This window comes from Acomys russatus, chromosome 14 (assembly GCF_903995435.1).
Source record: "Acomys russatus chromosome 14, mAcoRus1.1, whole genome shotgun sequence".
Classification (NCBI taxonomy): domain Eukaryota; kingdom Metazoa; phylum Chordata; class Mammalia; order Rodentia; family Muridae; genus Acomys; species Acomys russatus.
This window is the reverse complement of record NC_067150.1, coordinates 36051126-36192855: the sequence shown is the minus strand read 5'-3', so window position 1 is coordinate 36192855 and position 141730 is coordinate 36051126. Positions and strand designations below refer to the sequence as shown.

General features: G+C 49.5%; 4 protein-coding genes across 4 annotated transcripts; 3 read left to right on the top strand and 1 right to left on the bottom strand.

Moving 5' to 3' along the window:
* The first annotated feature begins 61099 nt into the window (after positions 1 to 61099).
* Cxcr5 (C-X-C motif chemokine receptor 5) lies at positions 61100 to 62661 on the top strand. The gene has a single exon (XM_051155841.1). The coding sequence runs from the start codon at positions 61203 to 61205 to the stop codon at positions 62157 to 62159; it is 957 nt and encodes a 318-aa protein (XP_051011798.1). The 5' UTR covers positions 61100 to 61202; the 3' UTR covers positions 62160 to 62661.
* A 1757-nt stretch (positions 62662 to 64418) lies between these two features.
* LOC127198039 (NADH dehydrogenase [ubiquinone] 1 alpha subcomplex subunit 3-like) lies at positions 64419 to 64717 on the top strand. Its single transcript, XM_051155840.1, has one exon. The coding sequence runs from the start codon at positions 64419 to 64421 to the stop codon at positions 64671 to 64673; it is 255 nt and encodes an 84-aa protein (XP_051011797.1). The 3' UTR covers positions 64674 to 64717.
* A 12599-nt stretch (positions 64718 to 77316) lies between these two features.
* Positions 77317 to 107323, bottom strand: Bcl9l (BCL9 like). The gene is made up of 10 exons (XM_051156297.1): positions 106560 to 107323; positions 100676 to 100721; positions 89627 to 89729; positions 88015 to 88400; positions 87115 to 87234; positions 82177 to 82387; positions 81945 to 82029; positions 79575 to 81861; positions 78802 to 79080; positions 77317 to 78556 (listed from the first exon to the last, which is right to left on the bottom strand). The coding sequence occupies exons 3-10, from the start codon at positions 89650 to 89652 to the stop codon at positions 77463 to 77465; spliced, it is 4488 nt and encodes a 1495-aa protein (XP_051012254.1). The 5' UTR covers positions 89653 to 89729; positions 100676 to 100721; positions 106560 to 107323; the 3' UTR covers positions 77317 to 77462.
* Positions 107324 to 137011: 29688 nt separating this feature from the next.
* On the top strand, positions 137012 to 139161 carry Upk2 (uroplakin 2). The gene is made up of 5 exons (XM_051155839.1): positions 137012 to 137147; positions 137522 to 137653; positions 138094 to 138232; positions 138504 to 138574; positions 138963 to 139161. Exons 1-5 carry the CDS (start codon positions 137072 to 137074, stop codon positions 139097 to 139099), a joined length of 555 nt encoding a protein of 184 aa, XP_051011796.1. The 5' UTR covers positions 137012 to 137071; the 3' UTR covers positions 139100 to 139161.
* The last annotated feature ends 2569 nt before the right edge of the window (positions 139162 to 141730 follow it).

The window sequence follows — 141730 nt, the reverse complement described above, 5'->3', positions numbered from 1 at the left end:
CTTCCTTATATAATATTTCTCAAGCAGGATAAATACATATGAGCATAGCTGTTCTCATCTCACCTACTCTAGTCCAGCACTCGGGAGGCAGAGGCAGGTGGATCTCTGTGAGTTTGAGGCCAGCATGGTTATAGAGCTAGCTCCAGGACAGCCAGGGCGACATAGAGATACTCTGTCTCAAAAAGGGGGGCGGGGAACCTTTAATTATATGAAGATTGTGAGTAAAAATATATATTATTTTAGTAATACTTTGAGTGTATCCAGGGGGTTGTATTAAAATATTTCTGGGCTGGATGTGGTGACACACATCTTTAATCCCAGCACTTGGAGGCAGAGGCAGGTAGATCTCTTGTGAGTTCAAGGCCACCCTGGTCTATGAAGTGAGTCCAGGACAGCCAGGGCTCTGTTTACACAGGGAAACTCTGTCTCAAAAAAACAAAAGGAAAAAATATCTGGAATAAAGGAACTCTATGTAGACAGAACTGATCTGGCAAAAAAATCTCAGGACAGCTTCTCACAGGGCGGCTGGGGTCTATTTCTTGTATACATCCCTGAGTTCCTGGATGAGTCTTTGGTAAAGGAATTAGGATATTCTGATTGGCCAGGCCAACAGCCAGGTCCCAAGCCCTAGGGCTACGACCCATAAATAATGATTATAAAAGTAAAGGGCAACATTTTACAATTTTCTAGTGGAGGAAGTATGATGCAAAGGTGGCAATTGTCATCCTCTCGGGGAAAAGATTAGAAACCGGAAGAGGAGCCTGGTGCAGAGCGGGATATGTGGCTCACTTCTGTAATCCCAGCAACTTTAGAAGCTTAGGCAGGAAGAATGTCATGGGTTTAAGGCTGGCCTGCAATACAGTCTCTAAAAATAAAAGGAGAAAAAGAAACCATGACAAGCCAGACATGGTGGCGCATGCCTGTGATCCCAGCACTCAGGAGGCAGAGGCAGGCAGATCACTGTGAGTTCAAGGCCAGCCTGGTCTACAAAGTGAGTACAGGACAGCCAAGATAATGCAGAGAAACCTTGTCTCAAAAAAAAAAAAAAAAAAAAAAAGAAAGAAAGAAAGAAAAGAAAAGAAAAAGAAAGAAGCCATGACAAGAAAGTTTGTCTTAAGTAAGCTCTACCCAAGAACAAAGAAAAGTGGGAGTGGACAGAGAATGTGGCAGAGAAAAAAAATTCCATGAAAATCCCACACAAAAATTTTATTAGTTGGGGCTGGAGAAATGGCTGAGAGGTTCAGAGTGCAAACTACTCTTGCTGAGGAGCTGAGCTTGGTTCCCAGCATCCAGATCAGGTGGGTCACAACCACTTGAAATTCCAGCTTCAGGGGCTCTGTTGCCATCTTCTGGCCTCTATGGGCAACTGCATTCACATGCATATACCCACACATATATTATTAAAAATGGAAAAGAAAAAAAAAAAAAAAAAACCTTAGAAATGGGCTAGGGAGATGACTCTGAGGGTAAAGTACTCACTATACAGCCCGAGGCCCTGAGTTCAGATCCCCAGCACCCATGTGAAAAAGGTGGTTTTCTGTAACCACCCTGTTTCCACCCACGCCCTATTCCCAGAAATAATGACTCTGAGACTTACACAGATTTGCAAAAGCCTAGGCCAATATATAGCTGGGCATGTTTCCTGACTTGCTCATAACTAACATCCTGTTTATTCTGTTCTAGGTTCTGCTGGTAGCTGGTTACCTCTGCTCAGGTTTCATGGGTCTGTCCTCCTCAGTGTCCCAGGGCCAATCTCTCACATGCGTCCCTCTATCCCAGCATTCACGCTCTCGACTGTAACTCATCCCTCCTATTTCATGTCTTACCCTAGACCAATCAGCTGTTTATTGACAGGTGAAGAAGCCATACAGTACACCAGAGGCTATACCCATGTAAATGTTGGGCAGGTGCAGCAATCTGCTTAGAATCTCAGTGCTTGGGAGACAGAAGTAGGATCCTTGGAACACAAAGTTGGGCTAGTCTAGTCAAATCAGCAAGCTCTGTGTTCAACAGAGAGTCTCTGCTTCAATAGATAAAGTGGAGAATGATCCAGAAGCTACAAAGTTTCAACCTCTTGCCTCGACACACATATGTTCCTACACACACTCATACACATGTGAACACGCATGCAGGCACGCATATGCATACCTCTCCAAAAGTTTAGGTGCTGTGGTGGTTTGAATAAAAATAGCCCCTATAGACCCCTAAGGAGAGGCACTATTGGGGATGTGGCCTTGTTTGAGTGGGTGTGGCTTTGCTGGAGAAAGTGGATCACTAAGGGGTTGGGCTTTGAGGTTTCAGAAGCTCAAAGCAGGCCTAGGGGCTCACTGTCTCTTCCTGCTGCCTGCTGATCCAGATGTAGAACTCTCTCTTGGCTAACCTCTCCAGCCCCCCATGTCTGCCTGCATGCTGCCATGCTTCCCACCATGACGATAATGAACTAAACCTCTGAACTGTAAGCCAGCCCGAATCAAATATTTGCCATTATAAGAGTTGCCATGGTCATGATGTCTTTTCACAGCAATAGAAAACCCAACTAAGCCAGAAGTGTAGAATTCTGAAACATTTGGAATAAAAACAAATGGTTTAACAGATGTATTCTTTTTTTTTTTTAAAGACAAGGTCTCTATGTAGCCCTGGCTGTCTGGAACTCACTGTGTAAACCAGGGTAGCCTGGAATTCACAGAGCTCTGCCTGACTTTGCCTCCCGGGTGCTGAGATCAAAAGTGTGTGCCACCACGCCCAGAATTGCGGATGTTCTCATGGTAAACTTGCTTGGCCTAAAAATATGCTCACACTACGCATGTAGGATGTAAATATGCCCCTCACTGTAAATCTGTGTTTCATCTCTTCAGTTCTGTTTTGCAATTTCCTCTTTAGGAGGGTGTGTGTGTGTGTGTGTGTGTGTGTGTGTGTGTGTGTGTTGGAAGAATCACAGTAGTGGCTGGCCAGCAGGTGCCTGATGCGCTGACTTTCCTGTTGACGGTGGTTATCCCAGCAACACACTGTCAGCACATTCCAGGGAGTCTGTTTAGAGCAGTGTTTCTCAACCTGTGGATCTCCACCCATTTGGGGTCTAATGACCCTTTCACAGGGTCACATGTCAGATATCCTGCATATCAGATATTTACGTCACGATTCATAACAGTAGCAAAATTACAGTTATGAAGGAGCTGCAACCATCATGTTATGGATGGGGGTCACCACAGCATGAAGAATTGTATTAAACAGTTGGAGCATCAGGAAGGCTGAGAACCACTGACTTAGAATTACACCTATTCTCCAAGCCTGTTATGGTCTGTGATCAAATCCTTCCCCAAGTTAGGAAGTCTTCCCTAGGAGGAAAAGAGACAGAGAAGAAGGAAAGACAGAAATTGTCCATACGTGAGCTTCCCAGCTTTCAGTTGCTCTCTGGCACTCTATTTCCCTCACCACACTTCAGAGCACGATAGAGTACCCTAATGTGCACCCCTCTCAGCATGATCTATGCTACTTAGAGACCCATGTCCAAAAAGTACTTTTACACAGCTATCTAATGAAAAACAAAACAAAACAAAACAAAAAACAAAAAAACAAAGTCCCAGAAACACCCAAAGTAGCCCCAGTGCCGATGACCTATCAACAGACGTCCATAAAACACCTTGGGTTTTTGCAAGCGTTAATCGCTACAATGAGAGTTTGGTGTGCACATTCCGTGTGTGAGCTGGAGGCAAACACTCCCACAGCTATCCACACTTTAACAAGAGTGCAGCCAGACCAGGACTGGGATGTGAGGGCACAAAGTCGGGGAGGAGTGCAGTGGGGAGGTGTAACGGGTCACACAGCTGTGTCTGCGGGCAGAGCTCAGGGTGGAATCCAGCCCTTCAATTAGAGGAAACTAGTTGTGTTTGTTTCTGTTTCTATGGTAACCAAAGTACCTTTGAAAAAAGGAAATAGGCCAGGTGGGGAAATAAAGAGAAACACAAATCCCCAGGTTACAACATCCTTAATGGACCTTAAGAAATCAGGTTGTAGACTTTCTTAGTTAACAGTTATAGAAGCCACTGGTTTTATTCACACACTTAATCCCAGCATTTGGGAGGCAGAGGCAAAGGCAGGAGGACTAATCACAGCATCTGCAGCTACAGAACAAATTTGAGGCCAGCCTAAGCAACATGAGACTCAAGAAGAAGAGGAGGGGCAGGAAGAGGCAGCAGTGGCAGCAAGGCCACCAAAATGACTCAGTGGACAAAGGCACTTGCTGCCTAACCTGGTAATGTGAGTTCCATCCCCAGGACCCACATGGTGGAAAGAGAGAAAGAAATGAGTTTTGCAAGTTGTCCTCTGACTTCCTCCTGCAAGCCTTGGTAACAGAGTGTGTGCACACCACACAAAATGGATAAGTGTAAAACATTTGTATTTAAAGATTTAGATATTTTTCTTCTGCAATATACTTTTTTATTTATTTATTTTATTTTATTTTTTTGTGTTTCAAGACAGGGTTTCTCTCTGTAGCCTTGGCTGGCCTAGACTCAAATTGTAGACCAGGCTGACCTTGAACTAACAGGGATCCACCTGCCTCTGCCTCTGCCTCCCGAGTGCTGGGATTAAAGACATGCGCCACACTGCCCGGCAATATACTTTTTTTTTTAATCTTAGATTTATTTATTTTATTTTGTGTGTATGAGTATTTGTATTTATAGATGTACACCAAGCGTGCGTCTAGTGCTTGCAGAGCTGAGAAAGGGTGTCAGATCCCCTGGAACTGGAGTTATAGATGGTTGTGAGCCACATGTAGGTGCCAGGAACCAAACCTGGATCCTTTGCAAGAGCAGCAGGTGCCCTTAACCACTGAGCCATCATCTCCTTTGCCTATTTTTAAAAGACTTATTGTTATTTTTAATTATGTGCATGTGTGTACGTGCACACGAGTGCAGGTGGGAGGCCTCAGTTCTTCCTGGAGCTGAGTTATAGATAGTTGTGAGGTGCCCCGTGTGGGTGCTGAACTAAATATGGGTCCCCTGGAAGAGCAGTATGAACTTTCAACCACTGAGCCATCTCCCCAGCCAATAATTCTTCTATATTCTCTGAAGAGGTTAAGAACTATCCCCAAAAGCCGGGCGTGGTGGCGCACGCCTTTAATCCCAGCACTTGAGAGACAGAGGCAGGCGGATGCCTGTGAGTTTGAGGCCAGCCTGGTCTACAAAGTGAGTCTAGGACAGTCAAGGCTACACAGAGAAACCCTGTCTCGAAGGCAAAACAAAACAACCCCCCCCAAAAAAAAACAAAAACAAAAACCAAGAACTATCCCTGAGCCAGACATGGTGGCGTACACCTTTAGTCTCGGCGCCTGAGAGGTAGAGGTCGATGGAACTCTGTGAGTTCAAGACCAGCCTGGTCTACATAGTGAGTTCCAGGATAAGCCAGGACTACACAGAGAAACCCTGCCACAAACCAAAACCAAAACCAAACTATCAAACAAAAACAGACAAAGAAAAGAACCATCTCTGAATAAAGAAGCCTGTACAATACAGCAAAGTTCTACCTCCTAAGGATCCAACAATATTAAATATGAAAAATAAGCTGCCAGGCAACAGATAGGAAATGGAGAAGTTTATCTGTAGACGCATGGGAGAACAGAGAAGGGAGAAGGGCACCCCAGAGAGAAAGAGACAGACAGATAGAGAGGAAGAGAGGTAAGAGAGAAGCAAGAGAAGGAGATGAGGTGGGGTGGCCCTTTTTATAGCCTAGGCAGCTGGCACACCTAGTAGTGGGCAGGTAATGACATCATAGGTTGCTAGGCAGACTGGGGGTTGCATGCTAACACCCGCAACCTCCCCAAACAGAACTGCTAACCGGGAACCAAGTACTTAAGTACAGAAGCCTGTGGGGGACATTTCTTACTCAAACCCCAACATCAAGTAAGCGTTCTTACCCACTGAGCCAACTCTCTAGCCTCCTTTCCATATAAATTTTATAATAAACTTGACTATTTTTTGCTGGGATTCTGACTTTTATTCGAAAGTATTTCATTTATTTAGATTCTAATGAACATTTTGGTACACTGTCACCAAACAATTCCACACATTGGCTTTGCAAGTGCTCTTTAAACTTCATTCTGATCCTAACCACATATGAGGAAACTGAGGCACGGATAAATTAAATAATGTGTTTCATATCACCTTGCTAGCAAGTGGCAGAGGTGGGATTTGTAGCAAGGTAGCCGGATTCTAGAAAATATGCTCTCATCTTCCTTGCTACTTTTCTTAGAATATAATGATTTCATTCGAGACATTTTTGGCATTGGGGTATGAGGCAGGAGGATCAGTAAAGAGATACCCCCAGCTACAGGTTAGGTCAGTTAGGATTCCATGAGAATACGTCTCTAAAGAAAAAAAAAAAGCCTTCCTAGGAGCTGCAGATTATGATGCATACATGACCAAATCCAAGAACCATACCTCACACACCAATCCCCAACATGGCACAGAAATGGCATCAAGAAACCCAGGTCACAGAACTTTGAATCTTTCAAGGAGGTTGACCTGAAGCTCCAGAGGACCATGTGTGTTTTGCAAAGAAGAGTAGGAAGGGGCCTGGAGCGAATACCTACAATGCCCGGGCAGTGGGTACCGAGCGGAGTGGTGACACGCCACAGGAAATCACGTTCAAGACGTCAAAGTCCCACCCGCAAGCCCTGCCCAAGCCTGGGAAGCTGATTGGTGGCTAAATGGTCAAGGGTCACAGGCTGAGCCAACCGAAGACCGAGGGCCAAACCAAGGCCACGCTGGCTTATTCAGGCTTCAGTCCAGTCAGGAGCTCAAGGCCATCCTCGGGTGTGTGCTGTGATGAACACTAGCCTGGGTTGCATGAGATCCTGGCCAAGAAATAAAGGGAAAGAAAAGAACAAAACCCAGGGACTGGAGAGATGGCGCAACGGTTAAGAGCACTGGCTGGGGCTGGAGAGATGGCTCAGAGGTTAAGAGCACTGTCTGCTCTTCCGAAGGTCCGGAGTTTAATTCCCAGCAACCACATGGTGGCTCACAACCACTTGTAAAGAGATCTGGTGTCTTCTTGTGGTGGGCAGGCACATATGTGGGCAAATACTGTATAAATAATAAATCTTAAAAAAAAAAAAAAAAAAAAAAAAAAAAGAGCACTGGCTGTTCTTCCAGAGGTCCTGAGTTCAATTTTCAGCAACCACATGGTGGTTCATAACCATCTATAATGTGATCTATGCATACTGTATACAAAATAAATACAAAAAAAGAACAAAACCCAAACCAAACACAGCAACAAGCAAACAAAACAACAGTAACTTTAACCCTTTTAAGCCTGGAGTGCTGTACTTCTAGAACTTAGGAAGCAAATTAAAGGATTGGTTACTAGTTCAAGACCCACTGGGGCTACAAAGTAAGGCTCTGTCTCAAAAAAAGAAAATTTTATTGTTTCCCCATCATATCCCAGAGACTGTTCCAGATGCTCTTGGTACTGAAATTGTGAGTAAAATAAGATTAAGCGCTGGGTGTGGTGGCGCATGCCTTTAATCCCAGCACTTGGGAGGCAGAGGCAGGAGGATTGCTGTGAGTTTGAGGACAGCCTGGTCTACAAAGCGAGCCCAGGACAGCCAAGGCTAACACAGAGAGACTCTGTCTTGAAAAACAAAACAAAAAAAGATTAAGCAATGAATGAAATGAAATGAAATTCCTGCTCTCAGGGAGCTTATGTTGTAGAAGGCAGTGGAAGGCTTCCGGCACGAGTGTAAGAAGTATTGTTTTGTTGAAATATTTTATTGTTCCATATATATGGGGAACACAGCTCTTTTCAGTCATATGTGCTGGGGTTTTACCCAAATGATATGCTATTCAGTAGACATAAATATGTACAACTGTTCTGCAGACTGGAAAATCCCGTGGTTGGTGGACAAGAACTGGGAAGACCCAGAAAGTAATGAGCCAGCCCTTCAGGGTGGCCGTGCTGTCTAGACATCAGCTCTCATGCGGTAGGCGATCAGACCACACCTGTGTCCTGCAGGTATTCAAGGGACGGAGAAAATAGGAACATATGCAAACTGCTTGAGCCTTTGTGCAGTCTCTGAGAATGGGCTCGAACCAAACTCCATTGAGCTGGTTACAAAATAATTAGATTATTTTGGCACTATTTTCTAAGAAATTATGTATTGCGCTGTGTTAGATGCATAGAAAGTACTAGAGTTGCCGGGTGTGGTGGCGTATGCCTGAAATCCCAGCACTCAGGGAGGCAGAGGCAGGCGGATCTCTGAGTTCAAGGCCAGCCTGGTCCACAAAGTGAGTCCAGGATAGTCAAGGCCCCACAGAGAGACTCTGTCTTGAAAAACCAAAAAAAAAAAAAAAAAAAAAAAAAAAAAAAAGGAAAAAGTGAAGCCGGGCGTTGTGGCGCATGCCTTTAAATCCAGCACTCGGAAGGCAGAGGCCAGGCTGGTCTACAAAGTGAGTCCAGGTTAGGCAGGGTGACACAGAGAAACTCTGTCTCAACAAAACAAAAACAGAAAGAAAGAAAGAAAGAAAGAAAGAAAGAAAGAAAGAAAGAAAGAAAAAAAGAACTACTCCATAAATTTCACTGGTAGAACCAGCACCCAAATTAAAGAAACAGAGAACACACTGGGACCACAAACGTGAAGCAGCGCGGACTGGGGTCTCAGCATCGAAAGGTCACTCACCATAGGTCCACTTTACTGTCTGTGAGTGTCAGTTAAATAGGACCAGAAGCGTCTGCTTTCCTAGGCTCAGTATTATGTAGATGAGACTCACACTGTTGTCTGGCGAAGCTGTGGTTTGCTCAGTCTTTCTCGGTGTACTACTGCACCGGGAGAAGACTTCTACACCTGGACGTGGAGGTTGTTTCTCACACACACACAGCTGTGGCTAAGAATGTTTTGGTGCATCGTTTGGGAAACAAATGTACATAAAAATCCCATGTGGATATGGTCCTCAGAATGAAATGGTTGGGTCCTGGGAAAGATATGATTGAGCACTTTTTGAGGGGGGGGGATTTGAGATAGGGTTTCTCTGTGTAACAGTTCTAGCTGTCCTGGAATTCTCTCTGTAGACCAGGCTGGCCTTGAACTCACAGAGATCCTCCTGCTTCTGCCTCCCAAGTGCTGGGATTAAAGGCATGAGCCACCACTGCCCGGCTTTTAAAAAATATAGAGAGCCGGGCGTGGTGGCACACGCCTTTAATCCCAGCACTCGGGAGGCAGAGGCAAGTGGATCGCTGTGAGTTTGAGGCCAGCCTGGTCTACAAAGTGAGTCCAGGATGGCCAAGGCTACACAGAGAAACCTTGTCTCGAGAAACAAAACAAACAAACAAAAAATATATATATAATTTTGTCAGTGTGCAGACATACACCCACCATGGTGTGCATTTGGAGATCAGAGGACAATTTGTGGGATTCTGGTTTTTCTTTTTTGTTTTTTCTTTTGTTGTTGTCGTTTTGCGGTTTTTGTTTTGTTTTGTTTTGTTTTGTTTTTCGTTTTTTGAGACAGGGTTTCTCTGTGTAGCCTTGGCTGTCCTAGACTCACTTTGTAGACCAGGCTGGCCTTGAACTCACAGCAATCTACCTGCCTCTGCCTCCCAAATGCTGGGATTAAAGGCATGTGCCACCACACCCGGCCCAGATTGACCACTTTTGAGCAGGTATTACTAAATACTTTTTGGAAGTTATATGACTTTTTTTTTTTTAAGTGTGGGGAGGGGAAGTCTGTGTAATAGTTCTGGCTGTCCTGAAACTCTCTTTGTAGACCAGGCTGGCCTTGAACTCACAGTGATCCTCCTGTCTCTGCCTCCCAAGTGCTGGGATTATAGGCATGGGACACCACAACTGACTAAATGACTGTTTTATACTGCTTTCAAAAATGTTATTTTGGGAGGTCTGGAGAGATGGCTCAGTGGTTAAGGTGAACTAGGTATTCTTCTAAAGGACCAGGGTTCAATTCCCAGCACCCACATGGTAGCTCACATCTGCCTGTAACTCCAGTTCCAGGAGATCCAACATTCTCACACAGACATGTAGGCAGGCAAAATACCAATGCACATAAAATAAAAATAAACATTGAAAGAAAAGTTAAACATTCACTGGCAGTAGTAGCACACGCCTTTGATCCCAGCACTTGGGAGGCAGAAGCAGGTGAATCTCCATGTTTGAGGCCAGCCTGGTCTACAGAGTGAGTTTCAGGACAGCCAGGGCTACAAAATAAAAAACAAAAACCAAGCAAAATGTCTTGATAAACAAAAACAGTCAGTCAGTGGTGGTGCATGCCTGTGATGCCAGCACTTGGGAGGCAAAGGTAGGCGGATCTCTGTGAGTTCAAGGCCAGACCAAGCAAGGCTACACAAAGAAACCCCGTCTAGAAAAAACAAACAAACAAAAAAAACCTTTTGTTTTCCTCTATAAATGTAAATGTTTTTTCAAAAATTTTTAACAATTCTGTTTTTGCTTTTGTTTTTTGAGACAGGGTTTCTCTGTGTAGCCCTGGCTGTCCTAGACTTGCTCTGTATATCAGGTTGGCCTCAAACTCAGAAATCCACCTGCCTCTGCCTCCTGAGTGCTGGGATTAAAGACGTGCGCGACCACCGCCCAACTCACAATTCTTACTTTATGTGTTTATAATGTATGTACGTGTGTGGCCTGTGTGTGGTAGTCAGAAAACAACTTCGTGGAGTTGGGGTTCTTCTGCCTTCACGTGGGTTTTGGGGACCCAGCTCCACGGCAAGTTCCTTTGCTAGTTTGGCCGCCTCACCAGCCCTCACTGGTGATTTCTCATCCAGTGTGAACAAGTGTAGCTCGTTTACATAAAGTGTCATATTTAATCTGCTCAAGGGCCCTCTGGAGCAGATTTTATCTTCCCTGTATAGGTAAAGCAGTTTAGAGAAGTGAAGAGAGCTGTTTAAGTAACTAAAATGCCTAGGCCTAAAGTCAAAGTGTGAGATTTTTGTCATTTTTATGCATGTATAATTTTTAAATTAAATGGCTCTCAGGAGCATCTTTGCATCTTATTTCAACTAAATTAAGGGCATTTAGTGCCTGCCATATACTGAAAACACTTTCAGGACTCACACTCATATTAATTTACGTCTTCTAAATATTCCACAAGTTTCCCTGGTTAGAAGGCAACTGGGTTTGAATGAAATCTTTTGTTTGTTTGGTTTTTGTTTTTGTTTTTTCCAGAAAGGGTTTCTCTGTGTGTAGACTTGGCTGGTCTGGACTCACTCTGTACACCAGGCTGGTCTTTAACCCACAGAGATTCTCCTGCCTCTGCCTCCTAAGTGCTGAGATTAAAGGCGGGTGCATCGCAGCAGCTCACCGATAAATTTATTTTTTTTTAATGTACATGAGTATCTGTCTGCGTGCATGTATGTGCACCACATGCATGCCTGGTGCCCCACAGGAAGAGGGCAACGGTTTCCTGGAACTGGAGTTAGAGATGGTTGTGAACAGATATGTGGGCACTGGGAAGTGAACCCAGGTCCTCTGCAAGAACAGCCAGTGCTTTCAACTACTAAGCCGTCTCTCCAGCCCCTTGAGTGATATTTGCTTTTGGATGACCATAGGAGAGGTGATCAGAAGAAGCTCCAGTGGGCAGATATTGAGTACCAGTTGTGGTTTGCGAGTGTTTTCTGGGGAGGCAAGGGGCTCAGGATGGAAAGTGAGAAATGCCTCACCAAGGGAGAACCCCTTTGCCCTAGTTTGATTTCTGTTGCTCTGATAAAACACTGCCCCCCAAAAACACTTGGCAAGGGGTAGGGGGTATGGGGGAAGAAGAGGTTATTTCAGCTTATATTTCCAGGCAGCAGTCTATCACTGAGGTAAGTCAGGCAGAACTCTAGGCAGGAGGCTGGTGCAGAAACTGTGGAGGAAGGCTTGCTCACTCACTTACTCTAAGCTAGCTTTTTTACACAATCCAGGACCACCTGTCCTAGGGCCCTTAGTGAGCTGTGGCCACCCACATAAATCATTAATTGAGACAGCTCCTCACAAACAAGGCTATAGGCCAACTTGACTGAGGCAATTCTTCAACCAGGATTCCCCTTTCCCAGTGGCTATAAGTTGTGTCAAATTGACCATAAAAGCTAAGTAGTAGATCCTTCAAGATGGGGGCTGTATGTGGAAGGGGGGGGGGGCGGGGCTGCAGAGCCTTTCTTTAAAAAAAGAAAGGAAGAAAGAGAAAAGGAGAGCCAGGTGTGGTGGCACATGCCTGAGGCAGAGGCAGGCAGATCACTGTGAGTTCGAGGCCAGCCTGGTCTACAAAGTGAGTCCAGGGCAGCCAACACTACACAGAGAAACCTTGTCTTGGCAAAAAAAAAGAAGGAAAAGAAAGAAAAAGAAAAGGAAACACTATCTTTTTATTTACTTTTTGGTCTGTCTTTGTGCATGTACCATGGCATATATATGGAGTCAAGTCCCAGGGACTAAACTCAGTCTGTTGGGCTTGGCCACTGGCGCCTTTACCCACCGAGCCACTCCACAGCCTCTGCAAATTCTTTCCATCAGAGCCATCCAGTTCTGGAAGGCCAAAGAAAGCAGAATGAATTTGAAGCACACTGGCCAGCCTGGCATGGCTGAGCTGTTAGTATGTGAACACTGTGGGTGACCCAGTTGCTCAGGGTGGAGTGGTGCCCAGGGCCCTGGCAACACAGCAGGCTATTGTGGTCCTGTGGTGGGAGGGTGAGGGCCTGAACCCTGGGTGACAGGGAAGCATTGCCTTAAGAGGCAATATAGTACTGAACCTGCTGGGTGGCCAAAGGGACTGCAGGGACCCTGAGGAAGAGGAGAGAGGACAGCTACGGATCCCTGTTCTAAGCAGGAAAAGAATGCTCCAAAGTTCTGCCTTGTGGCCCAGCTCCCAGCATAGCTCATGCTAAGAGTGTCCAGTTAGCTGGGTGGTGATGGCGCATGCCTTTAATCCCAGCACTTGGGAGGGAGAGGCAGGCAGATCGCTGTGAGTTCCAGGCCAACAGTCAAAGCTACACAGAGAAACCCTGTCTCAAAAAACCAAAAAACCAAAAAAACCAAAAACAGTGTCCAGTTATTCGGACAATGTCACCATAGCCTGCTCATGGCCCAGTGTTCAGTTTCCTTTTGACCCTAGTTTCACATGGCCCACAGTGGCCCTGTTCATGATTCAGACTGAAATAGTGGCCTGCTTTGCATGCCTGCTCACTGTGCATTTCAGTTCTTGTTTCTGTGAAAAGGATCTGTTAGGAAAGGAGCATCAAATGTCAGGTTCCGGTCTGGTATTCCCCACACTCACCTTCAACCTCAAAGCCTGACTTCTGTTCCAGTTCATGCCAGGACGCACTCCCTGCATGCTAAGCAGCTCTGACTCACAAGGAGCTGGTTGACTGGTGATGTCATGGTGCTGTGAGATCACAGCTTTCCCCTTCCATGGCCTGGTTAAAAACTAAATCCCTAGTCCCACTCAGCCCATCCTCACTTAAATGTGCCTATTAAAGACGGGAGACCAAGCCCAGGCGTGGTGGCGCACACCTTTAATCCCAGCGCTCGGAGGCAGAGGCAGGTGGATCGCTGTGAGTCTGAGGCCAGCCTGGTCTAAAAAGCGAGTCCAGGACAGCCAAGGCTAGATGGGAGACCAAATGGAGCTGTCCTGGACTCACTTTGTAGACCAGGCTAGCCTCAAACTCATAGAGATTCACCTGTCTATGCCTCCCACAGTGGTGGGATCACAGGCATGCGCCACCATGCCCAGCTGACAAATTTGGGTTGTTTTTTTTTGTTTTGTTTTTCGAGGCAGGGTTTCTCTGTGTAGCCTTGGCTATCCTGGACTCACTTTGTAGACCAGGCTGGCCTAGAACTCACAGCAATCTGCCTGCCTCTGCCTCCCGAGTGCTGGGATTAAAATTTTGGGTTTTTTTTTTTTTTTTTTTTTTTTTTGAGAATTTTCTTTTCTTTTCTTTTTTTCTTTCTTCTTTAAAACTTTTTATACAAGGTTTATAGATGAAAATGGTACTTGGGTTTTTTTTTTTTTAATTTGCATTTCTTTTGTTACCACAGAAGTAGAACTTTTCCCCCGAGTCTTTTAACACAATATGTTTCCTCTTTTGTGAACTAAAGTGGGTTCTTTTTTTGGGGGGGTTTTTCAAGACAGGGTTTCTCTGTATAGCCTTGGCTGTCCTGGACTCACTTTGTAGATCAGGCTGGCCTCTAACTCACAGCGATACACCTGCCTCTGCTTCCCGAGTGCTGGGATTAAAGGCGTGCGCCATCACTGCCTGGCTAAAGTGGGGTTCTCGATATATGACATACTATAAATCTGACCAGGTTCTCTGGGGTCTGTATCTTCCTCACACACCTGACTTAGCTAACATGGCTCTGCTGCTAAGGGCATGAAAAGCAGCTTTCTGGTTAAAGTGGGCACTTGTGGTCTTAATAGCTAGGTAACTGGACAGGGCTGGTAGAGAAAAGAGGGTGAATAAAGTGGGTCAGCGTAAACCATCCACTCCTGAAAGACATCAGCGCTCCGAGCGGCTCCAATAGTTAAGACAGTTGACAAATGGAGTCCTTTCAAGCTGTTATAAATCTGCAAGTTGGGCAAGTGGTGTGAGTTCGAGGCCAGCGTGCCTACAAAATGAGACTGTCTCAAAATAAAGAGGTGGGTCCTGGGAACAAACCCACGCCCCAAGTCTTGGACATGTTCTCCACTGAGCCTTCTCAACTCCCCCAAGAACCATGCTTTTAAAGTTTCTAATACCATGAGAAAACGCTGGTGTGTGTGTGTGTGTTTGTTTTCTTGATTTTTGTTTGTTTGTTTGTCTTTGTTTTGTTTTTCGAGACAGGGTTTCTTATAGCCTTGGCTGTCCTGGACTCACTTTGTAGACCAGGCTGGCCTCTAATTCACAGTGATCTGCCTGCCTCTGTCTCCCTCGTGCTGGGATAAAAGGCGTGGGCCACTTGTTTTTGTTTGTTTGTTTTTTGGGCCTCACTTTATTTATACCTTTGCCTGGCCTGGAACTCACAGAGATCTACCTGCCTCTATCTACAAGGGTATACCTGCCTCTATCTACAAGGGTATATGCCACCCCATCCACTGAGAAAATGTTTTATAATAAGATTTTTAAAACTATGCATATGTGGGGAGGCATGCATATATGTGCCTAGGTGTTTGTGGATGCCAGAAGAAGGTACCAGAAGGAGCAATAATCACTGCTGCTCATGAACCATCCCTGGGGGGCTTTGAGCTGAACCCTGTCCTCTGGAAGAATAGCAAGCCCTCCTAACCACTCGGCCATCCTCCCAGCCCAAGAGGATGCGTTCAAACAATGTTTTTTTTTTTTTTTTTTAAAGATTTATTTATTATTATGTATACAGTGCTCTGCCTACATGTACATCTGCAGGCCAGAGGAGGGCACAGATCACATTAGAGATGGTTGTGGGCTACCATGTGGTTGCTGGGAATTGAACTCATGACCTCTGGAAGAGCAGTCAGTGCTCTTAACAGCTGAGCCATCTCTCCAGCCCCCCAAACAATGTTTTTTGTTTTTTTTGTTTTTTTGTTTTTTGTTTTTGGTTTTTCAAGACAGGGTTTCTCTGTGTTAGCTTTGGCTGTCCTGGACTCACTGTGTAGACCAGGCTGGCCTCAAACTCACACCGATCTGCCTGCCTCTGCCTCCCAGGTGCTGGGATTAAAGGTGTGCGCCACCATGCCCGGCGCTTTCAAACAATGTTAAGCAAAACCAAACAAGCAAACAAAAAAGCCACAAAACATATATACCAAGCTCACATCAAAAAAGAACAGAAAAAGAAGGAAGCTGAGCCTGATCTGTTGTTCATTTGTCTGGTTTTGAAACAGGCTTTCACTCTGTAGCCCAGGCTGGTTTGGGGTTTGTTATGTAGCCTAGGCTATCCTTAAGCTCTTGGGAACTCTCCTCCTACAGACTGCCAATCATTGGATTACAGGCATGCACCACTGAATCATGGCTGGATGACAAGAGCTGGATGACATCATGCCCTGGCAGGGTTCATTTTTATTGTTCAACATTATTATTTTAATTTTAAAAAGAAATTGGGGGAGAGATTCGAGACAGGGTCTCTCTGTGTAATAGATCTGGATGTCCTGGAACTCTCTTTGTAGACCAGGCTGGCCTTGAACTCACCGTGATTTGCCTGCCTCTGCCTCCCAGGCGCTGGGATTAAAGGCATGTGCCACCATGTCAGGCTTCAGAAAGTGTTAAATTGGAGGGAGGCTTACAATTTCAAAGGGTGAGTCCATGAGCATTACCATAGGGAGCATGCACAGTCTCTGATCATCACCATGGGGAGCATGGGAGGGGGGGAGGGAGGGAGGGAGAGAGAGAGAGAGACAAAACAGAGAGAGAGAGAGAGAGAGAGAGAGAGAGAGAGAGAGAGAGAGAGAGAGAGAGAAGGGAGGAGAGATGGGGGCGGGAGAGGGAGAGAGGAGACTGGGTCTGGGGTGACACACCTCCTCCAACAGGGCCACACCTCCTACTCCTTCCCAAAACAGTTCCACTAACTAGGGACCAGGTATTTGACTATATAAGAGCCAATGGAGGTCATTCTCCTTCAGATCACCACATCCACACTACAATTTTAAAGTTAATGTTTTAGCCGGGCGTGATGGCACATACCTTTAATCCTAGCACTCAGGAGGCAGAGGCAGGCAGATCTCTGTGAGTTCAAGGCCAGCCTGGATGACAAAGTGAGTCCAGGACAGCCAAGGCTACACAGAGAAACCCTGTCTGGAAACTCCCTCCCTCCTCCCCCCCAAAAAAAGTTAAATCTTGGGCTAAGAGTTAAACTTGGCATTCTCTGGCAACAAGGCCCTGGCAACTCTGCCCTGGGTTGCTGTGTCATTAGGTCTCCTAGAACATTTGCCTCTAGTGCCATGGACAGTCAGCCACAGGCCATTCAGGCTGTGACTAGGAATGAGAAAGACTCTAGAGACAATAGAAACAAGCTCGCTGTTGACCTCAGCAAACTTCCAGCAGCAGTTTACGAATAACACAAAAAGTTCCACCATCCTGAGTGCTTCCCAGTACTCACCAGGAACCACTGTGCTCAAGTCCGGCGAGGGAGAAGGTCAGCAAACCCAAACACGCCAGAGGACTGTACCATGACAAGCAGGAACCAGTGCAGAAGGAATCGTTCATGATGGGAGAAGACTATCATGGGGACTGGTTTAGATCTAATGGAGGCACCAGTGAGGAGAGGTTGGCCTAAGGAAAGCCTCCAAAGGGGGAGGGGGGATCCTATTGAAGTTAAAGACAGGTTAGGGTTAATAGCAAATCATGGTTAGAATCCTGAGCAGAGTAAAAAGCACAGCCAACATAAAGGTATTACATAGATTTCCTTAAAAACCAAACCAAACCAAACCAACCAACCAAACAAACAAAAAACCCACAAGCAAAAGCCTTCGTTCAGTATTTAGTGAGTTCGAGGAAATAAAAGGATGCTGAGCTGGGCGTGGTGGCGCACGCCTTTAATCCCAGCACTCGGGAGGCAGAGGCAGGCGGATCGCTGTGAGTTCGAGGCCAGCCTGGTCTACAAAGTGAGTCCAGGACAGCCAGAGCTACACAGAGAAACCCTGTCTCGAAAAACCAAAAAAAAAAAAAAAAAAAAAAGGATGCTGCTATTTCTAGAAGTGAAGTCAGCTGAGAACGGCAAGTAAGGTGATGGGAGTGACCTAATGGCAGGGAGCTGGTCCAGCCAGCACAGGGACTGGAGTTCAGACCCAGCACCCACATAAATGCCAGGCAGTAGAGAATACTGAAAAAGTAACTCACTGCCAAACTCTGGCTTCCACACGCACCCACATGCATAAACCCGCACACATTCACCCACAGAACACGGACTTACGCTCACAACAGTTATGTCACACAGCTGGCTTGGGCTGGTTTGCTGCACTGAAAGGGAACCAGGAGCCTGCCCCTGCCAGACAGGTGGCCTACCACTGAGTGGCATCCCAGCCTGGGTTTGGCTTCTATCGGCCCCTCAGCTCCCTGAAGGGATTTGGGTAAGAGTGTTAACATCTGTATTTTCCCTCATAGGAAAAGGTTTTTTGTTTTGTTTTGTTTTGTTTTAACCCAAATCTGTGAGAAACTATAGAGAAATAGAAGAATAAAGAAGCATTGTTATAGGAAAATGTAAACAAATACAAAAATAGATGCAATCCAATTATGGCCTGACATGTGCCTGTTACTAGAGGGACAAAAGTAAAAATGCTAACCTTAACATACTAAATATTCAGAACATTTTTCTTCCGTCAATTTTTTTTTTTCAAGACAGGGTCTCTCTGTGTAGCCCTGGCTGTCCTGGACTGGCTTTGTAGACCAGGCTGATCTCAAACCCACAGAGATCCATCTGCCTCTGTCTCCTGAGTGCTGGGATTAAAGGTGTGTGCCACCACACCTGCCTGAAATGGCCAGTTTAAGCTCTTCCTTTGCATCTGAAGCTGGTCCTTTGGGTCACCACTCATTTAATTTGTATAAGGTAGACTGCACAATCACATGCCAATAGCATCAGGCAGAGCTAGGACCACAGTGGATCTGAAAGGAGGGGAGTCTGTTAGTATGTCAAGACATTGCAGTCCTTTTGTTTTGCTTTGCAGTTAGACTTCTCACATGCCAGACAAATGCTTTGCCACTGAGCCACTTCCCTGGATCTTGTTCTTCCAAGACAGTGCCTCGCTATGTAGCCCAGGTTAGCCTCAAACTTGTAAGCCTCCAAAGACCTGGGATTACAGGCACGGATCAGCATGTCAGTTGGCTCTGAGTGGATGCAGTGACTGCGGGGAAGTTAAAAGGGAGGGGGCCGAAGAGATGGCTCAGGAGATAAGAGTACTTGTGGTGGACAGAGTTCAGTGGCCAGCAGCAGGTCAAGTGGCGGTAACTCCAGCCCCAAGGGGTCTGATGCCTCTGGCCTACACAGGCACCTATACTCACACACACATCCTCACATGCGCGCACACACGCACACACACACACTTAAAAATAATGGAGTTACAAAATAAATAAATCTTTTAAAAATATTAAAAATAATGGAGTTACATCTTTACGAAGAGGGAAATGAAACTGGACAGTGTGGGCAAGTTTTAGGACCCTCAGAAAGGAGGCAGTGTGCCAAGGCAATGAGGCTTTCTTTTTGTATGCAAGCAAGCCATGGATAGGGAAGTTGAAAGCAGTGGTGGCATTGAGAGATGGCCAGCCTTAGGAACAAGAGTGACATCTCATCTGTGCTTGCTTGAGTCACTGTCATCTCTAGGACACCAGTGGGACTTTGTCCTCTGAAATAACCACTCTCCTTGTTCCTGGAGGCTGGGGCTGTGTGCCTGGCTTTGATTGTTCACCCTTAACACTCAAGCACATCATCTATCTATCTATATACCTGCCTATCTTATCTGTCTGCCCAGCTACCATCTATCTATGTCATCTATCTCTCTCTCTATCTCTATTCTATCTCATCTCCATCTATCTATCCATCTATCTATCATCTATTTCACATAGCAATCATTTATCTATCACCTATCCATCTATCTATTGAGATAGGATCCTTGTCTGGCCTGGATCTCACTATGTAACCAGGCTGGCCTCATAGAGAGCCCCATGCCTGCTGGGCATTTGGTGGTACACTTGGGAGGTCCCGGATCTCTGTGAGTCAGAGGCCAGCCTGGTTTACCAAGTGAGTCCAGGACAGCCAAGGCTACACAGAGAAGCCCTGACTCAAGAGAGAGAGAGAGACAGAGAGAGAGAGAGAGAGAGAGAGAGAGAGAGAGAGAGAGAGAGAGAGAGAGAGAGAGAGAGAGGAGAGAGAGAGACAGACAGAGAGAGAGAGACAGAGACAGAGACAGAGAGGAGAGAGAGACCTGTGCCCCTGCACCCCACGTGCTGGGATTCCAGGCATTGCAGCACCATGCCTGCTTTCCCACACATTTTTGTTTGTTTGTTTGTTTTGTTCTCTTGGTAGTGGTGGCAGGCTTTGAATCCAGAACTTGCTGGTTGTTAGTAAAGACCCTGCCACTGTTCAGTCTCCTAGCCCAAGTGCACTGTTCCTAAGTATGACAATCTTTTATACAATCACCAGGCTATTTTAAGTACAGAGTCATCCCTTTAAGTCATCTCTTTTAAAGTAGTTTATATTAAAAAAAAAAAAAAAATCATTGCAGGCCAGGAGGAGGTGGTGCACACCTGTAACCCCAGCACTTGGGGAGGCAGAGGCGGAACTCTGCGTTGAGGCCAGTCTGGTCTACAAAGGAAGTTCCAGGACAGCCAGGGAGACACAAAAAAAACCCTGTCTCGAGGGGAAAAAAAAAAATCATTGCAATTTTACCAAAACAGCGCCCCTCCCCCACCATACAGGTAATGTGCTGACAGTGTAGAAGATTTGCGGGGGATTCCTTACCTCGTAACAAAACCCACGCATTACGCTTTAGAACCACAAAAGAACCCCTCCCATCTTTGTAGGTTTTCTCACGGCCCAGGGTCCCGTTCAGGTTCACATTTTACACACCTGTGGTTTGTAGTATTTGAACATAGCTACGGAAGAGCCGTTTCCCAGAATCCCCTCCCCTGAACTGTTTCAGGTGAGCGTTGGCCAGAAAAGGAATTTTCGTCAGATCAGGAAGGCAGAAATGAGGCAGCAGTTCTCTGAAGGTCGTGGTTACTGTAGTAAGTCTAGACAGTGCGCTCGCACTTGCTTTGCCCCGGCTGTTGTCAGAAACTCTTCCGGTAAACCGGGCGGTGGTGGCGCGCGCCTTTAAATCCCAGCCCTCGGGAGGCAGAGGCAGGCAGATCGTTGTGAGTCCACAAAGGCTGGTCCACAAAGTGAGTCCAGGACAGCCATGGCTACACAGAGAAACCCTGTCTCGAAAAACCAAAAAAACAAAAACAAACCTCTTCCGGGTTGCTGCCTCTGTTGCCTACCAACCAGACCCCAGACTCACCACTAAGCGCTCGGTGAGGACCCACCCAGTGCAGCTGCTTTCCCATCACAGTCCTCCCTTGGGAGTTGTGTTTGCTTCTTTCTGACGCTCTGTCTCCTAGCCTTGCCCTTCGCTTCCTCAGCTCCTTTCCTCAAATTGTGTAAGGTATTATCTCTTGCGGGCCTGCCTTTAATCGCAGCACTCAGGGGACAGAGGCAAGTGATCAAGGGGAATTCCAGGCGAGGGTGCTCTACACAGTGAGTTACAGGACAGTCGGGACTATATAGAAAAGCCCAGTAGATCAGAAGCTCAGAGGGGAGCCAGGTAATGGTAGCACACAAGATTAATCCTAGCAATTGGGAAGAGAGGAAAGTGAATCTTTACGAGTTCAAGACCAGCCTGGCCTACAGAGCCAGTTTCAGGACAGCTAGGGCAATACAGAGAAGCCCTTTCTTGAAAAACCAAAACAGGCTGGGCATGGGTGGCGCATGCCTTTAATCCCAGCACTCGGGAGGCAGAGGCAGGTAGATCGCTGTGAGTTCGAGACCAGGCTAGTTTACAAAGCAAGTCTAGGACAGTCAAGGCTACACAGAGAAACTCTAACCCGAAAAACAGGAAAAAAAGAAAAGAAAGAAAGAAAGAAAGAAAAACTGCCGGGTGTGGTGGTTCACGCCTTCAATCCCAGCACTCGGGAGGCAGAGGCAGGTGGATCGCTGTGAGTTCAAGGCCAGCCTAGTCTACAAAGTGAGTCCAGGACAGCCAAGGCCACACAGAGAAACCCTGTCTCAAAACAACAAAACAAAAAAAGAAAAAACCAAACCAGGAATTACCTCGTGGTGAGTTTATTTGACATTCAGAGGCTCTGCTTCCCTAACAATATACTTGCTGGTTCTGCCTGTGGCTGTGCACATGGACAGTTTTTTGTTTGTTTTTGAGACAGCACCAACCCAGGATGACCTTGAACATGCTATGGCCCCGAGGATGACCCTGAGCTTCAGATCTTCTGCCTCCACCACTCAATATGTTGAGATAAAGAGTGATGATGGGTATCATGACTGGTTCTGCTCTCAACCATGGTGACTAGTGATAAATATCTATCTATCCTTCATTTCCCCGTGGATACCTCACTTAGAGTCCTTTGGGTAAGTATTCAGGAGTGGCATTGCTAGGCTACCTGGAAGTTCAATTGTTAGCATTCTGAGTAATCTCCACGCTCTGTTCCTCGGGGCTGCGCCAGTTTTCACTCCTGGCAGCACAAAGGACCCCTCTTTCCCTGCATGCTTGTCTCTCTCTATGTTGTTATTTGAGACCAGCTCTGGCTGGTCTGGAACCCACTATGCAGACCAGGCTCACCTCAAACTAACAGAGCTCTGCCCGTCTCTGTCCCTTGAGCCCTGTATTTAAGGGTGCCAGTCACCGTGACAGGCTGTCCTTTTATCAGTGTGTGGTTTTACCATTAAAGGCTCAGTTGTTGGTTTACTGCCTCCTTCTGCTGGCCTAGGCCTAGTCTAGAAGCTTCTAGCCACCATACAATCTAACCTAGGCCTAGAATGTTTTCAGCCTCTGAGACTTAATTGCTTAATAAACTCGCCCTTTTTTTTTTTTTTTTTTTTTTGGTTTTTGAGACAGGGTTTCTCTGTGTAGCCTTGGCCATCCTGGACTCACTTTGTAGACCAGGCTGGCCTCGAACTCACAGCGATCCGCCTGCCTCTGCCTCCCGAGTGCTGGGATTAAAGGCGTGCGCCACCACGCCCGGCTCAAACTCACCCTTTCTTGTTCTTGTTCTTTCTGAGCTCTGGGCTGGCTGGTTCAGTTCAGCTGTTCTGGCCCAGACTCTTCTTCCAGCTGATTTACTTAATCTAGCCTCTCTCAGCCCAGAATTGCTCTGCTTGGCCTCAAACTAACTCAGCAATCTGCTCTAATCTTCTGGCTTCTTCTCATTTTCTGGCTCATTCTATCTTCACCTGTGTTCTCTCTCTGCAACCCAACGCTTACTGTCCTGGTAAAAACTGCCTCTTCATTCTGAAAAATTGTTTCTCAAGAAGCTTCCCTTTCCTCTCTCTTCTCCTGAGAGCTGGGCGTATCCTATTCTGTCAAATCTTCTCCGATTCGTCACCTTTTCTGCTATTCAATTAGACATCGCTTTCAAACATGGGTGCTTCCTTCTACAAACTATCTTTACCTTTCTTTGGGATTAAAGGCATGTAGCACCATGCCTGGACCTAAACTTTTCTTTACCTGATACTTGCTCTATACCAGGCTGGCCTTGAATTCAGATCTGTTTGCCTCTGTCTCCTGGATTAAAGACGTGTTTGTCTTCCAGCCTAGAAAATCTTTGGATGTCCTTCCCCGACCCTCTCTCTCTCTGTGTGTGTGTGTGTGTAGCTTTGGCTGTCCTGGACTCGCTTTGTAGAACAGTCGGCCTCAAACTCACAGAGATCCGCCTGCCTCTGCCTCCCACGTGCTGGGATTAAAGGATGTGATATTTTGTCAGCGGAATCACACAGACCTAGAAGGTCTTTGGATGTGTTCTCTTGCCAAAACAGCAATATTCTGAATTACCGTTCCTCTACAAGGGTTTTTGTTTTGTTTTGTTTTGTCTTGCTTTGCTTTGTTTTTTTTTTTGTTTGTTTTTTTGTTTTTTTTTTTTTTTTGAGACAGGGTTTCTCTCTGTAGCATTGGCTGTCCTAGTACTTGCTTTGTATGTAGGCCAGGCTGACCTCAAGCTCACAGTGGTTTGCCTACCTCTGCCTTCTGAGCACTGGGATTAAACGCATGATCTCTGTGAGTTCAAGGCCAGCCTGGTCTACAGAGAAAATTCCAGGACAGCTAGGTCTGTTACACAGAGAAACCCTGTCTTGAAAAACAAAACAAAACAAAAAAAGCATGCGCCACCATGTCTAGCCAGCAGAGGCATCTTAAGGTGAATGGAACTGATGACGTAGTTCATGGTAGGGCTTTCCTTGAATGTACGAGGCCGAGGAGGGGACCGCACTTAGTATAAGAAAAGCCCTACACTGAGCTACATCACTGGTCCCATCAGGCATTTTGCCATCTTTGGGCATCTAAGAAAGCGCGTGGGTGGGGGCTATTTTTTGATATGCAAAGATATAAAGAGGTTTTTAAAAAATTACCAGGCCTTTAATAGTTGGTCATGCATACTTTAGTGTCTGATCTGACATCCTTTTGATTGCCAGGTAAAATCTTTGGAATGGATTCTTTCCAGACCACTCTCTTCCAATAGTCCCAACGCTAAGAATGTCATCACACGGCATCCAAGATCCATAGCAGAGGTCTCCCTGCTTGGTTGCTGTTTCCCATTTGGGAAGGGCTTGGCTCTGTGACTTCCTTTTGTTCTGTAGTCTGCATCCCTGGGCTATGACGGCCATTCAGCTCAGAATAGATGGTTCCTCTTCAGGGTGAGAACTGTGGGCTTTGAGAACACCTCTCACCCCTGAATTGTCAATGGATGGAAAGTTGGGGAAACTGAATGAGAAGGGAGCCCCAAAGGAGTTAGAGTTGATAAGAGGAAAAGAAATTTCAGATTTCACTGAACTTATGAATATGGGCACTGTTTTACAAATGCCTTCAATATTTTACATGTGTGTGTGTGTGTGTGTGTGTGTGTGTGTTCCCCTCCTCAGCCTCATACACACAAGGAAAACCCTACACTGAGCTACTATCACTGGTCCCATTCAGACATTTTGGCATCTTTGGGCATCTAAGAAAGGGTCAAAGTGGCGGTTATTTTTTTGATAGGCAAAGTAACAAGTATAGAGTCAGGCCTCCCTTCATCTCAAAATGCTTCTTCTTTACCTGAGTCAGGGTGCCAGCCAGCTAGGCAGTACCCCCATCCAGGAAAAAAACATAAAAATTATCCAACCTAGCTTGTCCTAATTGGCTGGCCTACTCTCGGCTTTGCGTAGAAACCTTCATAGGCACCATCACACCTGTCACCCGCATCTGACTACCTACTTGTCTTTGCCATGTGCCCCTGTGTGGTATGTGGAACGTCCTGCCTCATGCCTCCAGGACCTAAAGATGATCTTTTTGTTTTTCCTGGGCCTTTCTTGTCTCCTGCTTGGCTGCACCCGGTTGATTATCTTATCAAAGACTACAAAACACTACACCAAGTGGGGGTTCTGAGGCTAAGGTGTTTGCTTGTTTGGTTCCCTGGGTCTGTTACTATACCCAAAGATAGGAGGCCAAGAGGTCAGAACTCACAACATGGTGGAACAATGCTGGAGTGGACGGACTCTCCGTGGCGTCAGCTTGCTGCCTATTTTGGCAGGGTTCATTCCTCACACAAGGTCCTCAGAAATGCACTGGAGATAACACCAGAGTTTCTTTGAGTCATACTAGCCCATTCTAACCTCTAACTATGTAGCCCAGGCTGGCCACCAACTCACTGCAATCCTCTTATCTCAGCCTCCCCAGTTCTAGGGTCACAGGCTGAGTCACTGTTGCCACCATGAGCTCCTGACCCTCTGCCTTCACTTCCTGAAGCCTGGGATTATAGACAGCTGCCATTTTACACCCTATACATGGTGCTGGAGAGAGTTCACAGGGTTTTCTTCCTGCCCTGGCCCAACACCAGCATTTATATGTGCATGTTGTGTATGGGTGCACTTGTGTGCGCAAAAGCACATGTGTGCATATGTGTGTGGTGGGCAGAGTATGTGTCAGATGTCTTTCTCAATTGCTCTCCGCCTTATGTTTTGATTCCAGGTCTCTCAGCTGACGCTGGACTGGCTGGCTGGCCTCGGAGATGCTCTGCTCTCTTGCCTCCCTCTTGCTGGGAACATAGAAGCACACCATCACACCTAGGTCATGTGGTGCTGGGAGAGAACCCAGAGTTTCTGAGCATGCTAGACAAGCACCCAACAAACTGAGCTGCACCCCCAGCCCTAAACCAGCATCTCTCCCCGCCACCTCCACCCCCTGCTCTTTGACCAGGGTCTCTCTATGTAGCCCTGGCTGTCCTGGAACTCTGACCAGGCTGCCTCTGCTTCCTGAGTGCAGGGATTAAATGTGTGCTACCATACCCAGCTATACCAACGGTTTTGGGTTTGTTTGTTTGTTTTTAGGTTTTTTTCAAGACACGGTTTCTCTGTGTAACCTGAATAAGCTCTCTGGTGGTAATTCTTTGAAGGTAAGGGCATGAGTGGGAAATTCAATTGTCTAAACAGGCTCCCTGAATTAATTCAGTGGGAATGTTGGGGTATCAAAGGGACACCAGGAAGGTCATCTGTTGTAAATCCCTCCAATCTTATATGTCCGGAACAATAATCCAGAAGAAACTTCTTTTCCTCATAAAGTAGCCTGCCTCTGGTATCTTATTATAGCCATAGGAACTGAATGAAAGCAGTAAGTATCTGGGTAGACAGAATACACTTCCCAGCTGGTAGAACCCCACATTGATTTTCATGCTAGAAAAGGCCAAGTGGAAGCTATCGGAACAGTCTACACATTAAAATAGTGAATAATAACCATAGCGCATTTCTGGAAGAGCTGAAGAGAATCAGGAAGGGCCCCGATTCGCACGGCTTGTTTGCCTACCACCAGACTATGGAGCTCAAAAGGAGAGGGGTTTTTAAAAATCCGGTGACTATAATGGCATGAGCTGTTTTCAAAAGCAGATCAACACTCCCATGGGGTGTGGCTTCCTCCTGAGCTGGTAAATACTTCACCCTGTTCCTGTTGTAAACCTGGGCTACTTAAGACACCTCATGCCACATTCCAGTCTTGCAGCGCTGCCTCCGGCAGAGCTACTGTCAGCCCGGCAGCCTCTGTCACGGTAATCTAGCCCTCTAGGACCTTTTATCTCAACTAGAGGAATCCTGGCGGGTGGCGCCTGACTCTCCCTAGCGACTGCTTTGTCAATACTGCTGGCTCTTCCCAGAGGACTCAGTGGAAGCTCCATATCTCATATGACTCAGCCACAAAAGGAATGTGTCAACAATACCCCTTCTTTTCACAATGGAGGGTGGAGGCTTCCACAGCTGTGGATACCTGGGCTCAGGGCTGGGCAACCCTGGAGGCTGGAAGTTCTGGAATTCATTGTCTTTTTATTTTCACTTTTTAAAAAAACATAACATCTGATATATATATATATATAGCATGTTGTATGTATGTATGTACATTAGTGTTGTACTGTTGAATGTATATTAGTGTATGTGACCCTCCAACATGCCTGGCATCTGACGCATCCAGAAGAGGGCGTGGCAGTGCATGCCTTTAATCCCAGCACTCGGGAGGCAGAGGCAGGCGGATCGCTGTGAGTTCGAGGCCAGCTTGGTCTACAAAGCGAGTCCAAGACAGCCAAGGCTACACAGAGAAACTCTGTCTCGAAAAACAAAAAACAAAACAAACAAAACAAAAAAAGGTCAGTGCTCTTAAACACAGAGCCAGCTCTCCAGCCCTATTCTTTTGTTGTTGTTGTTTGAGACAGGGTCTTTCTGTGTAGCCTTAGCTGTCCTGGACTTGCTTTGTAGACCAGGCTGGCCTTGAACTCACAGTGATCCTCCTGCCTCTGCCTCCCCAGTGCTGGGGTTACAGACATGTGCCACCATGCCAGGCCCCCATTCTTACTTTCTTAAGGATGGGATTGTTCCAAAACCTGACTTTTTTCAAAGTGCTATGCACATACAAATACTTTCTCTAATTTTCTGAGACAGGATCTCACCTTGTAGCCCTTACAGGCCAGGAACTTGCTAAGAAGACCCAGCTGTACCTCACAGAGACCTCTTGCCTTTGCTGGGCTCAAAGGCCTGTGCCACCACATCCAGCCCACAGGAATATCATCAGCAGGGCCATTGTGAGGACCCAGCCTTAGCCCAGGACACAAAGGCTTTTACCTCAGTTCCTGCCTCCAGTGCTGGCTCCAACAAGACCTTATGCAATTCTTTCTCCTCACACCTCTGGAGCTTAACTTCCCTTTCTGTAAACTGAAGAACAAGTCCCTTACCCCTCCCTTTCTTTCTTCCCCGAAGAGATTTGTGCAAGTGTCTCAGCCCTTCATAAGCTAAGCCACACCCCAAGGATACAGCTCATAAAACCATCCGTTTTCCAAGGGCAGAAGCTGGACTCCAGATGGGGAAGAGCTCTAGCCAGCATCCCACAGCCTGTTAGCAGCAGAGCCAGGACCTTAATCTTCGACAAGGTCTCGATGTCACGCCTCTGCCTCGAAGGTGCTAGAAAAAGACTGGATGGAATTTTCACCCTCTTTACAACTTCTTAGCACAGGGACTAGAGGGACAGCATTCCTACCCTTGTCCTTGAATTTGGTGGATCCCTTTTCAGTCCTAACACTATTGAGGGTCACTCAATCACTTTGTTGTTGTTGTTGCACTAGAAATTTAAAATTTAGGGCCACTGAGATGGCTCAGTGGGTAACAGTACTCGCTGCTAAGTCTAAGGACCTGAATTCCATCTCTGGGACCCTACAAGTTGCACTTTGACCTCCACATGTGCACTGTGGCATGTGTGAAAGCACACACACACACAAAGTAAATAAATAGCTTTTCAAAAATTTAAAGCTAAGTATGGTGGCATATACCTGTAACTCTAGAACCCAGGAGGCAGAGGAAAGAGGATAAAACAAAGTTTGAGGGTAGCCTAGGCTATACAGGAAGATCCTGTGTCAAAAAGCCAAAATAGGAAAGAAAGAAGTTAAAATTAAACAACATTAAATGATTTATTTACTAACTACCCCAATAATAATAGCAAGTCTATCAGCTGGGCCAGACTCTGTGAGTTTGAGGCTAGGCAGGGCTACATAGAGAGTTCCAGGACAGTCGGGGCTATATAAAGGGACTCTCAAAAGACCTCCCCGGCCTCCAGAACAAAATCAAACAATAGGCCTATTCATCACTTAACACAACCAACCTTTTGCTCTGGTTTGAATGTTGATGCCATTCCAAATCAATATAATAAAACCTAATACCTATCAGTTATGATGTGCATATTTGTAAAACCAGAATTCAACATACTGAGGCAGGAGGACTTGGGCTAATAGACTAAGAATGTCTCAAAAAACAAATGCTGTGTCTGGGTAGCAGAGGGTTGCTTAGCATACTCAGGCTCCTGAGTTCTACCCCCAGCATTGGAAAAAAGATGAAAAGAAGAAGAAGAAGAAGAAGAAGAAGAAGAAGAAGAAGAAGAAGAAGAAGAAGAAGAAGAAAAGAAAGAAAGGAGGGCTGGAGAGACGGCTCAGAGGTTAAGGGCACTGACTGCTCTTCCAGAGGTCCTGAGTTCAATTCCCAGCAACTACATGGTGTCTCACAACCATCTGTACTGGAATCTGATGCCCTCTTCTGACCTGCAGGTGTACATGCAGACAGAGCATTGTATACATAATAATAAATAACTTGAAAAAAGAAAGAGGAAGAGAGAGGGAGGGAGGGAGGAAGGGAGGGAAGGGGGGAGAGAAGAGGGGGAGAAGGAGAAGGGGGATGGGGGGAGGGGACTACCTTGAGCACTAACCCCAAGGGTTATGAAGTGTGTTACCTTTGAGTGGTAATTTCATCTGGAAGTGAAGGCTGAGGAAACCTTCACGAATGGAATGGACACCCTCACAAATGAGGCTCCTGGGAGTTTGTTTGCCTCATGTACACCACCATGGGAGGAGGCAAAGGTACCATCTAGGAGAAACAGGCTGCCTCCGCTGTTCATGGCTCATCAGGCACCAAGTCTGCCTTGCTCTCAAGCTCCCCAGCCTCCATCACTTTGAGAATTAAAATTGTTTGTAAATTACAAAGTCTAAGGTCTTCTGTTATAGCGGCTTGAATGGATCAAGGCAACTTTTTTTTAATGAAAAATAACCACATGCCAGGCACGGTGGCTGTCCTACTTAGCTTTCTGTTGCTGTGATAAAACAGTGACAAGAAACAACTTGGAGAGGACAGGGTTCCAAATTGATATATTAAAACCCTGTCTCAAAAAAAGGGGGGGGGGGGGTTTAAACGACGGTGGTGGCACAAGCCTTTAATCCCAGCACTTGGGAGGCAGAGGCCAGCCTGGTCTACAAAGTGTTGCAGTATTTTGTATCCATTCGGCCTACAAAGCAAATAACTGACACAGGGAGACTGAAACGTACTTTAAAGCTGCCAGCACTTCGCTGGGCAGAGTCTGAACTGATTCTAATCTACTCGTAAACTAAACAAACTACTCTAAATCTTATATAACACACATATATTCCAAGCACTTGCCACTATGACCCCTGCTTCGGTCCTTGTCAAGTTCCCACCATCCTCCTCCAACCGTCAAAAGCCTCGTCCCTCTCCAACCATCCAACTTTTCCCCCTCCAGGAAGTCCCGCCTTCCACTTCCTGTCCTTCTGCCCAGCTGATTGGCTAAACCGCGCTTTATTGACAGTTGATACGTTCACTTAGCATTCCTCCACAACAAAGCGAGTCCAGGACGTCAAGGCTACCCAAAGAAATCCTGTCTCGAAGGGAAAAAAAGGGGGAGGCAGTTTAAGCTTCTACACATGACAGTAAAGGGACAAAATTCAGTTCCCAGTAGCAACATGCCCAGCAGTGAGACAGTTTCTCTATGTAGCTCAGGCTATCCTGAAACTTGCTCTGTAGACCAGGCTGGCCTCCCAATTCAGAGACCCGCCTTCCTCTGCCTCCAGGGTGCTGAGATTAAAGGTGGGCGCCTCCACTCCTGGCTACCTTGATTCTGAATTAGCTTCATTATTGTTTATTTTTCCCATGCTGGGCACAGAACCTAGAGCCTGGCACACGCTGGACCAGTGCAATACCGCTGAGCCACACTCAGTGTGACTCCGACACAAGAGATGGTACAAAGACCACCTACCTCTGCCCTATTCTTCAGCTATCGGACTATTGAAATGGACCTCGCCCCAATTACATTTCCCCAGAAATCTCATGCTGAGACAGGGGAAAGGCTGAAAGCCGGTGGAGGAACTCACATCTTAGGAATGACTTTTTGCACAGCCGGGACAACTCATCAGGACCACCTTGCAGGAGAGACTGACATCCTGAACAAGGGGTCAGGATGCGTGAGGCCACATCTTCACTAGGACGGTTTAGTTATTCATACCTCTTGCCTTCTGTTTAAACCTAAACCTGGAGTCAATACCCTGATGACGGACTTGGGCATGTCCCTTAATTCACTTGCTTTTCCTCGTCACACCCTGGGCCACACCAAATAAATGTCCTCTTCCCTCTATCACTTGTCTAACTGGTGTATTGTAGGTGGGTGGCCAGCTTTTTCTCCTTTCCTTCCTTCCTCTCTCTCTCTCTCTCTCTCTCTCTCTCTCTCTCTCTCTCTCTTAGTTTTTGTTGCTGCTATTCTTTTCTTTCCTTTTTGGTTTTTTGAGACAGGGTTTCTCTGTGTAGCCTTGGCTGTCCTAGTTTCACGCCCGGCTGGCACACATCTTTAATCCCAGCACTCAGGAGGCAAAGGCAAGTGGGTTGCTGTGAGTTCGAGGCCAGCCTGGTCTACAAAGTGAGTACAGGATGGCCAAGGCTACACAGAGAAATCCTGTCTCGAAAAACAACAACAACAACAAAACCAAAAAAACAAAACAAAAAAAAAGATGTGTGCCACTGCGCCTGGCTTCTCTGTGATTTTTTTTTTCTTTTCTCTTCTCTTCTTTCTTTCTTTTTTTTTTTTAAATACTACAAATGCTTAACAATTGCAGGTCACCCCATGGGTTAGGGTGGTGGGTATCCAGGACCCTGCAGCAGGGTCAGCACAACCTCTGGGCCTCTCTTTCTAACTCCAACAGGGTGAGAACATCACCCTTTTGAACAGGGCCTTTGCCATTTTGAATGATAGAGCTCCTGGTGTCATCCAGAAATTCCACATGCACCTGCGTGCATTGTCCCTGCGAACCAGTCCGCTTTGGTTACCCTAGCCAGCTTTACGGGCTGCATGCGGCTCGTGTGCATGATGGTGGCCATCTGGTGGAGAGGCTCTTTTGTCTTCTTGGGATTCTCTGTGTAGCCCTGGCTATCCTGGCCTCCCTTTGTAGACTCAGGGCCTCGAGCTCACACAGATCCTGCCTCTGCCTCCTGAGTGCTGGGATCAAAGGTGTGCCCCACTGCCACCCTGCTGTTCTTTGTTCTTTTGAGACAGGCTCTTACTATGTAGCCCAAGCTGGCACTGAGCTCATGGATCCCAGCCTTGTGCACCACCTGTCTGTAAGGGATTCATTCAATAGCCAAGATGGAACCAGGTGTGGAGCTGGTGGCCTCTAGGTCCTCAGTGGCTGATCTTGGGTGAATTTAGGACAGCAAGCTGGCTGGTTTAGTCTCATGGTTTAGAACTAGTGGGGTGCTCTGTTAAAGCTTATACTTAAGAAAGTTAAAATTACTTTATTCTAATTAACTCACAACTGTTTTTCAATGTAATGTTTTTGTTTGTGAAAACCTCCCGAAGTTCATTCTGCCAGTTTTGCATACAGTTCCCTTTCTGAGCCCCAGGGGTCTGTGTGTTGTGGAGATCAGCCACAGCTGCCAGGGGTGGGAAGAGACTGTGATGACAAAACTATCGAGCTAGTGCAAAGCAGGACCTGCTGGCATCCATACGGGCAAGAATAGGTGATCAGCATCAGTTGCCGCCACCCACAATGGCCCCTAGAGCCTTACCCCTTACCAAGGTCCTGGCTCAGCCACAAACCCATTGAATTCTAGAGCTTTCCAGTGAATAACTGGCGAGTGCCTGAGTCTGGACCACTACCAAGTCTTACAGAGAAGGAAACGGAGGTCCACAGAAAGGAAGTAGCTTGCTGAAGCTGAGTTATCAGTGTGCCTCGAACCAAAACTCAGGTTGCCCACCATCTGCTAAGACTCCTACCTGGTGCTAGGCCTCAAGAGAGAGAGCAGGAAAGTGTAGTCAAGACAAGGTTCCATTTATCGCAGCACGTGGGAGGCAGAGGCAGGCAGATCTCTGTGAATTCAAGGCCAGCCTGTCTACAAAGCGAATCCAGGACAGCCAGGCCTACCCAGAGAAACCCTATCTGGAAAAATAAATAAATAAAAAAGACAAGGTCCCAGAAACACAGCAGGTTGGAACTGAGAGGGCTTCACAGTGGTCTTAGAAAACATCCCATCCCCTTGCTGTTAAGCTCTGCCAGAGTCTAGATTAGTAGGTCTGTGGTGGTCACTGTGGGTTGTCATCGTCACCCCATTAGTAGGTGACTCAGATGCACAGCCAGGATTAGATACCACTGTCCCCACCCAATCCTCTTATTCTACTGAAGAGGAAACTGGGTTTAAAAGGGAAGGAGTGGCAGGTGGCCACACAGAAGCATGGGCTGGAGCTGGGATGGGGCTCAGTTAGCAGCATGCCTGCCTAGCATGGGCTGGAGCTGGGATGGGGCTCAGTTAGCAGCATGCCTGCCTAGCTTGGGCTGGAGCTGGGATGGGGCTCAGTTAGCAGCATGCCTGCCTAGCATGTGCAAGGCCCTGGGTTCAATCCTTAGGACCACATGACACAGTAGTGGTGTTGCGTGCCCATAATCCAAAACTTGGAAGGTGAAGGCAGGAAGATCAGAACTTCAGATGTCACCCATGGCTAGAGAGTTTGCAGCCAATGTCTGAACTTCTGGAAGTCAGGAGTCAAGTCCAACCACAGATCCCCTGCTTGGGGGGGGGGGGGAACAAGAGTTGAGGCATAAAAAATGGCCAGTCTTAGATGTAAATGGGAGAGGCATGAGGCTTCCACCCTGTTTTAAATGTTCTACAGGTCACAGAGTGATTTTAGAGGCAGAGCTTGGCAGAGAGAGAGAGAGACAGACAGAGACAGACAGAGAGACAGAGAGAGAAGTTTAAAGCAGAGGTATTAAGCTTAGCTGGGTGGTGGTGGTGAACGTTTGTAATCCCAGCACTCAGGAGGCAGAGGCAGGCAGGTCGCTGTGAATTCAAGGCCAGCCTGGTCTACAAAGCAAGCCCAGGACATCCAAGGCTACCCAGGGAAATCCTGTCTCCAAAAAAAAAAAAAAGGAAGTGCTATCTTGAGGCTGGGGCTGTAGCTCACTGGTACAAGGAAAGCATGCTTAACATTTTTAAGGCCTGGGATCGACTGCCAGCACAAAAGAAAAAAGAAGAAAAGAAAAAGCAGGAAGAGGGTTTCTACCATGGCCCTGCCACCAATGTTAACAGATTACTTTCCTTAAGACCGAGTTTCTCACCGGGCGTGGTGCTGCATGCCTTTAATCCCAGCATAGCAGGCAGATAGATCTCTGTGAGTTCTAGGCCAGCCTGGTCTGCAATGCAAGTCCGGGACAGCCAGAGCTGTATAGAGAAACTCTGTCTTGAAAAACCAAAAGAAAAAAAATGGTAATAATAAATAAAACCTGCTACTAAAGCACTGGGTGCTCTTCCAAAGGACTTGGGTTCAATTCCCAGGACCCACATAGAGCTTACAACCACCATGTCACTCCAATTCGAGAGGACTAGGCACCACTGACTTCTGACCTCCCAGAGCACCAGGCACAGAGGTAGTGTATATACATGCAGGCAAAAAATCTCATATACGTACATAATAAAAATCATTATTAATAGAAATATCATTAAAATAAATCTCAAAATTAAAATAATAAATAAATACATTTTTAAAAATCATGACTTCTCAGGGTGGAAAGGCAGTTCAGAGGTTGAGAGCATTGGCTATTTTTTTGTTATTGTTTTTTGATTGTTTTCTTTGGCTTGGAGTTTTTTGTTTTTGTTTTTTTTTTCAAGACAGAGATAAGAACACCTATCCCCTTTGACCTGTGCCCAGGAGGGTTGTAGACAGCTGCTGTCAGAGCCCCCCACCCCCCAGCCCACCAATCAGCCTCACAGGGCCCCTGTGCCTAGAGGGAGAAAGCCTGGAGCGAGGTTGGCTCCTCGGAGTTCTCAAGACTGAAGCCATTTCTCTCACACACCCAGCCATCCACCACTCACAGCTCAGTAGTCATGGATCTCAGAAGAGCCTCTGGGGCCATTTCTGAGACTTTGATGTCTTCCCAGCTCAGCCTGCCTCAGACAAGGCTTCTTCCTCCCCAACCTCAGGCACTTCCCAGCAGCCATCCCCTCCTCACACCCCCCCCCCCCCAGCCCCCATCCCCACCCCCCACCCCCATCCGACCCAAGGAATCCGGTCTGCAGCTGACCAGAGCTTGTCTGCAGGACACCAGGTTCATTTCTCTCCACTTAGTCTAAGGCGGTCATTGAGCATCCGTAGAATGTAAAACTTTGGGGACAAGAGGGAGTGGACAGATCACAAATGGCTTTACCACCAGAGCCTCTCACAACCCAGTAAGAGTGTGTGACTCTTGGTAACTAGAAAACAAGGTAAAGAGCTGGGAGTGGTGGTATATGCCTTCAGTCCCAGCATGGGGGTCAGGGGGAGGCAGAGGCAGGTGGATCTCTGTGAGTTCAAGGCCAGCCTGGTCTACAAGTAAGTCCAGGACAGCCAGGACTAGGACTACACAGAGAAACCCTGTCTTACACACACACACACACACACACACACACACACACACACACACAAAACCAGAAAAGAAAAGAAAAAGAAAATAAGGTAGACAGTGGGAAACACTGGCAAAGAACTAGGCCAAGGTGGGGCAGGAGCCTCCTTGACTTTGGAGACTGTGGAGGAAGGGACATTGCGGTGACTTTGAGGTTGTTTAGGCTTTGGATATACAGAGAAGGGAAGATGTGCTACCCAGATTCCAAAAGGAAAGCCCATAACCAAAGGTCAGAGGTCAGAGATAGGAAAGGTTACAGACATGGGTAGAGGGAAAGCTGTTTGAGTCCTGGTTGTTAGAAGGGATGGCAGGGTGTAAATTTGGAAACACACAGGAGACATTATCTATTACCTGAAAAACAAAAGTGGCAAATCTGGACCGCATATAGAAGACCGAAAATGCCACGTCACAGAGCTGGCCATGTCTGTCACTGTTAATCAGAGCTGTTGACAGGATTTCCCACTGTGACCCTCTGTGAGGAAAGGCCAGATGGCCCCACCAGCTCTGCTGTCTCCAGAGCCAATCTCACTGTGTCAGCAGCCCTGTCCCCCACTGCTGTGTCATCACTTACTCACTTTCAAATGCCTGACCCACACACATAGGCCCCCACTTGCAGCCCAGAACACTTCCTTCCTGGGGCAGCAAGGCCGAGTCATTTGGAAACTTCTCTCTCATGAGCCATGATCAAGGTGCTGATAGGGCAGGTGGGCCTCCTCAACGGGTCCCGAAATGCGGTGAGGAGTTTCGCTGGCCTGTCACCTCCACCTGGGGCCTGGGTTCACTTTCACTGCAGGACGACCACATCAGGAAGCTGTTTTCTGCCATTTCCTGCCTTTGCTTCCAGGTCACCTTGTCCCTCCTGCCCTACTCTGGGCCAACTGCGGCCTAAGCCTCTAACCATCCTGTCACCAGCCACAACTCCTCTCGCTTGTGAGAAGTCTCTGAGGACTGAAAATGGGAAAGCCAAAGTTTGAATCCTTGACTTAAGTCACTCTAGAAGCATCAGGACGCAGGCACAGTGGCTCCAAATGTGATCTCAGAACTGTAGTCTCCGCTGCACAGTAGGACACCTTCTCAAACGTGCCAGTCAGTCAGTCAGCTGCCCAGTTCAGGCAAGCACGGAGGCCCGCCTCAGAACCAGCTGAGATTCCCTGTAGCTGAATAGAGTGGGTCTACCGAGGCTGCCTTTCCTCCTAAACAAAACATTCTAGGAACTCCCAAATGGCTCTCTCGACAGGCTGACTTGCCTTTTTTTTTTTTTTTTAAGGGGTTGCGGAGGTTTCAAGACAGGGTTTCTTTGTGTAGCCTTGGCTGTCCTGGACTCACTTTGTAGACCAGGCTGGCCTAGAACTCACATGGATCCACCTGCCTCTGCCTCCCGAGTGCTGGGATTAAAGGCGTGTGCCACCACCTCCCGGCAAGACTGACATACTCTTGTGGGGCAATGAGTCTGAAAGAGTGCGATCCATAAATTAATCTGTGAGGAGCACAGTCCAGTTATCAGTTTATGAGGATCGAGTTCGTGTTGTCGCCGCTCTTAGCATGCCACCCTTTTTCTTCATAGACCGTGTAGGTTGTTACAACCTACATTAGGAGTTATATGAGCACTAAGTGCACAGTTTAATGCCCATCTCCTCAACATGGCGTAGGCTATGCCAAGAGTGGTTGTGTTTCTCATTACTCTCCCAGTACCTACGTTAGTGTCTGGAATGGCTGGGCCCAAGAAATAACTAACTGCCAGGTTATCAAGGGCTGGCCAGCCACGCTCACTGGAGACCATGATCTGGGTGCTCTGTTGAACCCGGCGTGTAGCGACTGTTCAATAAATGGCTCTTGGAGGTAAAGGATGCACAGACCTCCCTGAATGTCGGTGTCGCTGTGAGGTTCTGTAGTGTAGTCTCTGCTCTGTTCCCCACTGTCCACTTAGGCCCTCTCAATCCTACCTTCCTCCCCCTGGTCCTTTCACTACCTTCCTCGGCTCCAACCCAGACCAGTTGATGCTCCCTTCCTCCCTGGAGCCTTCTGCTGCATCCCAGCCTTCGTTCAGAGTCCTGCATAATCCTCCGCCCTTTCCCAACCTTCTTTTCTTTCTTTAAAAAAAAAAAAAAAATGTTCAAAGCCAGGCATGGTGGCGCACACCTTTAATCCCAGCACTTGGGAGGCAGAGGCAGGTGGATCTCTGTGAGTTCTAGGCCAGCCTGATCTACAAAGTGAGTCCAGGACAGCCAAGGTTACACAGAGAAACCTTGTCTCAAAAAAAAAAAAAAAAAAAAAAAAAAAAAAAAGAAGAAGAAGTTCAAATATGAGTCTCATTCTGTAGCCCAGGCTGACCTAGTATTCATGGCAATCCTTCTGCCTCAGCTGCCTTAGTTCTGGATTAAAGGTGTGAGCCACCATGCCTGAAACAACAACACCCCCTCATTTTCCCCCTCAAAACAGGGTTTCTCTGTGTAGCCTTTGCTGTCCTAGACTCACTTTGTAGACCAGGCTAGCTTCGAACTCGCAGAGATCTGCCTGCCTCTGCCTCTCCAGTGCTGGGAATAAAGGCATGTGCCACCACGCCCAGCCCCTAATCCCCCTTTTAAAGCTCCCTTGTAGCACCCCCCACCCTTCTACTACCATGTAAAGCAATTTGTATCTATGGAGGATTTCTATTTTGAAAAAAAAAAAAAACTCACACATGATATTATCATTTAACACAAACAATACTAAGATGTATCACTCAAATACTTTATAAACTAGTAAACTAAGGCTCACAAGTTGTACACACATATCTGTATTGTTGTTGTTGAGACAGGGTCTCTTTATGTAGCCTGGTTGTCCTGGGACTCTCTATGTAGACCACACTGGCCTGGAACTCACAGAGATCTACCTACCTCTGCCTCCTGAGTACATCTGTATAGTTCTAAATTTTATTTTCCACATATACAGAGCCAGGCGGTGGTGACACACGCCTTTAATCCCAGCATTCGGGAGGCAGAGGCAGGCAGATCGCTGTCAGTTCGAGGCCAGCCTGCTCTACAAAGTGAGTCCAGGATAGTCAAGGCTACACAGAGAAATCCTGTGTTTAAAAAAAAAAAGACATATACAGCAGCCTCCTTTGATCCTATTTTCCCCAGGAACCTCCAGAGCTTTCTCCCCTCCCTCCAAGTGCCTTCTTCCCAGGGAATCCCTTTCCTATGTTCATGTGTGTCTGTGTGTGAGTGCACATGCACACATGTGTGAGCCTGTTTAATTGGGGCTGCTGGTACATGAACAAAGGCTATCTGGAAGTGGCTAAATCAGCACTGAGGACTATAACCACCCCAGCAACAATCAACTACCTGTAGCTCCTCAGAGAGGCATAGCTTTGGGAGCCCCTCCTTCATACCTGACAGGAAGTTGATGGGCCCAACCTCAAGCAGTACAGTGAATTCAAAAGTGCCATAGCCACACTGTGTCCAGAACACGGCACCCCTCCCCATCCCCACATCGCCCAGTCTTTCCATCCTTTCTTCTGAGATGTCCCCTGGGACTTGGAGGTGGTGACGCATCTGGCCCATTTAGGAGCACTTTGACCAGGTAGCAGTCTCCATATTAGTTATCGTCTCCTACAAACAAAAGCTAGAGAATTCATGTTTCTCATTTTGAACCGCAGGGATAGTGTCTTATGTGTGAACCCATAACAGTAATTTGATTGAGCGGCCATCATTTAAAACACAATAATATAGTTTGTGGTGGCGCACGCATTTAATTCTCCCACTTGGGAGGCAGAGGCAGGTGGATCCTGTGAGTCTGCAGCCAGCTTGTCTACAGGTGAGATCCAGGCCTGTCAGGGTTACATAGTAAAAACCTAACCCAAAACAGACAAAGAAATAAATAGCAAAAGAGTGCAGTGGGGGAGTATGAAGAAAGAAGTCTGCACGTGTACTCAGTATTATTTATAATGTTTGTTATATGTTGTGCTGGATAGTTTCATGTCAACTTGACACAGGCTAGAGTCATTTGGGAAGAGGGAACCTCAGTTGAGGAAACATCACCACAAGATTGGGTTGTACACACACCTGTAGGCCATTTTCTTGTTTAATGACTGAGGGGAAAAAGCCCACCTCCGGGCTAGTGGCCTGGGTTCTGTAGGAAAGCAGGCTGAGCAAGCCATGAGGAGCAAGCCAGTAAGCAGCACTCCTTCATGGCCTCTTCATCAGTTCCTAGCTCCAGGTTCCTGCCCTGTTTGAGTTCCTGTCTTGGCTTCTCTCAGTGGACTACAACTCAGGATATGTAATCCAAACAAACCCTTTCCTCCTCAAGCTGCCATTGGTCATGGTGTTTCATCACAGCAATGTCAACCCTAACTAAGACATAAGTGAGCGGGGTATGGGTGGCACACACCTTTAATCTCAGCATTAGGGAGGCAGAGGCAGGCAGATCTCTGTGAGTTCAAGGCCAGCCTGGTGTCTACAAAGCAAGTCCAGGACAGCCAGGGCTACACAGGGAAACCCTGTCTCAAAAACAAAAAAAGACATTAAGCGTATGCATGCCAACTAGCGTGCATAAAACACATTTCTTACTATGGGTCACAGTCAAAGTGACAGGATACGTGATGTAGGTAGCAGAGACTAAACATTCAACTGGAGCAGACGCTGAATGTAAGCTCAGCATAAAGAACGCTCAAGCAGGAGGAATGCCATGAGTTCAAGGCCAGCCCAGGCAACAGGCAACAGCGTGAGACCTTGTCAAACAAACAAAAAATACAAAACAAGGTCAATGAGATAATGTCACAGGTACAGGCAATTGCTGCCAAGCCTGAGGACCCATTACAGTGGGAAGAAAGAATTGACTCCTGCAAGTTGTCCTCTGACCTCCACACATGTACATAGCATGCACATGCCCACATATATACATACAAATACATACATACATACACACACACACATACACACACATACATACACACACATACATACATACATACACACACATACATACACACACATACATACATACATACACACATACACACACATACATACACACACATACATACATACATACACACATACATACATACACACATACATACATACATACACACATACATACATAGGCAACAACAAAATGGAGACTAAGATAGACCAGAGAAATTTTGGAGGTGGGAGGCAGCCAAAGCCTTGAAGGATGATAAAAATCTCAGCTGTTGCAGCCTGGGCTCTGGGAAGCTCATTCTAAGGAAAGAACTGGTGGGTTGTGCTAGTTGTGGGAGGTGCTATCCTTGTTCTAGAAAGGTCTTGGCGTTAGTGCTCTTCCTGCGGACAGGCTGAGAGCCCTCCCTGTGGGGATGGGCTGGGAGCTCCAGTCTGGCTTAATAGCTGTGTCAGAGCAAGGGTACCAAGTGATGTATCTGAGGGAAAAGGTCCTATGTGATCTAGGGTGCTGCTCTCAGGACAACAGCTCCGTAGGACACATGCAAGACACATGGCTCGAAGGCCCACACAGACTGCCAGAGTCTGCCGCTTGGCTTGGACCCAGCCATGATGTTTACCAAGTCCTTCAGGCCACTGAGTTGTCAAGTGTGAGAAGCACTGTTAGGGATGTTTGTTTGGAGTGTAGTGTTATCTCAGTCCACTGGGCAAAGCCTGTTTCTTGCTGAAAAGCAGAAATGCTGAGCCCTCCATCTGGGCCTTTAGATGTTATATCTTCCCATCAGTCACTTGGCCATGCTACTTAGGCACGGTGCTATTGAAAATATTCTCATCGCATCACATGTATAGATACATGTACAAATGTTGTCCACAGGTCTGCCCTGCCTTCCCTGTTAGACACGCTGCCCTGTCTCTTCTCTGGTTCATTTTGGTACTTACCAGATTGGACCCCTAATTCAGGCATCTGACTCCCCCTCTAACCCCATCTGCCCTGGACTGAGGTACCCAGACACACACACACACAGACACACACACAGACACACACACAGACACACACACACACACACACACACACACACACACACACACACACACACACGGCCCCTGTAACCTTATGGTAACCTTGAAATGCCTACCCAACACCTGGACCTGTTTCCTCCCTGTGGACTACTTACTACCTGTAACCTAAAGGCAGAGGAGCTGCAGGCGTGGGAGCTGGCTTCCAGCGATGACAACCTTTACCACCCACTTCCTGTGTTGATTGTAATGTGCTTTTGGGTCCTGGTGCCTGAGTGAGCTGTTAGCTTTCATACTGCTGCCTACTGCTGTCTGAAGCTCAGTTTCCACGTCTGTAATGTGGTGATGTAGTTAGTATGCTTAAAGGCTGTTCGGAGGATGAAAAGAAACGAGAGTATAAAGAATTTAGCTCCGTGTGTGGAACACAGAGCGAAGAAACTGCCCCTGGAGGGGATAGGCGTAGCTTTCCCCTGAGATAGTCAGGAAAGTACAAATCCTTTAAAGAGGGAGTCTCTGATTGTATGGCCTTGTGAGGACTCAGACTTGATGCCTGTGGAGCGGGCCTCCTTCAGCCTCCGGCTTCCCAAACCATTCTCACCATAATCACGAGAAGAAGAAAAGAATGAGGAGGAGAAGGAGGAGGAGGAGGGATTGTTTCTTCACCACCACCCCCAGGCCCCAAATATGGCCAGGGACCACGCCAATAACTTCTACACAGGTGTTTTAACAATTTTATATGAAAAGTGAACATTATGGGCTGGGGGGAGGCAGGACTGTAACTTGGTAAATGCTGTGAAAATCCTGCTACGGTTTTCCTTTGGGACTTAGAGGGACCCTGCTTTTTCTGAGGTTAATGAGCTGTGCGGCGCCTATTTATTGTTCACCATTGGAAAAGGCCCATGAGGTCCCTAGCCAGGAACACAGAACACTCTAGGCTAATAAAAGGCTGAGACAGAGGGGACCCAGTGGCTCCAGCGACACTCTGAGCCCCTGTAGAACAATTCAATTTTTTTTCTGTGCATACAAGTGATTATCTCTAGAGACTGGAACAAATGAAAATGCAATACAAGCCATTAACAGCGAAGCATAATTACTGAGGAAAATCCACCTGAGCTGGGCCTTAAGCAGCCACGCACCCCTAATCCAGACACAAATCTGACTTTGGCAAAGGCACCGCTGGTCACTTCAGTGAGAAGCCTAGGGTATAATCATTCGGCCTCAGGAAAGCTGTCCACAGGGTAGAAATCGGGAATCACACACAGACGGCACATTGAGATGTAATTTTGGCTGTTTTCTCCAGCTGACTGTAACATAGGTGAGACCTCTGCCTTCGTGTGTTTTAAGTCAAGGACCACAGCGTAGGTAGGCATTGCCTTCTCATCCTGGGGAAGGGAAGCTGGTGTGGTTCTACGGGTTTGAAGATCCCACTGTGATGTATCAGAAAGCTCCCAGTTACTATAATGACTGCGATCATCAGCTTGTTTTTTCTCACAGCTTCCGAGGTTTCAGCTTATCCTCACTGAACTTCGTTGCTTTAGGCTTGTGGCAGAGGAGGCACATCTGTGTGACAGATGCGTGGAGAGGGCATCACTGTAGCCTAAAGCTCCTTCTACTCCACCTCTATTTTTGTTTTGGGTCTGGGCTTGTGAGACAATGTCTTGCCCTGAACATTCAGGTGGCCCAGAATGGCCCTGAACTCACAGAAATCCTCCTGCCTCAACACTCTATTCTCTGCGTTAAAATTATAGATACATGCTCCTTCACACTCTCATTTAGGCCCCCATCACTTTATTTACCTACCCATATATCTTATTTATTTTTATTACTGTATTAGCTTGCTTCTCTGGTGCTGTGATAAAATGGAGGAAAGGGTTTGTTTGACTTTTGCTTCCATGTCACAATCCATCATCCAGGGAAGCCAGAGCAAGAGCCCGGAGGCAGAAACTGAAATAAAAGTCAAGGAGGAGCCGGGCGTGGTGGCGCACGCCTATAATCCCAGCACTCAGGAGGCAGAGGCAGATGGACCGCTGTTGAGTAAGAGGTCAGCCTGGTCTACAAAGCAAGTTCAGGATAGCCAAGGCTACAAAGAGAAACCATGTCTCAAAAACCTGGAAAAGCTAGGCATGGTGGCACACGCCTATAATCCCAGCACTCGGGAGGCAGAGGCAGATGGATCGCTGTGAGTTCGAGGCCAGCCTGGTCTACAAAGTGAGTCCAGGATGGCCAAGGCTACACAGAGAAACCCTGTCTCGAAAAACCAAAAAAAAAGAAAAACCAAAACCAAAACCAAAACCAAACAAACAATTTTTAAAAAACTGAAAAAGAAAAGGAAAATCCTACTCCTCACATTGTCATCACCATGACCACACCCCATTGCTGAGTGTCTACAGTGCGCCACACGAGGCATGACTCTTTGCACAGACTTTTATGCGGTCCTCCGTTCATCACCACACCCACCCCATCACACACCTCCCTAATGTCCAGCTTAGGACCTATTTCCATGACATCTTCCCCGACCTTGGAGGTACTTCCATGAAGCAGGATGCTGGGTTTGGTTGTTCTGCCCAAAGTTGTCCTAGCAAGACTTGGCTACACCTCAGGATGGCTTTTTTATGTTGTCATCACATCCACACGCGACAAGCTTCCCTTCATAGAATGTAATGGTGGGTTAGAACCACCAACATGAAACCCATTAAGCCTGTCTCAAGAAGAGAAGAAGCCTACAGGAATGGTCATGCTAATTGTTGAGAGTCATGAGCAAGGAAACTCACTTTTCCTTAGCTTGTCCTAGTCAGCCTTTCTGGACCATTGACAGGAAATCACCCAGAGGACAAAGAACTGGCTGAAAAGGTACTCAGAAACCAGTTCTTCAAAAAACAGTTGACATTAGGATGTGGGCTGGGACACATGAGACTCACAGGCACATGATGCCTGTACTCAGAGGTCACTTGGGAGGCAAGCCACAGGGTCCCTTCTGAAGGCCAGCTAGGACTGCTGGGGATGTCACAAGAAGATACATTTTGACTCAGCATGAGGAGTTAGCTTCTAATGCTAAAGAGTAAACCCTCCTGCTTCAAAACATGATCTACCCGCCCTCTCTTCTTTTTATTTTATCTTTTTGTGTGAGTCTCACCATCTAAAGCATTTTAGCCTCAAGCTCACAATCCTCCTGCCTCACCCTCCCGAGTGCTCTGGTGACAGGCATTCACCCTCACATCTGTGGAAACATGATTTCCTGAAACCCTTGAGTGGTTGTTTGATGAAGATACAATGGCCTCTATTCTTGCATTCCCTGTAGGGTGGCAGAGTGGGGAGTGACTGGCTTGTCTCTCAAAGTCCCTTTCCATTCCCAGGAGGAGAGTCCCACGCTTGGGGTTTTTTGAGCAGTGCGCTGAGAGTGGCAAGAGCTGGCTTGCATATGTTGATGGGCTGGAGGAACAAGACCATATGTATCAGGGTTAGAAGAGTAAACAGTGCTTAGCTACCTCCAGACCCAGGAAGCCTTGAGGCAGTGTGCCTCTGAAGGGAACAGCACTAGACAAGCTAGAAAGGTGATCCAAGCCAGGTGTGGTGGTGCACACCTTTAATCCCAGCATTCGGGAGGCAAAGGCGGGTGGATCTCTGTGAGTTTGAGGACAGCTTGGTCTACAGAGAGTTCAGGACAGTCAGGGCTCTGTGTAACAGAGAAACTCAGTCTCGAGGGAAAAAAAAAAAGATCTAGCCCTTCATCCTGGCCTTCTTCTGCCTTAAGAGCAGTTTCTGGTACTCAAGAGGCAGAGGCAGGCAGACCTCTGTGAGTTCCAGGCCAGCCTGGTCTACAAAGCAAGTCCAGGACAGCCAAGGCTAACACAGAGAAACCCTGTCTCAAAAAAAAAAAAAAAAAAAAAAAAAAAAGAGCAGTTTTTGGAGCCAGCAAAATGGCTCAGCAGGTAAAGCCCTTGCTACCAAGCCTGACCACCTGAATTTGATCCCCAGATCTCACATCCCACATTTGTAGGAGAGAACCGACAAGTCATCCCTCTGGCCTCCACAGGCGCTCTCTCTCTCTCTCTCTCTCTCTCTCCTTCTCTCTCTCAAATAAATGAAGGAGAGAAGAGAGGGAAAAGACTGCAATAGTCCAATGGAACCTAAAAGTCTTCACACTTTAGTCCTGAGAAAGATGTGTATGTTGATGAAGGGAGGCGGTTATACCCCGCCCCCAGGCTATACTATATATTCTGAGAATATATAAAAGGCGATGCCGGGAGGGGAGAAGTGATAACTAGGCAGAGCAGAGCAATAGCACGCCATGTTGGGGGCTATGGTTTAGCTTGGAAGGAGAGGACTATTACAAAGTTGTGGCAAAGGAAAACAGCACATCACACACACACACACACACACACACACACACACCAAACAGTACACCATGTGTAGGTGCCTTTGGGTGCAATCTTACACTATTGTGGGGCAAGTCAGGAACAGGAAATGCCCTCCCGTGGAAGAAACCCCACCAGGAGGAGACCTGGAGAAAAAAATGAACCAATATCTATTACAGGTCTTCATGAAAGAGGTGGCACTCACGATGGGACATAGCAGGGGACGAGCAGGTACCCTGAGCCTGAAAAACCCCTACCTCAGGAAAGCAGAGGATGATAACTGTGGAGTCATCAGGACCCTTGGGTTCAAGTTATCTGTTATTGGTATATCACAGGATCCTGAGTAAGTTAGTCTCTGTCTCTGGGCTGCAGGCTCCTCTTGTGTGAAATTGGAGGGGTTGGTGGCCTAAGTGGCCCCCGTGTCCTTTTGTTTTCTTTTTCACTTATTATAATTTGTTCATATTATATCCCTGTTGTTATCCCCTCACTTGTAAATTCCCATTCCCACCCTCCCTCCCTCTTCCACTCTCTTCTGCTCTCCTAGACCTCTGACAGAAGGGACCCTCCTCCCCCACCATATGACCACAGCCTATCAGGTCTCCTCCGGACAGCCTGTATCCCTTTCCTTTGTGTGCCCCCAGGGCCTACCCACCAAGAGGAAGTGATCAAATTGGGGGCACCAGAGTTCATGTCAGAGGCAGTCCCTGCTCCCCCAACAACTGTGGAGAATGAGCTGTCCATTGGCTAGATCTGAACACGGGGTCTAGGTTCTCTGCATGCAATGTCCTTGGTTGGTGCCACAGTTTGTGTAGGTCCCCCTGAGTTCAGATCCAGCGGCCTTGACAGTCTCCTCTTGGGGGCTACTGACCCTTCTGGGTTCTTCCATCCCTGACTCTTCCTTAAAACTCTCAGCCCAGAGTCCAGCAGCAAGTCCCAGCATCTGTCCCGATGCCCCACCGGCTGGGTGGAGCCTCTCAGAGGACATCTATGTTGGATTAATATCCATTTATAAGTGAGTATATGCCATGTCCTTTTCTAGCCAGGCTGACTACAAGTTTATTTGTGGGTAGAGCACCTATGTTGGTTTTTTAAAATTTTTGAGTCCAACATGGCTCTGTGGCTGTGTTTATATTGTTCTTTCGTTTGGTAATTTCAGTGTGTGTGTGTGTGTGTGTGTGTGTGTGTGTGTGTGTTTTCTAGTATTATTTAGGGTTGTTCCTTTTGAAAAATTCTAACTTATCTCTTTCAAACTTGAGCTGAGCCGGGCGGTGATGACTCATGCCTTTAATCCCAGCACTCAGGAGGCAGAGGCAGGTGGATTGCTGTGAGTTCTAGGCCAGCCTGGTCTACAAAGCAAGCCCAGGACAGCCAAGGCTTACATAGAGAAACCCGATTTCAAAAAACAAAAACAAAACAAAACAAACTTAAGCTGAAAAGGGAAGGAGTGCGGGTTACTCCTTCCTGGCTGGGCAAAAGGGTGGCTGTAACTGGGTGATGGAGTGCCCTGGTTTGTCTATGGTTGAGGGGTTTCCCAGAGCAGGGGACTTTCTTTTAGTTCTGCGCACAGTGGGTTGGTTGGTCACGCTAGTGATGAAGAAAGTGAGGATCTAGAGGCTGAAGCACTTTTTTTCTCGTCCCTTTCTCTGAGGAGTTTCTCAAGCGTATAGGAATCCCTTGTAGAGATCCAGCGAGCAGAAGTGAGGGGCTACCTTCACACCAGACCTCTGGCCCAGGTCAGACTGTGACTGCCAGGAAAGATGCTGAAGTGTTTGGCTAGTGATGAATCTGTGGGGGAGTTTCCCTTTTTCTTTAAAAAAGAAAGAAAGGAAGAAAGAAAGAAAAAGAGAGGAAAAAAAAACACACACACACACAAAAAAACCACACACAACAGAAAAGACCCAATGGAAAAAAAAAAAGGTAATGAGTTGAGAGACAAGTGGCAAGCCCTACACTGGCCCCAGGAGACGGTGCACATCTCATTTGCTTAAATTTGCAGCTGACGCCTGCCACCTCTCCATAGGCACTGGCACACAGCTTCTCAGCATCAGACAGTGAGGGACCAGTCTGGTGACGCAGAACTGCAGCTATGAACTACCCTCTAACCCTGGACATGGAGTTCATCACTTACAACTTGGGAGACCTGGTGAGTAGAGACAAGTGGTTGGCTCCCTGTTGCTTGGGTCCTGCTTGGAATTTTGAATATTCTGCTTCAAGGGAAAGGGGATAGCTTGGAAGTCCCTCCCTCCACAGGGATTATAGAACATCGGCAAATACAGGCGTGCCTGCACTTTTAGACTCATGTTGTCCACCATATCTGTTGCCCTTAATAGGTACCAAAGGGAGGTGGGAGGCATAGGATCGGGGTCTGCATCTCCTGCTGTATGTCTGGGTACACAGCTCTGCCTCTTGGTTCTTCAGTAGGGGAGCTTCTCTTTGTCTCTTCGGGTTAGAATGGCAAAACATATTGGAAGGGTTTCTGTTGTTGGTTGTTGTTGTTGTTGGTTCTTTGAGACAGGGTTTCTCTGTGTAGTCTTAGCTGTCCTGGAACTCACTTGATAGACCAGGCTGGCCTCAAACTCACAGAGATCTGCCTGCCTCTGCCTCGGGAGGGCTGGGATAAAAGGCATGCGCCACCACCGCCTGTCTGGAAGTTTTCTTAATGTCAGTGTGGCAGCAAGTGCTAATCAGTCACTGTGCGCTTCAGTGGGAGAGTACTCAGGAGTTGGCAGAGTGCTCGCCAGGCATGCATGAGCTGGGGTTCATCCCCAGCATGCACACACTAAGTATGGAGGTGCATGCCTATAATCCCAGGATGAGGAAGATGGGAGCGAGGGGGGCCAGAAGCTCAAGGTCACCCTCAGCTAGCTTAGGATACAAGAGACCCTGGCTCAAAAATTTTACATGTGATTGTCCATCTTGCTGAATGATGCTGTATGGTTTTCTCACTAAGGCACAATGTTCTGTGTTGGATAAAGAAGTTGAGGACCTAATCTTTGCCCTCAGATAGCTGATGAGCTGGACAAGAGGAAACTAAGCCATGGCTGGAAGCTTATAGACAGTGATTTTGTATAGATGAAGGAAGTGCCAGGCCAGATGGAGGCAAGAAAGAGGATCCAGTGGCCAGAGTCATGCAGCAGAGAAAGCTAAGATGTATTGCTCCCTGAAGTGTCATGGAGCGTGCTGCAGCCTCCTGGAAAGGACTGTCACCTCTAGAGATATGGTATTCTTTGAATAGGTTCTTAGATGGGAGTTTTGTGTTTTGTTTTGTTTTTTTTAAGTGGTCCCGGGCACCCTTCTCTGCCACTGCCCAGGTGTCTCCAGTGAAGCACAGGGGTTCCCTTGGCTTGGTTGTCATCAAAATATAGGGCAGGCTTCTTGTTTAAAAAAAAAAAAAAATTAAAGGGACAGGAGAGATGGCTCAGCGGTTAAGAGCACCAACTACTCTTCTAGAGGTCCTGAGTTCAATCCCCAGCAACCACATGGTGGCTCACAACCATCTATAATGTGATCTGATGTGCACTGTATTCATAATAAATAAACAACTCTTTTTTAAGAGTTAACAATCTCTAAGATCTAGAATCCCAGGACTCAAAAGACTCAGGCCAGAGGACTGAGTGTTTGAAGCCAGACTTAAGCTACATAGAGAATCTCTTTCACGCAAACAAACAAACAAACAAACAAAAAAATCAACATGGCAGAAGAAAGCATTAAACCAACCCTGAGGGCCTTCTAAGTGCAGAATCCCCATGAGTACCCAAGTGGTACCCCCATGATGTCAGGTGAGTCTATTCAGGATCTAGGCCGGACTGCTTTGAAACCTAACTGCCCTACAAGGCATCCTGCTCCACTCTCACCCTCATCTCTTCTGCTGGCTGCCCCTGATTTGGTCACTTGGTATCTTCTGCCCTCAAGCTGACCGACAGCTCTGACCTAGTTGGATGGCTTTGTAACCACCTGGAGACCTGGCTGTCCCTGACTTCTGAGAAACCTCAAGAGTTTCCCCTAACTGCACGCCTCACCTCACTGCGTGACCTACTAGAGACAGGTGATAGTAGTGGGCAGAGGGACAGCAGGGAGTGCTTATGACACGAAGCAAACCTACATTCCAAGGAGAGAAGCATGGTGCCTGTTTTCATGACACGTATCAAACCAAAGGCCCTCAGCTATGTGCCTAGACATTGGCTAGGAGCCCAGGAGTTGTAAGACAACCCTGGTCGGGGAGCCCTTCAATCAGGCACATTGTCCTGCCTCTACCCCACCTCCCATGTACTCTCTTCCAGGGTGGTTGTCACTCTGGAACACAAATCCTCATCTTTGATCCCACTCACCTTCCAAAAGGCTTTGACTGGCCTTGGCACTCACTCTACCCTACTCTGCCATAGCATAAGCATCTGGGAACAGCAGAACAGGCAGAACAGTTTAACATTAGCAGCTTCTCAATAAAATGGTGGGTTTCTGGTTTGCTCTGTTTGTTTGTCATACTGGAATTAGAAATGGAGGCTTCTTGCACTCCTGCCTCTCCCAGGGAGTATTTCCTGCCTTGTGGTACAGGTGAAGTCTTAACATTTTTCTTGGGAGTCTGGCTGAGCTTCTCCCATTGATTTTATTGCCTGCTCCCTGCTCCTTGCCCTTGACCCAGCTGACTACCTGCCCCGCTTTCCTGGATCACTAGGTTCGACTCTCCAGCTTTAGGGTCCGAAACAGGAATCTTGACAAGTCAGGCCACAACCATCCCTTTGTTCTATTTTAAAATGTTTGTACATTTGTTTATTTACAGTGTGTGTGTGTGTGTCAGAGGATAACTTGTGGGATTCAGTTTCTTTCTTCCCAGCATGTGGGGCCCCAGAGAGTTAACTCAGGTTTTCAGGCTTGATGACAAGTCTTTTTGGGGGAAGGGGGCTTTTAGAGGCAAGGTGGATCTGAGTGAACCGGAAGCCGAGGAGAACCATCATGAATTGTTTCCTTTCACATGTGAAGCCAGAGGTCCTCAGCTGGGCATGTCTGGAGCCCACACAAGTTAGTTACGCAGTAACTCTCCAGCCCTCAGGAGGTGAAGTTTAGCTTCCATGACTCTTATAGACGATCACTACGAGCCGTGGACTCGGGGTGATGGACTCAGTGTCACAGATTCTGTCCACACACAACGGTCTCAGTCTACCAAGGAGTTAAAAAGGAGGAACTGAAACTTGCTCAGGCTGTTTCTGGGTTTTACCTGGGAGGAGGGAAGGGCCCCCCCCCCCATTGTAACCACGTGAAAAGTCCCACAGAAGCCCAAGTAGAGGAAGCCTCAACTGAGGGTGTCCGGAGGGATCAGATCGAAACCTGAGGCGTCGAGTTGTATTAGGGGGAAACTAGATCCTGTCATTAGGATCACAGAGACCACATTTTTGTTTGTTTGTTTGTTTTTGTTTTTTGAGACAGAATTTCTCTGTGTAGCTCTGGCTGTCCTAGACTCACTTTGTAAACCAGGCTGGCCTCGAACTCACAGATCTGCCTGCCTCTGCCTCCCGAATGCTGGGATTTAAAGGTGTGCGCCACCACCTCCTGGTTTAGGAACACGCCCCTTTCTAAGAGGCACAGTTGGCCCGATCCTGTTCTTTCAGGAGATACATAAAAAGCAACCACAAGTTTGGGATACAGAGTTTTCTTTTGGGAATGAAAGACAAAAATAGTTCAAATCTACCTTATCCAAGAAAAGCCAGCAAGATGGTTCAGTGGGTAAACGTGTTCGCTGCCAAGCCTGAGGACCTGCGTTCAGTCCTGTCCCTCATATGGTGAAAAGAGAGAAACAACTCCCCAAGATGTCCTCTAACCTCTTTAAATGTGCACACACAGATAAATAAAATAATTGTTTATATTTAAAGCAAGTGCTAGTTCAGGAGGTGGTAAAAAAAAAAAAAAGAGGCTGCTGGGAGATGCATGTACCTTGACTATGTGACCCCATCTTCACAGCGTCGACAGACACTGGCTCACAAGGTGAACTCGCTTTACACCTAAAGATGTGGCAAAGAGGTAGAGGATGGTGAGTGTCTCCCAGAGCCAAGCACAAGGGCAAGGATCTAAGCAGTCAAGCGACTTGAGCAGGAGGGTCATAATGTTCAAGACTAGCTTGAGTGCAAGGCTAGCCTGGGCTACACAGTGATATCCTGTCTCAAAAAAACTTACAACTGGGGCTGGAGAGAGAACTCAGTGATTAAGAGTATTTTCTATTTTTCAAAGTTTGGTTTCTAACACCCACATCCAGTCTGATGACCTCTTCTAGCCCCCAAGAACACACACACACACACACACACACACACACACACAAAATCTTTTGGAAAAAAAAATACTAAAAAATACTAAAAAAGTGCTCAGAGGTTAAGAGCACTGTCTGTTCTTCCAAAGGTCCTGAGTTTAATTCCCAGCAACCACATGATGGCTCACAATCATCTAATGCCCTCTTCTGGCTTGCAGTGTACATGCAGGCAGAACGCTGTACACATAATAAATAAATCTTTAGGGGGAAAAAAAAAAAAGCACTACATAAGCCTAATGGTCAAAACCCTCTGACAGAGGTGGAAGAGGACCTGGTAGGCTTGCTCCTTTGGGAAAAAAAAAAAAAAAAAGAATACGTAGAGCATATGGCAAACAAAGTCCTGAATTGTGTTTGGGGGGGTCGCTCTGAAGGAAAAGGGTGTTGACAGGAGCAAACCTACACACCCGTAACCCAGTCTCATTCCTACAGACCATGCCCCTGTGAGCTTCTGAAGGCTGAAATGAGAGCTACCCTGCCCACCCCACTCCCAGAAATACTCACACAGGGTTACCTCTCACAAAAAATAAGGCATAATCTCAGCAGAACCTGGGAAAACAGGCCTGCAACCCTAGCTACTCAAGAGGCTAAGGCAGAGGATCAAAAATCCAAGACATTGGCTACAGAGATAGCCTGGGCAACTAGTGACATGACACTGTCTTTTAAAAAAAACAATTTAAGCCAGGTGTGGTGGCCCACACCTTTAATGCCAGCACTTGGGAGGCAGAGGCAGGTGGATCGCTGTGAGTTTGAGGCCAGCCTGGTCTACAGAGTGCATTCCAAGACAGCCAGGGCTATGCAGATAAACTCTGTCTTGAAAAAACAAAACAAAAGTCAGGAGCTATGTAAAGTACTTGCTGTGAAAGTGTGAAAACCTAGGTTCAGATACAAGAGAATCCCTGCAGGGCTGAGAGATGGCTCAGCAGTTAAAGGCATCTGATGTTCTTCCAGAGAAGCTGGGTTCAGTTCCCAGGCCCCACATGGTATTCACATCCATATATAACTCCAGTTCCATGGGATCCAACATTCTCTCTGGCACCTGCAGGTTCCATGCATGTGGGCACAAACATACATGCAAGCAAAACAGCTATATACATAAAGGGAAAATAAATATATTATTTTAACAAGGGGAGAGGTGGGATTCCTGGCACTTATTGGTCAGCAAGTCTAGCCAATCAGTGAGCTCCAGGTTCTGGGACCTTGTCTCAAAAGATAAGATGGAGAATAATGGAGAAAGGCACCTGACAGCTACCTCTGGCACACACACACACACACACACACACACACACACACACAGTCATACACCCACAGCACATATACACACAAACACACAAACACACAAACACACAAACTCACACACACTCACAAACACACACACAGTCATACACCCACAGCACATATACACACAAACACACAATCACACATACACACAAACACACACACAGTCATACACCCACAGCACATATACATACTCACAAACACACAATCACACATGCACACACACACCATATATACACACACTCACAGACACACACAATCACACATTCACACTCACAAACACACACACAATCATACACCCACAGCACATATACACACAAACACACAATCACACATACACACTCACACACAGTCACAAAAGAACAAGTGGAAAGGGGGCCAAGGGACGACGCCTGGAGATGTAGCTCAGTGGTAGGGCACTCATCTTTCTAGTGGTATTTCAAGGACAGCACACCGCAGGCCTTGGAGTGCTAGGCCGGGTCCTGAGAGAACAGGGACTGGGCAGAAAGCCCTGCAGGCTCCTCCGAGCTGGGAGTTCAGATCAGCCCTTGGCATTCACTGCTTGTAGAACAGGCTAAAGAAGCCGAGACTGCTGGTGGGAGGAGAAGAAAGACAGCACCAAGACGTAGCTCAACTCTGGCCAGCGCAGGGCGTGGCAGACGACCAGAGCATTGGTGAGCAGCGGAGTGGGGAGAGGCAGGGTCCAACCTCGCCTGAAGCAGGAGCCTGTTCCCTTGTACTTGAGCTCAAAGATGTCCCCTTGCTGGACAGTTGTGCCTGTTAGAACATTGTCCCTCCATCGGCTGGAGCCACTTGGTAGGCTCTGCCTGTTTCTCCTGGTCTATACCTGAGGCTCACATCAGAGCCCAGCCCTCACCTCCTAAGCCAAGGCCCTGGCTAGTCCTTGAAGAAAATTCTCATAGGGTTCAGGCTTCTTTTTCCTCTTTCCTACACTAACCTGGTGAAGGCTGTGCTCACCTCCTCCAGAGGAAAACAATGATGCTTAAAGTCACAGGTCTTTCTTCTCACAACCCATTGCCTTAGGGGTGTGTGTGTGTGTGTGTGTGTGTGTGTGTGTGTGTGTGTGTGTGTGTGTATTCTGTATGTTGAGTCTAAGTATGCTGACTGGGCTGGTTTCAAACTCATGAGTTCAAATGGTTCTTCTGACTCAGCCTCCCATCTAACAGAAGCTGCAGGCTAAAGCCCACTCCAGGTCTCTCACTTGACCCTGGAAATAATTCCACCTGGTGAGTTTGAGCCCCTGCTGTCGTGTCAACTTATGGAGGACTCTGCATCGTCAAAGTGTTCCCCGGTCAAGCCCCACCCAAAGCAGGCTTGAGTGCTAGGAGAAAATCCAAGCTAGATCCTTGAAGAATGTTCTATAACCTGCACGCAGAGAAATCCAGTCAGCAGACCCTAGCAGGACTGCCTGCTAGCCAGCTTGAGGCAACAAAGCAGCTTCATCCCCTGGAAAAAAAACACACGGCGCTTAGAGACTTTGCTTGTCCAGGGAGGGGCCCAGAGGCTTGTGTAGGGGGAAGAAGAGCCTCTCTGTGGACCTCATCACGGGAGGAGCGCTTTGCATCTCTTTACCTCTTCCGGCCATCCTCCTGCCTCAGAGCTCATGTGTTCCTCTAACTACATTCCTAGCTCGAGCCTGGCTTGGTTCCAGGCGTTGTATTTTCTCACGGGGCTTAAGTCCCTATAGCTTGCTTGTAAACTGCTTGTGCTGTGTTTGGGTGCCTGCCTGTGCAGCGGGGTGGTGTGGTCCCACCTGGGCACAAGCCTATGTCTATATAGTGGAGGTACACATGAGTCTGCTGTTTTTTATAGCAAAGGATGGGGGAGTCATTCATCCCACCGCTGGCACTGTGCTCTCTCCCTATAGCATCAGTTAGGCCAGCTCCCTTTGACAGCAGGTGTCCCACTGTGCTCTAGATAGCAGGTTCCTTATCTTTCTGCCAGGCCAGAGCCGACCTTACCTTTTGATTCTCTCCATGGTTTGGGGGAGAGCCCAGGCACCTGTGCGTGGGAAGTGGCTTTAACACTCTTGAGCTCCAAAACATCTGTTTGACACCTCCTGTTGATGTGTACCAAGCTAGCTTCCTCCCATCTTCCCCGCCTCTGGGGTTTTTGCCAAAACAATACCTCTTGGCGTAGAGGAAGAGACAGAGCCTCACCTCCTTACCTGGCCCTGTGGAGTTGCCCCACTGGCTGGATGTTAAACAGACAAGCTCATCAGCCTATATGAGCCGTTATCATGAAGGACCTGTGGGCCAGACAGGGTGGCTACACTCACACGCTTTCGTCACATCTCCACCATTTGTCTGATGCCTGCGCTCTGCACCGGGGGCAGCTCTCCCCAGTGTCCCCTCCACCTCCTACTGCACAGTCTGACTCAAATGGCTGCATTCAGCTATTCTATTGGAAACAAGTCCCTCCAGGGACTGAGAACCCAAGTAGGCCTCCAAGGCAGGATTTACAGAAAGATGCAAAGATAGGAATCTCCGCTGAGGGCCCCGGCAGCCTGGAATTCCAAGCAGAAGAGCTAAGAAGAACGCAGGGGGAAAAGTGGGGTTGACTTGGGCCTTTGAAGGAAGGTAGGAGTTTAGAGGGGCAGACTTGAAGAAAGGAAGAGCTGGAGCAAAGGGGACAGGAAGTTTGCCTGGGTGGCTGGAGCAAAGGGGACAGGAAGCTTGCCTGGGTGGCTGGGTACCTGGCAGCGGGTAGATTGCATACCTGAGGCAAAGAGCATCCATGCAGTAAGTAGTAGAAAAGCTTTGACACATCAAAAGAGTATACATTTTGAGTAAATTTGTTTACTCAGGGTGAGCCCTATGTATGCTAGGCAAGCATTCTACCTCAAGCCCACATTAGAGGAAACGTAAAGGCCTTCTTTCTGGGGCATTGAGACCCCGTCCCACAGGTCTATTGTTTTCAAATGAGTGTAGGATCATTTTATCACACACAAGCTCTGTTTTTGTACATGCTAGGCAAGGGCTCTACCATAGAAATTTCATCCTTTTTTTTTTTTTTTTACTTGTTACAGGGACCACGCAGTACAGGCTAGCCTTGCCCTGATCCTCTGTCCCGTCTGTTCCTTCAGTGCTAGGATAACAAGCATGTGCCATCAACCCTAGCCAATGTCTATGTTTTGTTTGTTTGTTTGTTTGTTTGTTTGTTTTGCCATGAATCAAAGGTGAAGAACTCTGGTTTAAAGGCAAGGAGAGGAGCTGGGAGCAGGGACTCCTGCAGCCTGGGCCTTTGTGCTGTATGGATGCCCTGTTGTTGGTTCTGAAATTGAGCCTTGTGTGTTAAAAGTCTTTCCCTAAGAGGACAGAAACACTATAAACTTTATACTTTATTTCCTTCCATGTGTTCCATTCTTCTGTATGAAGCTTGACTTCACCCATTTTTCTGCTGATGGACATTGTCACACAAATGGCTTTTTCTTTTTTTAATTATGCTCTGCTTCTTCTTCTTCTTTTTTTTTTTTTTTTTTTTTTTTTTTTTTTTTTAGATAGGCTTTCTCTGTGTTATCTTGGCTGTCCTGGACTCACTTTGTAGACCAGGCTAGCCTTGAACTCACAGCGATCCGCCTGCCTCTGCCTCCCAAGTGCTGGAATTAAAGGCATGCACCACCATGCCCAGCCTTCAAAATGGCTTTTTATAAATGGTTTTACTATTGCATATGAAATCAGAAAACAAAGCTGGGCGATGGTGGTGCACACCTTTAATCCCAGCGCTCAGGAGGCAGAAGCAGGCGGGTCTCTGTGAGTTCAAGGACAGCCTGGTCTACAAAGTGAGCCCAGGACAGCCAAGGCTACACAGAGAAACCCTGGGGGTGGGGGCAGAAAGAAAGAAAAGAAGACTAAGACACCTATTTTTTACTAGTAATGGACTCTAAGCAGAACATTACTACTGTAGTGTAAAAGGAACTTTTATTCTCCTGTTCAATTGTTGTCTCTGGCCGGGCATGGTGGTGCATGCCGTTAATCCCAACACTCAGGAGGCAGAGGCAGGAGAATCAATGTGAGTTCGAGGCCAGCCTGGTCTATAACTCAAGTCCAGGACAGTCAAGGCTACAGAGAGAAACCCTGTCTCAAAAACAACAAAAATTGTTGTCTCTGAGGCTAACTGCCTCCTTCTGCTAACCCAGGCCTAATCCTGGAAGCTTCTAGCCTCCATTCAATCTAACCTAGGCCTAGAGTGTTTTCAGCCTCTGAGACTTACTGCTTAATAAGCTCACCCTTTCTTGTTCTTTCTGAGCAGAGCTGGCTGATTCAACTCAGCTGTTCTGGCTCAAACTCTTTTCCCAGCTGATTTATTTAATCTGGCTTCTCTCTCGGCCTGGGATTGCTCTGCTTAGCCTCAGACTAACTCAGCAATCTGCTCTAATCTTCTCATTTTCTCATTCATTCTGTCTTCACCTGAGCTCTCTCTCTCTCTGCAACCCAACTATTACTGTCCTGAAAAAATTGCCTCCCCTCTCTGTAAAACTGCCTCTTTTTGTTTTGTTTCCAGACACGGTGTCTCTGTGTTAGCCTTGGCTGTCCTGGAGTCACTTTGTAGACCAAGCTGGTCTCACAGCGATCCGCCTGCCTCTGCTTCCCCGAGTGCTCAGATTACAGGCGTGCGCCACCATGCCGGGCTTCTACAACCGCCTCTTAAGTCGCTTGCCTTTCCTCTCTCTCGTGAGAGTTGGGCATATTCTATTCTGTCAAATCTTCTCAGATTTTTTTCATGATTTCTGCCACTCAGTTAAACATCACTTTCCAACATGAGTTCTTCCTTCTACAAACTAACTTTATCTTCATTTGAGATTAAAAAGCATGTACCACCAGGTGGCCTTGAACTCAGATCTCCTGGATTAAAGACATATTTGTATTCCAGCCGGATCACACATACCTAGAAGATCTTTGGATGTGATCTCTTGCCAGAACAGCCATGTTCTGAATTAACATTCCTCTACACACTATAGGACCTGTGTAGGTTTTTGGGTGTGTGTTTTTGAGACAGAGTCTGGCTGTATAGATAGCAGAACTCAAATTATGAGTTTAAGCCATCTTCCCACTTCAGGCTTTTGAGTACTGCCTGGCCGGGATTTACGTATGAGAAAACTCACCTGTCCACTGGGTAGAAAGTGGACAAGAATGGAAAAGGTAGTAAGGAAAGGACCTGTGGACCTGCAGTGATGGCTCCATGGTTAAGAGCACTCCCTATTCTTTCAGAGAACTATGGTTGTGTTTCCAGCACCCACATGGTGACTCACACCATCTATAACTCCAGTCCAGGGGAGCCAATGCCTTCTTCTGACCACCATGGGTACCAGGCACGTACATAGCATACGTACATACATGGGTTTTGGAGACAGGGTTTCTCTGTGTAGCCATGGCTGCCCTGGACTCTCTTTGTAGATTAGGCTGGCCTCTAACTCACAGAGACCCACCTGCCTCTGCCTCCCGAGTGCTGGGATTAAAGGCGTGCACCACCACATAAGGCTTAATAAAAATATTTTGCTATTGTTTTTTTTTTTTCTGAGACAGGGTTTCTCTGTGTAGCCTTGGCTGTCCTGGACTCACTTTGTAGACCAGGCTGGCCTGGAACACACAGCGATCCGCCTGCCTCTGCCTCCCGAGTGCTGGGATTAAAGGTCATCATGCCCGACTTTAATAAAAAATACTTTTAAGTCTAAATATTTTTCAAGGAAAGAAAAGGACTGAGAGAGATACAGAATAAAGAGCAGGACTGACGCGATGGCAGAAAGAGGTGACAAGAGAGAAGTGGTAGATAGTGTCACCATTGTACCATGTATCCCCATTCCTTCTTTAAGAGTCAACCACTCCAAGGACCAAAAGACCAAGATGTGGAATCGGTTTACCCACCCGTGGAAGAGAGTGTGTGAGGCTACAGCTAGCATGCCTAGGTGGCAAGAAAGATTTAGGGTAACAGAGAACCAGGCGCTGCTTGCGGGGGACCCTCACTCTTCTGAAAGAGGTTCAGCATGAGATTGCACAGAGGGGACAGAACACCCAATGTCTCTTGCCTCCCTGGGGCCCATCATTTATACCAGTGCCTTTTGAACCCATAGGCAATAGGGTTTTATAATTGGTTTTGTATTGCTCAAGGAGGAGGCTGACCAGGGGAGGACAGGAAGAACAGAGCTGGGAGCTGAGGAAGAGCAGGTGCAGGGCAGCTGTGAGTGAAAGGTATGAAAACAGGCACCCTGTCTTCCTCTGTGGTTAGCAGGCAAACAACCTGAGAGCTGGGTAATAGAGGGCATCGACAGAGGGGGAGGAGGATGCGGAGGCAGGAACTTCCGGAGATATAACAGGGGCGGGCACACCACACACACACACACACACACACACACACACACACACACCTTCTTTTCCACTCAGAACAGAGCTCCCTTCCCTGTGCCTGATCTCCCTGTGTGTGTGACTCATATTTGCCCCTGTCGTGACTGGGGAGTTTGCTCTCTGGTTGGGAAGTAACCGAAAACTCAGTCTCTGCCCCTTTCCCAGCAGCCTTTGGAGGGAAGCTTGGGCATTGTCGCTCAGTGGTAGTGGTATCGACTGACTCTGGAGACAGGCAAATGTGCCTTTAAGCAAACCTCCTCTTTGAGCAAGACAAGCTTGTAAAATAGGAGTAAGATGACATGCCTCACGCGTGTGTGGGTTAAACAAGACGGGAGGCCATTTCCTCAATTTCAGCAATAATCAAGACAAGAAGAGGGGGACAAATTAAGAGGAAGTAAGCAAGCCACATCAGCACCCAACCATGCACTCTTGCCCCCCCCCCCCGCCAGCAGGATCTTAGGTTCAGTCCCCACTGTCCTTTCAGAGTTGGAATACTGGCTTCTTGTTTCACTCAGGCCCCACCCCCAAATGTCAGTAATGACTACACTCCCTAAGCCTGCAGCCGTCCACACCTAAGAACACATAGACGTGAGATAAGTCACCATCACCCTGGTCCCCACCCCTGTACTGGTCCCTTTTGTATATAAAATATCCTGAAGTTTTCAGGCCAGGGGTATGGCTCAGTGGCAAAACACTTACTTAACATTCTCACTCCTCCCTCTGCCCCCCAAGGTCCATCTCCAGCACTGCCAAAAATTAAAATCAAGAATTAAATTTAAGAAACAGGGCATGGGGGCTAGAGAGATGATTCAGAGGCTAAGAGCACTGGCTGCTCTTCCAGAAGTCTTGAGTTCAATTCCCAGCACCCACATGGTGGCTCACAACCATCTATAATGAGATCTGGTGTCCTCTTCTGGCCTGCAGGTGTATGTGCAGGCAAAACTCTGTATGCATAATGCATAAATAAACCTTTTTTAAAAATAGGAAAAAAAAAAAAAAAGAAACAAGGCATGGGGGCACACACCTTTAATCCCAGAACTCAGCAGGCAGGACCACTCAAATGTGAGGCCAGCCTGGTCTGCACAGGAAATTCCAGGCTAGCCAGGGCTATATAGGGAGATTATGTCTAAAATAAATAAATGGAAGGAAAGGAAAAAAAGGAAGGAAAAGATGACGTGAGATTTGTTCAAGGACACACTAAGAGGAAATGCAGAATAGTGCAGACAAAAACCAGGCATGGCAGCACATGCCTTTAATCCCAACACTCGGGAGGCAGAGGCAGGCAGATCGCTGTGAGTTCAAGGCCAGCCTGATCTACAAAGTGAGTCCAGGACAGCCAAGGCTACACAGAGAAACCTTGTCTTGAAAAACAAAAAACAAACAAAACAAAACCAAAAAAAGGCAGTTAGCCTGGAGGAACAGGAAACCTCACAGGTAATTTCTTACAGGAGAGAAAAGATAGAGCTGTCGTTCTCATTTTTCTTTCTGTTTGTCCTTGCAGTACAAGGAATTGTCCATCTTCGGTAACAGCACGGAGATCCCCGAACAGGACAGTCATTTCTGCCCGACAGAGGAGGGGCCCCTGCTGACCTCCTTCAAAGCGGTGTTCATGCCTGTGGCCTACAGCCTCATCTTCCTCCTGGGAGTGACGGGAAACATCCTGGTGCTTGTGATCCTGGAGAGGCACCGGCACACCCGGAGCTCGACCGAGACCTTTCTGTTCCACCTCGCAGTAGCCGACCTTCTTTTGGTCTTGATCCTGCCGTTTTCAGTGGCCGAGGGCTCTGTGGGCTGGGTCCTAGGGACCGTCCTCTGCAAAACTGTGATCGCTCTGCACAAGGTTAATTTCTACTGTAGCAGCCTGCTGTTGGCCTGCATAGCTGTAGACCGTTACCTGGCCATCGTCCACGCTGTCCACGCCTACCGCCACCGTCGCCTCCTCTCCATCCACATCACGTGCACGACCATTTGGCTGGCCGGCTTCCTGTTCGCCTTACCAGAACTCCTCTTTGCCAAGGTTGGCCCACCACGTAATGACAGCCTACCACAGTGCACCTTCTCCCAAGAAAATGCAGCCGAAACTAGAGCCTGGTTTACTTCACGTTTCCTCTACCATTTCGGGGGATTTCTACTACCAATGCTTGTGATGGTCTGGTGTTACGTGGGGGTAGTACACAGACTATGCCAGGCCCAGCGGCGCCCTCAGCGGCAGAAGGCAGTCAGGGTGGCCATCTTAGTGACAAGTATTTTCTTTCTCTGTTGGTCACCCTACCACATTGTCATTTTCCTAGACACACTGAAGAGGCTGAAGGCTGTGGACAACAGCTGTGAGCAGCATGGCTATCTCTCTGTGGCCATCACTGTGTGTGAATTCCTAGGCCTGGCCCACTGCTGTCTCAACCCCATGCTTTACACCTTCGCTGGCGTGAAGTTCCGCAGTGACCTGTCCCGGCTTCTGACCAAGCTGGGCTGTGCTGGCCCTGCCTCTCTTTGCCATATCTTTCCCAGCCAGCGCAAGAGCAGTCTCTCCGAGTCGGAGAATGCCACCTCTCTCACCACCTTCTAGAATCCAGAACCTTCGCATCTTCCTCTTTGCTTCTGTTTCCCCTGGGAGCGTAGGGTGATGCCTGAAGCCCTTCCAACATGACCTAGGGTTCTAGGAGCTATGGGGCCAGTGTCCCCAGAGGGGACAGCTGGATGAACATTTTCTAGAATGCCCTGGAAGCTCTTCTGCCAGCCCCTCAGCCTTGACTAGAGGCCCAGGAGGGGACAGCAGCCCCAAGGCAAAGCAAGGGTTGCGCGGACCACCTGTGTCACCTTGGACTAAGGACTCTTAAAAATCTCCCATCCTAACCAGACAAAGTTAAGAATTGGCTTTACTTCTTCCCTGGCCATAGGGAAAACCATCTATGCCTGTGGCCTGCAGTCTCATCTTCCTCCTGTTTAGAAGCCCCAGAATCTCCTTCCAGAATGCACTCTGTCACCTTAAAGGCTGCTGACTGCCATAGCTACCCACCATTCCTACACGACTGATGAGTAGCCAGCTGGCCGCAGAGTTATGGTGTAGTGGAAGTGGAAGTTCTGGCTTCTTTAAAAACTCAGTTATGTTATATAAACATGTTTTTATTTTAATCCCAAGTGTGGGATGTGGGACTGCCTTAGCTTATCCACAGCTGATAACAGTCTTGCATGGGGTGCGGTGTTGCAGGCTATTTGACCTCAATGTGATCCATGAGATTGTGAACTGTAAAAACTTATTGTTGAAGGCTGGAGAGATGGCTCAGTGGTTAAGAGCACTGGCTACTCTTCCAAAGGTCCTGAGTTCAATTCCCAGCTACCACATGGTGGCTCATAACTATCTATAATGAGATCTGATGCTCTCTTCTGGCCTACAGGCATACATGCAGGTAGAATACTGTGTAAATAATAAATTTTTTAAAAAATCTGTTGTTGATCCCATTGTGATCCCTGAGATTGGACTGTAAATCCCTGTTTCCTGTGGTTGAGCCCTAACACACTTTTAATCCAAGAACTTTCTGTTTATTGTAAACAGATGATACAGGTGATTAAGGTGAGGTTCAGACAGCCTTAAACACAATCTTTTTTGTTTTGTTTTTTGTTTTTTGAGACAGGGTTTCTCTGTGTAGCCTTGGCTGTCCTGGACTTGTTTTGTAGACCAGGCTGGCCTCGAAGTCACAGTGACCCACCTGAATCTGCTGAGATTTAAAGGTGTGTGCCAGCACACCGGTCTTACACACACCTTTAATCCGGGAGTTCTATACACAGGATTTAATAAAGTTAACCTTAGGTCAAGAGGCAGAGCAAGAAACCAGCTGACAGGAATTAAAGAATAGGAGGGACTTTGCGTTGAGGGGTATTTAAGGCAGCTGTAGCAGTAGAATGGGTCTTTGGTGTTTTTACCTCCTGGACTTTACTTTTGGGATTATAGCTCCTCCGCTTCTTGGCCTTTGGCTTTTTGGGCCTTGAGCTAGCAATTTTTGGCCTTAGATTTTCTGCCTTTTCCTCCTGGGCTGCCAGCTAAACTAGGGAGTGTTTTGGGCCTTCTCCACTGGGACATGAGCTGAGTAGGAAGGTCAGCTGGGTGTTTTCCCTGCCTCTCTGAGCTAGCAGGTTTTCACCCCAGTATCTGGCTCCTGAGTCTTTATTGGTAAAACAGAACGATCAGGGATGTTCAATTAAGACAACTGTGTGACAGCTGGGCGTGGTGGCCCACGCCTTTAATCCCAGCACTCCCCAGCACTCCGGAGGCAGAGGCAGGTGGATTGCTGTGAGTTCGTGGCCAGCCTGGTCTACAAAACGAGTCCAGGACAGCCAAGGCTACGCAGAGAAACCCTGTCTCGAAAAACCAAACCAAAACAACAGCAACAAAAACAAAACAGTGTGGTTTATGGCAGCTGGAGTTAGTGGAGTGCTAAGGACTCTGGGAGAGTATAAATACCAGAGCTAGAGAGGGGAAGGGCTTTAAGGAGACGATGGAGGGAGAAGGCTGTCCTCTTCGTCCTGCTGTGTTTGCCCTTTGCTGTTGCTAGACCACTGGATATCCTGATGACTAAGACTGGTGTTTTCCCAAAGAACCCAACACCCTAACCAGCCAGAATAAGTCTAAAGAGAACACGACCCCGTCCCCTCTAATCTTTCTCTCCTACCAAGGGTTAGGCTTGGAAGGGAGGTAGAGGCGTTCAAAACAAAACAAAAAGTTGAAAAATAGTGCCTACAAGGGGCGGAGCCTCGCGCAAGGAAAGGGACCACACCTCTCAGAGAGTCCCCCCGCCCCCGCCACTGCCTTGTCGCTTCCAACACCAAGATGGCCGGGAGAATCTCCGCCTTCCTCAAGAATGCCTGGGCAAAGGAGCCGGTGCTGGTGATGTCCTTCTCTGTCTGGGGCCTTGCTATAATTATGCCCATGATCAGCTCCTACACCAAATATGCAGAAATGATAAACCAGGCCACACCCTACAACTACCCAGTGCCTGTGCGAGATGATGGGAACATGCCCGATCTCCCCAGCCACCCCCAGGACCCTCAGGGCCCAAGCTTGGAATGGCTGAAGAACCTGTGAATATTCTTGCTGATGGAAGAGGCCCTTTCCCTGCTGCCCTCCAATAAAAATGTGGGAAAAAAACAAACAAACAAATAACCAGTGCCTACAAGTGGTACCCAGACATGGTTAAGCATAATAGGAAATTTGGTTTCTAATGCTATAGAGGAGATGGCAAGTTATGAAGAGATAAAAATACTGTTTCAGGGGCCAGGCGTGGTGGTACACATTTGAAATCCCAGCACTCAGGGAGGCAGAGGCAGGTGGATCTCTATGAGTTCCAGGCCAGGCTGCTCTACAAAGTGAGTCCAGGGCAGTCAATGCTACACAGAAAAACCCCGTCTCAAAAAAACAAAAAAGAAAAAAGGAAAGAAAGAAAGAAATGCTGTTTCAAGAGGTCAGCAAAATGGCACTGCTGGCGTCGTGTCCCCTCCCACTTTACTCCCAGAGGGGATTTTCCAGTTTTGCTTTGTTGTCTTCCTGCATTCCATTTAAAAATATATGTATATTTATTTTATGTGAGTGCTCTATCTGCATGTACACCTGCAGGCCAGAAGAGGGCACCAGATCACATCATAGATGGTTGTGAGCCACCATGTGGGTGCTGGGAATTGAACTCAGGACCTCTGGAAGAGCAGACAGTGCTCTTAACCACTGAGCCATCTCTCCAGCCCTAAATTCCATGTTTTAAAAGGTTGGGAGAATAACTGAACAATTGGAAAAGTTGCAAGTAGATATGGAGATCTCTGAGAAACAAAGTGGATAAAATAGGAAAACCGGAAGTGTCACTCCATTCTCTCATTTTGGAAAGGATTGCAGAGTTGGCTGTGCAACAAGAGAGTTTATAGACAGAGATGAAAGTGCTGCTGATAGAGGGCAAACAAGGCGGCTTACACCTGGTAACTGAGAGCCATAGCTTCCTGCTTTTACCACCCTGCCCTGCTCCACACACTTCTGCTTGCCAGGTGCCCAGAACCCTTGTCTGAGGCAAGGGGCCTGGAAGATCAGGAGGCTGTATCGAGCAAAAGGGTTAAATCTTAAGCCAAGCGCACCGCCAGAGGTGTTGCCTGGGACTACAAAGTCACCATCAGTTTTCCCAGTAATTGTGCAGCACATGAAAATGTTGGTCATGAATATGACGAGAGAACATGGCACCAAATAGAAATGTTTAGATTCAGACCATTTTTAAAGAGTCTTGTGTCCTATGGAGTGCATTTGCTAAACAAATATTTTGTTTGTTTGTTTGTTTTGTTTTGTTGAGACAGGGTTTCTCTGTGTAACCTTGACTATCCTGGACTCACTTTGTAGACCAGGCTGGCCTGGAACAAATATTAAGTAATGGGGCTACCCCAAATAGAATTATTCCCCAAGATTGGAAGCGATTGGTGTCAACTGTGCTAGCAGCTCGTCAGCAATTACAATGGTTACCATGGTGTGGTGTTCACCATCCAAGTGGGAGGCCTGGGTTCCACATCCAGAGGGCCAGTCCAGGTGCTGCTTGCTCAAGGTCAAAGGTCACTTAAAAAAAAGATTTATGTACTTATTATTATGTATAGAATGTTGTTTGCACATACACCTGCACACCAGAAGAGGGCACCAGATCTCATTGTAAATGGTTGTGAGCCACCATGTGGTTCCTGGGAATTGAACTCAGGACCTCTGGAAAAGCAGGCAGTGCTCTGAGCTAGCTATCTAGCCCTTAAGGATCACTTTTTAATGATTTAAAAATAAGATTCCAGGCAACAGATATTATATAGAGAAGTTTATTAAATGAGCATGGGAAAGCAGGGAGATGAGAAGGGTAACCCAGAGAGACAGAGAGAGACAGAGGAAGAGAATAAGAGAGGAGGGAGGTAGGTAAGAGAGAGAGGGGTAGGAAGAAGAGAGGTAAAAGAGAAGCAGTATGTGGGTTTGTCCTTTTATATAGCCCTGGCTAGGGCCATGCCCCATGGTAGGTAGGCAATGACATCACAAGTAAGCAATGACATCATAGGTAGGCAATGACATCACAAGTAAGCAATGGCATCATAGGTTGGCAATGACATCATAAGTAGGCAGACTGAAGCAGAATCCTAACAACATTTCTCTCAGGAATGGCTGGAGCACTTTATAGAGCAGGGCCGGTGGGCTAGGCAAGGGCCCCAATCTCACCTGGGGAGGTAGAAATGATTTTCCAGCAGGTGTTACAGTTTGGTTATTTTAGAAGGAAATTGCTGGTGTCAGAGGGCAGTGAAGACTAGGGAGCTCCACAAGCCCATGATGATACCAAAAGTGTTACAGCCCTTTGTCAAGCTGCTGTGCTAAGCACAGCAGAGGAAGCAGGTGGATGGTCAAAGCCAGGCAGCAGGGGCAGGTCTGGTGAGATGCAGGCCCGGCAGTGCTCCACCAGTGGTCAGCACTGACCTGGCTGTGATGGAGCAGGCTTCGGTGGCTGCTAACCATCGCTGCCAGGACTGCCTTGACCAGCAGTCAAGCCTGGGCGTCCAGTGGTGATTCTTCCTCAGAATAAATGGAGTCTCAGGCAGCCATGGTGGAGGAAGGGTGCAAGTAGGAGAGAGCAAACCAGCCAACCTTTATTTTCATGAACCAGGGATTTATAAACCTTGGACAGTGGGGAGGGGTTGGAGGGTGAATGTGTCTGATTGGCCGGGCTAGGGGTGCCAGGATACTTGACCTACACACAGTGGTACAGTGCCTCATTTACAAGCAATAGCACGAACATAGTACTTAATTTTACTATGAGTGAGGGAAGATCTCCAGGTACAATTGAAGGTCGTTTGCTGAAGACTAGGATCTCCTTAGCAGAAGGTGGAGTATTTCCAGGAATCCCCAAGTGCATGCTGAACAGGTTCTATAAGGAAAGGGTCTGGCCTGTAATCTTCCCTGAGGGCTATGTGCCGCTCCTCAGGGGATCTGGCGTGTTTCCAGATCAGGGGAAGAGGGTGGTCCCACTGAGAAAGGGAGTTGGCTGTTATAGATTGAGCTCAGAGGCTGTCTGGAAACATCAGACTTCAACTTACCTGCAGAATCCCACAGCAGTGGAGAGGAGGGCCAAAGCCATGAACACAGAGCCAACAAAATATAGCATGGGGGATAAATGTTGGTAAAGATCAATTGCTTGGTGAGGGCTTTGTGCTGACCTACAAGAACAAATGTGACCTGATGATATGGTTATTGAACAATGTCACACCACAGCTAAAGAGCTTGGAGTATGGTCAAGGAGCCAGGGAAAAGACCCACCTCATTCACAGGATAATACAAGGTTCTGTAAAAGCCTTCACAGACTTCTTACAGAGATTGGCTTCAGCTGTAAATTAAAATGTAGCAAAGCCCAATAGAGACCTTGGTGTTTGAGAATGCAAATACTGAATGTAAGAATAATTAGGTCAAGCCGGGCGTGGTGGCGCACGCCTTTAATCCCAGCACTCGGGAGGCAGAGGCAGGCAGATCGCTGTGAGTTCGAGGCCAGCCTGGTCTACAAAGTGAGTCCAGGATGGCCAAGGCTACACAGAGAAACCCTGTCTCGAAAAACCAAAAAAAAATAAATAAATAAAATAAAAATAATTAGGTCAGCCAGGTGGTGGTGACACATGCCTTTAATCCCAGCACTTGGCAGGCAGAGGCAGGTGGATCGCTGTGAGTTCCAGGCCAGCTTGGTCTACAAAGCAAGTCTAGGACAGCCAAGGCTACACAGAGAAACCCTGTGGGAGGGGGGGAGGGAACAAACCAAAAGAGTAATTAGGTCATTAAAGGCACAAGTAGCACCAATAGATGAATAGGTAGGAGATACAACTGATATACTGGCTCTCACGAATATTGTGCCAATAACATAGGACAAGCCATAGCTAGAGGCTTCAGATATCAAAATACCCGGTTCTTTAATTGCAGTGAATCTGGTCATTTATGAAGAAATTGTAAGGTTAAAGCCTTCAGAGCTCAAAATGCCAGGTGCACCAACTCTCAGAAATATGGTACATTCACTCATAGGTACAAAGAAGCAGTTTCTAGCCACAATGGAATGTCCAGGTTTTCTGGGGTTTGTAGCTGCTGTGGTAGAAGAGGTCATTTGCCTAGGGGCTCCAGGCTCAAGGATATACAAGGTAACCTCTTGCCATCAGGAAATGAACTGAGGGGCCTATCAGCTGGAGGCCCCACAGTGAAAAATTAGAGCTGTTTTCTTTTTGTCAGCCAGGACCGAATCATGCATGTACTGAAGGCAGCGCTGCTCTGGATCAGGCCACAAAATAAGCTCTAACTCTATCCCCCCAAAATTGAATGTTACCAAATAACCACAAAATAAGCTCTAACTCTATCCCCCCAAAATTGAATGTTACCAAATAACCAAGGGTGTTTATGGTCCTCTGCCTTCAGGGATGGTAGGGATGATCTTGAGAAAATGTGAACTAACTTCTCAAGGATTTATTGTGCATCCAGGTATCGTAGATGGTGATTGCAAGGAAGAAATTAAAATCGCCGGACGTGGTGGCACAGGCCTTTAATCCCAGCAGAGGCAGAGGAAGGTGGATCGCTATGAGTTAGAGGCCACGTTGGTCTACAAAGGGAGCCCAGGAAAGCCAAGGCTACACAAGAGAAACCGTGTCTCAGAAAAACAAAACAAGAAAGAAAGAAAAAATTAAAATCATGGCCTATGTAAACAATGAGATGCAAATGAATGCAGGAGATAGAATTGCTCAGCTGTTACTGTTTCCCTACATCAAGGGCAAAGCCGCCCAAGAACAGGGACATTTGGGAGTACTGAAAAATATGTGTTCTAACAAACAATGGTTACTCATCAGAGACCCAAATTAATGGTACAAATGAATGGTGTTGAAATAGAAAGTTTGGGGCTGGAGAGATGGCTCAGAGGTTGAGAGCATAGGCTGCTGTTCCAGAGGTCCTGAGTTCAATTCCCAGAAACCACACGGTGGCTCACAACCATCTGTAATGAGATCTGGTGCCCTCTTCTGGCCTGCAGGTGTACATGCAAGCAGAACATTGTATACATGCATAGTGAATAAATAAATCTTTTTTTTAAAAGAAAGAAAGAAAAAGAAATAGAAAGTTTGGAGCCGGGCGTGGTGGCGCACGCCTTTAATCCCAGCACTCTGGGAGGCAGAGGCAGAGGCAGGCGGATCGCTGTGAGTTCAAGGCCAGCCTGGTCTACAAAGTGAGTCGAGGACAGCCAAGGCTACAGAGAGAAACCCTGTCTTGGAAAAAAAAAAAAAAGAAAGAAAGAAAGAAAGAAAAAAGAAATAGAAGGTTTTGATAGACACAGGAGCTGATGTCTGTATTCTTTCCCAAATGTCTTGGAATCCAAAATGGCCACTTTGGAAGGTTTATACACAGTTTATAGGAATTGGTAGATTATCTCAAATAAGGCAAAGTGTGTGGTGGATTAAATGTATGGGACCAGAAGAGCGATCAGGGAAGTTGAGACCCTATGTGGCTGACACACTCATACATTTATGGGGAAGGGATCTTTTACAGCAATGGGGCACTCAAATTAGTATTCCTGCAATCCCAGAGACAGCCAATGATAAAACTAGGGGTAAAATGGTAGATGTTCCTGGGGAAGGTATTGGTGTGTAATCAAGAATGATCATGAGCTGCACCCACTGTCCAAACACAGGACATCACAGGGATTGAGTTTCCAAATTTACAAGGGGGCCACTGCTGAAATGCCAACACCCCTACCCCTAAAATGGGTATCACACAGACCTGGGGGCTGGAGCAGTGGCCCAGAACAAAGGAAAAACTGCAGGCACTTGCACAACTGGTACAAGAGCAGCTGGAGGCTCAGCATATAAAAGAGTCTGCCAGCCCATGGAGTCCCCCTGTTCATTGGAAAGAAAGAAAGAAAAATCAAGAAATCAAGAAAATGGAGGATGATAATGATTTAAAAGCCGTGAATAGAGTCATTCAACCTGGGATTCCTTTACCTTCTTTGTTACCTAGGTCATGGCCTATAATAGTGATTGATTTTTCACAATTCTCTTCCATGAGCAGGATAGGGAAAGATTTGTTTTCTGTTTTTTGGTTGGTTGGTTTGGTTTTGATTTTGGTGGGTTGGTTTGTTTTTTGTATTTTGAGGTTTTTTTGGGTTTGTTTTTGTTTTTGTTTTAGCTTGGGGTTTTGGGGGGTTTTGTTTTGGTTTGGTTTGGGGTTTTTTTGGATTTTGGGGGTTTTTTGGGTTTTGTTTTGTTTTTTTGTTTTTGTTTGTTTGTTTGTTTTTTCGAGAAAGGGTTTCTCTGTGTAGCCTTTGCTGTCCTGGACTCCTTTTATAGACCAGGCTGGCCTCGAACTCTCAGCAATCCACTTGCCTCTGCCTACCAAGTGCTGGGATTGCCCAGCTAAGGTTTGCTTTTTCAATACCTACTCTGAACAAGAGTGGTCCAATAAAGATATACCATTGGACAGCCTAGTCTACAAAGGGAGTCCAGGACAGCCAAGGATACACAGAGAGACCCTGTCTCAAAAAACAAAAACAAAACAAACAAACAAACAAAAAAAACCAAGATATATCATTGGAAGGTTTTACCACAGGGAATGTTAAATAATCCAACATTATGTCAATATTTTGTACAACAACCACTAGGAATAATTCATAGACAATTTCCTCAATCTTTTTTTTGTTTGTTTGTTTTTTTGTTTTTTTTGGTTTTTTTGAGACAAGGTTTCTCTCTGTAGCTTTGGCTGTCCTAGACTCACTTTGTAGACCAGGCTCTGTCCTCGAACTCACAGCGATCCACCTGCCTCTGCCTCCCAAGTGCTGGGATTAAAGGTGTGCCACCATGCCCACCTTATTTATCATTTCATGGATGAAATTTCGTTGGCTGATTCTGATGAAGATACTTTAGAGAAAATGTTTAAGGAAACACAAAGAATTCTGCCATGCTTGGGGTTACGGAGTGCTCCAGAAAAAGTACAGAGAGGAGATTCTATTAACTATCTGGGTTATAAAGTCAACAAAAAATTCGAACACTAAAGGTACAGATCCGTAGAGATCGGTTGCAAACTCCTAATGATTTTCAAATTTTAATGGTAGATATTAACTGGCTGAGGCCTACAATTGGATTAACTACTTATGAGTTAAGTAATTTGTTTCAAACATTACAAGGATATTCAGATTTAAACAGCCCAAGATGTTTAACAGCTGAAACAGAAAAATAATTAACTCTGGTAGGTACAAAGACTGCAAGACGCATATATGGATCAAGTTGATCCTAAATTTGATTGTATTATTGGTTATTTTGCCTTCAACTCCTTCTCCTACTGGGATCATTAGGCAAAGAGAAGATGGTATTATGGAATGGATGTACATGGACCAGTTTTCTGAATTAATTATAAAAGGTAGGATAAGATTATGTCAACTGTCAAGAACAGACCCATCCAAAATTGTAGTGCCTCTTACTTAATGCTGAGATTATGTCATTGTGGATAATTAGTGAAGATTGGCAAAGAGCTTGTAGTGACTACTTGGGAGAAATTAATAACAAATATCCTAAAAGCAAACACTTACAGTTTACAAAAAGAACTAATTTAATTCTTCTACGTATTGTAAAGGGAACACCAAATCCTGAGGCAGTTATATTCTATACTGATGCAAACAAGATGAGAATGGCAGGTTGTAAGCCAGACAAAAGAAGCAAGGTGGCCCAAAGCCCATATACCTCAGCTCAAAAATCAGAATTATATGCAATCCTTATGGTATTATGAGATTTTCCTGAATCTCTTAATATATTACTGACTCTCAATATGCAGAGTTGTCATACATATAGAAACTGCAGAATTTTTAAAAAAGATTTTATTTATTTATCATATATGAGTGCTTTGCCGGCATGTACACCTGCAGGCCAGAAAAGGGGATTATATCACATTATAGATGGTTGTGAGCCACCATGTGGTTGCTAGGAACTGAACTCTGGCCCTCTGGAAGAGCAAACAGTGCTTTTAACCGCTGAACCATCTCTCCAGCCCAGAAACTGCAGAATTTATTTCTGATAATTCAGAATTAATTTTGTTATTTATGCAATTGCAACAGGCTACCAGAAGTAGAGACTATGCATTAAATATTACTCATATTTGGTCTTATACAGGTTTTCCAGGTGCATTGGCACAAGGAAATGAGGAAATCGACCGATTACTAATAGTAATGTTAGACGCCTCAAAATTCCATGAAAAGCACCATGTTAAAGAATTTTTTTCTAACACTTGGCAACAAGCCAAGGAAATAATTTTTAAAATGTCCTACATGCTCTTTGTATGACCAAACTCTATTACCTGCTGGAAGTACCTACCCTAGGAGTACCAAAAGAAATGAAAGCTGGCTGGGCGTGGTGGCACACACCTTTAATCTCAGCACTCAGGAGGCAGAAGCAGGTGGGTCACTGTGAGTTCCAGGCCGGCCTGGTCTATAAAGCAAGTCCAGGACAGCCATGCTGCACAGAGAAACCCTGTCTCGGGGAAGAGAAAAAGAAATGAAATCTGGCAGATGGATGTATTTCATTTTCCAGATTTTGGAAAACAAAGGTATGTACATCATACTGTTGGTACATACTCAGGGTTTCAATGGGCAACTGCTGTAAGTTCTGAAAGGCTGGTATTGGAAATAAATACCTGCACAAACTAAGATGGATAATGCCAGCCAGGCAGTGGTGACACATGTCTTTAATCCCAGCCCTCAGGAGACAGAGGCAGGCAGATGGCTGTGAGTTTGAGGCCAGCCTGGTCTACAAAGAGTGTTCCAGGATAGTGAGGGCTTTTACACAGAGAAACCCTCTTGTGGAGAAAAAGAAAAAGAAAAGAAAAATGTAAAAGCTTTAGCTGTTTAAGAACTAAAATAACATTTTAGGAAAGATGTCTCTAGTTTGATAAATTCAAGCTAAAAGAGAGTGATTTGGGGGCTGGAGAGATGGCTCAGAGGTTAAGAGCACCCACATAGCAGCTCACAACTGTCTGTACTCTAAGATCTGACACCTTCACACAGACATACATGTAGGCAAGACACCAATGCACATAAAATACAAATAAATAAATATTTTTAAAAAAAGAAAGTGATTTAGGTACAAGACTTTGGACTCTTCAGGATAGAAAGATAGTGGAATACTTTCCCAAGATTGCCAAACACAGAAGAACTGAACATTGTTAAATGTAATTTGTTTTGTTTTGTTTTTGTTTCTCGAGACAGAAGTTCGGTTTCCTTAAAAACTCAGTTATGTTATGTAAATTTTTTTTTGGCTTTAATCTCAAGTGTGGGATATTGGACTGCCTTAGTTTACCCACAGCTGGTAACAGCCTCGTGTGGGGTGTGGTTTATGGCAGCTGGAGTTAGTGGAACTCTGAGGTCTCTAGGAGAGTATAAATACTAGATCCAGAGAGAGAAAGGGGTTTCAAGGAGACAGACGGAGGAGGAGGAGGAGGAGGAGGAAGGCTGCTTGTCATCCTGTGGTGTTTGCCATTTGCTGTTGCTGGACTGCAGGACATCCTGAGGGCTGAGACTGGTGTTTCCCCAAAGAATCCAACAACCCTAACCAGCTGGAACTAAATCTAAAGAGACCTCTACCCCCTCTCCCCTCTAACTTTCTTTCTCTCCTACTAAGGGTTGGGGGGTTGGAAGGGAGGTAGAGGCATAAATAAGCCAGAGTAAAAAGTAGTGCCTACCGTATAGCCTTAGCATTGCCTGGCTCCCAAATACAGACTCCAAGCCAGACCTTCAACCATGCTGTTTTCTTAACCAAGCAGGAAGCCGAAACTGATCTGCTTTAGGTAGCTGTCTGGCTCCAACCAAACCAGCGTTGGGTCAGCCCCATGTTCCTGGATCTTGGATTACAGACTGAGGACAAGTTCCAGAAGGCCCTGGAAGCTAGCCAATATCCTAAGAAAGAGCAGGCCAGGGGCTGGAGAAATAGCTAAGGGATGAAGAGCCCTCCTGGCTGCTCTCCAGAGGACCCAGGTTCAATTCCCAGCACCCACATGGCAGCTCACAACTGTCTATAATTCCAGTTCCAGGGACCCCAGTGCTCTTAAAAAAAAAAAGGGGGGTGGTGGTGGTAGTGGCCAGGGGGCGGTGGTGCACGTCTTTAATCCCAGCACTTGGGAAGCAGAGGCAGGCAGATCACTGTGAGTTTGAGGCCAGCCTGGTCTACAAAGTTAGTCCAGGATAGTCAAGGCTAACACAGAGACCTTGTCTCGAAAAACCTAAATAAATATATAAATAAATATTAAAAGGGTGTGTGTGTGTGAAGCCAGCAGCAAAGCAGCCCAATTCCAGGCCCCAAAGAGGGGTAAGTAAAAAATCAAACCCAGCTGTCTTCTCTACCCAGGGACCAAAGCATCCAGACTGGCAGGGAGATGAGGTCCAGGGCCCCAGTAGATTCTGGGTACTGATGTAGAAGGAGATCAGGCCCCCTCTCCTGCAATCCTCAAGGCCTGTGGAAAGTAAGATAGCAAATTGGTCCTTGGCCCCAGGAGGATACTACTCAGATGAGACCAGAGGAAGCTGCTCCACACCTGCTTAGGGGAAGCTAGTGGGCAACTCTGAGCTGCTCCTCTTCCTCTCAGACACTGATTTAAGAGGGGATAGAAGTGTTGCGGGAAGTGGGGTTGCCCCTGGGGGACCCCACTAGGGAAATCAGTGCTACAGCATTAGAGGTCTGTACTGTCACTGCAGAATGGTGGAGACACCTGGAGATCCCCTTTTCTGTTCCCAGCACCCAATGGTGCAGAAACCAGACACACAAACAAAAGGGCAAGAAATGACATTTTTGAATTTTCTCTTTTTAATAAAAAGGCACCTATAAAACAGGTCAATACAGTACAGGCAGCACAGAGACCCCCCCGGAACAAGCCTAAAAAGTGTTTCAAAATAAAAACCAAGAAGATGTCTTCACATATTGTATTTATATATTTATATTTATATATTTATATTTATATAATGGTACAAAATGGCTGGGGTATGGCCATGGATGGAGGAGAAGGCTGGCCTGCGGAGATCACCTTGGGAAGCTAGTGGTAGAGGTGGGCCACCGGAAGAGGCATCGGGCCCTCTGTGGCCTGAGCCCTCTCCTTAGGGCAGGGCAGGTTAGACAGTTTGGGAAGGCTGGGGCCCGGGGGGCCCAGATGGAAGCAGGGAGAGCAGTGTCTGGCAGGAAGGACAGGCTTCCACCCACCTCTCAACACAAGAGACCTTGGCTATGGTCCCAGGGAGGGGCAGGGGAAGCCAGGGGCCTGCAGCCAGCTCTGAGGGGGCAGGGGGCGTGGTGCCTGACCTGGCTGACAATGGACAGCACCAGACTGGGAGAAATGGGCACAAATTTCCCTTTGTATTACAGCTGCCAAGGCAAAACCAGGACCTGCAGGTCAGGAAGGCTGGGGACAGGGCCCTGGTAAAAGACACCCTGTCTAGAATGACCCTTGGCCCCGGAGGTTGGACAAGAAAGGCCTTAGCCAGGGAGCTGCCCGCCACCTTACAAGGCAGGAAAGGACGTGAGAAAAGAAGTATTTTACTCCTGGAGCCATAGGAGAGGAAACACCCATTCCTGTATGGCTTCAGTCTGACTAGTGGTGGGTGAGGGGCTCTCCTGGGAAGTATCAGGGGAGGCAGTGGCTGTGCCTGGGTGGGCATAGACAGATCTGGTAAATGGCCCTGAGCCCTGGACAGAAGGACCTTGCCAGAGAGTAAGGCAGGCAGGGGGAGGCAGCAGGATGTTCTCCCCCACCGGCGACTGCCTTCCCTCACTCTGTGCTAGGGGTGGAGGCTGGAGGGCCAGCTCTGTTCCTTCCTTCTTTGGTGAGAAGCAAGTGGTGGTTTCTTGAAGAGTCTGTGCCCTGAGGAGTTAGCTGGCCCAAGGCCCATCATGCTAACCCCTCCATAGCTCCATTGTAAGGGGCCACAGGGGCTTCAAGTTCTGGCTAAGATGCAGCAGCAGAGGCACCCAGGCCGGGGGCCCTATGTACACGTGCACACCTGCTCTCTGGAAATCACTCAGCAGCAGACAGGAGGCCACAGTAGGGAGAAGGGGCAGGTCTCTGACCTCCTGGGCTCATCAAATTTAAGCCTAGATGGTCTGACCTCAGTTTGTAGGTGGGGCATATGGCGGATGCATAGGACTTTATGTCTCTGGATCCGGGGGAATGGAGGGAGCGATCATTTGGGGCGGGGTTTTGTGTGTGTGTGTGACTTCTATCAAAACACAGAAATACGGCACGCGCACAAACCGGCACAAAAGCGCAGCTCTATTTACAGCTCCGCTGGCACCTGTCCACCTGGCCAGCTGCCTGCAGGGGGCGTGGGAGAGGAGATCAACCACGTCAGCAGGTAGAAGTGATGAGGAAGGAAGACAAGAGGGGAAAATGGGATAGAAGCAGTGAAACCAGGAGAAGAAAAAAATGGGTGTGGAGCACCGACGAGGTGACAGTTCCACAAAGGGACAGAAGATGGAAGACCATTCCTGCTCTTCCTCTCTCCCCAAGGGCCCCAAAACACAGATGAAGGAGGGGAGAGGTGCACAGACAAAGGGAAACAGAAGCTCCGGAGGAATAGGAAGTGTCGTGGGGGAGGGGCAGTCCTGGCGGCCGAAATGGAGCAAAATCCAGTCCCAACCTCCCACCGCTTCCCCCTAAGCTGCCAGCACCTCAGGTTTCCACAAATGCCACTCCTCACACGAGCCCCTCCCCACCCCTCCACCCTAGCCCTGGACCCAGGCCATCCATCCCAACACTGGAGGGAAAACAAAAAACAAAACAAAACAAAACCTTTTTAAAGTTAACATATTCTCAGTAACCCCAGTTCCAGACTCCCCGAGGGGCCTGCTAGAAGGGTAGATTGGCCATGCTGCCCGGCGTGGGGAGGTAGCCCATCTGGCTGTCCAGAGACACACTGCGCTGCCGCAGCGGGTGGGACACCATGAGGTTCTGCTGGGGAGGGGGCCCCATGAGGGAGCCCTGTGGCGAGAGCACATGGGGAGGCTGGGTGTAGACCTCACCCCCTACACCCCGCTGCCTCATCAGCATAAAATTCTGCTGGGTCATGAGGCCTTGTGGTGGGGACATGACCCCCTGGTGCAGGCCGTGGGGCACCATGCCTTGCTGTGGGGGCACACCTGTCCTGCCCAGCAAGGACATCTGTCCAGGGTGGCACATGGACATGCTGAGCCCCCGCTGGACCCCCTGTTGGCCTGGGAGGTTGGGAGGCCGAGAGGGGGTCTGCTCCGCCATCATGTTCTGCAGGTTCATGAGATGCAGATTGGGGGGCTGAGCCTTGGGGGGCTGGTTCTCGCTCTTGGGGAAGTACTGGAGGGTGCTGCTTGGTTTCTCAGAGGGGATGATTCTGGATAAGTCGAATTCAGGAATGCCGGTAGGGGTGGGCCGGATCACCTCACTCAGCTCTGGGTCATTCAGTACTGATGCCACCCCAGGGAGCACACCAGGTGGGTACGCTTCGCCCATTCGGCCAGCCATGCCTTTGCCCATCAGATGCTGCTGGGGGGGTATGGGACCAGGTGGCTGGCTGGGCAGGTCCTCGGGGGGCAGGGGCATGCCTGAAGGGTAGTGCTGCTGCAGGCCAGGCCCCCCACCCCCACCCCCAGCGGGGGCCATGGCACCGTGGGGTTGCTGCAGCCGAGGAGGAAACGGCATCATTTGGGAGGAGCTGGGCACGGGGCCACAAGGGGTATTTAGGGAGTCTGGGCCTCCTGGGGCCATCATCATTGAGTTTTGAGAAGGGCCCCCTGTCCCCTGTGCATTGGGGTGCAGTGGAATGTTGGACCCCAGAGGGGTGGGGGAGGGCAACATCGTAGGTGGGGGCTCATGGGACAGGGGCTGCTGGCCTGGCAAGTTCAGGCCCATGGGGCTCTGGGCAGCGGCGGAGTTCAGGTGCATTGGGTTGGGCTGGTTAGTGCTGATGCCTGTGGGGAGAAAAAAGAGCATTAGAGGCTGTGCCCAGCTGACTCAGAGAGGTGCCCCCCCACTCCTCCTCCCCTGTTCTCCCCTGGGTCTCACTACTTGAACTGTAACAGGACCCCCAAGTTTACCCCACCCTCTTGACTAGAGCCTATAGAAGCATGCAGAAGCCAGCAGGCCCACAAGGGTGATTCCTAAGCAAGCCCACTGTGGCCACTCCCAGAGAGCTTTGCCTCCTCCTCTCTCACACCTGGCCCAGAGCCCTGTGGTGGGGGTGGGGGTAGCAGGGGCCGGTCAGGCAGCAGCTCGTCGTCTGAGGTGGCGATGGTCTTGATGGCGTTGTGGTACAGCGGGGTAGAGCTGGGCATGGCATACTTGGACATCTGAGACATCATCAGTGACAGAGGGTTCTGGGAAGGCGCGGGGTCTGGGGAGGATGTGAATGGTAGGCTGGGGTTCACGAGGCCACTGGGAGGGTTGGCAGGAGGAGCTGAGGAACTGTTTCGGGGGCCACCAGGTGGGAGGGCACCTACAGATGTGGAGAGACAGAAAGAGAGCAGGGGTCACTGGTGACAGAAGGCTGAACTTGGCTGTTCACACTCAGAAGCTTTAAAGGAAAGGTGAACCTTCCCCTGCCCCCTACTCCTGGGTCACAGACTGCCTGTGATCCCTATAGCCCACAAATCTTTTTGGTTTTTCAAGACAAGGTTTCTCTGTGTAGCCTTGGCTGTCCTGGACTCGCTTTGTAGACCAGGCTGGCCTCGAACTCACAGTGATCCACCTGCCTCTGCCTCCCGAGTGCTGGGATTAAAGATGTGCGCCACCACGCCCGGCCTAGCCCACAAATCTTTAAGCAGTTCAGCTGGTGGAGAGATCCCAAACCCCAAGTGGGATCCTTCAAGATGCCTAGATATACTTGTAGCTCTGTCTGTGTAAGAGGCTCCAACACAGTTGTCACCACTGCCCTTTGCAGGAGCCAACCCACCACCAAGGCTCCAACCCAGGGTCACCCAGATGACTCACCCTGTTCCATATTGCCCAGGGTAGAGGAAGAGTTTATGTTGAGAGGCGGCTGCTTATTCTGGGAGACTCCAGGACTAGGCATAGCCGTCTTGGGAGAGGCGACCCAGCCCGGAGAAGGCACCGTCATGGAGGGAGACTTGAGCCTGCTGGGTGAGCCAGTGGGTGAACGAACGCTGAGGGAAGAACTGAGGACCTGGGGTGACTTGAGAGGTCCTGGCGGGTTGGCAGAAGGCAACGGCACCATCTGTGAGGGAGTCTGGGGTGACTTGAGGTTGGCAGAGGGTGAGGTGACCAGAGGGGAGTGCACCTGGCTAAGGGTAGGTGACTTCAGATGCCCCATGCCTGGTGAGCCCATCTGATTAATACTAATGGTGAGATCTGAAGGCCGCCTGCCCAGCCCCCTGTTGGGGGCTGAGTGCACAGACCCAGGAGGATTGGATGCAGGGGGCAGAGGCATATGGCTGAGCCGGGCGGTGCCCACAGTGCCCATGGGCATCGAACTCTGGTCAGGACTAAACATGTCTGGAGTGTTGCCCATGTCCTGGGGCATAGCCTGGTAGGGTCCTTGGCCCCCAGAGAAGCTCTGCTGGCCCTGATTGGGAAATTGCGAAGGCATGAGCATCTTCTGTGGGCCACCCATCATGCCACTGCTGTTCTGGGCGCGAACCCGCGCCATCTCCTCAGGACTGAGGCCCTGAGGTCCCATCATGTCTCCAGGGCCTCGCATCTTCTGGGACATCAGCATCTGCTGCTGTGGCGTCATCTGCACATTCAGGTTCATGTTCATGTTCATGTTCACGTTCATGTTCATGTTGAGGTTGCCAGGCCCCATGGGTGGGTCTACCTCCCTCAGGCCAGACTGTCCCATGGGAGGGCTCAAGAGGCCCCGGCCTCCACCAAACTCTATGCCCATGGGAGTGCCAGCCAGGCCATCTCCACCAGTCATCTGCCCTGGGAACATGGTAGGATCCATCTGCCGATGCGCCTGTATCATCCGCTCCATCTCCATGCTCTGTCCCATGCTGCTACCTGCCATGCCCAGGGGACGCTGCATGCCCATGGACCGCTTCTCCAGCAACTGCTGCCTCAGCAGCTCCTCCCGGACACGAGGTGTCATGAATCGCTCTGCCTCACCCTGCCCACCTGGATAGGGCACGGCATTCTGGGCAAAATTGCTGGGTCCCCCAATCGGAGGCAAGTCTTCAGTCCAGCCCATGCCTGGCCTTACAGGTCTCTGCATGGCATTCATGGGTACCTCCATGGGCATACTCTGCATACCTCCAAATCCAGGCACCCTTTGCATCTGGTTGCCTGGGAAACGGGGACCAGGGAAGGGAGGTCCAGCTCGGAGCTGCATGGGATCTTGGACATCCATAGGCCCTCGGAGTTGTGTACCCATTCCGGGCGGCCACTGATCGCCAGGCTTGCTGTGGTAAGGAGGTGGGGGCCCCCTCCCCATCATGCCTCCCATGCCCACCACGTCCTGCAGAGGGCGGCCGCCGTGCAATCCGATCTGCTCCTCTTTCCGCCTCTTCTCTTCGTAGTACTCTTCCTGCAGCTTGCGCCAGGCCACCTGCTCAGGTGTCAGGCTGTCCTGGCCCAGCCTCTGCACCATCATATTCATCTGCGCTCCCATATCCCCAGCCTGGGGGTGCCCCGGCACCTCATGCTCCAGTGGGGGGCCTCCTAGGCTCTGCGTCTGTGAAATCATTGACTGCAGGGGCTCCTCGTACTTCTTGAGCCCACTGGGAGGGGCCGAGGGAGGTTGCTGAGTGGCAGAGGGAGCTTGTGCTGGTGGGCCTCCCTCACCAGCTCCTCCGGGGGGCCCCTTGAGGAAGGGCTCCGTCTCCCCGCTGCGGAGCAGCAGCCTCTCGATGTCTCGCAGCGTCTGGAGGGAGCGTTCGCGGTGCTCCAGCTGTTCTTTGGACAGGCCCTCGGAGCCCACCAGGTTCCTCTGCCCATTTCCTGTGGGGGTGGCCTCCCCCAGGAGGGCTGAGCCAGGGGCACTGCCAGGGTCTCCTCCGGGTGGCAGGGGGTTGCTAGCAGTGGCAGCCGTTGGGGTATTAGGGTGGGTGCCCCCGGTCCCACCACCTGTGCTGGCAGCTCCCACTGAGTTGGGGGCCAGGTCCTGACTCGTGTCTTCGGGAGGCCCATCCGTCGGCAGAGCAGGAGGGGCACTGCCAGGGGCTGAGGGTGGCGGTGGCAACGGAGGTGGCTGAGACTGCGGTGTACCTGCTGATGGCGCGTTCAGGGGTAGTGGTTCCGGGGTGGGTGGCACTTTAGCGGCCTGCAGGAGGACAAAAGTAAAGAGTAAGACAGTTGGGGGGACATCCCAGCCTATCTTAGAGCCAGGCAGGCCACCACACTCACCTGATCCAGTTTGGCCCGGGGCACGTTCTGCTGGTGATAGGCAAGGATGGACTCTGCCCGGCCCTGCAGTACTGCCTCTGCAGCCCTGTGTAGGGGAGCAGTGACAGGCAGGTAGCTCAGAGACAGACAGACTGGGACCCACCCTCAGGCCCCCATCTTGCCCCCTCCTGGTGCTCAGGCTGGGTATGGGCAGACACAATCCCCTCACCCCTCATCTCTCCCAAAGACTCACGTGTTGGCCAGGTGGGTGGTAAAGACATACACGAACTGTGATGGCGGCTTTCCTGGGACGCCACCACCCCCACCCCCAGGGACATCAGGCCGAAGGCCGGGTGGGGGGCCATGTGGGGGTCCTGGTACACTGCTCTCACTGAGGGGCAGTTGGGCAGTTTGGCCAGGACCCAGCTGTGGGGCGGCCATGGCTGGGTCTGCTACATTACAATCTGCAAGAGGAGAGAGAAAGAGGAAAGCAGGTGAGCCGCCTGGATGTGGCAAGAACCATCTAATACTCCTACCTGGGGTGCTCACTGCCTCCCGGCTCATGCCCAGAGCGACATTTGTCCCCATAATTCCTGGGTTTGCCAGTCTGACGCTCCATGCTGACCATGTAGAGAGGAGAGAGAAAACGTGGCAGATGCCCCAAAGCTCTGTTCAACTCTTCTCTAGAGCACTCCCACTGCAGGGGTGTGTATGTGTACACATGTGTCTGTGTGTGTGCACACCTGTCTGTATGTGTACACACGTGTCGGTGTGTTGTATGCATTGTGCACAGGTGTCAGTGTGTATGTGTGTGTATGTGTGCACGTGTGGGTGTGTGTATGTGTGTGTATTGTAACTAATGACCCAAACAGCATACAGCTTTTCATCCCAACCCACAATTTACTGACTGTGATTTTATAAGATACAGCTTTTGTCTAAGTCTCAGTTTCTTCACCTACAAAATGGAAATACTAACAGGGCGTGGTGGCGCACACCTGTAATCCCAGCACTCTGGGAGGCAGAGGCAGGCAGATCTCTGTGAGTTCGAGGTCAGCCTGGTCTACAAAGTAAGTCCAGGACAGCCAGGGCTACACAGAGAAACCCTGTCTTGAAAAACCAAACCAACCAACAAACAACAGCAAAATAGAACTACTACTCAGCTCGCATGTGCCCTGGCTGGAGACAGGTGAAAGATGTTACCACACCACAAAACAAGCCATCAATTTCAAGGAGAGAGTCAGAAAGGTGGTATGTAACAGACGCTCCCGCTCTGCTTTCGCAAATGACCAACACAACATTCTGTCCCCTCTGGTCATCAAGAATCACATGGAGGCAGGGTCCCCATCAACAACCAGCCAGTGGGCCCAGCAGGGCGGCCTCTAATTCAGTCAGTTCTGACATTTGCCTTTCCCATAGGCTGAGGGGCTCAGGCCCACAAGACTGCCTCCCTCCCCACAGCCAATGGCAAGCTCCGGCTCCAGCTGCCTGTGAAGACCTGTAAACTAGGGCTTCCTGGAGTCACTCCTCAGGTTTCATTAGATGCTAGAGCAGCTGGAAGAAACGCTTTACTTCTGTTTATCAAAAAGACACTACAGGAGCCTGAAATGGCTCAGTAGGCAAAGTCACCCACTGCAAAACCTATGACCCACATGGCAGAAGGAGGAAACTGACACCCACAGTTTTTTTTTTCTGACCACCTCACCCACGTATCATGTAGTGTACACACACACACACACACACACACACACACACACACACACACACACACACACACTTAAAACGATGCTACAGCTGGAGAGATGGATCAGCAGCTAAGAGCACTGGCTACTCTTCCAGAGGTCCTGAGTTCAACTCCCAGCCACCACACAGTGGCTCACAATCATTTATAATGGGATCTGATGCCCTTTTCTGGCACACAGGTATATATGCAGCCAGCACACCCATATACATTAAATAAATAAATCTTAAAAATAGACTTTCTGCCTTCCTTTTAGCTGGCTAGCAGTGGAGCACACTTTTAACCCCAGCACTCAGGAGGTAGGGCAGGTGGATCTCTGTGACTTTGAGGCCAGCCTGGTCTATAGAACAAGCTCCAGGACAGCCATGGGTACACAGAAAAACCCTATCTTGAAAAAAACAAAAACAATGCTACAAATAAAGACAGGTGAGATGAGTTTGCAAGGCACGTGATAAAGGGTATTTGCTTCTGTACCCTCTCTGGGCATGAAACTAGTCTTTTTGGATATTGCAGGCATGAGTGAGTATGTGTGTAAAAGAGAGAGAGAGAGATATTGAGAGAGAGAGAGAGAGAATGAGAGAGAGAGAGGCAGGTTTGCACACACACAGTTTAAGTACACAGGGCACACACATTCAGAGGTCAACAGAAAACATTGAGTGTTGGCTCTCAGAAGCCTTGAACCTTGAACAGGCCCTCTCACTAGCCTGAAACTTTATCCTGAGCACCAGACTAGACAACCAACCAGCTTCCCGAGGAAGCACCTGCCTCCCTGTCCTCTGCTGCCATCACTGGACTCACGGGCAGGTGCCACTGCATCCAGTGCTCCATGCAGGGCCTGGCAATCTCACCTAAGGTTCTCATTCTGTCAGGGCAAGCTTTGCCCAATGGAGCCATCTACCCAGCCCTCTTTTTGGATTTTTACAGACTAATCATTACTCATATTTAATTAAGCCACTGGCCACAGATGACCAAGTCAACATTCGGCCCCACTGCCTTGCCCACAGGTTGGGGTATGGGACTGAAAGCCCTAAACCTCTAATCCTGCTTTGATCTTTCCAGTCATCGGGCTCCCTCGGGGTTGCCAGCCACACCAGTCAAGGCAGCATTAAAAAGCAAAGCAAAGCAACTAACAAAAAGTAAAAACAGGGGCTGGAGAGATGGCTCGGCGCTTAAAAGCACTGACTGCTCTTCCAAAGGACCCGGGTTCAATTCCCAGCACCCACATGGCAGCTCACAACTGTCTGTAACTCCGAGATCTGACACCCTCACCCAGACATACATGCAGGCAAAACACCATTGCTACATACAATAAAAATAAATAAATTAAAAAAATAAAACAAAAACAGAAAACAACCAGACAAAAACCGCATGTATCCCTTTGGAGGCCCAGGATTTTATAGTAGTATGCCAAGAAACAAGACAAGCCCAAACATATATTTCATGATCCCAGGGGCAGACGTACTGAGAACATTCCCAGAGTAGCCACCGTCAGCACTGAGGCAAATTTTGCTCCACAGTCACGAGCCTGACTCTCCATCCTCATATAGATAAGATCCAGAACTGGTCACCAGTGGGTTTAGGTGAGGGGTGGATCCATTCTTATAGCAAGAAAAGCAAGTCAAAGCCTCCAGACTCCAGGCACCAAGCACCAGCAGCTACCATAGCCCAGAGTCAGCCCTCCTGTGAACTTCTGATGGGTCCACCCCATTTCAGATTGGCCACTAGCAACTGTGAGCTGAGCCTGATGAATGTGAGCAGTGCCTCAGAAAAGGACAGCGTAAGCCGGAACATACAGCCGACTATGGAGAGGGAAGCAGAGCTTACAACAAGAAGGAACTTCCGAATACCATGCTAGTGATACAAGCTAACGCTGGTCAAAGTATGCCATATGCATGACCTCACTTTCTCCTTGGGCCAAATCTAGCTTTTTGTTGTTGTTGTTTTTCTTTTCTTTTTTTTTTTTTTATTGAGACAGGGTTTCTCTGTAGCCTTGGCTGTCCTGCACTCGCTCTGTACACCAGGCTGGTGTTGAACTCAGAGATCCCCCTGCCTCTGCCTCCCAGAGTGATGGGATTAAAGCTGTGGACCACCATGCCCAGCTCTGTAAAGATCATTTTTACAGGTGCGAAATCGGAAGTCCTCTCTCAAGTTTATACAAATAGCAAGGGGAAGCCAGCCTGGTCCAGGACAACTAAGGCTACACAGAGAAACATTGTCTCAAAAAAACAAAACAAAAACAAACAAACAAAGTAATAGCAAGTGCACCCCTGAGATGTAAGTGAGGGAGCCTGGTCTGTAAGCCTATTTTACTTACAGCTACACCGTTCTGCCTTGCTGCAAAGAAGTCAATTGCATGACTGAATGCTGATGAATGGCAAGATGTCACGAGACTATAATCCCAGCACTTGGGAGGTTTAGGCAAGAGGATCAAGAGTTCAAGGCCAGCCTCATCTATATAGCAAACTTGAGCCTAGTCTGCACACCTTGAAACCTGATCTCCACTGAACGGCAGTCCACCTAAAAGAGGCTGGACATGGAATCTTAGCAATTTCTCCTTCTTATCTCTTCTCTTCTTCTTCCAAAGCTTCTACAACAATACAGCCTAATGTGACAGAAATGAATTCAGGGTATCGGGAGGATCCCTGTCTCAGGAATCAGTGAAGGATTCTACTGCTCAAGTGGCCATAAAGAGCCTGAACGTAGTTCATACAGCACTAGTTAGTCACAGGGGCCTCGGTAGACCCAGCCGGCTGTAGAGACGTCTCACTGGCCACGCGCCAGTAGGGTCCGCTCATTCCCCACACCTTTGTCATAGGCCGCTGTGAGGACAGATGGATCTCTGTGAGTTCCAGGCTAGCCAGGGCTACACAGTGAGATGCTGTCTCCGATGACAACAGCAGCAGCCCACGATTTACTCTTCTCTGGCTAGTTTCTTACCCATTCAGCTGAAAGCACCAAGGCTGTCTCAGGGCTCAGATACCTAAGGATGGACTAAGAAATGAGGAACGGGCATCATCCTGGAAATGCACCCTGAGCACTTTCTGAGAGTCATTTGGAGACTGGAGACAGGAAGCAGAGACACATTAAGTGTTGGTTCACATCTAGGCTTAGCAGCGCTTTGCAAAGCCAAACTAACAGTCAGATTTCCCCCAAGAAGCGGGACCTTTCTTGCCCAGCCTCTATTGACCAGTAGGTGGCAGCACAGGCCATGAAATCTGTTAGTAACATAGGTGAGTCATCCAGAAAAAGGACTACCTGAGAGACCATACTAGGAGGGGCAAGGAGGAGGGAGGGAGAGACCGCTGCAGGTAGGAAAAAAGTCAAAAGTAAGGCCTGCGTTCCTGGTGCTTGCCACTCTCAAACAATCCCCTAAACTCTAGGTAAAGAGGCTCCCTTAGGAAAGCCATACACACCCCAGGGGCACCATGAGGAACAGAATCAATGGGTACTCACTGTGGGCGGCCCCAATGGGCTTGTCATCCTCCTCGCTGTCCGGTCCAGAACACCATTCGTCCCCACTGTATGGCTGCTTCCGCTCTAGCACACACCTCCGTTTACTCCGGGGTGCCACCTCTGCCCGGGGTAGGATATAGGCAGGAAGAAGTAACAGTGAGTGCCAAGATGGCCTGGTCCTCCTCCTCCATGCTGAGGCCCTCCCAGACCATTCTCCAGTGTGGCCCACCCTAAAGGGCACTGCCCAGACCATGGTGGGCACTTTGCCAGTCCTTGGCCCCTACCACACCACCATTTGTTTCTGATTTCTTTCTCCAACCCTGGCTGCCTGTATCTCCTCCCTTCCCCTCCCCTCCCCTCCCCCCAAGTACAGCATAATCCCAACCACAACTGGTTCTAATTAGGGCTGGGGGGCTGTGGGGGGATGACAGGGAGGAGCCACTGTGACTCTTTCAGGCCCCAGTGCCTGTTCCCACCAGCCAGGACATCAGGAAGCTTTAGGGATTTGGGAGGGGACGAAGGAAGTGGGGAATTGCTCTTCACCCAGGACACCTCTCTCTCTCTCTCTCTCTCTCTCTCTCTCTCTCTCTCTCTCTCTCTCTCTCTCTCTCTCTCTCAATGTGCGGGCTGTGGTAGGCATGCACAGGACAATGGAACTAGAAGCCCTATCACTCTGTGGTTGGACCCTCCCATGAGTGGCACCCTGGCCAGCCCCACTATGGAGTGAACCGGTTGACTGATGAGCCGGAGATAAGAGAAAGGTGCTAGAAACCGATGCACCTTGGATGGCAACACAGGACGAAAAGCAAGTAAGGGACAGGCAGGCTCTGACCAGTGTGGGCCTTGGGCTGTGGGTGAGTCAACACCTAGAGGTGAAGGGATGGATACAGTCGGCGGTACCTTTGGCCTCTGAATCGAGGGATGGCGTCCCGGCCTCCCGCTGCTCTCCAGACTCCACTGACACGCTGCGCTCCCGCTTCACCTTGCCCTTGAGTGAGCTGAAAGGAGGCACTCCTGCCTGGGGGTTCTTCAGACTTGAGTTGCTAGGTGAGATCTGGCTGGCCTTGGCCCCATGGCTCCCCGCCCCCACGCCCTTGGCGCCCAGGTTGCAGGTGGGTCCTTGGCTCACATTCTGGTGCTGGGATTGGGCCCCTCCATTCCCTGTCTTGCCATGATTGGTCAGTTTATTTTCTGGGTGCATTGGCTTGGCTGGGGCAGGGGGGCAGTGGCCACGAGGGGACAGCGGCGGACTCCCCGGAGTTTCTCTCCTCCTGGGGTGGGGTAACCTGGGAAAAGGGAGGAGAGACAAAAAAAAAAAAAAAAAGTTAATCCTGCAAGGAGTTAGGCATGCCTGGACTTTAGCTCTCTTGCCTCACCTAAAGTGGTGTACGGGTGGCTAGGGGCTATCTTGAGACCACCTGCTATTCCCTACCTCTGTTCGGCTCCTCAGATAAGAGCAGAGAACTGTCCACCTAGGGGCGTGGTGATGGAGCAATGTCCCTTATCGGCTAGGCCCGATTCAAATGGAAACTAGCGCTTTGAGCTGGCAGACTCTACCTTCAACCTCAATATCCACTAGTTTCCCCAGCATTTGATGAAGTCTTAGCACCTTCTACGGTTTAAGACTCCTTCCAAGGCCCTAAACCTCAACTATGCTGGGCCCTAACGACTAGCAGAGAGGGGCCACAGGATCTGTGAGTCACTGTGCAAGCCCTAGCCCTATTCCCTAGGGGAGTAGGGGGAAAAGCACAATTGAGAGTGGTACCTACTGGTCCAGAAGACTCCCCAGAGCCTGAGGGGGAAGGCCTGAAGAGGGTGGGCCAGTAGGCCCTGACAGCAGGCAGGGGCAGAAGGGGGGGAGGGGAGTGGAATGTCAAGCAGACAAGAGTGCAGCTTGAAGCCAAGGATTTCTGCAGCCTAGGCTGTGCGGGCCCTTTAAGCTCTAGCCCGCTGCCCCCACCGCCTCCCCCTCCCCGGAGACCTATTAATAGCCGCTGGAAAGATCACATCACGGGAGAGGATATTTATCCCCCCTCATTCCACACCAGCTCAGATTTATTTCAGCCCTGCTGTCCTGCTGCTGCCGCCTGGCCCTGTCTGCCCGCTTCTCCTGGGGAGGAAGGAGGCAGGCGCCACCCCCACTCCAGCTCCTACCCCCACCTAGACTAAGGCTGGAGGGGGGCTGTCATACCCCAACACTAGTGGGTGAGGGTCTGTTCTAACGGTTTTAGGAAAGAAGAAGTAGAAGGGACCAGAAGCAGCTTGCAAAGCTAGATTCCAGCCTCCTCTGCCCCCTGGGCCCAGGCGCTAAGGCTAGCTGCCAGTTCCTGCCCCGGGCCAGCCGTTCCCCCACTGTACCTCCCTTCAGCCCACCGGTGGCCAGGAAGCCAGGTGCCCTAAGGGGTGTCTCTCCAAACCGACACAGCTCCATAGCTTGGTCTCATCACCATGGGCCCTTCCCTTCCCCACTCTCCATACACACATATCCCACCCCTCCGTGACACCCACACACCTTGTCTTGTTAGCCAGGATCCTCATGGCTCCCACGCACAGTGGGGGCTACGGCCCCTGTGCGTGCCCAGGGCCCAGCCAGGTACTCGGTACTGGAGCAGGGACTGCAGCAACAAGCCCCAAAGAGAAAACTTGTGACTTAGGGAGGGGGGTGTGTGAAGGGGAGGCAGGGGAGAACCCAAAGCCCCGAGACTGAGGAACTGGATAGGGTAGGGTAGGATTGGAAAGAGAAGACTTCTCGATCCTAAAGACCAGTCTAGTCCCCATCCCTCCCACACCTTGTCCTCAGGGAGCTTGCACTATCTAGCAAGACCCCCCACCCTAGACTCCCCCAAGGGCTGCAGAGTCAGAATTCACTAATAGGCTAGGTAGCAAAAGTGACGCTTGGGGTGGCTGCGAGGTCTGCTCTAGCCCACTGGGGGACTCCCACTCCTAGACACGCCCCTCACCCAGGATTCGGGAATCCCTCATGCCCCGCCCCAGCACTGCGCCCTGTCCCCGGGCGCTGCAGCCTCCCAGGGGCCGGGGTAGGGGCACAGCCCTGCCCCGCCCCCAGCTCCAGGCCTAGCCCGTGCCCATCCCGGCAGGCCCGGGCGGGCAGCAAGAGGCCTGGCGGGGCCCCGGGGCTGCAGCTGGGCTCTTCTGGAGACCAGTAACGCTGGCTCAGATTCCTCCCCGACCGCAAGAATGCAGGAGCCTCCCCTCCCCCCTCCCTTACATCCCCCCCCCCCCCGCCCCCTTCAGCAGAGCATAGTGTAGAGACAGAGCCAGCGAGGAGCGAGGGAGCCAGCGAGGCAGCGAGCGAGGGTGAGGGAGGCGGACAGGACTGCAGCGTGGATCTCCTGGGCCCACTGGAGGGCGCGCAGACAGACACATGGACAAGTCCTCCAGGGACTGACTGGGCAATAGCCGGCAAGGCAGACTGGGCGCGCGGAGCTGGGACTTAAAGAGACCCACAAGCACCCGAACTCTGACTCACACGCACACTTACAGCTCACACGTGGACAAGGAGACAAAGACACGCACGGAGCCCAGGAAACTAGAGACGCTCGCGGCCAGCCAGCGGAGGTGTGCCCAAGGGACTGGGCAGCCCGAGCCAGCGGCAGCTGCCGGGCAGCCTGGGGCTCACGGATACCCCGGGGCCACCCAGCTGAGGGAGAGCCGGAGGACTCATTGAGCAGATATGAAGACTGAGACCCAGACACAAGGGAGCCATAGAAAGTTGAGCCCGATAGTCACAAAGAATACACAGAGGGCCATAGATACAGCAACAAGCTGACTTACACAAACACCGACGCCTCACCCAACCGCCCCCTGCTCTGTCCCCTTTCCCCGCCCCCAGCAGCGATCCCGGTAAAAGGTGGGGGAGGGACAGGGAGGAGTCTTGGGCTCTAGAGCTTCTTCCCGTGACAGGTCCAGCTAGACACACCCGTGCACACTCCTGCTCCCTGCTCAGCTGCAGGAAGCTGGGCTGGGCCTGCCAAGTAAGGGGGGGGGGGGCGATACCAGGTACACTGTGGGCGTCTAACTTCAACCCCTGTATAACTCTGGCCTTCCCCACTCCAACTCTTGTCTCTTGAAGAGAAGGTTCCAAAGTCCAGGGCCTAGCTTGCAGCAGCCACCCCCGCCCCTCCTACAACACAACCGGGGAAGAGCAGAGGCAGGAGTCCCTGGGGACTCCTGGAGGAAAATGGCCTGGTCAATGGAGGACATGTTGCTTAAGCTCTTACTTTCATCTCTGGTTGGTTCTCAAAGCTATCTACCCAATTTCACAGTGAGGAACTGAGGTCTGAGAAAAGAAAGCTATGTGCTCTTTTTTGGGGGGGGGGGGGCGGTGTCACGTGACAGTATGGACGACCAGGACTCCCATTCCAGAGACTACAGTGTCACCCTGAAACCTTCACGGTTTATCACAGTCTGAATGAAATTGGTAGGCTTTTCACGTTTGAGCCCCCAGAGCCTATCACTTGTTAACGGGATGGGCAGGGCAAAGGGCCATCATCTACCACTTTGTTAAGGGTCTCAAAAACTGGAGGCCTGGCCTTGGCATAGTGACACACAGCTGTAATCTCAGCCCGGAGGTGGGGGAGGACTAAGACAGGAGGATCACAAGTTCAAGGCCAGCCTGTGCTACATAGGGAGTTCCGGAACAGCCTAAACTATCTAGCAAGATTTTGTCTCAAAACCTTCCCCCAAAAAGCTGTCACATAGAGGGAGGAAAACAAAACAAAACCCCACATCTATAATAATCCTAGGAGGGGCTGTTAGGAAATTAGCCCTCTTTGGTGGCCCCAGTGAATGTGAAAAGTACCCCCCAGGATTCCACCTCCTGCCCTGTTCCCACCCAGCTGTGAGGCGAGCTGAGTCAAGCACCGATGAGTCAGGGCTTTCACATCTTAACATCTCCCTGTCTGCCCTTCAGGAGTTGGCCTCAGCTCTCAAAGCCCCTTCTTCCTCTAGACTCAAGCCTAACACCTGAAATGGGAGTTTAGGGGTGGGGGAGTTGGGGTCCGTGGCTATCTGGGCAATGCTTAAGCACCGTGTCTCTGGAGATGTGGCACGTCAGGAAAGCCTGGGGCTTTGGGAACACCACGCTCTTAGACTGGGGCAAGGTGACATGTGCTCACAAACAGGGAGCAGGTGCAAGTCACCTGAGCGAAAGGCCAGGAACAAACCCAGGAGAATGTGCCTGGGGCAAAGTAGCTAAAACAAAGAAGCCAGTGGTAGTGGGCACAGGTCTGTGATCCGAGCACTTGAGGGGCTGAGGCAGGAGGACCCAGGCCAGCTTTAGGATACTTACTGAGCTTCTCAGATAAAAAGCCTGAAGTGGGGGATCACTTGGCTCCATTATAAAATAAGGGTGGGCCACAGAGTAAGGCTTGGTGAGACAAATCCCAGTGGAAGGAGGGAGACAAGGAGGCCTCCATGGTCAGAGCCTCCAGGTGTTTTGTACCAGTCCTGTTCAACACAACTGTAGGGACCCCCCTTCACCCCCCACCCTTGGGAAGGCACTCACATACCCAGGCAATCTGCCTATTTTCACCTGGGAGTCTACTTGACCCGCACAGCCACCCCACTAGTCTTGTGACCTGCTTACAACCATCTCGAGAGAAGCCAGGCTTTGTGGCTCAGGCCGAAGGTCTCAGCTTTCAGGAAGCTGAGGCAGGAAGATTTCTGTGGGGTCAGATAAGCACAAACTACACAATCAGCTCCAGAGTGAGGCTCTGGCTACAAAGTATGTGTCTATCCCGGGTAGGGTGGCTTATGCCTTCAATCCATGGGGGGAAGTGGAGGGGGATATAAACTGGCTTTCTGTGATTTCAAGACTGTCTCAGGCAGGTGGCATACCAGATTCCAGGCCATCTAGGGATATGTAGATACTACATACAGAACAACAACCAAAATACATTTTACTTCAGGGCCAGTGATATCATCAGTAGAAAAACACTTCATCAGAGGACTTATGGACAATCGCAGCAAGACCGAGGAAGTAAAAAACAAACAAAACAAAGGTGCCTGAGAAGCCCTTGCGGGTGGGAGGGTGTGGGGGCAGGGGTGGGGAGAGGCATGTTCCCCACATGCAGTGCACCGAGCCTTTCAGAAAGGAAGATATGGGCCGGGCATAGAGGCCCATGCCTTTAATCCCAGCAACCGGGAGGCAGAGGCAGGCGGATCGCTGTGAGTTCAGGGCAGCCTAGTTTACAAAAGCCAGTCCAGGAAAGTCAAGGCTCCACAGAGAAACCCTGTCTTGAAAAACCAAAAAAAAAAGCTGGGCGTGGTGGCACACGCCTTTAATCCCCGCACTCAGGAAGCAGAGGCAGGCGGATCGCTGTGAGTTCGAGGCCAGCCTGGTCTACAAAGTGAGTCCAGGACAGCTAAGGCTACACAGATGAAACCCTGTCTCAAAAAAACAAAAACAAAAAAAAAAGAAAGAAAAAATAAAAAGAAAAGAAGATCCGTGAAGCTGGGCGTGGTGGCGCACGCCTTTAATCCCAGCACTTGGGAGGCAGAGGCAGGTGGATCTCTGTGAGTTCGAGGCCAGCCTTTTTCCAGGACAGCCAAGGCCACACAGAGAAAACCTGTCTCAAAAAAAAAAAAAAAAAGAGAGAGAGAGAGAGAAGAAGAAGAGAAGGAAGATATTTGGTACATGGGGACAGGGTCCTTGGCCTCTGGCTAAGGTAGGTTCAGCTTCCAAGATAATGTCCCAATTCCCCTTTCTCCTGGTGTCAGGACTCCCCTGGTCCTTAGAAGCTTCTCCCACAGAGGCAGGAAGCCTGAGATTCAGAACCTAGCTCAAAGAGATTTGCTCAAGAACCCAAGGTGTTATTCTAGTTGGGGACCCTCTAGGTGAGGACTTCCGGGCTTGGAGGTTGGGGGTCCCCTGGCCTTGGTTCCTAGCAACAACTCCCCTCCCAAGAGTCCATGCAAATAAGCCAGTTTTGCTTGGGAGGCTTCACCTGGGAGTTTCCAGCCCGCCCCACCTATAGCCCCAGGGTAAGGTCGTACAATCTTAACCCTGTAGGACCATGAAGTCAGCTGATCCCAGACCTGTGTAGCCAGGATCTTTGAACAGAGCGCCTGCGGCAAGTTAGTCTACTCTTTCTGGACTACTGTCCCTCCAGAGCCTGTGGGGACAAATGGCACAGGCGGGACAAACCTAAGTTCACCTCACTTCTTTTGGCTCTTTCAGGCATTACCAGTGAGTTCAGACCTCAGGAAGCAGCTATGCCCGGGCAGTAGGGTGCCCCCAAAAGACTGATGCCCATATCCCTACCTACTCCCTCCCCTGAGGGAGAGGGGTGGGGAGGTGGGTGGGGGGGGGGGGGTACTAGGAAACAAGACAGGGCAGGAAGCCCAAGCAGGCAGCGGGCACTCTGGGCCAGGCACAAACAGCCAACACAGGAAACCACAGCCCACCCCCGCCCACCCCACCCGCCCAAGGCTCTGGGAGAGATGAGTGCCAAATGCCTGGTACCCTGCCTGAGGCCAGGGCCAGGGGTTAGCCCAGGGCAAAGGAGGTACTCAAAGGCCTCCAGGCCTCTCTCAGCCTCAGACTCTACCTGAGGAGGGGGAGAGGAAGCCAGGCTGGCAGAGGGAGATGGGCTGCCTCTTTAAATCCACCGAAATCCTGAGCTAGGCCCAACCCAGCTCTGGTTTCACAGGAAGGAAAGGAGTGCAGGAGCCAGTAGAGCAGACAGTAGTCGCTGGAATTAGCCCCACTGCCCAAATATATCTGGACTCCACTGCCACCCGACTGGCACTTCCTGGCCCCTGGCACCTGCACCAGAGTGGGGGTGGGGAAGGGTCTAGGTGCTACCTCTCCCTGCTGGGAGACCCCCTATTTCAGGAAGTGGCCTGTTGCTGTATGCACATGGGTAGGGAATGACTTCTGAAACCAGCATTCCTAAAACAGGGCAGAAAAATGAGTCAGGCAGCTTCCTGGGGGCCTTCACCTGGTCCGAGTCTCCCAAGGGGTTAATCTGGCCCCTATTTAGTGGGGAATGGGTGGCCGAGGAACCTCCTCCAAACTGCCTGGCTACTGGGAACAATGGGGCCATTGTGGGAGGAGTGGAGTGCGGGCAGGCTGCTGGCACAGCCAGCACACCACGGGCGGGACCTCGCCCAAAGCCTGCCTGCCGCACTCTGCTCTCTCCCCCAGGTACTGCTAGGGGCAGCCACATCCTCTCTCCCTGGCCTTGCCTGCCTGGCCCAAGCTCTTGGCACCAGCAGCACTGGGTAGCCATCTAGCTCTGTCGACGTTGACATGCAGACAGCCATGACCCTCCAGGAAGCAGTGGCTTGTGGGCCAGGGCTAGTGGGGGTGGGGTAACGAGACAGGATGTATGCCTGTGATCCTCCTGCAGGGCAGACAGGAAGGCCAAACTGGGTTTCTAGTGTCAGTCCTGGCACCCTCAGGCAAGAAGGGCTTACAGGACTGTGACAGCAGTGACAGGCAGGTCCCCTGGCCCGAGGCCTCCTTTTCCACACCCATCCCATAGCCCTTCCCCCTGAGAAGGTATGGTGCCTACTGCAGCATTGACCCCCCTGACCAGGGGCTGGAGTCCTGGCACCCAAGGAGCTACACCAGGATGAGGATTGGCTCTATACTCGGGCAGACCAGTCCCAACATGTCACTTCTAAACTGCATAGCCTTGTCCATCTCTTCGTCCCTCACTGGCAAAACTACAAAATGAGGTAATTAACAGAAACTAACTTAAAATGTCTATGACACATTAGCTTTCAACAAAGTCCTCCTGGGCCATCTCTTTCCTAACAGAGTACCCAAGAACGCATCATGTCGCGAAGGTGGATTTGTAATGAAAAGCACAACCTAGATAGATAGTTGCCTTGAGTATTTAGGCAAGCAGGGCCCACGGGCATCATTCTAGTGGTACACAGAGGCACGGCTTTCTCTGCACTAACATGCCCCCTTGGTTCCCAGACTTTCTCCAGTCCGAAGCAAGAATGCAGAGAGCAGCTATCGGTAGCCCCCTTAGCCTCAGGTCTTACCCTGGAGGTAAGTGAAGGGGGAGTCCCCTTCAAGTGATTTGCACCCCGCTCCATCCTTTGGCAATCAATACACACACAGTGTTGAGCCAGGAGGAAGTATGGGTTTGCCCTCTTGCCACGGTTCTCCTTAAAAAGTTCAGAGGGTCTAAGAGAGAAAGGGAGGTTGGTAGGCAATTCTAGAGGCCCAAGGTTTTCTCCGTAACCAGAAAGGGCAATGCTTCGCAGGGTGGCCCCACAAGTCCCAAAAGGGTTAACAAGGCCCTAAAAATAACCCTGTTCCCAGCAGGACCCGCTGATCAGAACCCTCCAGCCATCTGTTCCCATTTTCTCCTGTTCACGTTGGAACATCTGAAACCAGCCCCAGAGCCCCAGCCCGATCCCAAAAATAGCCCCAGCCTGCCCAAGGAACAGGCCCAGGAGGCTGGCCACAGGAGGCACGGGCCAGCTCAACAGTTAAGCAAGATGGCGCAGGCACATGAGCCCTCACCTCCCGAACCCTTGGAGAAGGGGAGTCCTCTCTGTCCCAGGAGGAGGTGAGCAGTAGAGCATGGGCTTCCTGGTCCATCGCTCCTACTCCAAGACCATAGAGAGTACCTGGTAGCAAGCCCAGGCCTCAGAGCCAGGAGCTGTCATTACAAGGTCCCCATTCCTTAGTCCCCAGAAGATCCTAACCTCCTGTCTACATAGATTCTTTCTTCTGTGGGCACCCCAGCCCTACCATCTACTCCACAGTTCCTCACCCAGAAGTTCCCAAGCTCTGCCCCTAGCATCCCAGCCCTAGCTCAGGACCTTTGAGAGTCCTGAGAAGCCAGTGGCACTCACATTCTCCCAGAGACCCATAGAGACTTCTCCACTATTTGGTAAGGATTCCAGGGGTAATCCCCCCATACCAGGGGTGCCGCCATGCCTCTACTCTTCTCCTGAACTTGAGGCTAACCCTACGCTGGCGTGCTCACCTCAACTCCTAGGCAGAGCAAGAAGGAAAGAAGGAGGTCATTGGAGTCATTTAAGGAGAGAGTGTCTCCTCTAGTCTGGTGAAAGAACAGAACAGCTGGGCATGGTGGCGCACGTCTTTAATCCCAGCACTTGGGAGGCAAGGCAGGCGGATCACTGTGAGTTCGAGGCCAGCCTGATCTACAAAGTGAGTCCAGGACAGCCAATGCTAACACAGAGACCCTGTCTCGAAAAGCCAAAAATAAAAAAAAGAAAGAAAGAACAGACAGCAGGAATGGATGGTAGGAGGGGCTCCAAAACTAAAAGCAAGCAAACAGCCTTGGGGAGGGAGTAGGGCTGAGCCCAGAGATGCAAGGGCAAGGCCATAAGGAGGAGGGTCTCTGGAAACTGAAGTCCTTCTGCAGGTCCAGGGGCAACTGTAAAACTTGCCATCACAGTATCAGCCAGCGTCAACAGTGGGGAAGCTGAGGCAACAAGGTGACTCTTGTCAGGTGTGGTAGCTCCTGACCTTAAATAAATCCAGAACAACGCAGGGCCAAGCAGAGGTCTTGTGGGTTCAAGGCCAGCCTGGTTTCCATAGTGAGATCCTGCCTCGAAATATAAAAACCAAACTGTGGTTCTGGAAGAACATTAACGATGGAGTCCCAAGTACTGGACGGGCTCTTCCTCCAGTCCTAAACACTGCCCCTCTAAAGCCCCAGGCTAAGGCTCCTGCAAGGAACTCAAACTAATAATAAAGTGGGGTATCTCTAATTTCTTTTTTTTGGGGGGGGGTTTGTTTGTTTGTTTCTAGACACGGTTTCTTTGTGTAGCCTTGGCTGTCCTAGACTCACTTTGTAGACCAGGCTAGCCTCAAAGTTACAGCGACCTACCTGCCTCTCCCTCCCTCCTGAGCGCTGGAATTAAAGGCGTGCGCCACCACACCCGGCCCAGCATTTCTATCAGACATTTACACAAACTCATGTGTTTTACCTAATTCTATCCTCAGAATAACTCTATAAATAAAGTCTGGGCTGCCACCCTCCCATCCCCCAATTCTGGGGCTGAACCCCAGGGCCTTGAGCCTGCTAGACAAACTACATCACCATCTAAAACTGTTTGTTATTAAGACAGGCTCTCACTATGAAGACCATGCTGGCCTCAAATGTGCAGCAATCTGCCTGCCTGTCTCCGCCTAGGAGTACAGGTAGGCACTAACACGCTCAGGTTTTTTCAGGGTCTCCTCTATCCCAGGCTAGCCTTTCAGTTTATTATGCAGCTAAGAACGGCCTTGAATTTAGGATCTTCCTGCTTCTGCCTTCAGAGTGCCAGGGTTAAAGGCATGTGCCTCCATGCCTGCGTACGCCCTGTTCATGTTGTCCTAGGTTTGAACCTGGAGCTTTGTGCATTCTGTCAACGGAACTACATCCCTAGTCTAGTCTTCTCTCTCTCTCTCTCTCTCTCTCTCTCTCTCTCTCTCTCTCTCTCTCTCTCTCTCTCTCTTTTCAAGTCACAGCGATCCACCTGCCTCTGCCTCCCAAGTGCTGGGATTAAAGGCGTGCGTCACCACCCGCCCGGCTCTTATTTTTTGAGATAAGGTAGGTCTTGCTATGTAACTTAGGCTGGCCTTGAACTCATGAGGACAGGGGTCCTCCCTCAGCCACTAAATAGTTGGAACTACTGGCAGGCTTCTACCACCATAGCCAGCCTTGGAAAAAACTTTTTTTATTTTTGTATTTTGAGGGTGTTTGGGTTTGCTGCTGTTTGTCTATTTGAGACTGGGTGCTACTCTGTAACAGCTTCAAACTTGAAGCGATCCCCCTGCCTCTGCAGCTAGGTTCCTGGAACTCCCAGGCCTGGCTTAGAAAGCCCTTTTATTGGTCCCTCTTTGCAAGTGGGAAGAGTTAAGTAACCTGCCTGAGACACATAGCCCACCATTACAAGACAAGGATTGGAGCCAGGTGGTGGTGGTGCACACCTTTAATCCCAGCACTTGTGAGGCAGAGGCAGGCGGATCAATGTGAGTTCCAGGCCAGCCTGATCTACAAAGCAAGTCTAGGACAGTCAAGGCTACATAGAGAAACCCTGTCTCAAAAAACCAGAAAACAAAACAACAACCAAAAAAACCCCACCAAATTAATAAAATAAAAAACAAGGATTGGAAGCTTAACACTTGAGCAATTGGGTTCTTAGCCATCCATGGCCCCTCTGGTGACAACTCCTCCAGCCTGGCCTTCATTCCATGCACCCTGCTACCCTCCCTTTAGGCCTGATGGGTACAGGGTCCTGCACTAAAGGCCACACAGTTCCTGCCTGGGGAAGAAATCAAAGAGAAGTTGGGAGTGGTGGTGCATGCCTTAAATCCCAGAGGCAGGCGGATTGTTGTGAGTTCGAGACCAGCCTGGTCTACAAAGTGAGTCCAGGACAGCCAGGGCTGTTACACAGAGAAACCTGGTCTAAAAAAAAAAGGAGAGAGAGAGAGAGAGAGAGAGAGAGAGAGAGAGAAAGAGGAGAGATCAAAGAGAGCCCTGAACCCTGTGGCCTCTGCACAGGTGCCCTGCTGAGCCAGGCCCAGCTCTCAGAGAACAAAGTTCTTGGGCTCCCCAACTCCACCCACCCACCCCCAATCCGTTTCCTCCTCACCTATCCAGGTCCCTAAGGAATCAGCTAGGTCTCAAGGCAAATTTCTAATGTTTTAGCACAGGATCCTGCTGAGATGCCCAAGGCCATGAGAAGTCCTGCTGCGCCCCCCTAACCCCCAGGTGGATGCCAAAGGTCGAGTGGAACTTTCCAGAGAAAGCTGGAGAACAAGCCCCGCTCCCGACGACCCACCTGTCACATTGCTTCCCACTTTTTTCACTGCCTGGATTGGAGGCAGTGGCACTTCCTCCCAGAGGACAGCGGCCTCCAGCAGGGAAAGTTGGGGGTTGGGGCATTAGGTGAAGGAGTGATACAGTCTCCCTCCAGAGGGCGGTCCAGGAAAAAGTAGCCCCGCCTCCCAGTCCCAGCTTCCCTAGTCAGACAGGAGCCCACAGGACTGTTTGTTGTGAATTCAGAGTTGTTGCTAAGTGAGCGAGGGAGGAGGGAAGGTGTGTGTGTGTGTGTGTGTGTGTGTGTGTGTGTGTGTGTGTGTGTGTGTCTGTGTTCTGTGAGTGTGCATGCCTGTGGAGCCAGGGCAGCAGAAACCAAACTAAGGAGGTGGCTGATGGCCAGTGGGCACCCTGGATTTGACTCAATCAGTAGATGCCAAAGCCAAAAAAACAGGGACAAGTAATTGGACCAACCAGAAAATCTGCCTTGCCCCCAGGTAGACAGAGTTCAGTGTCTCCCACCCCACCCCATCCCAAACAGGGAAAGAGGCTTAGAAAAGGCCTAGAACTTTCAGTGGCACCCAGCTTTAACCCTTCCCTGTCCAGGACACATACATACCCCCCCCCAGTACTATTACATACCCAGAGGGGAATGCAAGAAGTAGGGGCAGAGAAGCCAGGAGGAAAGAGCTCAAAAGAAAAAGCCAAGCAGGAGGCTAAGCCAGGATGATGCAGCTACTGCAGACAGGGTGGGGAGACCAGAAAAGAAGCACAAAAGCACATGGCCCCCTGCTCACCTGTGTCAGGTTCAGGCTCAGGGATGTGGTCTGGGATGGGGGCTCCCTGTGGAGAGATGGTCACAGCTAAAAGTCCCTGCTCAGCAACCTAAAAGTCCCCTGATCCTCCCAGAACCCCAACCCCAGCCTTCCCGGTCCTCCTCCCCCTGACCCCCCCCCCCCAGCCACAAACACAATAAACATGTACAGTTTACAGACAACCTACAGCTCCAGGAAGTCTCAATGTTGCTCAGCCACCCCCACCCCCCACCCTGGACTTCTGTGGACTGGCCAGGAGCCAGGCCTGACCCAGTGGCCCTACCACACCACTCCCCCTCCCTGGCCTGGAAGCGGGAAGAAGGCATTGGAAGACCTCAGAGTTAGTTCCCTGAGAGCTTGGCCCCACAGAGAGAGGGAGGGGTGGAGGACTCCCACGACCTGGCCTAAAGACCTGGGGGGAGGGGTGGCTGAGGCCCAAGGAGCCCAGCTTCTGGAACCAGACACACACACACACACACACACACACACACACACACACACACACACGTTAACTTGTGACAGGGGAAAGGACTTAAGTTCCTATGTACCTATATGGTCTCCTTTGCTACAACCCTGGTCCCCTAAAGACAAAAAGTCCCAGGCACCTGGTCTAGGTACCAAGGCCCGGGGTGAGGAAGGTTTAGCAGTTTAGTAGGAGGCACTGGGTGAAGCTCCCACAGCAGCACAGCAGGAGGGAGGGAGGCTGGTGGCTGGGCTCAGTTTGTACTGGGGGTCAAAGGGGAGTTCTTTTCCGAAGAATTCTGGGAGAGACGCCAACTAGAGCAAGCTGCTAACCACCCCTCCTCCCTCTCTCTTGCTGCACTGGGATTGGGGGGGGGGTGTCCCTGCCAACCAGACTTAACCCTCTGCAGCCTGTGTTGCTCCTTGGCCCCAGATGGGGCTGTTAAGAGGGGACCTCTGACGGCACCCAGCTTCTAGGAGAGGGAACAGGCAGCACAAGGTGCTGCCAGAAAGAGGCTGTCTCCATATGCTTGCGTCTGCACCACCCTGCCCTACCACCATCTAGGTGAATTTTCTAGACGCAGTTCCCAAAGGTGTCTGCAGTGACGTGCCCATGTGCATGTCTCAGAGACAGAGATTGAGAAACAAACTGAAAAGTCCTTGCCAAGGCCCTCCCCCTGCTGGGTCACTGAGCCCTGTACCAACAGGAGCCTCCACTCCTCCCTTCCTCCCACTGCACTGGGGACCAGAGGCCACTAGAGTTAAAAGGGGGAAGCCTAACCTATGCTCACCTCCCCATGCTGTCTCCACAGACCCTACACTCAGACAAACAACCCCTGCCCGCCTGCCTTCCTTGTCACTGGCCTTTGCATTCTGTGACAGCCTGAGACCCTAAGGTAGGAAACAGTTCTAGTGAGCATTGACCAGAAGAAACAAAGCCCAGAACATTCACAGCCCCATCCCACCCCCCATAGTAAGAAGGGAAAGAGGCAAGATGTCAGTAAGAACTTCCCTGGACAAAGGCTGCAATGGGTCCACCCCAAATGCCTGCATCCCACACTCGCTTTGGTAAGCACCGGCAAGCAGCGGAGAAGTCAAGTTTTCCTGAACCCGAAATTCACCACCAAACTCCCAGGTAAATCGCGACTGATTGTTCCTGGTCTCCAACGAAGGAGGTGACCGTAAAGGTGCATGTCCCTTTAGTCTCTAGGCCCCCTCTGCCAGATATCCCTACACCCTCAGGATGCAGAGTTTGTTGGTACCACTGAATATAGAAGGCCAGAGAAAGAGGGACCAGCCCCTGGCAAGAGCTTATTCCGGAGTCTTCCCAACTCCACCACTCTCTCTCTCCAAGGCCTCAGAGCTGCCAGGAGCTTGGGCCTCACTCCAGGAAACCTCCCTATCAAAGGGCAGAGGACTCCACGTCCCAGGGAGCTGCAGGAGACCTGTGACTACACCCCCCCCCAGACATGTCCCCAGGGTGAAGGAGGAGGAGGAGGGAACAGACACAAAGCCTGAGCACACATCAGAGGAAACACACCTCCAGCACACTCCTCAGAAAGAACCCCTAGGTCCACACAAGTGAGAGACAAGCAGATGCACTTTCAAGGCGCCTCCTAAAATAGCCCAAACTTTCCTTGAGACCCTGTGAGACTGGCAAATGCAGAGACAACCTGAGAGAGCGCCGGCAGGAAACAGCCAGTCACACAGAACTACTGACAGACACACCTACTCCAGGGCCCAGGCAGAGCCGCTGCGTACAAAGCAGTACGGTTTGTGTCCATGTGCCAACACACAAACTCCAGCGAAGGACCTCAGTGAGACGCAGCCTAGAGTCAGACCAGAAGACAGTGAATTGCCAGTGGGGAGGGGCGGCAGAGAAGCACTCAGGATTTCAAAACAGTCCTGGTTTCGAAATGCTAGAAATGCAGGATTCAGGGCCATTCCTGAAGTTGGGTGGGGGGAGGGGAACACAGGCCAACTTGGATCTGCCAGACCAAGGAGGAAAATGTGGGGCCAGAGGTGGCTCAGCCAGTGGGGCAGGGGACCCAGAAGGGGCTACCAAGTTAGCAGCTCCCAAGAGGGGAGGGCTCTGCCTGCTAGACAGAGGGCAAAGGAGAGGCCTCCAGGGGCTTTTGACACTGACAGAAAAAATGAGGGGGCAAAGGGAGCCTTCACGCCCCTTTGAGACAGACGGAAAGTAAGAAGCCACCACACCCCTATCCTACCCACAAACCTGGGTGACCATCCCTGGCTTGCAGAAGACTGCCTTGGCTCAGCTTCCCCACACTCAGGGAAGGCTAAGGGAACAACTCCCTAGTAGTCTTCATGAGAAATTGCCTCAGTTTCCTATGAGTACCCCCACACCCAGGAAGTCACCTTTTCTTGGTAGCCAGAACGTCCTCACTGCCCCTCCCCCAACCTCCAGGGAAAGTAGACAGAGGGAGGGAGGAGGGAGGGAGGGGAGGTCAGGCAAGGCTGGGGGTGGGGCTTTGGAGGCCTGGCCCTGGCACCCGGCAGGAAATTCCAGGCTGCAACTCCAGGCTGCCTTCAGGGCCACCCATCCAAGTGACAATGCTGCAAGCAGCTCTGAAGCTTCAGGGCTGTGGCCTTCTTCACCTGTCATCCCCTCCTCAGCTCCTGGTCCTGGCCACCCAGCCCTCCAGCCTCAGGGCTGCAATCCAGAGAGAGGCCCACCCAGACTTGGAAAACCACTCCCCAGTCCTGGAAGGAGCCCCTACCAAGCTCCTTGAACCAATCCGAGCCTCACATCCCTGGAGGTGGTGTGCACAGTGTGGCTACGGGTGGGCAGCTGTTGGGTCTGGCAAGCAGGGGCACAGATGCCAAGCTATGGCAGCCAGGCGTTCAACAGGTTGGGCCAGTCCCTGGAATAGCCAACTCCACCCCAGAGAGAGCGGGCCTGGCAGAGGCTCCATGCCTGGGGCACCCAGCCTGTACCGCTTTGCTCCCACGGCTGCCCACTTTCCCACGGTGCCATCCCCCCCTCCTCTGTCCCCTCCCCCACTATCAGGTCAGCACCTGGGCAGTGCCCAGGGCCTTGGTACAAGGAAGCAAGGGATGCTATTTTCCTGTCATCCTCTGGTGCCCGGGCTCTTGAGGTACCTCACTATCAGTAGTGGAGAAGCTCAGGGAAAGCAAACAGAGCATCAGGGCCACATCAGTCCCCTCCCCACCCCACCCCCTACCGGGCTCCCTTTGATCCCTGGAAGGCTGGACACAGACACTCTGGCTCCCTAGAGCTGCCCCCAGGGCACTCGGACAGAACCTCAGCCCGAGGCAGCGCCAGAGGCAGGGTGAGGGTGCCCTCAGCAGCTCATCTAAGGTTCTCTGGAGGAGAGGCTGCAGGGTGACTGTTGGCTCCCTCCACTCATGCCAGAGCTTCTGCTGCCTGCAGTGCTGGTGCTCTCACCCCACCCCCCACCTCACTCCAGGACTCACCAGCTCCTGCTAAAGGGAGCCACCACCACCACCACCTCCTCCTCCTCCTTTGTAGCACAGTTCTTTTCATCTAAAGCAGGTGCCAGGCCTTCTGGCCCTTGCTGACACGGCCACTCTGCCACCCACTAGGTCTCTGCCCAGCAGGCTACTGGCCTGCATGGTTGCTGAAGCTGAACAACACACACACACACACACACACACACACACCAGCCTGCCTAAGGCTTCTGCTGAATCCAGGTACCAGGAACTTGCTAACCAGAGTCATGAGTGCTCTGTGTACTTTGAACAAGCAAGATCACTAAGCTCCAATTAGCACTGATGCTTTAACCCTAGATTTCTGGGAACTACCAGGCTTCTCTAGTCTTCATTCCACCCTTCAGGAACCCTCCACCCCACCCCCCAAGTATGAGCAACAGGGCCCATCAAAGAAATCCCTACAGGGACATAGCCAGAACCCTGATCCTTCAAGGCCGGGTAGGCGGATCACTTGAGAGAAAGTGTTTCCCTTCCTGGTAGCAGAGCCCCGCATCCCTCCCTGTTTCCCACCACCTCCTGCCATGCTCACCCTATCCTGAGGCTTCCAATGGCGCCCCCCCCTCCCCTGTCACCACGCCCCCTCCCCAGCTGACTTTTCTTCCCTTGGAGCCATGAAACCATGGCCTTGACCCAGACGGCAGCCAAGCCCCTGCTGGGGAGCAGCATAGGAACTTCTGCCCCAGGAAGGAGACTGACCCCTGGAGAGGCTGAGGGGGGGTGGGGGGCAGTGTGTAGGTCTCTGCATAGGTAGTGGTGTAGCAGCTATGATACAGACAACAGAACACCAAGCAGTTCAATGGGAGGGAGAGAGGTGGAGCAAAAGATCAAGGGGCCACAGAACCCCCCTCCCGTCCCTCCCCCCCCCCCCCCGCCTTTTCCAGGGCTCAGACACACACCAAGCGCCCCTCTCTCAGAAACAACACTTTTTCTCCTAAAGCAGAGGTCCTCCAGACAAGACACGAACATACACACCCCCAAGCAGCAGACAGAATCAGAAGGAGGGAGGGAGGGAGGGAGAGAGGGAGGGAGGGAGGGAGGGAGGGGGGTGTCATCAGAAAAACCCGGAAGGAAGGAAGCTGGACAGACAGACAGACAGAAGCTAATCCTTGCTTCATTGCTCCAGAGAGACACATCTAGACTCCCAGACTTTGAGAAATGTTCTATTTCTCTCCCTCCAAGAGGGAAAAAAACGGAGGCCTGACCTCCGTATCTTCTCAAACCAAATTCCAGCGGCCCTCGGAGTAGGACCATACTCCAGCTATGCAGGAGGCCTAAGTCTTACTCCTCCTCCTCATATCTCCCCCACGGAGCTTCCTTTGGATCAAGGCAGGAGCCACCTTCCCTTGGCAGCGTAGGGAAACCTCCAAGGAACTGTGTGACTGCCCCACCCCCAGCCAAGCCCACACCACACAGAATCTTTGGCAGTGAAGGCTCTCCCAGGCTCCTATGGCTCAGAGGCAGTGCCTGGGGGCAGAGGACCCAAACTCTCAGAGGACCCTTCTCCTTCAGGAGGCTCCCACGAGTCAGAGGAGGAGTACAGGGGTGCTGGGACCCACAGAGTTAGTGAGCCTGGAAGGGGGACTACATCTCCCAGAAGCCCCCAGGGCAGATTTCCCTGCTCCAGCTGGCCCAAGGCCGGCCTTGTTCTCTGCGCTAAGGTGGTAGGGTCCCCTGGTTGCCCCTAAGCCATTCCCCCGGTGTTCCGGGAGTGCCAGCTTGGTTGAAGACCTAAGAATATCCTCTAATGACCCTAAAGGAGTCCCCCGCTTCCTAAATAGCCTAGGGTGCGTGCTAGAACGCAAGAGACATTCATACTGCGCTTCCCCTCCCCAATTTAAACTGGATCTCTCTTGGCGCGCTCCTGCTGGCCTGGCATGACTTTAGCCCTCTGCCCCAACCCAGCCCTCACCTCGCACCAGTCGGGGGTCCTCACGCCAGGCCGGAGCTGGTCGCCATAACCTGGTCAGGGTCGTTGGGTGGACTGGGATCCTCCAGCAGGACAGTGGAGACGCGAAGGCGGGCAGGCGGTGATCTTTTTGATCCTGGACGCCTTGATCTCAATACCAGGCCGGCCGGCGAGCAGGTAGCCCGGAGGCGCTGGTTGCCTGGGTTCCTGCCTCCTAACCGGGGTGCATGGTTCTGGGCGCCGGCAGCGGCGGGAGAGCTAGCGCACCGCCGGGCCGGGGCTCCGGGCTGGGGTCTCGGCCCAAACCTCACCGCTCTGGCTGCTGCCGCTCCTGCTCCTCCTCCTCCCTCCCTTCCTTCCTTCCTTCCTTCGCCTCCTCCTTTCACTTTCCCCGAGGCCGGCGGGGACGGCGGGCGCGGAGCGGGGAGGGGGCTGTCTAGGCGCTTATTGTTGGTCGGGTGCCGAGGGTCCAGGTCGCAGTCCCCGGGCGGCGCGGCGCCAGGGGACCCAGGCGTGCGGGCGTCTGGCCGGCTGGCTCCGGGCGGCGGCAGTGCTGCAGCGGCCCCGGATCCGGGGCATGTCCAGCCACTGGCTCCGCCGCGCGCCGCCGCCTCCCCGGGCTCCCCTGCGCTGCCGGAGCCTCGCTCGCCCCTCCACTCGGCTCCTCTCCCCAGCCTGAATAAGCATCGGGGCTCTCTGGCTGCCTCCTTCTGCCTTCATACCAGAGCCGGGAGAGGCCCCTGTCAAAATAAGAGCTCCCCCATCTCTCTCTCTCTCTCTCTCTCTCTCTCTCTCTCTCTCTCTCTCTCTCTCTCTCTCTCTCTCTCTCTCTCCCCTCTCTCCCCTCTCTCCCCTCTCTCTCCTCTCCTTCTCTCTCTCTCTCTCTCTCTCTCCTCTCTCTCTCTCTCTCTCTCTCTCTCTCTCTCTCTCTCTCTTTCTCTCTCTCCTCGCCCAACCCGGCTCCCCCAGCCTCCCAGTGGTCTGACTCGGTAAGGCGCCCGACCGGCTAGCAGGAGGCAGTTGGCCCTAGACTGAGAAGGGGCCTTCAAGCCACCACTCCTGTCCCCTCACCCCTACCCCGTTCCTGAGGACTAGGAAGGACCCACAGCATCCAAGGCTAGTTAGAAGTCTGACAAACCTACCCTCCTATCTGCACGGATTGGAAAGAGTGGGAGTTGCCTGGAGACACACACACCTAGAACCCCTCTTTATTGTACCCACCCACATCCATTATGCACTAAGAGCATTTCCCCCTCCCTCTGAGGACATCGACTGAATTTTTCAGCTAAGCCTTCAGCAGTGCAAATTGGATGCTAAGAAAATGTTTGAGGAAGTGAAACCTTTGTCTTCTCAAACTCTCCTTTACCTCAGAAAGCCTCACACAGACATTCACAGCACACATAAACACCATTCTATGGAACAGTAGGCCCAAGGAAGAAAAAAATTCTAAGCAGTTTTTCAAAAGCATTTCTTATGTTATCTCAATGGTTACCACAAACCTACCAGGAAGGTGTGATGGCCCCTTTACACAAACGAGGAAACTGAGATGTGTTTGACTTAAGGGCTTACTCAGAGTTCCACAACTAGAGAGTACTGAACCTCAGACTAGAATTCAACCAAGTCTTTTTTTTTTTTTTTTTTAAGATTTATTTTATTATTATGTATACAGTGTTGTCTGCTTGTTTACCTGCAGGCCAGACGAGGGCACCAGGTTACATTATAGATGGTTGTGAGCCACCATGTGGTTTCTGGGAATTGAACTCAGGACCTTTGGAAGAACAGGCGGTATTCTTAATCACTGAGCCATCTCTCCAGCCCCTCAATCAAGTCCTATGCTGGGACACTTTCCTTCTGTCATGATGCCCCTCCACCTAAAATGAGTATCAACCAGTGACAAGCAATGACTGCTTCAGAAAGAAATGACACTAGCAAACTGTTTCTTCTGTTCCCCTCTCACCTGTCCCATCAACACCATCCGCCAGAGGACCGACTCCCAGATTTTGTCTTGTTTCTCCTGTCTGTACATCTGGCTGGCACAAGACTCCCAAGGAGGACACAGATCGTAACTTCTAGTCTCTGTGTTCCTCACTCAGATGACTCAGGTGTTGGCCAGGCTCACAGTAGGGCTTCAGTGAATATTGGCTGGAGCCAGCGGCTGGACTCCCTTTGTAGACCAGGCTGGCCTGAATTCACATCTGCCTGCCTCTGCCTCCTGAATGCTGGGATGAAAGAAATGGACCATTACACCCAGAGACTATGTGGGTTTTTTTTTTTTAAATAGAAATACTGTTTTTATTTTAAATATGTGTGTGCCTTTATGCATTTATGTATGCATCTACATGAGTGCCTGGTGTCCACAGAGTCCAGAAGAGAAATTTGAAAACATTTTTAAAGATTTATTTGTTTTATGCATGAGTGCTCTGTCTTCATGTACACTTACATGCCAAAAGAGGGGATCAGTTCCAAGTATAGATGGTTGTGAGCCACCATGTGGTTGATGGGAATTGAACTCGGGACCTCTGGAAGAGCAGACAGTGCTCTTACCACTGAGCTATCTCTACAGCTCCAGAAATTAAATTATTAAATAATTATTATTATTCTCCTCCTTTTTGGGGGGAGCAGGTTTTTTGTGTGTGTGTGTGTGTGTTTTTTTTTTTTTTTTTTTTTTTTTTTTTTTTTTTTTTTTTTTCTGTGTAGCCTTGGCTGTTCTGGAACTCACTCTGTAGACCAGGCTGGCCTTGAACCCAGAGATCCACCTGCCTCTGCTCCCTCCTGAGTGCTGGGATTAAAGGCGGGCATCTCTGCTGCCACCGCCTCCACCACCACCACCCAGCTGAGAAATTAAAGTCTTGGACCAGGAATTCGGCACAGTTGTGAGCCACCATGTGGGTTCTAGGACTGAACCTGGGTCCTCTGCAAGAGCAGCAAAAGCTCCTAACTGCGGAGCCATTTCTCCAACACCTCCTTTTAATCGAGTCAACACAGGATTTCCAGGCACTGTGTCAAGCACTGTGCTAGGTTAAGGGTTCAGTCACTGCAGTTCTATGACATAGGGCTAACTTCATTTAAAGGAAAAGAAGTTGAAGTGCAGAGAAGCTGGCTTCTGTGAGCCCTGTAGATTCATGAAGTTGGGTGTGATCTCCTCTCTCTAGGTCCCTAGGATATACTACTGACCACAGGCAGAGGACCAGCTCACCAAATGGACCCTTGCAGTTACTTATGGGGATCAGCCTCCTGCCACATAAATGACAAGACACTTGGGGCTTGTTTGTTTGTGACAGGGTCTCACTATATAGCACTGGCTAGCCCAGGACTCTCTATGTAGAGCAGGTTAGGCTCGAACTCAGAGGTTCACCTGCCTCTGCCTCCCAGGCATGCACCACTGACTCCAGTCCTTCTTAACGATTCCTTTTGGCATAAATCCTGTTTACAGTAGGTCCAGAAATCAGTATTTGTAGTGGTGGTGTATAGGTTGCAGGGGTCTCTAATGTAGTACATAATAAAATCCAAGAGTGTTTAGTATGTCCCGAGAAGCAGCCTTGTGGAGCGCTCCCCTGGGTGTGGCTGTGACTCATTCCCCTAATGTAGGTTCCAGGTCTGGACTCAGAGCAGAGCTTTGGGCAGCCACAAGTTATTGGGTGGAACCCTGGAGCCAGAGAGCAGGGAAGGAGAGAGCCGGTGGCCCTTTGCTGGAATCCAGCGGCTCCCTCTACTGGCCAATTAGGGAGCTACCGAGCTTCGGTGCGTCACCGCATGACAAGGGATGTCACAGGTGTGCCAGCGATGTCCATGTCGGCTTTTGCCAGTAAAAGTGCGGCTTGGACATAAGTGTATGAAGGTGCCCGTCCTGACTCGATATCTCTGCGCCAGCGCCAGCGCCGCTCGAAACTGTTTCTGGAAACTGTACCCACAACAGCATCTTGCTGTAATAAAATTTACTTTTGGATGGTAGGGAGGGGGCGCCCTGGACTACTGGTTTTCTGAGATTAATCATCTTCCTGTTTCTGGAGTGATTAGAATGCACAAATAATGCTGGCACGCCTCTCCAGTTTGCACTAGCCTGAGTAGGTGGGTGCCAGTCAAGAGAAGTTCTGTGGGAGGGACTCTACCCTGAAGCAACTAAAGACCTAAGAAAGGGTTAACCTCAAGTCCCACAGTGACTTCAATCATTGGCTCGGGGCACTGCCCGTCAGAGTTCTGAGGGTGGGGTTTTCGAGGCTGCAGTCAGATTGCCCAGCGCCCCTCACTAGCCCCTGGAATCCCCCCCACAGACCCCATCATCTGACCGCTGAGCCGTGCCCACACTGTGCCTATCTTGGTGGAGACACCTTTCTGGGCCCTGGATGAGGCGCGGATCCGGGCATCCTGGCTTCCCCACTCTCTCCAGCTGCCTGGCTTCCTGATAGATGGTGATTATTATATAATAGACTTTCTGGACAGAGCCTTGCCAGCGCTGGGAACGCTGCCCCTCCTCGAAGCATGCCTCAGGGCTGGCATCAGCCGCGCCGACCTTACCGCCCAGCTGTGCCGAGGTCCCCAGCACCGTCTCCTTCCGGGAGCGGGAGACCCCAAGAGCCACCTTCCCTTGGCGGTCAGAGGCCGAGTCCTTGGATGGGGCGGACCCTGGCTCAGGCCGGCACCCCGCAGATCTCTGGGTCGGCCTGTAGAGCCTTGCTTTACCAGCTCCTCTCTAAGATTGTGGAGTCCACCTGGACCCCTCAACCTGAACTTGGAACTTGGGAACAAATAGAACTAGGGACGCTGGGGTCCAGGGTCGGAAAGGGAAAGGAGTTTGGAAAAGCTGCGAGGGCCGGAAACTCCTGGCTGGGCGAGGGGGCCGGCAGGGGCAGGGGGAGGGACTCTTATCCTGACAGGGCTCCCGCCTTCTCCGACAGGAGGGTTTGGAAAAACTGAGCAGGCAGCCAAGGCTTGGCTGGAAATCCTACAGCCCACCCTCCTGGGGACACAAAGCTGGAGGGCGGGGGCTGGGCGGGGAAAGAGAGCGCGACCCCGGGGAGGGCAGGGCCCCTTTTGGGGCTGGGGGCCCAGGGGCCAGGTCCCTGGGGAGGGGGTTCCAGGCAGTCTGCTCCCCCCCATCTCCTTGCTCGGTCCCCCCCTTGTTTCCCCCTCCCGCCTCCCCCTCTCCGGCTCCAATCTTGCAGATTGCGGGCAGACTTAACTCCTAGCGTGCCAGCCCGGTGGACTTGGAGGTGGTGACACTTGATTCGCGAAGGAGGTAGGGAGGGACTCCCGACCCCACTCCTACAGTTTAACACGTTAAGGCCCGGATCCCAATCCCAGAACTTCGGCTGATCTGAGCCCAGAAAGGGTGATAGTAACAGGAGGAACTACACGCAAAGTTGGCACGTGCCCTAAGAGTTGCGGAATGCCATCCGCTCTCGAACCCCGTCTTAACTGCCTAGCCCCCGGCGCCCCCCATCCTCTGTTGTCTTTCCTTCACTCGTGGGCCATCCTCTTCCTCCCTCTAGCTGAAGTCCTTAGACTGATAGACGGCTGCAGAGAGGCGGAAGTTTGGATTCTGAAGCTACTTGAGCAGTCTCTACCAAAGCCTGTCCCCAAGGGCTCCAGCGCAGGTGACCACCCCCTTTTGCTCCTTCTTGCTACCTGCAGGCCTTGTGAGTTCTGAGAGGTCACCAACCCATCTGAAGCAGAGAACTCCTCCAGGCTCCAGCTAGGACAAGAACAATGGTCTGAGTTGCTGGAAACCCCGACTTCATCTCCACTCCGGGGCTGGACACCCTACCTCCGATCAGAATTGGCCCCAGTTTCACTAAGAATTACTCTGTCGGGGGTTAGGGGGGTGGGGGTGGGAGGTGCTTCAGACTAGGCTGGAAGGGGTTAACGGAGCGCAAAGTGAGAGCCAGGTGAGGCACCACCCATCTTGGCTTCAGGTGAGAGTTGGTGGGGAACTGGAGGGATGGGGACCTTAAAGGTTGCTTTTATCTGCCCCCTAGTGGTTAAATCTGGCTTAACATCCACTGGCAAACCGTATCCTCACATGGGATGTTGTAGTCTGGGCTAGAGAGCGCCTCTGAGGTGTGGACAGAGTCACCACGATCTTTGCCCTGCCCTCCCCGACTCAGCCTGCGGTTTCTGCCGCCTCCAGATCTGCGTGGTAGGATTCGCCTAGTAATACTCAAGTGTAGCGCTACAGAGCAGAAGCCGGAGGCCTCTCCTCCCAAGTTCTCCACCCAATAGAGGTGGTCAGTAGGAAAACTCTTTGCTGCTTCCTGGTTTGTGCCCCAAAGCCTTCCTAGACGTCCCAGGCTTAACATTCAAATGCAAATTTAGCGCAAGGCTCCTCAACTTCCCTTCACCTTTTCTCCCCTCTAGCCAAGTCCTCTGTCTCCTGGACCTCTGCCCTTTGAAGGATTGTAGCAGCTCACAGTCACTATCGCCTACCTGGGCAAGGTTGAGACTCTCTAAGCCTAAACGGAAGGCTCCCGGGTCCGCAAAGCCAATGATTTAGACGGGCTGGCGGGGCCTGGTATGGTGGTGCAAGGTTTTAATCCCAGCAAGGAGGCAGAGGCAGGTGGATCGCTCTGAGTTCGAGGTCGAGGTCAGCCTGGTCTACAAAGTCTAGGACAGCCAAGGCTACACTCTACACAGAGAAACCCCATCTCAAAGGAAAACAAAAGCAAAAACAAAAAAAGGGGGGGGAGTGAATTTAATTGCAAGTGTATCTCGTGCCAGGTGGTGGTGGTGCACGCCTTTGATCCCAACACTTGGGAGGCAGAGGTAGGCGGATTTTTGTGAGTTCGAGGCTAACCTGGTCTACAAAGTGAGTCCAGGACAGTCAAGATTACACAGAGAAACCCTGTCTGAAGGTGGGGGGAAGCAAATGTATCTCTTTATTATTGTTTATATATATTTTGAGCTTGTATTTCTTGTTTGGCTGGTTTTGTTTTGTTTTTCAAGACAGGGTTTCTCTGTGTAGCCTTGGATGTCCTGAACTGTCTTTTTATAGATCAGGCTGGCCTTAAACTCACAGCCATCCACCTGCCTCTTCCTCCTTGAGTGTTGGGCTTAAAGGCATATGCCACCATGCCTGGCTTTGTATTTGTTCTTATATTTCTATGTGTGTTTTGCCTACATGTGTGTCTGTGCACCACTTAGTGAGCAGTGCCCATAGACACCATAAGAGGTTGTCAGATCTCCTGGTACTGGAGTTCCGGACAGTGTAACTTTCCATGTAAGTGCTATGAATTGAACCCAGGTCCTCTGGAAGAGCAGCCAGTCATTTTTTGCCTTTTTGTTTATTTGTTTGTTGTTGTTATTGTTTTTGAGACAGGGTTTCTCTGTGTAGCCTTGGCTGTCCTAGGCACTATTTGTTGACCAGGCTGGCTTTGAACTCACAGCGATCCGCCTGCCTCTGCCTCCTGAGTGCTGGGAAGCAGTCAGTCATTTTAAGTACTGAGCCACCCTGTCCAGGCCCTTAAGTGTTTCATCACCCTGAAGAAAACAATTCAGTAGCAGGCTTGGGTTGACTTGTCTCTTGGTTGGTTGGTTTCATCTGCTGTTTTGGAAAGAAAAGGCCTTGTTATGCAGGCCTGACTGAGCTGGTGTTCACTACATAGCCCAGGCTAGCCTTGAGCTTTCTACAGTGCCTCAGCCTCAGCCTCCAAAGTGCTGCAGCTGTGCCCCATCACATCTGGCTGTTTTGAGAGAGGGTCTTACTATGTTATTCAGGCTAATATCAAACTCTCGGGAATCAAGCAGCTCCCTACTCAGCATCCCAAGAGGCTACTGGGACACCCCCTACCCCCAGACAGGGTTTCTCTGTGTAGCCCTGGCTGTCCTAGAACTCACTCTGTAGATGAGCCTGGCCTCGAACGCAGAGATCCGCCTGCCTCTTCCTCCCAAATACTAGGATTAAAGGCATGCGCCACCATCACTCCCATCACTGCCTGGCTTTACTAGGACATTTTCTTTCTTCTTTCTTTTTTTTTTTTTCTTTTGGTTTCTCCAGACAGGGTTTCTCTGTGTAGCTTTGTAGACCAGGCTGGCTTTGAATTCACAGCAATCCATCCACCTGCCTCTGCCTCTCGAGTGCTGGGATTAAAGGTGTGCACCACCATACCCTAGGACATTCTTAAACCCAAGGAAAGGGCTATGCAAGGGTAGCATATTCAGGGTTTTGAGTTCAGTCTCCAGCATAGCTAAATAAATAAAATAAACAGATAAACCTAGGAGAGGCTGACAGAACAGAGCCCCAGAAAAAAACTGTAGCCACTTTGCTCCTCTCCTGGCCTGGTGCCCAACTCTTCTGCCAGCACTGTGTCTTAGAGACATAACTCCTGCTATTTAATCCTTGTGTTAAAGGCTGGAGCCTTCCTGAGGTTGTGTTGGGAGCCCAGAGCCCTTGAAGAATATGCTTGCTTACTGCTTAATTTGCTTTTCTCCATTGCACTATAGAACTGTCATTTTGAAGAGAGAGGGTTCACAGGGGTGCCGACAGACTTACGCAAAATCACGTGGCTGGCAAGTGACAGCTGGGAGGTGACCCAGGCCTTCTAGTTTCTGGTCCAGAGTCTTTCCGCGACACCGTGGTGGCACTTGCTTCCAACTTTCCATTGGATGGCTTCCTGTGCCTGCTTCCTTTCCTTATGGGGCCTTCAGAGTTGGAATGGCAGCCTTGACCTCTTTATCTGGATCTTTCCCAGAGGATGGGGTGCTCAGGGCTCCCAGCTCCCTGCTGTCATGTCCCTATTTATATCCCTGTAGCTCTCTAGTTCATTTTAAGACATCACTGGATTATAGAGAAAGCCCTAGCTGGGCCAGTCAGAGACTGAGTGCCAGCCATTCCTAAACAGCTATGTGGCTTCACACAAACACATCTCCCCAGGCCTCCTGAAGATCTGTCAAGACTGGTGCTAACTGGTGTAACTCCTGGGGCATTGTAACCTACAGTTCTAAAAGGTCTGTAATCCCAGCACTCAGGATCAGGAGTTCAAGGCTAACCTCAACCCCAATCAAGGCCAATTTGGGTTATGTAACACCATGTGCTTTTGTTTTTTGAGACAAGGTTTCTCTGTGTAGCCTTGACTGTCCTGGAGCCAAGGCTCTCTCTTCGGACCAGGCTGGCCTTGAACTCAAAGAGATCCTCCTACCTCTGCCTCCAGAGTGCTGGGATTAAAGGCATGTCCCACTAGTTCCTGGCAGGACACCATGTTTATAACAACATCAACAAAATTATACAGCACAAGGCAAAGGGATGACGTTTCTGTATTTCTTCAGCACCCTGCAGCCTCAGGACCATATGTGCAATACCTGTAGTATCTTCAGGGTTAGGGCACTATTTACTGAGGCACCTACCCTTTGGCCCCAGTGCTTGGGGCCATGAGCTGAATATATGTGGGGTCCCCATAACTCAAATATTGATCATTGCAGAAAAGAATTCCAGTTTCAGGGGCGGGGGAAAAGACTGAGTGATTATGCATGCTGCCTGTTCCAGAAGACCCTGGTTAGATTCTCAGCAATCAGATGGGGCCTCACAAACACCTTTAACTGCAGTCCTGGGGATCTGACGCCCTCTCCTGGTGTATAGGGGCACTGCACATAAAGTGGTAGTCATACATACACGCAGGCAAAATACCCAGATGCACAAAATAAACAAAAAAAATTTAAAAAGAGAATTCCAGTTGCTATGAATAACTCTGTGTGGCCATCTCTTCACAACTCACAGCCCACTTACACAAGCCCATTCTCTCTCTTCCACCTCGGAGCCATTAACAGCACACAGCAAACAGTAAGCCACCCACAACTCCATACTATGTGGACTGGGGGTGCCCCTCAGTTTTCTACTTTCCTTTTTTTTTTTTTTCTTCCCCCATATTCCAAGACAAAGTTATTTTCCTCTGCCTACCTCGTCCAAATTCTTACCTCCTGCCCTCTCATTTCTGTTTTACAAGAGACCTGAAGAGCAAGCCAAGACAGGAGTTCCTCCAACAGATGGGGGATAAAATTATCTTGGTAGGGAGAGAAGCAGGCAGGCTGGGAGCATCAGAAACTAGCAACTTTTTTTTTTTTTTTTTTGTATTTGAGACAGAGTCCCTCTGTGTCCTGGATCTCTCAGCAAAGACCAGAGGGGCCTCAAATTCAGAGATCCACCTTCCTCTGGAGTGCTGAGATTCTTCTGCCATCACACCTGCCTTTGGTTGCTGTAGTTTTGTATTGTTTTGTTTTTTTGAGACTGGGTTTTTTCTGTGTAGCCTTGGCTGTCCTAGACTTACTTTGTAGACCAGGTTGGCCTTGAACTCACATCGGTCCATCTGCCTCTGCCTCCTCAAGTGCTGGGATTAAAGGCGTGTGCCACCATGCCTGGCTGAAATCTATCTTTTTTTTAAAAAAATGTTTTTTTGGAGAAAACTTGTCTTGGAAAAAATATTTTTTTTTAATGTTTTTTTGTTTGTTTTTTTTTTTTTTTAGCCAGGCATGGTGACTTACACCTTTAACCCCAGAACTCAGGGAGGCAGAGGCAGGTGGATTGCTGTGAGTTTGAGGCCAGCCTGGTCTACAAAATGAGTGCAGGACAACCAAGATAACACAGAGACCCCATCTTTAAAAAAAAAAAAAGTTATTTAAATGCATGAGTGTTTGCCTATGTGCCCATGTGTGCCTAGAGCTCTCAGAGACCAAAAGAGGCATCAGATCCCATGAGACTTGAGTTACAGACAGTTGTGAGCCACCACGTGTATACTGAAAACTGCAAGAGCGACAAGAGCTCTTACCCACTGAGCCATCTCACCAACCCCTTGCCTTGTTTTTGGAGAAAGAACCTCTCATTGGCCGGGCACTAAAAACCCATACCAGATAGGATCTCTCTATGCAGCCCTGGCTTGCCTGGAATTCACTATACAAAGATTCTTTTTTAGATTTATTTTTCTTTGATATATACGAGTGTTTGCCTACATGCATGTATGTGCACCACCTGTATACAAAATGTCCAGAGAGGTCAGAAAAGGGCGTTAGATCCCCTTGAACTTGAGTTACAAGTGGTTGTGAGGCACTGTGTGAGTGCTGGGGACAAAACCCAGGTCCTCTACAAGAGCAAAAGGTGTTTTTTTTTTTTTTTAATTTATAATTTTATATTATTTATTTATTTATTTTGGTTTTTCGAGACAGGGTCTCTCTGTGTAGCCTTGGCTGTCCTGGACTCGCTTATGTAGTCCAGGCTGGCCTCGAACTCACAGCAATCCGCCTGCCTCTGCCTCCCGAGTGCTGGGATTAAAGGCGTGCGCCACCACGCCCGGCTTTATTTATTTATTTTTTGAGACAGAGTTTCTATGTGTAGCCTTGACTATCCTGGGCTCGCTTTGTAGACCAAGCTGGCTTCGAACTCACAGCGATCCACCTGCCTCTGTCTCCCAAGGGCTGGGTTTAATGTGTGTACCACATGTTCAGCTCACAGCATTTTTTTTTTTTTAAGATTTATTTATTATTATGTATACAGTGCTCTGCCTGCATGTACACCTGAAGGCCAGAAGGCACCAGATCACATTATAGATGGTTATGAGCCACCATGTGGTTGCTGGGAATTGAACTCAGGACGTCTGGAGGAGCAATCAGCGTCCTTAACCTCTGAGCCATGTCTGCAGGCCCTGCTCACAGCATTTTTAAAAAAATATTTATTTTACATATGAGTACTCTATTTGCATGTACATCTGCATGCCAGAAGAGGACACCAGATCTCATTATAGCTGGTTGTAAACCACCATGTAGTTGCTGAGAATTGAACTCAGGACCTACCTCTGGAAAAGCAGACAGTGCTCTTAACCGCTGAGCCATCTCTCTAGCCCCTTAAAGCGTGTTTTTAAAAAATGAGTTCTGGAGATCCAGACCTGGTATTCATGCTTATAAAAGAGTCAGTCAGTCTCTCTCTCTCTCTCTCTCTCTCTCTCTCTCTCTCTCTCTCTCTCTCGTTTTTCCAGACAGGGTTTCTCTATGTACCCCTGGCTGTCCTGGACTCACTCTGCAGAACAGACTGGCCTCAAACTCAAGAGATCCACTTGCCTCTGCATACTGAGTGCCGGGATTAAAGATTAAAGACACGCACCACCATGCCCAGCCTTATAAAAAAGTCTTTAGAGTCCTATGCTATTAAAAAAAAAAATTTTTTTTTTAATCTATTTTTAATCCCAGCACTCAAAGAGGTAGAGGGCAGGCAGATCACTGTGAGTTTTGAGGCCAGCCTGGTCTACAAAGCAAGTCCAGGACAGATGTTGGACCCTGCTGTGAAGGTTAAAGTCTGGCATTACCAGATAGCCCCTGAGTTTGGACTCCCTTCCTCAACTGGGTTGCCTCCTCTTGAAATCCCAGATTCTCTAAGGAGAGTCACATAGCCCTTAGGGAGATTACAGTCCCAACCCTTTCCCGATAAGAAACCGGTTCAGTGTGCACCTGGGGATTCCTGGAATACCCTCCCCCATGCTAATGAGATGTCTGGGTACCTTAGCTTTCAACCAATGACCTTTTTCCAAACCTGGAGTTCTTCTCCCGTCTACAGGCCCCTCCTCCCTGCTCTCCATAAGATAACTAAGTGCTTCATTTCCCCACCCCTCCCCCTTGTACATTTACCTTTATTTTATGTGCATTGGTGTTTTGCCTGCATGTAGGTCTATGTGAGAGTGTCAGATCTTGAAGTTACACACAGTTGTGAGCTGCCATGTTGGGTGCTGGAATTTGTTTTGTTTTATTTTGTTTTGTTTTTCCAAGACAGGTTTCTCTGTGTAGCCTTGGCTGTCCTGGACTCGCTTTGTAGACCAGGCTGGCCTCAAACTCACAGTGATCCACCTGCCTCTACCTCCTGAGTGCTGGGATTAAAGGTGTGCGCAGCCACTCCAAGCCAGTGCTGGAATTTGAACCTGGTCCTTTGGGAGAGCAGTCAGTGCCTTTAACTGCTGAGCCATCTTTCCAGTCCCTTCCCTTCTTTTTTTTTTTTTTTTTTTTTTCCCTTCCCTTCTTTTTTTAAAAAATAATATATTTTGCCAGGTGGTGGTGGCGCATGCCTTTAACTCCAGTACTTGGGAGGCAGAGACAAACAGATTGCTGTGAGTTCAAGGCCAGCTTGGTCTACAAAGTGAGTCCAGGATAGTTAAGGCTACACAGAGAAACCCTCTCAAAAAACCAAATAAAAAAATAATAGTAATAATAATAATAGTAATAATTTATTTTATTTTATGTACATTGGTGTTTGCCTACATGTATGTCTATATGAGGGTGTCGTATTCCCTAAAACTGGAGAGACAGTGTGAGCTGCCATGTGGGTGCTGGGAATTGAGCCCCAGTCCTCTGGACCAACAGCCAGTGCTCTTAACCTCTAAACCATCTCTCCAGCCCCTGGGTCCCTTTCTTATGATAGGACTGTGCTGCTGCATGCTGGGGCACTCCGAGCCCCAGCAAATCAAACACAATGACTCTGAAATCCCCCCTAAACCCCCCCAACTCTCCAAGGTTCATTTCGTTTTGTTTCAAAACAGGGTTTCTCTGTGTAGCCTTGGCTATCCTGGTCTTCAACTCACAGAGATCTGCTTTCCTCTGCCTCCCCAAGTGCTGGGATTACAGTTGTATACCACCCACAGCAACCTAAGGTTGTTTTTATTATTATTATTATTATTAAATTATATATTTTTTCCAAGACAGGGTTTCTCTGTGTAGCCTTGGCTGTCCTGGAACTCATTCTGTAGTCTTAGCTGGCCTCAAACTCACCAGATCCGCCTGCCTTTGCCTCCCTGAGTGCTGGGATTACAGGCATGAGCTACCTCGTCTGGCTTGCCCAAGGTTTATAAAGGGAGGTCACCGCCATTTATTTCACCAAAGATCATCTGAGACTCCTCGTTTATTCTGGGGAAGGAAGGGCTCCCTGAAGGATTTGAAGTTGGACCCCTGGGTTTGGCCTGAGGCCAGGCAATCATAGGTGCCTCTGGTTGCCACTGACGTTCTCTGGACTTCCACCGCCGATGTGAGCCACTCAGGAGCGATTGATTGCTTGATCTTCCTTCTGGCTATGGAACTGACCAGGCACATTTTGCCCACACCATTTGCAGTTAGCACAGGCTAACTGCAAACTGCAGGGCTATAAAAACTGCAGTATCACTGCTGGCTTTGGAACTCCTGAGCTTCCACACCACCACCACCCGCCTGTGAAGGTGAGCGGCCCGCTGTCCCACCTGAACAGCCATTCTGTCCACTGGAATCTAACTGGGCTCTGAGCTTCCATTAACAGATGTTCTTGAAGCAGCCACTGACTTGTCCAAGTCAGGCTAGGCCTATTGTTGTGGCCTGGTTTGTCTTTTGGGGCCCTGAGATCATCTGACCCAAATTTTACCCTTTCCAGCCCAGGGACGGATGTAGCTCTGACCTTCTAGCAGAGGAGCATATGCTTCCTGGGAGAATACCTGACACGGCCTAGGCTCCTGCCATAGATGGACAGACAGCCAAGACTACACAGAGAAACCCTGTCTCAAAAAAAACAAAAACAAAAACAAAAACAAAAACCAAGGGCTGGAGAGATGGCTCAGAGGGTAAGAGCACTGATTGCTCTTCCAAAGGTCATGAGTTCAATTCCCAGCAACCACATGAAATCTGTTTACACAATAAATAAATAAATCTTAAAAAAAAAAAAAAAAAACTAGCCAGGCGTGGTGGAGCACGCCTTTAATCCCAGTACTGGGGAGGGGTGGCACACACCTTTAATCCCAGCATTTGGGAGGCAGAGGCAGGTGGATCTCTGTGAGTTCGAGGCCAGCCTGGTCTACAGAGTGAGTTCCAGGACAGCCAAGGTTACACAGAGAAACTCTGACTCGAAAAACCAAAAAAAAAAAAAAAAAAAAAGAATATCTGAGATACGAAGGTGGAGTGATGGCAGCTGTGACCCTGTCATTCTCCAAACCAGTTCTCCTTGGAAAGGCTTTCATACAACCATTGTTTTGGCAGCTCCCCATGTGTGACTCTAGATGGAGCTTTCTTGTAAGTCATTCTACATACTTGCTAAAGTCCCAGAGTGAGACCTGGGCCTACCACAACTCTGGACACACTTGACAATATGTACCTGTCTTAGACACACCTTCTATCTCTTTCTCTTTACCTCTCTGTTTTCTTTACCATTTATTGAGAGGGCCTGTGTTCTAGCCACTTCATACATGGCACCTCCCTTCGTTTTCAGTACATGACCAGAGAATTATTGTTCCATTTTCCAAGAGGACGCTGGGACTCAGAGTGGCTAATTCACCCAAGCTACTTAGCCAAAGAGCTAGGACTCAAATCCAGATTTGGAGCTCTCCAAAATTAGTGGTTTTTTGTTTTGTTTTGTTTTTTTAATTTTCTGCTACACTGCACTGTCCTCACACGGCTCTTCCATCTCAGAAGGCCTGAGATGGAATCTGAGCCTTTCTGATTCCTTACTCTCAGGATGGACTTTGAGGCACATCTGATCCTAGTCCCTCCCGCCTACAGTGTGTCTACATGTATCTTACTCTTTCTCAGTGTGACATGAACTGGTATGAACTTGAGCTATCCAGCCACTCTGAACTGCGATGAACTTGAACATATGCGTACTGCCTGCCTGTCTTCATCTCTACCAACTAAAATCCTTGTTATCCCTTCCCAAGTCAAGGGCCTCATGTAGCCCAGGCTGCCCCCCAAATTTCTTATGTATAGAGAATGACCTTGAACTCCTCAACCTCCTACCTCTACCCACCCCACCCCCCCCACCAAAGTGCTGGTATTACAAGTGTTCACCATATTCTGGGCAGTGGTGGTGCAAGCCTTTAATCCTAGCACTCAGGAAGCAGAGGTAGGCAAATCTCTGAGTTTGAGGCCAGCCTGCTCTACATACTGAGTTTCAGGATAGCCAGGTGTACACAGAGATACCCTGTCTTGAAACACCTCAACCACCACCTCAAAAAAGAGGGTATACTGCCATGCCTGGCCACAAATGGGTGGGTTATATAATGACCTATGCCATTTCTCAGCTACAGGGCTGGAGGGATAGTAAACCCTGAAAGATAGGGTTAGGACCCAAGCCTCATCTCCAGGTGTGGATGGATGCATACACCTAACAAGACAAGATGATCTAACACCCTCCAAAGCCCTTAGCAGCATACAGTGGGGCAAGCAGCATAGAGGCTGTTCTGGTGAAATAGAAACAGGGCTCTAGGGGCTGGAGAGATGGCTCAGAGGTTAAGGGCACTGACTACTCCTCTAGAGGCCCTGAGTTCAATTCCCAGCAACCACACGGTGGCTCACAACCATCTATAATGTGATCCGATGCCCTCTTCTGGCTTGCAGGTGTACCTGCAGCCAGTGCACTGTATGCATAATAAATAAATCTTAAAAAAAAAAAAAAGAAAAGAAAAGAAAAGAAAGAAACAGAGTTCTAAATGAGTCATCAGCATAAGATGGAAGGCGAGATAAAATTCCATTTATTTACTTACACAGGGTCTGATGTAGCCCAGACTGGCTTAAAACAGTTTGTACCCAAGACCCATTTTCTGTTTTTTTGTTTTTGTTTGTTTGTTTAAAGAATACTCTATTTGCGTGTACACCTGCATGACAGAAGAGGGCAACAGGTCACATTATAGGTGGTTGTGAGCCACCATGTGGTTACTGGGGATTGAACTCAGGACCTCTGGAAGAGCACACAGTACTCTTAACCTCTGAGCTATCTCTCCAGGCCCTGTTTTTGTTTTGTTTTAGTTTTTTGAGACAGGGTTTCTCTGTGTTATCTTGGCTGTCCTGGACTCACTCTGTAGACCAGGCTGACCTCGAACTCACAGAGATCTGCCTGCCTCTGCCTCCCAGAGTGCTGGGATTAACAACGTGCACTACCAGGCCTAGCTGTTTTGTTTGTTTGTTTTGCTTATTTATTTTTTTGTTTTGTTTTGTTTTTTCGAGACAAGGTTTCTTTGTGTACCCTTGACTGTCCTGGACTCACGTTGTAAACCAGGCTGGCCTCAGATTCACAGAGATCCACCTGCCTCTGCCTCCCGAGTGCTGGGATTAAAGATTGCACCTGCGTTGTTGTTGTTGTTTAGGTTTTTCCAGACAGGGTTTCTATGTGTAGCCCTAGTTGTCCTGGAGCTTGCCCTGTAGACAAGGCTGGCCTTGAACTCAGAGATTCACCAGCATTTGCCTCCAGAATGCTGGAGATTAAAGGCTTGTTCCATCAGCACTGGCCATCACTGCCACCTGGCCTCTACCCAAGACCTTGAATTTAAAAGTATTTTTTATTGCTCTGTGTATGATGTGTGAGAGTCAGAGGACTACTCTGTAGACTTGCTTCTCTCCTTCCACCTTTCCTTGGCTTCCAGGAATTGGATTCAGTTCATTGGATGTGAGAGCCGAGTGCTTCACGGACTGATGGTGAGCCCCTTCTGTGACCCGACTGTAAACTCTAGACATCCTGCCCTGACATTTTAGCGCCGGGATTAGAGACTGTCTGTCACCTACTCAGTTGTAGGATTTGAGGTTTTTTTGGTTTTAGTTTGGTTTGGTTTTTCAAGACGGGGTTTCTGTGTAGCCTTGGCTCTCTTGGACTCCCTTTGTAGACCAGGCTGACCTCAAACTCACAGAAATCTCCTGCCTCTGCCTCCACCTCCCTTAGTGCTGGAATTACAGGTGTGCCCCACTGCTCTGGGCTGTGAGGTTTTTTTTTTTTTTACCCACCCAGCTGAGAAATGAAATTCTATATCCATCCCGAGCCACAGTCTCACATAGCCCAAGCTGTCCCCAAAATTATGTTTGGAGAATGACCTTAAATTCTTGTCCTCCTACCTCCACCTCCAGATGCCAGGATTATAAGTGTGCACCACCATGCCTGTTCAAAAATTGTTACTAACACCAGGGGGTGGTGGCACACACCTGTAACTCCAGCACTCAGGAGGCAAAGGCAGGTGGATTTCTGTGAATTTGAGGCCAGTCTGGTCTACTAAGCAAGTCCATGCCAGCCAAGGCTACACAGAGAAACCCTGTCTCAAAAAAAAAAAAAAAAAAGATAATAGGATGCCCCCACCCCCAGAAATGACCTGTGAAGGAATGAAGGAATTTAATTGACCTTTTCTGTGTTAGCTGGAGGGCACTTCTGAGTGTCTCCACAGGTGAACCAGGAAGAATATCCTGCAGGACACCCTCAAAAGAAGTTGGTTTGAGCTGGGACTGGTGGCACACACCTTTAATCCCAGTACTTGGGAGCGGAGGCAGGCAGATCTCTGTGAGTTCGAGACCAGCCTGGTCTACAAAGTGAGTCCAGGACAGCCAAGGCTACACAGAGAAACCCTGTCTCAGGAAAAACAAAACAAAACAAAACAAAAAACTTGACTTAACCCAGCACAGTAGCAGAAACTGTCCACTGCTGCTGCCCTGACCACATTCCATTCCTTCTGGTCAGAGTGCAGATCAGCTGAAGGGGACACCGGTTCACCCACACGCCACTGCAGCAGGCCTCTGCCCAGAACCCACTGGGATCCAAACCTGTCCCTCTGAGACTCTCTTCTCTGTCCTGACTTCAGAAGGGACATGAGTTCTTATGTAACCAACAGGACCCCAGCTGGCTGCTACAGTTTTATCCTTGAGAAGGAGGAGGTTGGGAGAGAGACCCTAGAAAGAGATCTGCACAGAGGGGCCAGGAGATGCGGAGAGGAGAGACAGGGGAGTAGCCTGTACCCTTAACAAGAGCAGACCAATAGAGGATAAGAAGAGAGAGATTGGATTGGCGGTGGTGAGGGGCGGGCGGGGGGGGGGGGGCACGCAGAAAAAAAGATTTGCTGAGAAGCTGATGAAGTGCAACTGAGAAAACTGTTGCCATGGTGACAGGTCCAGAGGAGGGAATAGGAATATAAATCGGATTATGAATTTTAGGGATCTCGTAAGAGCTGGGGTGGGGGCTGAAACCCCAGAGACAGCCCTCCCCCCCCCCCCCCCGCCACCTTATCAAGGCCTCTCTACTAGACTTCCTTCAGCCCATGAGGACTGCCTTTCCCAGGAGTCATTCCCAGGCCAGACAAGCAGCAGCTGTGGAGAGGCCCTGAGCTCTGGCATGGCTGGATGACAGACAGCACCTGCAGTCTTACCTCCAGCCATCCCTGGCCTCTTGCACCACTCCCTCCTTCCTTCAGAGCCCCAAGAGGAGACAGGAGACAAACTTGTTTTCCCGCACCTCCTACCATTTGCCAAGTACCATGTTGGGGGATCTGTGAACTAGAGATGACAGCCACCATTCATAGTAAGTCACCTGAGTTCAAGGTCAGAGCCGGAAGGTAGGGCTGGACCCTCTGCTCTGGGCTCATTCGTTCTCTTCCCAGCCCTCCTGTGTGCCTCAGGAATCTGCTTCTTCCGCTCTCCAGCATTTCCTGTACCTTTAAGGCAGGCCACACACCCAGAAGCTGATCCGAGGACACACTGGTTTCCACGGTCTGTCTCCATTCTTGTGTGACTTAGACAGTGAGGTTGAGCGGTGCTCTGAGAGCCGGCCTGGGGAGGGGGGGGGGGCGGGAAGGGCTTGAGTTGAGAAACTCCTGGAGCAGGAAGAGGGTAGTGAGAAGCTCAGAGGCCAGGCTGTTTCTAGCAGTCGTGAGAACTCAGAGCCTGAACTGGGCAACTGGGGAAGCAGCATCCTCCAGTGTGCCGGTCCAAACAGCAGTCAGGGTGACTGGGGTGTGGTGTGTGCCTGCAGATCCCTGCAAGTAGGAACGGTGGTAGGGATGCAAGAAGAGGAGAGGATGGCTTCCCCTCTATCCCATCCCTTGGGCTTCTGTATAAATAACAGCTTCGCAAAGGGCACCAGTATCTGATGTGCATATCAAGCAGGGCCTGGGGAGGTGGGAGGCCAGCGTCGGGTTTGTGGCGTGGGCAACCGTGCGAAAACCCACTTCAGGGTAACCCGCTTCAGGAGGATCCGAAAAGATTCAAAGCATTGTTGACCCTTTCCCATCACTCTTTGGTCTTCCTGGTGGCAACCTTGGACTGTCAGAGCTGTGGACTGGCTTGGGCTACACCCCAACTAGAAAGTCCCTGTTGGTGATGGCAGTGGCTCACAAATGGCTAGACTTCAAGAGGGGTTTAAAAAGGCAGTTCCCCAAAAAAAAAAAAAAAAAAAAAAAAAAAAAAAAAAAATTAAAAAGGCAGTTCCTAGGATCTCTGTGAATTCGAATCCAGCCTGGTCTACACAGCGAGTTCCAGGACAGCCAGAGCTGTTACACAGAGAAACCCTGTCTCGAAAAACCAAAAAATAAAACTAAATAAATAAAAGGCAGTTCTTGGGTCCCTTGCTACTTGGCTAGATAGAGTTGGAGTCCTACACTTCTCTGGCTGTGATAGCTCAGATCTGCTTTCTTTTCTTTCTTTTTTGGTTTTTCGAGACAGGGTCTGTGTAGCTTTGGCTATCCTGGACTCGCTTTGTAGACCAGGCTGGGCTTGAACTCACGTTGATCCACCTGCCTCTGCCTCCCGAGTGCTGGGATTAAAAGCGTGCGCCACCACACCCGGCTTCGGATCTGCTTTCTTCTACTGTCACATGCAGGCCTTCTCCCTACTCCACCCACATCCCAGGAAGGCTCCTGAATCTCCTGCCCTGTGCCCATCAGAGATGCCTGTATATGGACCATATGGGACTGATTTAGTTACTTTTCTATTGCTGTGAAGAAACACCATGACCAAGGCAACTAATAAAAGCAAGCATTAAATTAGGGGCTTGCGCACCAGGCGTGGTGGCACAAGCCTTTAATTCCAGCACTGGGGAAGCAGAGGCAGATGGATCTCTGTGTGTTCGAGGCCAGCCTGGTCTACAAAAAGGGAGTCTAGAAGGACTGTTACACAGAGAAATCCTGTCAAGAAAAAAAAAAATTACATCTGATCCACAGGCAGGAGAGAAAGAGAGAGAGAGAGGAGAGGAGAGAGAGAGAGAGAGAGAGAGAGAGAGAGAGAGAGAGAGAGAGAGATTGAGAGAGAGAGAGAGAGACTGGTGTTAAACCATAAAAGCCCATTTCCAGGGACACACCTCTTCCAGCAAGGCCACGCCTTCTCCAGTAAGGCCACACCTCCTAATCATTCCCAAGCAGTTTCACCAACCAAGGACCAACCATTTGATTATGTGTGTGTTTTGGGGTCATTCTCATTTTCAAATCACCACAGAGCTTCAGAAGAAGGTTAGACGCTCTATGACAAGGCTGAGGAGGGAAGACGCTTCTCTGATCTTCCTCTGCTCCTGTTCTCCTCAAGCTGTCTGGCCTCTTAGGGAGCCCTAGGCCCATCTGCATACAGCCACTCTCATCTTCAGCATCCTCCTGCCCACGCTAGTCCTTTTCATTCACCTGTCTCCCAGTGCAAGCTGTTGCTGTCGTGCACTACCAGGGATCGAACCTGGGACAAGGTGCATGTTAGGCAAATGCCGTATGATTGAGCCACGTCCTCAGCCCTAGCATCAACAGTCTGAAGAGATCCCCAGTGGCTTCTCCTTGCCGAAGCGAGGAGCGGATTCCCACCCTCTCTGCTTGTCCTGCTGCTGTGGCGGCTGCTAGTTTTCTCTGCAGGCTGTCTTCTTTGAGCACTGTGGAGAGCAACCTCTCCTGCTCTTTTTTCTCCTAAGGAAGGTTCTCAACCTCCTTAGCAGGCCTCGCTCTTCCTTTGTCCACAGATGTCAAGGTTCCACGGGCTCCTCTTACTGGCACACGCCCTCCTTCAAGGCTTCCTCTGGCCACCCCTGTGACTGACCACCCCGCTGCTTTCACCGTATACCACACATCCACTCACCTGCCCCATGCCTCAGTATCTTCAAGACCCTCAATTAGCAATTTTTTTGTTTTTTGTTTTTTTGTTTTGTTTTGTTTTATTAAGACAGGGTTTCTCTGTGTAGCCTTGGCTGTCCTGGGCTTGCTTTGTAGACCAGGCTGGCCTCGAACTCACAGCGATCCGCCTGCCTCTGCCTCCCAAGTGCTGGTATTAAAGGCGTGCGCCACCACTGCCCGGCGCTCAATTAACAAGTTTAAAACAGAACATTCGCCTCTGCTTCTCTGGATTTGGTGCAGTTGCCGGAGCCAGGACTGGAAGACACCCCTAAGCCTGTTCATCTTCCATAGCTGTGCTAGCCTCCTGACTCCAGGCCCTGTCATTTGCCCCCTCCCCCCACCCAAATCCTTTTCCTACCGTCTTCTATCTAGAATGTGATCTCAGCAGCTTCTAAAATGTCTCCTAGCTGCTCATCCAACTTAAGTGCTGTACTACCGAGAGTCATCTTTGTATAACACAGCTCTGATCAACACACTCTCCATTTTAAAAATCTTCAGAGGGTGTCCCTTTATCCTCGGGGTAGAAATGAACACTCATGGGCTGGAGTGTCCCTAGCAGTAGGGTGCTTGCTCAACATGTGTGGAGAAGCCCCCAGGTTCAATGCCCAGATCTGGAGATGGGGGAGGGAGGAGGAGACAGAGAGAGGAGAAGGGGAAGAAGAAGGTGGGAGAGGAAGAGGAAGAGGAAGAGGAAGAGGAAGAGGAAGAAAACAACTATTCTTGGATAGTCTTTAAAAACCCATCCAGGTGGTTGGGGGATTTAGCTCAGTGGTAGAGCGCTTGTCTAGCAAGCATAAGGCCCTGAGTTTAGTCCTCAGCTCTGGGGGAAAAAAAAGAAAAGAAAAAAGAAAAAAAAAGGGGGGACCTCGAGAGACGGCTCAGTGGTTAAGAGCACTGACTGCTCTTCCAGAGGACCCGAGTTCAAATGCCAGCACCCACATAGCAGCTCAGAACTGTCTGTAACTCCAAGATCTGATGCACTCACAAAGACATACTTGCAAGCAAAACACCAATGCACATAAAATAAAGGTAAAAAAAAAAATTTAAAAAGAAAAAAAAAAAAACATCGGGGGGCTGGAGAAATGGTTCAGCAGTTAAGAGCACCGACTACTCTTCCAAAGGTCCTGAGTTCAATTCCCAGCAACCACATGGTGGCTCACAGCCATCTATAATGTGATCTAGTGCCCTCTTCTGGCATGCAGGTGGACATGCAGACAGAGCACTGTATACATAATAAATAAATTAATTAATTAATAAATTTTAAAAAATTTAAATAAATATTTAAAAATAAAATAAAATAAAATAAAAACCCATCCAGGCTCAGCTACTTCTTCAGGGATTTGCCCAGATTCCAGTCTCGGACTTTGAATCTTTGCCCTTTTCTCAGCCTACAATCAGCTCCATTCTCCACTCCTCCCTTCCTAATTCCTGCACCTTCAGCACTCGGCTTCTTCCCTGGTTTCCTCCAGAAAGTCCTTCCAGACACCCACACCCCAGTCACCCCAGTTCATTTAAATTTCCTCTTTGGACCAGGCGGGGTGGCGCACACCTTTAGTCCCAGCACTCTGAAGGCAGAGGCAGGCAGATCTCTGTGAGTTCGAGGCCAGCCTAGTCTACAAAGCAAGTCCAGAACAGCCAAGGCTACACAAGGAGACTCTGTCTTGAGAAAAAAAAAAAATTCCTCTTTGCAAATTATGTTTGGTTAAAGCAAAACTCCTACTTGGCAAAATTCCTACAAAGAAGTGCAGCCAAGAGCGGAACGTGGTGGTGCACACCTTTAATCCCAGCAGAGGCAGGGGGATCGCTGTGAGTTCGAGGTCAGCCTGGTCTACAAAGTGAGTCCAGGATGGCCAAGGCTACACAGAGAGACCCTGTCTCGAAAAACCAAAAAAAAAGCAGTGCAGCCTTAGTGTCCTTAATATGAAAACAAGAACAGTTCCTAGCTATGAGGCTTCCCATTCCTAGCTACCTGTGTGGCACATCTACGGCCCGGGCCCCCCTAAAGCCTGAGGCTAGAAGAACTCCCCCACATTTTAAAGTTGTTTTTTGGCTTTTTGAGACAGGGTTTCTCTGTGTAGCCTTGGCTGTCCTGGACCCACTCTGTAGACCAGGCTGGCCTCAAACCCATAGCAATCTGCCTGCCTCTGCTTCCTGAGATTAAAGACATGCGCCATCACGCCCAGCTAAAACTCCTGCTGCTCCCTTTTTTTTTTTTTGGTTTTTCGAGACAGGGGTTTCTCTGTGTACCCTTGGCTATCCTGAACTCACTTTGTAGACCAGGCTGGCCTCGAACTCACATAGATCTACCTGCCTCTGCTTCCCAAGTGCTGGGATTAAAGGCGTGCACTACCACAGCCCAGCTAGAACTCCCCTTTTAAAATATAATATTTAGGGCCTGGAGAGATGGCTTATAGGTTAAGAGCACTGGCTGCTCTTCCAAAGGTCCTGAGTTCAATTCCCAGCCACTGAATGGTGGCTCACAACCATCTATAATGAGATCTGGTACCTTCTTCTGGCATGCAGGTGTACATGCAGGCAAACACTGTATACATAATAAATATATATATATATACATATATATATATATAATATTTATATTGAGATGATCCATCCTGTTAGTTCAGTTTGGGAGAGTCTAGTATGGTTGGTGGCAATGAAAAACAATAGGCCTTAGGAAAAGTGGAGTTGTCACCAGCCTTTCTCAGGAGTCTTGAAAGCTTTGCACCCAAAATCCCTAAAGGCCATTTCAATTTTCTCTGGCTTCCAAGCTCTTCTCTCCACTGAGTTTTTATTTCACCAAAACAAAACACCTCAAAACAAACAAACAAAAACAGAGGCTGTCAAGAAGGAGACCCTGATTCAAGCCGGGCATGGTGGCACACACCTTTAATCCCAGCACTTGGGAGGCAGAGGCAGGTGGATCGCTGTGAGTTCAAGGCCAGCCTGGTCTACAAAGTTAGTCCAGGACAGCCAAGGCTACACAGAGAAACTCTTTCTAAAAAAACAAAACAAAACAAAGTTAAAACCCTTGGCAAAGGATGTAAAGTCACTGGTGTCCCAGCCAGTAGCTATAGCTCCCAGCAGGCCCCACCTTTGAATCCTCCTTTTGGGGAAGGTGCTTGGTTTACAGTTTATAGGTGTGAGCATAATTCATGTTCCTCAGCCTTCCTTCCCGAAAACAGATCCTTCTTGGTTTTGTGTGTGTGTGTGCTTGTTTTTCGAGACAGGGTTTCTCTGTGTAGCCTTGGCTGTTCTAGACTCACGTTATAGACCAGGCTGGCTTTGAATTCACAGCGATCCACCTGCCTCTGCCTCCCTAGTGCAGGGACCTTCTTGTTCTTTGACACAGGGTTTCTCTAGGTAGCCCTGGCTGTCTCTAAACTTGCCCTGTGACCAGGCTGGCCTGGAGCTCAGAGATGTGCCTGATTCTGCCTCATGAGTATTGGGATTAAGGTGTGAGCCACCGCATCCAGTGATATAGCCCCTTTTCCTGGGCTCTCATCCTCTACTTGCTCCAAGCAGACGAGCTGAAAGCAGGGATTGAACCTCCTCATCTCTGTATCTCAACATCTGGCATGGTACCGCCACACAGGGATTTCTCTACCAATGTTTAATGAGTGAAAGAATGAGAGCTATTCCGATGCCACCCTTGGATTAGGTTTTCAGACCTAAACATTTCTGTATCAGTGACAGAGCTGAATGCTGAGTCCTTTAGGCCACTTCCTTCACTGTTTGCTCTGTGACGTTGGGGACGTCAGGAATCCCTTCAGCACCCTCATCCCTCATCCGCACCGAGGGTTAATAAAAAGGAGAGACCAAGTTGGATTACTTAAATCAGTATGTATTGAGCTATGGTTTTTCAAGACAGAGTTTCTCTGTGTAGCCTTGGCTGTCCTAGACTCACTTTGTAGACCAGGCTGGCCTCGAACTCACAGCGATCCACCTGCCTCTGCCTCCCGAGTGCTGGGATTAAAGGCGTGCGCCACCACCGCCCAGCTCTTTTATTTCCTTCTTACAGAAGTCAAAACTCCAGTGGCAGGAGAGACAGATCAGTAGTTAAGAGCTCTTGTTGTTCTTACAGAGGCTCCAGGTTCAGATCCCAGCACCCACATGGCAGCTGACAACCATCCATAACCCCAGTTTCCAGGGATCAGATGCCCTCTTCTGACCTCTCAGGACACCTGCAGAAAAAGGGGTGCACAGACATACATGCAGTCAAAACTGCTCATAAGCAGATTGAAAAAAAAAAATTCTGTGGCCTGGTGTGGTGGTGCAGGCCTATAATCCCAGTACTCTGGAGGCAGAGGCAGGTGGATCTCTGTGCATTCCAGGCCAGCCTGGTCTACAAAGTGAGTTCAGGACAGGCAAGGCTACACAGAGAAACCCTGTCTAGAAAAATAAATAAATAAATAAATAAATAAATAAATAAATCAATCAATCCCCCTGAAGTGGAAACTACAACTTGAAGCAATAAGGTAGGTAGCTTAGCCAAGGTCACAAAGCTAAAAAGTTTGGGGTAAATGGCTGTGTCAGCCTGAGAGACAGAGACGGACAGAGACAGAGAAATTACCGGAAGTCTTTTCCAAGCCTGAATGATAGAGTTTTCCTTTTGGCCACAGCAGCATCTTCCAGCCTTTACTCTCCAGGGAATCATGTCAAATTTTGCAACAACTCAGTACTTGGTGGGGCACCACTTCTGACCCCTAGCCCCAGGCCCTCAGGGTATCCACCGTGCACCTACATTGTGGAACATGACGGCTCTGCACCATCATTGTTTTTGCACGTGTTGTATCTTGCTAGATCTGAGTTCAGGAGGAAAAAGCCTTCCCGTTTTGTTTGTTTGTTTATTTATTTGTTTGTTCTTTGTTTTTGAGACAGGGTTTCTCTGCGTAGCTTACCTGTCCTAGAATCACTATGTACACCACGTTGGCCTCGAACCCACAGAGATCCACCTGCCTCTGCCTCCCTCTCAAGTGCTGGGATTAAAGGCGTGTGCTGCCCCTAGCTCCTTCCCATTTTCAAGTTATAAGGCAACCCTAACCACCAGTGTCCAGCATGCCCCGGGAGACAGGGGGACATGTTTTTCTAGTTGGCTGGGAGGGAGAGGAGTGGCCTATTGAGGTGGGACTGTGGGCCTGTTGGGCAGAGCTGGGTTCTGAGGCCAATTCTTCAGGCTGCAACTTAAGAAGGGGACGAAAGGACTACAGTCTCAGCAAGGGGTCTGTTTTAAGAGCTGACTGGGCAGAAGAGTTGAAGTGAGGAGCTACTTGAGGGCAAGAACTTATCCTGCTTTTATATCTTTACTGCCTTGTTTGTCCCAGGGGCATATGGTGCTTAGTAAATGCCTGCTGGCATGAAGAGGGTATTTGTAAGGAGGGAGGCATAGAGACATGAGGCAATTTACATTCAAGAATCAAGGAGAGGACAGCAGAGAAGGCAGGGTTTGGGGGGAGAGACTTCAAACTTGTGGCCCTGGTTCCCTTACTTGGCCATCCGGAAATCCTCCCAAGGAACGGGGTGCTGTGCCTTTAAAGGCTTTCAGCACTGTCAGTGAAGCTGCCCCATTGAAGGAGTTATCCTCTTGCTCCTGTGCTGGGCCTCCCCCCTCCTCTCAGCTCCCCAAACCCTTCTCAGCCACTGTGATGGGATAATTAGATGCGAGAGCTCAGCGCAGATGATGCTCCAGTTGCTTAGCAACTAATGGTTTCCATGGAGACTGCAAAGCACAGCCTCCAGAGCAGCCAGTGAGCAGCTCGGCAGGGCAGGGAGAAGACGCAACTCTGCTCCTCCAGAAACCTGGGGAGGGTTAGGGTGGGGAAGGTGAGGGGGGTGGGTTAGAGGGAGATGGGAGGGCTTAAAGGCACAGGACCTTCATATCCCTTTAAAATGTGACCAGGGATCTGCTCTTTCCTATTTCACTGTCTCACACCTAATTTCAAATGGGGCTTAAGAGTGGACCAATACAATCTGCTCTGCTGTAAACCCATCCTCTTCCTGCTTCCTCCTTAGCCCAAAGGGGGAAGAGACAGCTCCCAAGCCCATATGTAAACACCCTGCTATGTCGAGGTTTGAGATGGCGCCAGGAGAGTCCTCCCTCCCTGACATTTCACCATGTAGCCAGCCCTCTTCCGCACCTCAAGTTCTTCTTCTTGTGATATCTTCCTCCAGTGTGTAGAGTGAGGATAAGATCTCATCTAAAGGGGACAAAAGGCAAGGAGCAGGAAATACAGAAATCAGTTCTCCACCCAAAGGCAAGCCGGTCCTAGCAGCTTGAGAAAAACTTCTGTCCCACTTTGCATGGGGGGAGGGGAGGAAGGGAGGGAGGGAGGGAGAGAGAGGGAAAGAGAGAGAGAGAGAGAGAGAGAGAGAGAGAGAGAGAGAGAGAGAAAATATCAGTCTCTCTCTGTAACCTGTAAGCGTCTTAGAAATGCAGTTTTAGCAAACACTGAGCTCAACAGGTAAAGGCTCTTGCCACCGAGCCTGACATCAACTGGAGTTTGGATCCCCAGAAGGCACATTGTGAAAGGAGAGAACCAACTCCCACAAATTGTCCTCTGACCTCCGCATGTGCCCTGTGGCACACATGTGGGTAAACATACACACACACACACACAAAATAACAAATGCAACTTTGAAAGTTTTAAAGAAATGGAGTCTCATGTTTTCATATCCACTGAGGCAAAAGCTGGGTCTGAGATGGGCGTGGTGGCGCATGCCTTTAATCCCAGCACTTGGGAGGCAGAGGAAGGTGGATCCCTGTGAGTTTGAGGCCAGCCTGGTCTACAAAGTGAGTCTAGGACAGCCAAGCCTACACAGAGAAACCTTGTCTCGGGGGCAAGGTGGGGGGGGGGGGGGGGGAGCTGCGTCTGAGATGGTTCCCTGATACTTAGCTGCACAGTGAATCCGGAGACCCTCTATGCTCCCATCCCAGGCTTTAAGTCCACCCGCCACAGAGGAAAAGGACATAACCCTCTCAGCCCTTCACTGGCCCCTACTTTTATACTGGGACTCTGCCCCTCTAGGACTGGGGAAGGTAGGTGATTCCTGGAGCAGATACTGCTGTTACTGGGCTCAGACCATGTAGGGTTCTCCAATCTGAAAAAGCCACCACGCTGTGGCCACTTTCCAGTGACAACCTGAGTCTCAGTTTCCACATCTGCAAAAGCAGTGCCACACAAGATGACTGCTGGTCAAGAGGGCACACAGAGCCCTGCCAGTGTCCAGAGCAGGGGTATCTGAACCCACATGTCTGAATCCACATGATACTCTGACTGACTACTTCCTTCAGTCCTGTCACTTAGCCTGGGGTAGGAGACAGCCAGAGAAGCTGTAGGTCTCTCTGTCTCTCTCTCTCTCTTTTCCAACAGAAAATAATACTTGTGGTACCAGGGATTAAAACCCAGAGGGTCAGGCCGGGCGGTGGTGGCATAGGCCTTTAATCCCAGCACTTGGGAGGCAGAGACAGGCGGATCACTGTGAGTTCGAGACCAGCCTGGTCTACAAAGTGAGTCCTGGACAGTCAAGGCCACACAGAGAAACCCTGTCTTGAAAAACCAAAAGAAAACAAAAACAAAAACAAAAACAAAACCCAGAGCCTCAGCCAGGCGGTGGTGGTGCATGCCTTTAATGCCAGCAGTTGGGAGGCAGAGGTAGGTGGATTGCTGTGAGTTTTAGGCCAGCTTGTTCTACAAAGCGAGTCTAGGACAGCCAAGGCTACACAGAGAAACGCTGTCTCCAAAGACAAAAAACAAAAAAAAAAAAACCCACACCAAAAAAAAGAGCCTCAGCCTGGTGTGGTGGCGCGGTGGTACACACCTGTAATCGCAGCACTTGGGAGGCAGAGGCAAGAGGACCTCTGTGAGTTCGAGGCCAGCCTGGTCTACAGAGTGAGTCCAGTCCAGGACGGCCAGTGCTACACAGAGAAACTCTGTCTCAAAAACGAAAAACCAAACAAAAAAATCCAGAGCCTCATGCACATACTCTACTACTGAGCTACAACTCCAGCACCGCCCCCCCTCCTGAACTCACCTCCCCCCCTCCTGAACTCACCTCCCCCGCATCCTGAACTCGCCTCCCCCCCTCCTGAACTCACCTCCCCCCCTCCTGAACTCACCTCCCCCCCTCCTGAACTCACCTCCCCGCCTCCTGAACTCGCCTCCCCCCCTCCTGAACTCACCTCCCCCCTCCTGAACTCGCCTCCCCCCTCCTGAACTCACCTCCCCCCCTCCTGCACTCACCTCCCCCCCTCCTGCACTCACCTCCCCCCCTCCTGAACTCACCTCCCCGCCTCCTGAACTCACCTCCCCCCTCCTGAACTCACCTCCCCCCTCCTGAACTCACCTCCACCCACCCCCCGTCCTGAACTCACCTCCCCCCTCCTCCTGAACTCACCGCCCCCACCCCACCTATTTGTGGAGAGCATCCTCTCCAGTGGAGGCTTCAGACACACGAACTCTGTCCTTCCTTAGCTGCTTCCTAAGCTGCCAGGACCCAGCCTGGGCATCCCCCTTTGTGCCTGAGGGCCAGCTCCCCAGCTAGAAAAACCTGTCTGGGGGCCTTCCCTGAGGCTACAGTGCCCAAGGGGCAAGTAGGACTGGATTCCCAGCAGCTCCTCCCACCCCAAGACAAAAATCAGCCACAGGGTGCAGGGCCTCATTGGCCCCAGGAAGCCCCAGCCTGCCAGCACCTGTTCCAGGATCCAGTTCCCAGCGCAGTATGGCATCCACGCTGCCTGGCCAGACCTTGCCCTTGGCTCTGATACTGCTGGCTCTCCTGGCTCCCGGGGCTGCAGGTCTCTATTTCTGGTGGGATTGAGGAGAGTTTCAGGGGTCTGGACAGGGAGAGTTGTCTCTCCCAGGGCTCTCAAAGAAAGTTTTGGTCTAGCTGGTTAGGGTGAGGGCTCATGATGGCAGTGACCAGCTGACAAATTCGTGGGCTTCTTCCAGACCTAGGAGCAGAGGCTCCAAAGTTTGTGTGGGTGGGGTGAGACCGGGTGGCCGTGTGTAGTTTGCCTCCTAGGCGGCTCGGAGAACCCACCGTCTGCAGCTCAAGCCTGCCACCTGGTGGTCAGATCTACACGGGCTTGTTCTGACTGTGCCCTTAGCCACATTAGAATTCAGAGTTCGCAGCTAACTCCATCTGAGTTCCCTCCTGGTTTCCCAGCAGACTTCAACATCTCAAGCCTCTCAGGTCTGCTGTCTCCGGCACTAACAGAAAGCCTACTAGTTGCCTTGCCTCCATGTCACCTCACAGGAGGAAACGCCACACTGATGGTCCGGAGAGCCAACGACAGCAAAGGTGGGCTTTCCTGTACCCATTTGTCCCCCATGTTAATTCTACTCTTAAAAATATTCAAGGGTGCTGGAGAGATGGCTCAGTGGTTAAGAGCATTGGTTGCTCTTTCAGAGAATTCAGGTTCAATTCCCAGAATCCACATGGCAGCTCATAACTGTCTGCAACTCCAGTTCCAGGGGATCTGACAACCTCCCACCTATAAAATAAAAGTAAATAGTTTGCCGGGTGTGGTGGCCCACGCCTTTAATCCCAGCACTCAGGAGGCAAAGGCAGGTGGATGGCTGTGAGTTCGAGGTCAGCCTAGTCTACAAAGCGAGCCCAGGACAGCCAAGGCTGCACAGAGAAACTCTGTCTCGAAAAACCAAAGAAAGATACTCAAAGCCTGCCGTTCGCATGGGACTGCTAGAAATCTGGTCTTGCCTTTCTCTCCTATTTCCCACCAGTGGTTAAATCAAGCTTTGTGGTGCCTCCATGCCGTGGGCGCAGAGAGCTTGTGAGCGTGGTGGACAGTGGGGCTGGCTTCACCGTCACTCGACTCAGTGCATATCAGGTGACAAACCTGACTCCAGGAACCAAATACTAGTAGGTACCGAATGGAAGCCGTGGGAGTGAGACACAGAAAGGGAAGCTTCGGCGGGGGGTGGGGTGGGGATGGGGGGGGGGGGGGTACTGGTGAGCACAGGGAAGAGAAGGCACAGCTAAAGGCTAAAGGGTCGGAAATGTGAGCTTTTACCCCAGGAGGGCACAGATGGAAGTATTAGCTATGAAGGTGGGGGCTGAACTCGGTCCTCCCAAGTGCCAGATCCGATCCATTCTGGGGATCTCTGCTTTCTCTCCACTCCCACCTCTAAAGCATATCCTACCGAGTACAGAAGGGGGCATCCACTGAATCCAGCCCAGAGACCCCAATGTCCACACTTCCTAGTGAGTAAACCGCCTACTGTCCCACATCTTAGCATCCACACATCTCCTTGAGCTCTAGGCTTTATCCCCTAGAGCAAGTTAGCTAAGCTGCTTTCAGCCCTCGCTTTCCCTCGGAGAGTTTGCTATGGCCACCTCCTCCTGTGCTCTCCTCTGCTGAACTAAAGGCTCCTTACGCAGATGGGTGCTATCCTATTAAATCTCCTCCGCTGACTCCTAAGTGTTGCTGTGAGGGGTCCCGGTTTCCTTTGACTGCTTGGCTGAAAAGCTAGTGGAACTGATGATGGTGGCTGGTTGGATGACCTGGGCAAGCTGTGAGCCCCAGGGTGACTTAGGGGCCCCTCCAACTCACCAAGGTTTTCCCTTCTTCTCCTTCTTCTTCTTCTGACAGGGAAGAACATGGAGTCCATCGGGTTAGGAATGGCCCGGACGGGAGGCATGGTGGTCATCACAGTATTGCTGTCTGTCGCCATGTTCCTGTTGGTCGTCGGCCTTATTGTTGCTTTGGCACTGGGTGCCCGCAAATGAGGGCTCTCCTGCATCATAGGCTCCGCCAAGAAGTCCAGCCTGCCTCCTCCCATTGTTTTTTTTTTTTTCCTTCAGTGATTTCTTTTCACTCTCCCTGCCACCCTGCACTGAGTCCTTTCCTGACAGTGTCCCTCTCCATCCTCTGCATCTTACTTTCTGACACTCCCTGCCAGGCCCTCACCGCAGTCCTGCCAGAGTCAGTTTTTCTCTCCCATGTACTTAGTGCTCACAATAAAGGCCGACCCACATCTGTGTGTGTGACCCCTTTAGTGGGTTCCCCGTCTGCGTACATCCATGGCATCAATGACTGATGTATGTCATTCTCTCCAGCCCCAGGGGTGACTTGTCCCAGGAAGGGAGACAAGCAGGGGAAGAGATAATGACAGATCCAAGCCCCAGCCCTGGGTTGTGGGTTTTGCATTCTACGCTCAGTAGAAGACTCCAGCAGGGCTCGGTGCTGAGTTAGGAGTAGAAGCCGGATCAGCACATGGGGGGCACGTGGCAAGGAAGCTGACAGAGCTTGGAGAGAAAACAGAGCGGCAGGCGTTGGGAGCATGGGTTAAAATGTGCTAACGGGCCGGGCTGGGCGGTGGTGGCGCACGCCTTTAATCCCAGCACTTGGGAGGCAGAGGCAGGCGGATCGCTGTGAGTTCGAGGCCAGCCTGGCCTACAAAGTGAGTCCTAGACAGCCAAGGCTACACAGAGAAACCCTGTCTTGAAAAACAAACAAAAGAAAAACAAACAAATAAATAAAAAGACAGTTATCTTGGCTACATATTATAATACCAGCCTGGGCTACATGAGACCTCAGTCTGGAAGAAAAGAAGAAAAGAAAACTGAGCCTGGGGAGCTGGATTAGTGCATGAGAGCATTTGTTCTGTAGACATGAGGACCTGGATTTGAATTCTCAGCACTCACATTAAACAAATAACAACAAAAACAAAAAAACAAAACAAAACAAAACAAAAAGAACAGAGCCTGGAGAGATGGCTCAGAGCTTAAGAGCATTGGTTGTTCTTGCAAAGGTTCTGAGTTCAATTCCCAGCAACCACATACCATTTATAATGAGATCTGGTGCCCTCTTCTGGCATGCAGGCACACATGCAGGCAGAATACTGTATAAACAAATACATCTTAACAAAAACAAACTACCACCAACAAAAACATTATTCCACACTTAGGAGGCACAGCAGGCAGATCTCTATCAGTTTGAAACCAGTCTGGTCTACATAATGAGTACTAGGCTAACCAGGACTCAGAAATAAATAAATAAATAAATAAAGAAAGAAAGAAAGAAAGAAAGAAAGAAAGAAAGAAAGAAAGAAAGAAAGGTTGTCAGAGACAAAGAGATTCACAGGACTTGCTGGCCGGCCAAGCTAACCAGACATCAGTGTGAGACCCTGTTTAAAGGAACAGGGTGGCCCCCACTTGCAGGTGTGTGGCACATACAACCACGTGCTACAAAACCACAAATTAAAATAAATATAAATAAGAACAAAGTGTGCTAAACGGTGGGGATAATGGGAGAAGAATGGAGAGTGGAGGAATTAAAGGGATCAAAGACATATGCCACCACTGTCAGGCAGGCGAGGTTTGTTTTTTGAGACAGGGTCTCACTTTTGCAGCTCTGGCAGTGCAGACTGGCCTGTTCCACATAGTAAGTATGCAGATAGAGACCCGTTCACCTGCTCTGCCTCCTGAGTGCTGGGATTAGACACACAGTACCAAACCTGGTCCAGTAATGGGTTATAATTCACCTTAGAAAATAGGAATCTAAAGCTGGGTGGTGGTGGCAGTGGCAGCGGCAGTGTACACCTTTAATCCCAGCACTCGGGAGGCAGAGGCAAGCAGATTGCTGTGAGCTCAAGGCCAGCCTGGTCTACAAAGTGAGTTTAGGACAGCCAAGGCTACACAGAGAAACCCTGTCTCAAACACACACACACACACACACACACACACACACACACACACACACACACACACCAAACAAACAAACAAAAGGAATCTATGTAGGTGTGGGCTTTTTGGGGACTATTTTATTTGGGTTCTTATACCTCTACCTCCCTTCTAACCCTTACTCTACCCTAATCCCTTCCAACCCCCCAACACTAGGTAGAAGAGAAAAATCGTTCAAGGGGACGGGGGCATAGACCTCTATAGACTACTTTCTGCTGATTAGGGGTGTTGGGTTCCTTGGGGCAAGTCCAATCTTTGTCATCAGGTATTTCCAACTTCTTCTCAAACAGTAACCAGGAACAGCAGGAGGAACAGGCACCTTTTCGGAGTGCAACACACACACACATACACACACACACCCTTCCCAGAATCATAACCCTGCCAGAGCATGAGACATGTTATAGTCTGCTGCTGTGGGCAAGCTGAGACAGCTCCATATCCCACACCTGGGATTAAAACAAAAACATATTCACATAACATAACTGTGGCTTTAAAGAAACCAAAATTCTCACTACAAATCTAGGCTGGAAGTTTAGCTCAGTCCTACAGAACCTGCTGTGAGGCTCTGTGTTAGGTCCCCAATACCACAGCACCCCAATAAACAAATGAAGTCGCTAAAAATCAGTCATGGTGACTCATGCTTTTGTGTTTGCTTGGTTTGGGTTTTTTTGACGG

What these genes read in the sequence shown, in the direction of transcription:
- Cxcr5 (XM_051155841.1), top strand. Translation starts at nt 61,203, where the DNA reads ATGCCTGTGGCCTACAGCCTCATCTTCCTCCTGGGAGTGACGGGAAAC.
- LOC127198039 (XM_051155840.1), top strand. Translation starts at nt 64,419, where the DNA reads ATGGCCGGGAGAATCTCCGCCTTCCTCAAGAATGCCTGGGCAAAGGAG.
- Bcl9l (XM_051156297.1), bottom strand. Translation starts at nt 89,652, where the DNA reads ATGAGGATCCTGGCTAACAAGACAAG. An exon ending in ATCCTGGCTAACAAGACAAG is followed by an intron (nt 88,401 to 89,626) that starts GTGTGTGGGTGT and finishes CCCTTTTCCCAG; the next exon opens with GTTACCCCACCCCAGGAGGA. An exon ending in ACCACCCACCTGGCCAACAC is followed by an intron (nt 82,030 to 82,176) that starts GTGAGTCTTTGG and finishes TCCCCTACACAG; the next exon opens with GGCTGCAGAGGCAGTACTGC.
- Upk2 (XM_051155839.1), top strand. Translation starts at nt 137,072, where the DNA reads ATGGCATCCACGCTGCCTGGCCAGACCTTGCCCTTGGCTCTGATACTG. An exon ending in CCTGGCTCCCGGGGCTGCAG is followed by an intron (nt 137,148 to 137,521) that starts GTCTCTATTTCT and finishes GTTTCCCAGCAG; the next exon opens with ACTTCAACATCTCAAGCCTC. An exon ending in CCCAATGTCCACACTTCCTA is followed by an intron (nt 138,575 to 138,962) that starts GTGAGTAAACCG and finishes TTCTTCTGACAG; the next exon opens with GGAAGAACATGGAGTCCATC.